This window comes from Symphalangus syndactylus, chromosome 9, assembly GCF_028878055.3.
Source record: "Symphalangus syndactylus isolate Jambi chromosome 9, NHGRI_mSymSyn1-v2.1_pri, whole genome shotgun sequence".
NCBI lineage: Eukaryota > Metazoa > Chordata > Mammalia > Primates > Hylobatidae > Symphalangus > Symphalangus syndactylus.
Window position 1 is genome coordinate 39955646 of NC_072431.2, and position 144179 is coordinate 40099824.

A 144179-nucleotide genomic window follows, 5' to 3' on the forward strand; every position below is an offset into this window, starting at 1 on the left:
AGAAGGGACAGAGCAATACCCCTACCCCCCACCCCAGATACCTCCCAGAAGCAGTTTAAGCTCAGTGGTTAAAAAACGACCCTTTCGCGAGTTTGTTATACGGGTCTTTCGCCACCCTACCCCTGCCCAATCTTCGGAAACCATCCACTCAAGAAATGTAGGCTGTTCTGTGTCTGCGTTTACAGATTCGCCACTCACCTCCAAGGCCTCGTATGTACAACCAGAATTTACTAAATCTGCGGTCAACATCCTATTTTGACATGCATTTAAATTACACCCTACTTTTGGCCAACGCCTCCCGCCTTACTCTGTGGAATTTAAAGAAATTCTTAACTCCTTATTAAAGAACCTCCTTTTCCTGTTCGCATTATTTCCAACTTCAGAGAGAATCAGATAAATATGATGAGAAAAGTGCATATGTTTTCCTGAAAAAAGAAAATGAGCGCAGAAAAGTGAAACTTGGCTCATAGGTAGCTAAATAATTATAAATAAGAAGAAAAAAAGTAGTTCCTGGAAGTACTATAAAACAAATTTAAGGGGAAAATGGGAGGTGGCTTCCATTAAACAGGCTGCCCATATTGGAGCAGGGACGGGCTAGTCTTCCTTAACCCTTAAATATCATCACCTATAATAATTAAATTATTTTCAAACTGTAAACTGCTTTCAAACACCATAGTTAGCGTTTTTACCAGGTTTATTTTACTTGTTATACACAGACGATACAAACGAGCAAAAAACAAAACGTTTCTCAATGGAGTGTGTTCTTGTATAAATTATTCAGTTCACAGACAAAACGAAACAAATATAAAAATCACAACATTAGATTTACAGAAGAGCCAAAATATACACACGTTTAGACCCTGAATTCCTATTAGGAAAAATCCCCCCATGGACTGGAATCTAGATTGAATATTGTGTATGATGCATATTTCACATTAATTTTTAAATACAAAAAAGTATAGGTTTGCTACACAACATTAGAAATCCTACTAATCTATTTCCAGGGGGATTAATGCTCCTTATCAAATATAACAAGACTTAGGGGAAAATCAGTCTTACTTGCATTAATGCTAGTGTTCTCCCAAGGAAGTCAAATTTCAGCTGTTTCTAGGTGGTGGGGAAGTCATTTTCAAAACTAAAATGCATAAAATATACAACTCACACAATTCATCTTCACTAGACTACACTATAGTTACCAACAATTCAGTCATCTATATCATTAATAGAGTATTCATTACAAAGATTTACAGCATATAAAGGTGGAGGGGGTACTGAAAGATATTCAGAAACAGTTTGTCAGCATATTTGGCACCTGCACAGACCAGTAATGGATTTGGCACTTTGGGGAAAAACAAATAAGGCAAAATAATATTGCTGATGTCGAGCTATTCTATTTGGGGGGGGGGGACATACAACTCCAGTTGACTTTGCTTTGCAGGCATCATGCCACTTAATCGACTTGCCTATGAACAGACACCTATCCTTTAAAGGTGTTTGGGTGGATTCTCCTTAGCTATTTGTGTGCATTAGGGCACATAGTAATTATTTCATGCAATGGATTGAGGAGAAGTGGGAAACTCATCACTATTGAGTATTTCATGTTTCTAGAGCCTCTTAGAATATTATCTCACAAGAAAATTAAAAGAGAGAGAAGAGAAAGTATGAGAAAGGAGAGAAAGAAAAGCAAAGAAAGGAAAGGAAAAAAAGGTTAAGCATGAACTGGTTTTGTGCCTTGACGAGAATAAAAACTAGCCATTCGTTACAATAAATTAACACTATGTACAATCATTTCACAGGCTTTGTTCCACTAAAATTATTAACATCCCTACCATCCATCCATCCATCCATCCACTCGGGGATAAGAAAGGACGCGCTGGGTGGGTCCAGGTTCTAGAGTCAACATCCTATGGTTAATGTGGAGGCCGAGACTTGGCGGGTCGGAATCGCTGCTGCCTGACAGGACTGCCCAGGTCTCCTAAAGGTGAAGAGTTTCATTACAAGAAAGAGAAGTAGGAGGTAAGAGAAAGATAAGGGGGAGGGGAATTGTAGGAGGATAACTCCACAGAAGAAGAGTAAGTAGGAAAACCAAAAGGTTTACAGCAAAGTTGAAGGTCGGTGAGCTAATTGCAGAGACTGCTGTGCAAAAAAGGTTAAAATCACGCCCGGAGACCTGCACTTATTCGCTGCAGACGGCCATCGAGGGTCAAATAAAATGAGGGGGTGCGCAAGGAGGAGTGTGGGGAGGCGGAGCTGGGGAAGAGCTGTGAGGGGCTGGCTGGGGGTCCGGGCCACGGCGGGGCCGGGGCGGGCAGGGGCGGCCTAGCTGTGCGAGTAGAAGCCATAGTAGCCGCTAATGTCCTTGGCGCAGTTCTTCTCGCAGTCCCGCTGGGCCAGCACCTCGCTCTTGAGTGGGGACGAGCTCTCGGACACTGGCGTGTCGGCCGGCGAGATCCGCCTCCGCTTGGCCTGCTCGTAAATCCCCGAGTCGCTGGAGTCGATGGACTTGATCGAGGAGGGCGTCTCGATCCAGCTGGAATCCGACAGGTCCTTGGGCTTGGCGTCCTCGGCGGCGCCGGGCGGCAGCGGCGAGCGCTCGGCGGCCAGGCCCTCGGCCTCCTCGCCCAGGTAGGGGTTGGCGCCGGCCATGCGCGCGGCGGCCGCGGCGCTGTTGGGCCAGCAGGGCAGCACCGAGCCCGACTTGGTGCCGCAGTACTGCGGGGGGCTGCGGGCGCCCCAGCCCGACGGGTCGGCGTAGTAGCCGAGCGGGCGGCCAGTGCAGCCTGCAGCCTGCAGCGGCAGCGCCTTCACGCCCGCCGCCGCGTAAGAGAGCAGCGTGGCCGCGTTGCCCGCGAAGTCCGTGGCCGTGTCGTAGGCCGAGGCCGCGAAGTCCAGCCGGTTGTTGGCCGGCGTCACAAACCAGCGCTGCGGCGAGGGCGCGCCCGGGTCCTCGGCCTGCTGCGGCGACAGCAGCCCGTTGGTGTGCGGCACGCTGCGGTCCGTACCCGGCCCGGGGCCCGCGCCCGCGCCCGGGTGGAAGCGAGCCTTGGCGTAGTTGCTCACGAACTGGTCTTGCAGGAAAGAGCCGGCCATGGCGTAGCGGGCCCCGGGCACGATCTGCGAGCGCGGCGAGTCGTTGGGCGAGGGGGTCAGTCGGTCCATGTCACAGCCGGTGTAGATCCTGCGGGGTAGGGAGAGAGAGAGAGAGAGAGCCGAGGGGTGGCGCGGAGGTCCCTTGGGGTGAGGGTGGGGGCAGAAGGGAAGGCCACCTCCACTTTTCGCCCACCCCCACACCCTCCATCTACAAACTTGCAGTCCAGGATTTCCTGGAGAATACAAGAGGCCACAGACCTCTATCATTCCCAGAATAAATCATGGAATTATAAAAGGAGCCAATCTGTCTATGCAGGGACCTGAGCAAGATACAGACCATCAAGGGAACGACTTCCCTCTTCTCTTGCTCTCTCTCGTCAAGTGTACTGGGGTACTGAGAGAGGGCCACAAGCAAGGACTTTCATCCCACTTCTCCAACATATGTGTGCACATGAAGGCAGATTTACCTAGGGAGTAGGATGCTCTTTGCCCAGTGGGCCTTTCCTGTGCGGTCAGAGTTTATGAGTGAAATTTCTAAGCAAGGTACTCACTCCTCCACCCTTTTAAGACCTCCTGTGTCCTTTTGATTGTTCAGGTGATTTCTCTCCTTTTTCTAGATTGTTTCAGAAACCCCTAGGAAAAAGCCGTGCACGCAGTAATCATCAAAGACTGGCCTTCACCCGTGTTCTGGAACCCGAGGTCTGCTGCTGGAAGCCTCCAAGGTACTTAGTGTCTATTGTTTCCCCTGTGTGAAACTTTCACTCCCACCTCTACTAATACAAACAAGAATTACTACTCGGAAACAGTAGTCATCAATCAGAAATGTTATCTTAAGAGAAAAGGTGTTCTTTACTCTGACCTTCTTTTCCTAGCTTTTGGTCCGTTACCCGCAGAAACTTCGGGGCAAACCTACAGTGCAAACCTACAGTGCACTTATCAGCCTACTGCATGCAATGGACCACTAATAATAGCTAACCTTTACGGAGCTCGACTATATGCCAGGCACTGTGAGCTAGGTAACTTTTATTATCCCACTTTACCGATGAGGAAATTGAGGCAAAAGGAAGTTAAATAACTTGCCCAACCACCGACAGTGATTGTGTTGCTGGGAATTACCTTAGATAAAATAATCAAAGATTAACTTTAGGCCCTGGGCCTAGAAAATCCCATTAGAATTGAGAGGAAACCAAGGGTTGGATGAAGATTGGTAGAAGTGTTTTCTCATACACATGCACACATGCCTCCCTTTTTATTTAGCTCACACATAAATGTTTTAATCTTTAGTCAACAGACTGTTTTGAAGGAGAGCCTCAGTCTTGTCAGACCTTAATCCTTTGGGGAGGAGATTCCCTGGTGAGTGGCCAAGCAAGCTCCTAGTACCCCATGAACCCTTATACTTCTCCCTCTTTCTCCAAAATTGAGCCATGTCCAAGTAACCAACGTAAAAGGGGAAAGGAAGAGTGTCATAAACCACTCAACTCTTCTCTGTCCCCTAAAAGTCTCAGGTATTTTTTTTGTAGAGATAAAGAAGCTTTTATGAAAGATTTAAAGTGATTTAAGATCAAAGAGGAGTGGCTTTTCCAACAGAAGGCAGCCAGAGGAGGAGGGGCATGTGAGAGTTTTGCTGTGGCTGCTCAGGTCCGTTCTGTTTAGTGCACGAAATTTCCCTCCTGAAATTGAATTCCAGTTTCAAATAAGAGAAGTAGAGGGAGGCAGGAAGGGAACATAACTAGCAAGGTGCAAATATCTTCTCTGTTTATCACCACAATATTTTAAAAAGAAAAAAGCAGTCTGCAAAAGATACAGTTTAGATGCCCATCCAGGTCCCACCCACTTGGGATTAATGAATTGATTTGTGCAAAATAAAATGCTTTTGAACAGATGTTCACAACAGAATTAAAATCTCAAAATCTACAGGACTCTCCTCTAACATCTCTAGTCTCTTGGGCCATATACTTTCCACTGTGCTGGGCACACCTTTTTAGATTGCGAGGAATAGAGTAGCCAAGTTTTTATTCTGGGGAATCATATTGATGAGACTTGCTTCCTTTGGAGTACTTTTGAAGAATATATATGGTGGTTATAGGCAGTAATATCAATGACTCTCTTTTAAATTATTAGAAAATATCAGGAGGGATGGTTGGTATCTGCTTGGAGATGGAATAGAGGCAGTCACTTGTCTCTTTCTCCACACATTGAATCTATGCTAGTCAAAGGCAGCTTCAACTTTTTAGCTCTGTCTCCGGCGCTCAATGTAAGCCACGAAATTAAGATGTATGTACCCTTTCCTTTTATGGTCAGAAAACGTGGGGGAACCCCACAATCCAGATTTAGATTTATAACACTATCTGAACTCTTAGGCACTATGGACCCTGAGTGAGAATTGCAGAACAAGCCCAGAAAGCATTCAGTTTACACCTACTGTTGCCCCCAGAGAACAGCATTTTGATAGAAAAGAGGGAGGTAAGGGAGGCCTAAAGAAAAGGGCACCAGCATGTTTAATTAAAACACACCTAGATACAAAAGAAAGAGGAGATATTTTTCTTTTGAAGCTTATAAATAATACACAGCAACACCGTCTGAATCTTTCCAAAAGCCTAAAACGACCGTAACAGCGGTTCTGCTCATGAACTCGCCTGTGGTGGGTGCGTATTTGTATTCAGTCCGTGGTAAACTTGCACAGGAAATGCTATTACACAAAACTTGGAAATGGGTAAATAAAAGTCGCATATGCTAAGGAGACTGTTAACAACTGCCAGAGGATCCACATGCACTTTTAGGCAGAATTGCCCATTTCAGACAGACATAGACAATCTGAGCTGAGCATCTGCAGCGCCACGTACAGTACTCGCACCAGAGAACCAGGGCAGCCTCCCCAGCCAGCCAGCCAGCCCCAAGGCCCGCCAACAACTTTGTAATACACAGGAAAGCTAAAATTAGGTGGAGGAAACCTCTGACCAAAAACCGCACAAGTACCAAGCCACAGGTCACCAGAGAGAAGGGGAGCCAACAACAACAACAACAACAAAATGAAGAAGAGCAAGAAGAAAAAAGAAGAAGAAGAAGAAGAGGAAGAGGAAGAAGGAAGAAGACCTCTAAAACAACCTTGTCTTCACGCATTCCAGCTTTCAAAATCCTTGTACATAATAATCCACCTTTGACCTAAAGCCCAATTCCACAGCTATTTGAAAAGGAAGATACAAAATTACTTACGTGTCATAATTATCCCGAAATCCTTTTGCAAAAGGGTTGTGATCTATTTTCAGTTGTGTAATCTGGCAAAGAAAAGAAATGAGTGTTATCTCACCTTTTATACGTGAAGACTGGGTGTTTGAGAATATATCATCTGCCACTTTTACAGGGGCTTAAGGCCTACAATTTATTAAATAGCAAGGTTTTCCTAACTGAAAAATTTGAGGGATTGAGTGGAAAGGAAAAAATGAGAAAGTATCATGAAAGTTGTGAGGAACATGTTTAAATTAATGATACCTATAGCCAAAGGACTGCTTTCAGTTAGCTCTCCTGTGTTTTCTAAATTGGTTCAAACTCACGTTTTAAAAATGCTTGTTACACACAATGCACTTATTCAGACAAAAATCTTTAAGGAGAACTTGAATTCATCACTAAATGTTGACTATTTTAAGTATTTTATATTTTAAAACGTTTGTTGCTTCTGACTCACAACCTGAGAAACCACAAGTTGCATCTTAAAATCAGGTTGGATTTAAAAGCATGTTTTAATTTCTGATATTATCATTTAAGTAAAAAAAAAAGAGAGAAACACAAAAATCCCTATCACTCCTAGTAGTCAAATCAGCCACCAAAATCAGTTTTTGCAAACTTGCAAAATCAGAAGTCTTTCAAGTGCTAGCAAGCTCAATCCATAGTCCTCAGTAATTTGATTTATTGTAGTTTTCACATATATGAATGTGTATGTTCTTTTGATCTCCCAGAACAGTGATGTTTGTTCATTTCAGCCATCAGTTCTGAGATGAAAAAAAAAAGAGAGAGAGAGAAATTTTTTTTTAGATGCCAAAGCTTGCCAAGAATAAAATGCACGGGGAAATCTGCTTGTTTTCTAAAGGAAAGAGAGAATTTTTTTTTTTTTTTAAAAAAGTGGATTTTAATCTGTTCTAGTTCAAAGCCCAAATTAAAACTCCCAAAAGAAGAGTCTTTAGAAATCCTGGCCACCTCAAAGGTGGCCCGGGTGACCCGCAACGAAAACAAATAGAAAGCTTTTTTCCCACCGGCTTGGTATTTAGGAAAGGTGCCGTGGGCAGGCCCCGAGCCCCAGGCCTTAAAACGCACAGCGGAGCCAGCTGTTGCTGATGTTAGCGCTGCTAGTACCCTAGTCCTGCATGGCGGGAGAATGTGAGAGGGTGGGAGAGATGTCTGTGCCGCCCGCCTCGCGCCCAGCCCCTAGGTCTCCTTACATCGGTGTTCTGGTAGGCGGTGACGGCGATGAACTGAGTCTCAGGGAAAGTGAATGTCTGCACGCGGCCGGGCTGGCTGGTGTCCTCCGTGCCGTCCTCGTTCACTTCCACCACATGCAGGCGGGGCTGGTACTTGTGCAAGGACTGTAAAACCACCATCTGTCCGGCAGGAAGAAAGGGGAGCGCCGGGTGGCGTGTTAACGCGGTCGCTGTGCGCGTGGCTGAGTGCGCCCGGCTGCGCGCCCGGGCCGGCGGAGGCAGCCTGAAGCCCGCCTCCCAGGCTAACTGACCGCGGGACTCGCCTGGCTGGCGGCTGGCTGACTGGGGCAGACCGGCCTTCGCACCTCTGGGAGCGAAGATAAGCCGGGGCACCGGAGAAAAGGGGGAAGCCGACCGCCCGATCCTCAGGGCCCTTCTCCTAGTCCTCCTGTAAGGAGGAACAAAGATTTCCACAACCTGCAGATCTTGTGGGGTTTCTTCTCAAAATCAATCAGTATTAGTGCTTGGGAAGGTCGGGCACTCCAAAATTGGGCCGACGGAGGTGTTGCCAATGAGAACAACTTTATAGATTTAATATAAATTTGGAGGGTGGAAATACAATTTTTAAGTCTTTGTAATGAAGCAAAGAAACGTGTATCCAGTTCCATATGCTGCTTTACACTGACTAACTGGATGTCAGGGAGGAAGGGGTGAGAGAGAGAGAGAGAGAGAACACGAGCGCTTGAGCCACTGACCTGCCCATTGTTATTTGAAGCTCCTTTGTTGTTCGTAAGTTTTAATTTTCCAAAAGAGATTTCTTGGCGCATCCAGTGAGCCCCAGTGTTGGGGGAATCCGGATGCATATAGACCCGATTTCCTAGAGAAAGAAATACGTTGTTTACATATGCCCCTGGCACTGCCCAGTCCCAACTCCTCACCATGTAGGACACACACACACACACACACACACACACACCTTACTCCACCGTGAAGCCCATTAACTGGGGCTTTTTTAGGCCATTCTTTCTTCCTATTAACTGGGGGTGATTAAAATAGCTTTTGCATAATCCTCCCCCTTCTCGCAGCTCAGTCTGTCCCCCTGTCCCCCTCGTTTCCTTTTAGAAGTCATTGGCCGATCGTTTTAAAAGTCGCTCGAGCCAGTCCACAAAGGCTTTAATTAATCATTCTCACCTAAATAAGTGTCAAGAAAATGTGTTAATTGGAAGGACTTGCCTTGCACATTGGTGTCCGCTTTGCCGCAAGGAACCCATTTGCCTCCTTGAAACCTCCAGTGATTGGGATCCGCCAAAATCACATCCACAAAAATATTGTAATGAGCCGTGGGATCGAGACCAGAAATGTTAAAACTTAAAAAAGGAAACATGCGCCTATTTAAATTAAGGGGTGGGGGGAGAAAACAAGGAAAAAAGAAACATAAATGTTAAAGATTAAATGCAAGAAGCGGGGCGCCAGATAGCAAAGCAAAACTTGTACTTGCAGCAAATAGGGCGAATATTTGCTGGATTAGAAAAAGGGTGGTGGGAGAAGAAAAGAAATGCAACCCAAATCAGGGAGAGCAGCGGGTAAGCTGGAGTGGGAAGGTGGCAGATATCACTGCCCAGGTGGAGAGCGAGGTTGGCGACCTGCGTCTCCACCTGTCCGTGCATGCCAGTGTTGATGCGTCCCTCCCATCGCCCAGCCGCTGGCCAGGGCTCTTCCTTTTTCTTGCCTTCCTCTGGCCACTTACTGGCTCTCCAACCACGTTCCTAGAACGGGGTCCCCCCCCCCCCCACCAACATCACTGTGGCGGTTATCCTTTCCACTTTCCCCTTTTCCAAAACTAGCCAACTCTAGGGCGCCTTCCATTCCGCTCCCGACCCCAAATTGTCGCTGCCGCAGCAGTCACAACCTAGGTGCACTTGTCCCCGGCTGCGCCTAGAGCAGCGGCAGCCAAAAATGTAGTATTACCTTCCCTGTTTGGTGATGATCATCTCCGTTTGGTGCCGGTGAAATTTCAGCCAAAGGGGCCTGTTGCACAGGTACACCTGTGCTTTGCCGGGCACCAGCCCCGGCTGGGTGGAGGAGAACTGGTAGAACGGAGCTCCTTGGTAGGAGTGGCCGTACTGCTGTGGGTAGGGGTAGCCGGCCGTGGGGTATCCCTGCGGCGAGGAGTTGGATAGGAGGCTGTTGTAGGCTCCGTTGGTGATGACCGGGTGGTGGGCCATGTAGCGGCTGGGGCTGCCGATGGAGAAGGCGGGGTGCGCCGGTCCGTGCTGGCCGGGGTACGGGAACATGGCACTGGGAGCAGTGGCCGCAGACTGTGGCTGGCTGGACTGAGAGAGGAGGTAGCGATCTGCAGCAGAGCCATCGAAACTGTGACGAAGCTCAGAGACCCCGTCCAAGACAGGAGAGAGTTTACTTCTCTGGACGTCCCCTGGTGAGTCCTTGGAGTCAGGAAAATTGTCTGTATCTGACTGATTCGTCATCCCCCTGGTAATTTTTTTCAAAGGTGAACTTCTCTCCAGGTTGTCAGTGGTCGAGATAATGGGATGATCGTGCAAGACAAGCTCGGATCCGCCTGAATGTGGGTAGCTGCTGCTCACATTGAGAAATTTCTTGGAGAGCATGATAGAAGGAGAAAGGCAGTGCTCCAGCTGCATAGCTCTAGAACCTGAACACTCGCCCTCCCGTCCCTGGTTTTTAAAGTCCTATTTATCATAAACTAGAAATCCACAGACCCCCTCACTAGACAGAAAGCACTTCAACCAGCAAATGCTTCTCAAAGGTTTGATTTACTTTTTTTTTTCCCTGGGAGAAGAGATTGGCCAATTGACACTATGCAGCAATCAGAAAAGGCTCACTTTTGATCTTGCTGCTTGTGCAGCCGATGAAACGGCTCCTGCCATTGGTTAACTGCTGACAGTAATTTAATTAGATAGACATTAATTAGGATAATCACCTGGCTCCTGGTAGCGACGATCATGGCAAATTGAAGGGGATGATTTTATTGTTGGCTTGGGGGGTGGGGAATGTGTGTTGGTTTACGTGAGCACTGTTGTGTCACCTTTAAGCTTTGTGACCACTGCTTTAGGAAGATTCAAAGATGTGCAATTTACTAAACATTTCCTACCTTCCCCCCCCTTCCCCCCTTTAGAGCGGAGGGGCGGAGGAGGGAATTCGACGATGCTAGGAGACTTTTCGGATCTGAATGAGCCAAATATTCAGTTGAATGTAACGATTTCAAGTGCAAAGTATACAAAGCGCGAGCCGGTGGCCTCTTCTCGCCCTGTAAAAGTTCCAGAGTCTGTCTTTTCCAGCTAATACAAAAGCACACAACACCTGAGCTGGTGCTTTGTGAGCAGATCCTACGTGTCCTCGGCGCCCCCACCCCCACCTTTTAAACTGCAAACATAAATAAATAAATCCCTGCTGCTGAGAGCCACAGCGACAAGCAGAAGGGGAGGAGGAGAGGGGGCGAAAAGCAGCAACTCACCCACCAATCCACCCACCTCAGGAAGGTTCGGTTTCTTGGTTGAGCACAGAAACAGTGACAATCTATGATCTCCTTTTTAAGTTTTGAAATAATCATAAGCTGTCGGGCTGAAATGCCTTAATGTATTTGCAGTGATGTTTACCGGCTCTTTATTAAATATTTTATCAGCGCACTTGGTTGCAGATTATCTGAAGAGCATCTAACTGGGGGCAGGCGCCATGCATCCTTCTAGTCCCTCTGCATTTCCTTCTCCCTGAGGTACTGGCTTGGCGACAGGTTCAAAAGCCTCGCCAGGAAAAGAGAGGGCCGAGTCCCCGTGCAAATGGGCTCGTCAGAAGCGCTGATCTGGGGAGACAGAGTGGAAGTGGTGTCAACACAGTAATCGCTACTGAAAACGTGTGTGTGTGTGTGTGTGTGTGTACGTGTGTGTGTTTAATGTTTATATAATCTGGAGGGGAGGAAAAGCATCCATGCCAGTAATTTTAAAAGGAAAAAGAATCTAAAGAGGAATAGAAAAAAACCAATTTAAAAAGATGTTGGCACAAATAAATAGCACGAGGCCCAAAGAGACCCCGAGGTGTAGGGAGGAGGTCTCCCAGCACCGGCTCTACAGAGGAGCCCAGCCTTCGGCCTGAGCCAGAGGGCCAAGAGCGGCAGAGGCTTTTTATCCGCCCAAAGCTGCCTCCCGCGGCCCGGCGCTCGCTGACCTGCCCTCCCGTGGCTTTCCTCCCGGACGCCGAGCCGCGCGGGAATGAGCAGGAGGAGCGCCGCCCAGAGCTCCTCTCGGCCCCGAGAGCTGGCCGGCCCGTGGGCGGGCTCCGCCCGGGAGACTGAAGGAGCAAGGGGTGAGCTGCGTCTGGCGCAGAACCCAGGGGCACATGCTCTTCCCGGGCTAGACGCGCGGCCTGGGCACCTCAGCCGGGGGAGCCTCTGGCTTCGAGCGAGCGCGTGTGTCCTACCCGGGCTAGGGCAGCTCCCGGGGTGAGAGCAGCGCCTAGGGACATTGGGTGGGTCCTGAGCATGGGCGGAGACGGATTAACCAGACTTGCGACTTCGCCACTGTGGTGCATTTTCAGAGCTGCGCCTCGGTGGGCCGAGCGGTCAGCGCTGAGCCGAGACTGCGCCCCTCGAGGCGGGCTGGGCGCCCTGGCTGCAGAGGGCACCAGCTGCGGCCTCCATCAAGGCGCCGCGGGCAAGGCCCTGCGCGGGCGGCCTGGGCAGGGCAGGTTGATGACCAGATGTCCCAGACTAAAGCCGAGACAATTTTCTGGGATAAAAAGAGAGCCAGACCCATTTTTCCTTTCGAAAGCAAACCTCAGCTCCTGGCCAGGAAGCTTCATAAACAAGCAGTCTCAGCTGTTGAGTCGTTGAGGTGCGGGGGAGGGGAGTAGGGGATGCCATTTGACACTTGTTTTTCTGCCCTTGACCTTCTACCGCCATTTGCCCTCATGAGAGGCTTTTGACCTCTTGACTACTTTTGGCTACTTTTGTTTCCTTCTTTATCCATCTTCAACTTCTCTGTCCCTGAGTGCCTCTCCCTCCGTTGTTTCGGAAGACAGTACTTTCCTCCGTTCTCAGTGGGACAGAGCCTTAAGTGTGTAAAGAGGTGAGACATCACCTGGGCTCTTTTTGAGGCTTTGCCATTCTCGACACCCTAAACTGCTTTTTTTTTAAAAAAAGAAAAAAAAAGGAAGAATGCTAAAATGAAATGTTAAGGTGTTAAAGGATAGAAAAGGGAAAGAGTGCACCTTCTTCAGAGTTTTTAAGGAATTGATGTGCTGCTCTCTGACCCACTTTGGATTATCAGTACCAAATTCAGTGATTGCTCACATATAGGCTATGCCTTGAATTTATATATATTAAGGAAAATGAAGGCTTTCCTCAGAACCACCACATGTGCCTGTGAACCATACTTCTAAAAGAAGGCCAAGGCTTCTTAAACCTTAAAGTGTATATGAACCACACCAGGATTCTTATTATGATTCAATAGGCCTGGGGTGGGGCTTGCTTTCTGTATATATAACGAATTTCCATAAGACCCAGATGCTATTGGTCCAGGCAGATGACACTTTGAATAGTGAGGCCGGAACTTTCAGTGCCCCCATACTAGTCTGAGAGAAAAGCAGGGACATTTCTGCGCTAGAGACAAACAGTTTTGTTTCCAGAGCTGCTTTACCTCTGCATGATGGAGGGGTAGATATACTCACATAAGCATGCTTGAATGCGTGCACGTGTGTGCGCATACACATACAGTCTTAAACAGCTTACTAAGTTTGTGATTAAATGCATCTTTTCAATGCCTAACTGGGCCTGGGACATCAGGCTGCTGCGAAAATAGCTGTACATTCCAAGACAAAGGTGTTCACTGAGCCTTGCCTTCTTAGGGCATCTTGATTTTGATCGACTCCAAATCTACAAAAAGTAATGTAGGTTTTTGCTAGCAAAGATTTTGACAAGGTTCTGAAATTGGGAATGTCACCAACATGAACCAAGTGAGAGTAAGTGGTGTGTGGCTATAGGGAGTCCAGGAAGATGAGGTGATCAAATAAGGGCAAAAAACAGGCAAGGTAAGCCTTCCCAGTCACAGGACTCTGGATATTTTCAGAGGACTAAGTGGCAAACAAAACCAAAACCAAAAAAACCCTTTCAACCCAAATATTGAGAATAGTTCTTGAGATGTTAAGGCCTTCTTCTGAGGGCACTGTAACCCCCCAAAATCATTGACTAGCACTCATTAACAACATCTGCGAAACAAGTTATAGAATCTTATTTGCAAAGGGAAAAATCATATCCAAAAAGCCTGCACACAAGTTTGAATTAGGCAAAAGAAAATTTCACTAACTTCCACTTATATTTTAATTTTAAATGGTTAAATGTAATCCCAACAACTTAAATTAATACATATTACATGTCCTACATAAAATATACTGTCACTATATCTGAAACAGTAAACCATAGGACAAGCAAGAAATGCTCAGAATACTTCTTATTCCACCAAAAAAGATACTGTGAAACATACTGGGAATTTAAGCCATTTCTACTTTCAGTTTCTGGTAACTTCATTAGGCAACCAATAAGAGCCTAGACTTGTTCCAGTAGGACAGTAATTTGATCTATCACAGCACTCATAACAGTTCTAGTAGGTTAAGTTAAATTGCAAGTCCCCATGTAAAACATTCTTTTAATGAAGCTATAGTAATACTCTCACCATATTTTCACAAGGGTGCAGACTAGAATTAGGTCTTTGTATCTTTTGCCATACAAATGGTATAATCAGTATGGTTCTGAACCGTAAGTAATAACAGGGGCAGTTACTTTTGTACATCACATTAGAAGTTGGTATTAGCCATTTTTTTTTTCTCTATTAGAAAACTGGGTGGTCCTAATTTAGAAAAGATGAGACCAAACAATAACAAAATTATTGCTTATAAGCTTATATTAAACTCACATTATGACTACTTTTCTCATTTTGCTTTTTAGACATATACTTTCTGTGGTTATTTTAGATGAAAGTCCAGTAGAGTTTGCAGCAGCCAATTCCCATTTTCAAAACTGTTAGTAGAAATGTACTTTTAAAACATGATAAAGTCTGAATTAAAACTGCTCCCTTTTCTTTGTAAATGTACTCTTCCAAAATCCTAAAAGTATAATATGTTTATAAGATAGTATACAATATTTAGCTTATGACAAATCCTAATAAAATGTCAACATTTTTTCTGAGTTACTCACTAATTAGGTAGCCACTCATTAATGGAAATTATACATTTGTGAAATTTTGTTATCACACTGATGTTTTATGTGTTATAAGCTCTTAAAATGCAAAGGGAAACATATCTTTGTGTGAGATTTCTAGACCACTGTCAAATGTTATTCCATCAATCCCACCCATTGCCAAAAAGACCTCAGGAGGCATAGACTGTAAATGTATTTTATTTTGTAAGTGACAATCAAAATATATTTGTGCTACTGATTTTTTCAAATATTAAATGGGATCTTAACAAAATTTGTCCACTTTGATGTATTCATGTATAACTTTAGAATCTGCAGAGACCCTGACTAAAGAAACAGAAGTAATTGCACAACTGAGACTGAAGGTGTTACAGTGCTGCAAATGATGCCAGATGTCTTACATTTAGCCAAGTACACCTTCAGAGGTCCCTTGATTTTGAGCATTAGGAACAACAGAGGAATATACACTGAAAGCATCATTAATAGCATTTTTCGTTGCTTTATTTAAATACAACAGTATCCAACATAGCTGCTAAACACTGGACAATATTTGAGGTCATAAGTACATCCACATGTTCCTCCAAATGACGTTTGGGGTCCTAAAAGAACAAAAATAAGGAAAGAGAAAACAGAACCATATTACTGGTAGAAAAATTACTTAAATTTTTTTCAGTAGCTGACGAAACTAGTAAAGAAAGCCAGACCTAACTTAAATATTTTACAATTTAACTTTACTAGTATATTGTTACATTCTTAGAGTTTCTAAATCAAAAAGTAGCTAATAAAATAATAGATTACACAAAGAAAGCTTGATTTATACAATGCAATCACTGTGTACCAGAGATTTTTATAAGGAGTAACAAGGAATTCTATACAGCTCACAATCATCTGATTTTTTAAAAAAATTTCATTTATGTATGTATACCTGTCTGAATATATGTGTATATTCTCTACCATTCATATATCTTGAATGTCTGAGAGAATGCTTAATTCAAAGCGGACATACCAATGGGTAAGAGTTCAGTGTGAATTCTCAGCACTTCTATGTTTTATAATAGCAAAAATCAGAATTCTGTACAATTTTAATATTTCAAAAGTAGTGCTTTAAATGATTCAGAAAATATCCTTGGATCAAAAGTTGCCGTTTGTAGTTGAAGAATTTAAATACAATTTGGATCAATTCTAAAATGTTAAGAATGTTTCATGTAGCTATTTTGAAAAAATGTATCATAGCAAATTATATAGGTGCAATCCTTTAACTTAAACCTGATCAAATCTATTTTTGAAATAGACTGAGTTAAAAAGGAGGCTTAAAATTGTATTGTAATAAAGGAATTTAAATTAAAATGCTTAGTATGTATTTATGTTTTAGGCAGAATTAAAATATTTGAGCAAAATTTCAGAGCTTTGAAATAAGGAATATATATTATACACAATAGAAAAATTATAATTTAAAGGATTATATTCTTATGGTTATTGTTAAAATACCCAAGACTCCTAACTTTAAACAAATGTTCATTATTGGAATTATTTCTTGGCCATGCTTTTCTGACCCTTATTTTAATACACTATTTTTTTTAAACAACCCAGAGATACAACATGTTACAAATAATTTCAAGTGACTGGACTACAATATATTTTTTATTTCAGAAATAAGTCTTAGGGCATTTTAGGTGAAAAAGACTGAGAAACACTGGCAGGAGAAAAAAAGATATTGGTTTAATTCCATTATAGACAATTTTGCTTTTGCCATGCAGTAGGCCAAACCAGTGAGGTAATAACTATATTTTTAAAAATGATTCTGATGATTATTAAACTTTGCCAATTACATATTTTTCAGTTTCATTTTTTATTTAGACCTTTTATTTGCTGCTGTAAATCTGTATCAAGAAACTATGGCCTCGGAAAGGCATTTATTCAAAAAACAGTTACTGAATTCTATAAAGTATAAGGCTCCAAGTTGGTGATCTAGTATTATGATTAAAATAAGTAGTGGAAAAGATAACAAGGGTGATATCACATAAGATGAGAAAATAAAATGAACTGTATTTCATTTTGCTTTTTGGGGGTACTTGTTTTTAAACTGTAATACTTAGAAGGTAGTGAAATTTGATTTTCTCATTTATGACATATGATAAAGTCAGACCTTTGCCCCTACTGCTCTGTTGGAGTAATTCATTTTATAGTGAATTGGTAACACACTTCCCTCAGTTATCTACATTACTTCTTGTGGCAGCTGGGTGATTCTTAGAGATTTCCCATCCAAGAATGGTCCTGGCCCAAACCTACATAGCTTGTGAGATGTGATGGGATCAGAGCATATGGTAGGATGGCTGAAAGCAAAGACAGCTTAGTGTCTTGCATCTGAAATATCAAGATTCTGCCAACATCAGCAATATGATAACCATGTTCCATGAAATGGGGAAAAAATGTAATCAACATTCTTTAAAAAACAGTCTAATTAATCTGTAGATTCCTTTAATTGGTTGGTGTCTTCCCCCACCCTCAGATAATAGAGACTAAAATATATATTTCATCTTAGAAAAGTGAAAGAGCAAATATTTAAAGCCCTTTCTCTTCACTCAGTATAACCCAATAAGGCTCTAACCTTTCTCAGGAATATTACCTACATATTGATAAAGCACATGATTAACAAACCTTGTTACATATGAAATAAATCTACCCTTCTATTGTCTTATTTATCTGTAGGTAAAAATAGTACTTAAAAAATTAATTCAGGATACAAGTGTCCTAATTTGTTCCTAGTAAATTATTTTCACTGACGATAATATCTCTTAGGTATTTGTGATTTACTTCTCTATAGAGAACCTGACATCAAATAAATTTAGTAACCATTACAATTAGTATCACATTTACATGACAGAAGAAAAACGTAGAGTAGACAGGAAAAAAACTTATATAGGCCCTAAAACAGTTTTAACTCTATAAGAACATGTTATTATGCAACTGCATAACTTATTAACAGTACACCTCACCTGCTTGCCAACATTCTTTATTGCCAGCTGTTCAGGTGTCATCTTATCTTCTTCTTCTACAGCCTGTGAATGAAACACAAAGGACAGTTTAAAATTATAAATTCTCTATTCCCACTGCAGGATAATCACCAAAAATAATGAGGACCAGAATTTTCATTCATACAACTTTTATTCAAATAATTTACTGAACAAATAAAATTATGCTGAACTTCAGAATAACCTTCAGGGCAATAAAAACTATCAGCATCATCATTTTGAAAACAGACAAGAAATACACAGAATGTACTGAAAATATCAAACAGGATCACTAAATGATTGTGTTGACCATTTGCAAACTGTTACTGAATTCTTCAGGAGATGGGAGATGGAAGTATCTGAGGTGGCACTTATGGCACTGTGGTACTAACTAATTCTGTTCTGTTGCTCTCTCCTTTTCCTATTTGCACAGTTCTTTCCCAATTTCCCATTTCTCTGTCTCCTTTTTTCTTATCAGTCCAGCCTGCCCATAGCTTCAGTATCTATTTAACTATCAGTGGCACTTAGGATCAAAGGAGGTACTGACTTTTGATCCACTAAACAAATCATATGGGTTTCTCTCTTAGTAATTTCACATCTTTACATCTCTAAAAGTAATACATGTATTCAGAAAAAAATCTGAAACTACTCCACATGAGTGATCTTTAGTAACCATGAAGAAATCGTCATTTGAAGTTTTCAACAAAAAAATTACCTGAACTAAAAACCAAATATAATCAAAATTAAATTAACTCAAACAATACATGAAAACCACTTTCCACTACTTTCAAAGTTAGCTACAAAGTCTTCTACGTATGATCATAACTTTCTGGCAGAGTAATTCTGAAATAATTATAACATTTAGATTAGATACCACTACTGCCCTCCTCTCCCAATAATGGCACCAATATAAAACCTCTTTATTGAGAATTTCACACATAAGAAATCTTAACAGTTTGGGTATGTTATGGCCTGAAGACAAGACTCTGTATCAGGTGAACTTTTAATCTATGATTTATTCATAGCATCTGATACATGGAAAAAAAAAAACAAGAAAATTTAAGGATCACTAAGCTTAAGAAATGCCAACACAGCATTTACCACAAAAAGAGTTACAAAAGGGGGTGAGATGGTGGTGGCAGAAAGCAAGGAACCAAAATCCCAGTGAGGGTTACATTTGGAAACTCTGAACTTTATAATCTCACAGCTGCCAAATTTCTTCATGTGCGAACAATGAACATGTAGGAAATGTAATCATCAGACATTCCCCATAAACTGGGAAGTTTGGCTGCATTTCACACCTTCTTAATAGTTTTGTAAACAGAGAACTTGAAAATGAGCAAAGATGGCAAGTGTCTAATTTTATAAATGGACAAACTATCTAGAGAATTTTCCCCAGTAGAACCTGCCTAAAGAGAAAAGATAGTGAATAGGTTTTGTATCTACTGATTATCAGAGGATACTTATTTACAACACATCATTAGGAAATGCATTTATGACTCATAAGCCCAAAAGAAGAAAAAGTAAAAGTTAATAACATGCCAAATCTAGAAATCCCTAGACAGAGAATATGCTCATTTTCAGAGTCAGATGTCACTCTATTATTTTCAGTTATAAAAGTATTTCCTAACTGGGAAATTGCTTCTCCCACTATTCAGTGTTTTACATAAATGGAAACATTGACAAAACATATTAAGAGTATGTTTTTCTAAATTACTTTCACAAATTGTAACACTATACTTTATTGACTTAAAAGCATTTAGATGAATGGAACAATTCACATAAGCTTGTACTCCATACCCATTCTGTGTTAGTTGTTCTGGGTACATGCCAACAACAGTACTTACTACAGTACTGGAAGGAGGCAAAAATTTTGGAATTTGGCTCAAAATACCAATCCATGTACAAAACAGTTATTAGGGAATATTGTGGAGTATTGCAAACAACAAAGATGGTAGATAGGCAATGAACGATGAAGGTCAAAAAGGACTTGAAGTACTGATATTATTTGAAAAGTTAAATAGGTATAAAAAGTGCTAATTCAAATTTTAAAAATCTTTTACATCATTTACCCACTTTACCAATTAGTTTTTCCATTCCCAATAATTAAAAGAGAGAGTTCACAAACTCTTTGAGAAGTACAGATGGTAAAAAGTACTCCCAGCCATAGATGCCATCTGGGAAATGAGGAGCAGCTGTAGATTTAGGCATATACTAAGGTTGCAAACCCCCATGACAAAAGAGTAAGCATATCTCTTCAATTCTAAGATATTCCAAATCAAATGCCTAAATATTTTCTCTAACTACCCAAGTTACCTGTATCTCATCTACCATCTGGGCAAGACCAGTTTGTCTTCATTCACAGTTCTAATCTGGCTAGTTACCAGGAAAAACGTAAGAAATGGTTGCAGCAGAAACAAATGAAATTCAGGCACAGGCAGTGTCCTCACTAGGGAACTTCTGTGTTTATGGCAACTTCTGTGATTTGGCGTCAAATTTTACTTTTGCATTCGTGCTCTTCGGTTTACTCAACCAACAAAAAAGCACTGAAAATGTTTGTGGCTATTCACACTAGAAACGTTTTTAACAGTTTATCAACAAAGACCCCCAGATGGCTATCCCATCATGCACGGTCTGCACAGTTCTAAGAAATCCTTGGAATTTGGTCTGTTATGTGATCATAATCCCCTCCAATGCACCCCCTATCTTACAGAGGCTTTTACTAAACCCATTAACCTCATTCTCTTTTTTCTGCTAATGGTCAAGTTTCTTATATGGAAAATCTGTATCTCAAATTCTATCACTTTATTTACCCTTTTACAAACACTGATGGGATCTTCGGCACTTCACTAACACTCTTAAGGATCTCCAAGAGGTCAATTCCAATGGACTTTTTGTTGTTTTTGTTGTTGTTGTTTTTAACTTTCTGAACACACTTAGCGCTACTCCAACATGTCTTCTCTTCTCTTAGCCTTTGCTTTTGCCACCCTGTATCTCTCTTACTCCACATCATACTTCTTTCACTATTTCTTTGGTTTCTTTTTCCCACATTAACATGTTAACTTTGTTCACACTATAACATGCCATGATCCCATTTAAATATCTTTTTAATATCACCATTATGGCAACTTTTACATAAGACAGCACAAACTGCTAAAATGGCATATACTAATTTTTCAAGTATTAAGCAATCAATGCATAACTGCTAGTGGATTTCAAAACAATGTATTTTACTTCTTTCATGATTTTTAAAGTATTGACTATATAAACAACATTATGTGTTATGGGGTTGAGAATAAGTTTAAAGAACTGGCTTTGATAAAACATACTTAGGAAAGCAAAATTAACAAACATATAGCAATTAGAAAACTGTCTGAGAAGGTATTAGAGGCTTACATATGAAGACATGAAAACTAGTTTTTCTCCTACCATCACTAATTAAACATCAATATAGGCATGATTTTACAAATATTAATTTACTGAATCCTTAAAACATCTCAATAAAGAAATTAATCTACACTTCATATGTTAATTCCAGCAAAGTTTCTAACATAAAAGGAATTTTTCAAACTCTTCTTGCTCTCAAGGAGCTCACATTTGGGCTTTACTTGCCCATAAATCTCAAATCATAATGCAGTGTAAAACATACAAAAAAGGAGCGTGCACAAAGCACAATGGGGACATAGGGGTTAAGTAAATGTACCTAACTTTTCCTTGTGGATCACCTGGGGAAACAGAGGGAGAGTCAGGGTGAGAGTATAAAGAGTGCATTAGGGAGGAACACATCATGTGATACTTAGTAGTAACAGGGAAAGGGAAAAACCATGAGAGAATGGCTGGATGTGGAAGAAGAGCAAGAGAGATGAGTCCAAAGTTTCAAACCTACATGATGCCTAGAAAAATGAGTATCAGTTATAACTAAATTGGTAGAGGGAACTGTCATGAAAAAGTAGAAAGTAGGGTAGACGATATTGCTCACTCTTGAACAGCAGCATCTGAAGTAACAAACATGTAACTGGAAAGGTCTCAGACAATGGAGATGATAATACATTTCAAATGAGAGGAAATGAAGAGATTTCAAAATTGTTGGCATTGCCAAACTATGAAAACAGATTTTAAAGAAAGGTATAAAAACAGAAGAGCAGAAAGGCAAGGGCTGAATCTTGGAAATGCTCACAGCAAAGGCAGCAGAGTGTGTAGTTGCCAAAAAGTCAGGGGAACCATGGGAATGTATGGCCATGGAAGTAAAAAGAAGAGACTTCGGAAGTTCAAAGGTATGATGTGAAGGCAAGAGGACAAGGAAAATAACTGAAAGAGATGCAAGACTCAGTGCACTAAGAAAATAAATCACTCATCTCTTTTAACAAGCTGGAAACAGCAAATTGTCATCAGCACTATACTCTGTCATGAAAAGGTTATGACTCCGAGAATACTGGAGGCAGGTGGAAGGAAATGATCAATGACGTAGGAGGTTATATTTTATCCAGTTAGCCTTAAGGAAGGGAGAGGGGCAAAGGGTGCCATGATAGAGAACAGTTGAAGATTAGGAAGAAAGGTGCCCCTTAGAGGACATTGCATTTCCTTAAATTTTAGTTTATATTATGTTAATATTAGTTAATAACAGTGCTTATGATAGGCCACTTAATAAAGTTACATTTTTGATAGGAAAATACAAGTATAGCATAATTCCATTCATTTAACAAATACTTATTGAGCATCTACCATTTATCTGGCAGTGTACTAAAGATAAAATGAGGCAATATCTGAATTCACAGAGCTTATAGACTAGCTGTAAAACCAGAAAATTAAAAAGTAATAATCAGGCTGGGCATAGTGGCTCACGACTGTAATAATCTCAGCTACTCAGGAGGCTAAGGGGGAAGCATCACTTGAGGCCAGGAGATTGAGACCACCTAGGGAAACACATCAAGACTTTGTATCTTAAAAAAAAAAAAAAAAATAGCCAGGCATAGTGGTGAGTGCTTGGAGCCCTCAGGAGGCTGAGGCAAGAGGACTGCTTAAACTCAGGAGTTCAAGACTGCAGTGAGCTATGATGGTGTCATGCAGCCCGCCTAGGCAACAGAGCAAGACCTGGTCCCTTAAAAAAAAAAAAAAATTAAATTCATTTGACAGAAGAACAAAGTTCCATTGGCATATAAAGAAGGAGTAAATAGCACTCACTTGGTGGTATGGTGAGGGTCTCAAAAGTGAGAAAGGGTTAAGCTGAGAATTGAATGAAAAGAAGGAGTTGGGATGGGAATATAGTGGTAAGGAGTGCTTCAGGCTAGGAAGCAAGAAAAAGCATTATAAGTTAGAAGAACTGCAAATTACTCAGTATTTCAACAACATAACAGTGATAAGAAATAAAGCTACAGAGGCAAGCAGGAGCCAAATGGGGTTTGGACCTCATTCTAAGGCAATGAGAAGTCAGTCATCAAAGGCTTTTTAAAAGCAAGGTAGTGAAATGAACCAATTTGCATTTTTAAAAATGAGGTACGTTTCACATAACATAAAATTAAACATTTTAAAGTGTATGATTCAATCACATTTAGTGCCCCAATCACCTGTATTCCAAAATGTTTCATCACCCCAAAGGAAAACCTAGTACACATTAAGCTGTTACTTCCCCATTCCTGCCTTGCCCAAGTCCCTGGCAACCACACATCTGTTTTCTGTCTCTATGGATTTGCCTAGTCTGTTTTTTTCATATAAATTGAATCATATAATATGTGGCCTTTTGCATCTGTCTTCTTTCACTTACCATGTTTTAGAGGTCCATCCACGTAGTAGCATGTATCAGCACTCCATTCCTTTTTATGACTGAGTATTAGTATGTTGTACGTATATACCACAATTTGTTTATCCACTCATCTACTGATAGACATTTGGATTGTCTCCAACTTTGGCTAATGTGAATAGTGCTACTATGAACATTCATATACATGCTTTTTGTTTGAATACCGATTTTCAATTCTTTTGGGTATATACTTATGAGAAGAATTGCTGGGTCATATGGGAACTATCTGTTTAACTTTTTGAGGAACCACCAAACTGTTTTCCATAGTGGTTGTACCATTTTATATCTCCACTAGTAATTTCTTCATACCCTTGGCAACACTTATTTTTCATTATTTTGATTATAGCCATTGTGGTTTTGATTTGCATTTTTCTAATGACCAATAATATTGATTGAACATCTTTTTTATGTTTGTAACCATTTGCATATCTTCTCTGGGAAATTTCTATCCAAGTCCTTGCCTAATTTTGTACTGGATTGTCTTTTTGTTGCTGCATTGCAAGAGTTCTTTATACTTTCTTTTTTTTGTTCCTATTTTTAAATTCTTGTATACTTTCTTTTCATTTTTGTTTTGTTTTGTTTTGTTTAAGAGACAGAGCCTTGCTCTGTTGCCCAGGCTGAAGTACAGTGGTATGATCATGGCTCATTGCAGCCTTGACCTCCTGGGCCTAGGTGATCCTCCCACCTCAACATCCTGAGTAGCTGGGACCACAGGTGCATGCCACCACACCCAGCTAATTCTGTGTGTGTTTGTGTAGAGACAGGGTCTTTCTATGTTGCCCAGGTCTTGAACTCCTGGGCTCAAGTGATGATCCTCTCCTGCTTTGGCCTCCCAAAGTGCTGAGCTTACAGGCATGTGCCACCACACATGCCTTTCTATTTTCTAGGTATTAGACCTTTATCAGATATCTGATTTGCAAAAATGTTCTCCCCCTTTGTAGGTTGTATTTTCTCTTTTTTTAAACAGTTTTCTTTGATGCATGACCAATATGCATTTTAGAAAGATCATTCTACAGAATGGAAAATTGATTTGAATGGGAAAGACTGGAGATGCAAGCAAACCAATTAGGAGGTAAGGCAATGGAACTGGCAATGCGAAGAAGCAGATTAATTCAAGAATTTAGTCAGAATGGTTTACTGATTGAGCAGATGTGAGAAAAAGAGAGAGGAGTCAAGAATATTAATAACATCAGAAGTGGTTGTAGCTATCATTTTATTAAATGCCTATCATGTGCCAGATGCTTCACATATATCACAATCCTTAACCTCATTTTAGAGATAAGGAAACACAGTTCAGAGAGGCTGACTTGCCTCTAGCCATACACACAATAAGCAGTGACACTCGGGCTTAAACACAGTCCTATGTATCTCCAAAGACCTCAAAGTAACGTTCATGGCAATTGGGGAAATCATTACTTTTCACTGATACAACCTGAATAATAATAATAATAATAATGTCAAATGCATGATTTATTAAGTGGCCCTAAACAACATAGATGCTTCATAAAAATTTCACAGAGAATTCAATTTCAAAATGTAATTACATGAAATAGAGATGAACAATAAAGATCATATATGTATGTGTACACATGCTTGTGTGTGTATATATGTATATAAGAGAAACTGTAGTTAAGGTTGTTGGAAAAAATTTCTATGGCAGAATCTGATGGTCACCTTCTTAATGTCCATCTTCCCCTTCTTCTTCTGTAACATAACTCTGATTTTACTAAAGATATCAATGACCCCAGCTAAAAGACCACATTGCACACATGGCATAAGCTTTCTTGCAGCTAGTTGTGTCCATTTAACTCCGTTCTGCCAAATGAGATGTACAGTTGACCCTTGAACAAATGGGGATGAGGGTTATGGGTGCTAATCCGTCACAGGTGAAAATCTGTATGTCACTTTGACTCTCCTCAAACTTAACTATTAATAGCCTACTGTTGACTGAAAGCCTTACTGATAATATAAACAGTTAACACATATTTTGTATGTTATATACACTATATACTACATTGTTACAACAAAGTAAGCTAGAGAAAAGAGTATGTTATTAGGAAAGGTGTAGGGAAAAGAAAATACATTTACAGTACCATACTTATTTATCAATACAATAAGTTTATATTATCTGTTTACAAGGTGAATTGCCTATCTGAAATGGCAGGCAACAGCAGCTGCAGACCTCAATCTATAGTACATATCAAGCAATTCAACTCTCTCAACTGAGAATGGTGCCATGTACATCTATATATGTATACATTTTGACAGACTTTTATAATAGATTAGCGCATATTTTATGGTAGCAAATGATAAAACAGACTAGTGTCTCCTATATTTTATGTGTTTGTGACATGCCTTTTTTTTTTTCAATATTTCTGGGCTGCCAGGTGCTATGGCTATGCCTGTAATCCCAGCACTTTGGGAAGCCAAGGCAGGCAGATTGCTGGAGCCCAGGAGTTCAAGACCAGCCTTGGCAACACAGTGAAACCCCATCTCTACAAAAAATTAGCCAGGCATGATGGCACATGCCTGTAGTCCCAGCTACTCGGGTGGCTGAGGCAGGAGGATTGCTTGAGCCCAAGAGGTGGAAGCTACAGTGAACTATGATCATGCTATTGCACTCCAGACTGAGTGACACAGTGAGACCTTGTCTTTAATAATAAAAATGATAATAACAATTCTGGGCTATGCAGTTTGTCTGAGGTTTTTTTTCAAATTGTTGCACATCTCAAAAAAAATTCTAATATATTTATGAGAAAAATCCATGTATAAGTGGCCCCATACAGTTCAAATCCATATAGTTCCAGGGCCGGTTGTAATCAGGAGTGCTGTGTGGAACTTATGGAAAGGATCCTGAAAGGAAACTGATCTATCCCCCTTTTGCCCTTTCTTCTCTTCCTGTTGCATGAAACTTAGATGAGATGGCTGAAGCTATCGCAATCACAATGAATCATGAGGTGACCTAAAGGAAGAAAGCCAACGCAAGGAAAGTAGAGCAGAAAGACAGAAGGAACCTGGGTCTCTAATGTCTTTGAAGTTTTATATTGGACTTGAAATATGAGACATACCTTTCTACCTTGTTTAAGCCATTGTTATTTTGAGCTAACATAACCTTAGATCTAAGTATTACTTGTTTAACGCAAAAACTGAAAATAATTCAGGCGTTACATAAAGTATAGGAGTCTCCTGCCTCACACACACTGTTACCAACACAGTATGTTGACATATATGCAAGATAGAGATACTTTTGAAAAAGGGAGAGAAGATAACGTGATAGGAATTATTTTAACATTGTTATACAATTTAATTTTGTACATCTAACAGCAGGTTGTAGATATTTCTCTAAGTTTTTGTGAAATTTTATTTTTCATAATAAATCCTTTAAAGAGAACATGTGGTTTAAAGAGTTATATGCACTTAAAACTGAAAGATGGCCTCCAAAAATATATGAATTACTTTCCCACTAGTGGTATATTTTCCTAAAAAAATTCTTTTTTATTTAAAAGGAAAAAATATTTATCTACTTATTTTAACTTTGACTACTTAAAAAGGCTAGAACTTTTCCATATTTATATACCATTTGTCTTTTTCTTCAGTGAGTTTTCTCTTTTGCTCAACTTATTTTAAAAAAATATTTTATAGGCAAAGACTACAAATTGGGTGCAGTATATATACTGCTCAAGGGATGGGTGCACCAAAATCTCACAAATCGGCATTAAAGAATTTACTCATGGAACCAAACACCACTTGTTCCTCAATAACTTACAGAAATAAAAAACAAAAATAAAATAAATATTTTATAGTAATTCTCTGAATATTATGCATTTTTGGGTACTACCTCACTCTGTGTTATAGGTAAAAATATTTTCTGTCATTCTGACTCATAACAAACACTCAATAAATGTTAGTTGTTATTTTATGAAGATAAACTTCAATGTCACGTTATCAAATTTTTCAAAGCTCACATTAATATTCTTACTAGAATTATAGTAACTTTTGGGAAGCCTGACAGCAGCTTTTCAATACTAAGTCTTCCCATTTGGAAACATGGTATGTCCCAATTTATTTACAAATGTTTTTCGTTTTCTTCACATAAGTCATACACACTTATACATTTACATTTCTTGTGATGGTTACTTCCTGAATATTTTATAATTTTAGATGCTACTGTGAACTGATTTGCCTATTTATATTTTTCGACTGTTTTCAGTTTATATAACTATGTTTACCACCTACATAATTCTTGATTAAAACAGTTCTAAGAGTTTTCTAAGTTTATTCTCTTAGATTTTTATGTTTGATTGCAAACACACTGTATCATATCCAAATAATAATCATCTTACCTGTTTTCCCCAATATTTATATCTGTTGTTTTTATCATATTGTACTACCAAATGAGATTTCTCCATTTAGTACAGCTACTGGATTAAACTAAATGTAATTGTATATTTACATATTTCATATGTAAGCATATAAAAGAAATATTCAAACTTTCTTTCAGGTTACTAAGTAGGTCAGTATTTCTACCTGAACAGTAAACTGTCAGATCTCTGAATTTATAGCACTACATTGCTTAGAAAAAAAAAGGCAAATTTTTGTTTCTATGCTATTCTTAAAATGTTCTTCACAATTCATTTTTTCACCTGCACATTCATTTACAAAAATGTAATCAAACATTATCAAAATTAAAAAAAAATAGCAGATGCATCTCGGCATGAATAAATTAGGAGACTTGGAATAACAGAACTGTAGGTGTTGTGGTTCAATAATTAGAAAAAATCAAATGACTAATAATAATCGAGCAGAATTTGTGTGGAATTCAGACTTGAAACTGAAAACTTGAGACGTAAGAATTTAATTATTCTCTAACCTTCTTTTACTTTAGGACCTAACTGGCATACAACAGTAATTACCTTAGCTTAAAACACCAACCAATTAAAAAGAATACTATGAAGAATTGGTAGCATGGGCCTTTCTTTTTATATTTTAAGTGTTACTAAAAAAACCCACCGTATTTCTTTCAATCACAGAGGGAATTACATTCCCAAATTTGGACTCTTTCATATCACAGCTTACACATTGTTTTCATTTTATAACCAAACCTTACAAGTTTTTGAGTACTACAGAGATTTTTTAAAACTGTAAAATAGGAAAAACTTCTGTAGATGGGCAGCAGTAACCATAAATAGGTTATTTCCTGGCAGTAGTACCAATACAAATTTACTTAAACGTGTAATGTTAAAGAGAAATGAAAACCATTCCTACAGTCTGCTGAATAATTACTTAAGTCATAACTTTTTTACTTATAAAAGGTTAACTATTTAAAATATGGTGAGTGATTTATTTCTCTTTATCTAATCTCCACAGCATGAAAACATATACTAGAAAGATAAGAAATATTTTCCCTACAATCTAGCACTAATGGGGATTTCCAGTTGAAACACTATAATCAGGGCATATTTTTCAAAGCCAACCCTAATTCTGCTGGGATTTCATTTGTATGGGCCCATCAACTTTATTTTAAAGCTTAGTTCTCTCAAAAGTCTTATTGCTACACTTGGTAAATTTTATACACTGTCTCTTGGATAAAATATTTTTTTAAGCTGTGTTTATTTTTAAAAGGGAAATACTACTACGTTTTGGTGTAATAAGCAACAACAATCTTAACTATGATCCTGAAATCTTGAGCTCTAGCCTTTACCATTAATTCCTAGTCCCACATTTCTAATTGCTTCCTTAAAAATAAACTCTTTACCTCCTTCCTCAATCCTTCTACTTCTACCTAAATTGAAAATGCTAATGGTACTACCATACTACTAGTCACCCAGCCAGGAAACTTTGAATTCCTCTTTGATTCCTCCTCCTTCTTTCACTTCGTCTATCCAACCAGTGCCATGCTTTATTTATTTGCCTATTGATACCTCCATTCTCACTGCTACGATGGTAATCCAGACTCTTCGTACCTTTTGTTTGGGTAGCAGCAAGCTCCTCTTAAACAGACTCTCCATTTCAAATCTTCTCTTACAGCGTTCCTTCTAAACTGTTGTGAAATTACGTTTCTAAAGTCAGGTTCTACGCATATCATGCCTCTGATAAAAAATAACTCTTAGGCCAGGCACGGTTGCTCATTCCTGTAATCCCAGCACTTTGGGCGGCCAAGGCCAGTGGATCACCTGAGGTCAGGAGTTTGAGACCAGCCATGGCCAACATGGTGAAACCCCGTCTCTACCAAAAGATATAAAAATTAGCTGGGTGTTGCAGCGGGCACCTGTAATCCCAGCTACTTGGGAGGCTGAGGCCGGAGAATCTCTTGAACCCAGGAGACAGATGTTGCAGTGAGCTGAGATAGCTCCACTGCACTCGAGTCTGGGTGACAGAGCGAGATTCCATCTCAAAAAACAAACAAACAAACAAACAAAAACTCCTCAAAAAAACCTCTTATCCTGACATCCCAAGTGCCATTATTGGACTTCAAAAACCTTTTAAAACTTAATTCCCCACTGTTCACCCTCACGTTCTATGCATGCTAGCCAAGCATATTGTTTCTTAAACATGTCCTGTGTCTTTTTTTCTCCCCAACACCTCACCAACCCACCCTGCTCCACCCAAACCTCATATTCCTGGTAACCACAATTCTACTCTCTACTTCTATGAGTTCAACTTTTTTAGATTCCACATATAAGTGAGATGATGTGGTATTTGGCTTTCAATGCCTGGCTTATTTCACTTAAAATAATGCCCTACAGGTTTATCCATGTTGTCATAAATGACAGGATTTCCTTTTTTTAATGGCCGAATAGTATTCCATTGTATGTATATCTATACACCACATTTTCTTTATTTGTCTGTTGATTGACACTTAGGTTGACTCCATATCTTGGGTACTATGAATAATGCTCCAATAAACACGGGAGTGCATACATCTCTTCAACATACTGATTTCATTTCCTTTGGATGTGCAACCAGTGGTGGGATTGCGGGATCTGTTCTATGCCTTTTCTATCTCCTAGCCCTTGCCTGTGATGTTTATTTTGGCTAGGGTAACATTTCTTTGTATGTTCAAGTCTTACTTATAATTTAAGGCCTAGTTTGAATGTTGTTTATCTGTAAAACGGCAACCTGGGTGTTGGCCAGCTTGAAAGTCAGAGCCTATGAGCTCCTACAGGGCTTCCCATGGTCTTCTCTATGGTAGTGTTTCTCTAATGTCTAACTACAAGAGTATACGAATCTCCTGGAGAGCTCGTTGAAGTGCAGATTTTGAGCCAGTAGGTCTGAAAGTCTGCATTTCTAACAAGATTCTAGGTGATGCTGATATAGCTGATCTGTGGACAATCTGAATATGAAGGTGTTATGGTACAGACTGATTTTTAACTAATGCCCTGGTTATTTAGAAGCTTGTCTAACTATTCCTGTTTTCCTATAAATAAAGCAAGGATCCATTTTCTATTATAACTTGTATAAGAGATGTTCAATAAATATTTGTTAATGTAACACTGTATAATGTATAAATGTGTATTTTAAAATTGTAGGTTTTCAACCCATTAATGAGTTGCAATCTATATGTACACATGTATGATATACCTGGCACATTAGATTTTCAATAAATAATTATTAAATGAAAAACAGAAACGTTCATAAAATAAATTATACACAGCAAGTAGTAAGTGCTGTTAATTGTTATCTATATCCCCTTACTCCTTGTCCCTTTCAAGAAAAAAATACCCTAAATAATGAAGAGATTTCAAATGTGCAACTGTATTACATGGTCTACAACAGGAGTTGGCAAACTATAGCCCATGGGACAAATCTGGCTAGCTGCTTGTTTTAATAGATCCCAAACACATTCATTCTTTTACATATTGTGTATGGCTGCCTTTGCATTACAAAGGCAAGGGTGAGTAGTTGCAGACCAGATGAACTGCAAAGCAAATATTTAGTATTTTATTTACAAAACAGGCTTCTCTATTTTTAATTACTTACACAATGCTTGGCATCTAATCATACGTATTCCGAAGATTATAAAGAACAAATTGCGGAAGTAACTTTTACCTTATTGTAATTCTTGGCTAATTCCAACATCTCTTTTACCACTGATTCATTGTGTTTACAATGTTCACTGTAGTCCTGAAGTGTCAAACCTTCCATCCAACTCTTCTTATGCAAATTTAGCAACATCTAAAAAATAAAAGTAAAAGTAATTCTTTTTCTGCCTTGAGGATGATACCCCTTCATTGTCTAGAGAAAAAAAACTTCGAAAAAAAAAAAAACATTTCGACTTAATGGATTTAAGTTTAACTTTATTAATTCAAATGAACTCCAATTAGAATGCTCCTATATTTATATTAATATAACTTAAGGAGTACTCCAACACCAAGGCCTTTGCATTTGCTGTCCTTCTACCTAGAAGGCTATTCTCATCTTTGCATAACTTACCCTCCTCTCTTCCTTACAGATAGATGTCTTCCCTAACAACAATATACCTAAAATAGTCACACAACACTACCTTAAACAAAATCTTTCTTCCCTTAACCTGCTGTATTACTTGTATAACGCTTACAAAAACCTGAAATTTTTGTTTACTTGTTTACTGCATTTCTCTCCCACTAAAGGGAAATCAAGAAGGCAGGGACTTTGCCCTATTCATTTCAAGATCACTAGGGTCTAGATTCTAGAACAATATCTAATAATAGCTCAATAAATATCTGATGAATGAATTAATTAATGAAATTTATATTATAAGTATCTCTAATTTTTCATATAGCCTAGCTTTCAAATGCCAAGATAACGAGATAAATGCCCCATTTACTGAGTGACCTTGTGTCAATCTTTCTGATCCTCAGTTTAGAGATCTATGAATTAAGGGGCTTGTATTAGGTAATCTCAAAGTTTCCTTCAAATTCTGGTATTCCATTTATAATTTAAAAACGTAAAACTTCCTTATTGTCAGGATGAAAAGCCAAGAAGCTGAGAATAAAAGATTTATCTAAGCCGGGCACAGTGGCTCATGCCTGTAATCCCAGCACTTTGGGAGGTCAAGGCGGGTGAATCAGTTGAAGTCAGGAATTCGAGACCAGCCTGGTTAAAATGGTGAAAGCCCGTCGCTACTAAAAACACAAAAATTAGCTGGGTTTGGTGGCAGATGCCTGTAATCTCAGCTACTTGGGAGGCTGAGGCAGAAAAATCACTTGGACCCGGGAGAAGGAGGTTGCAGTGAGCTGAGGTCACACCACTACAGTCCAGCCTGGGTGACAGAGTGAGTGAGACTCCAAAAATCAAAAATAAAAAATTACCTAGTGTGCAATCACACCAGCAAATTGGGGTTGGATCCTATATCAGTGATCATGAAACTAAACACCTTAGTTCAATGCTTCTCAAATTGGACTTACAATTCTGAGTACTTATTCTTAGATGTTCCTAAGTTTTCAAGTTTATATTTTAAGATGGTTTTTCTTAAAGTCCTACCCTACAAATTTTCTTCAATTGGGGACTATCATTAAATAAGAAGTTTTTTCCCTTTGGATGATTCACAAAATTGTGAAAAGTAAAAGAAAAAAAATGATGGCTATAAAATGACTGTTGTTTTGTCAATAGAACCATTATACTTTAAATGAGATCCCTGAGCCATGAGAATCTGAAGATGTACTTGGAGGTATATGGGGGTTTAGTTTAGAAAAATTATCCTACTTGCTTAGAAGTTTACAGCTATTTGTGGTACAAATTTTATCTTATATTGGAAAATAAGCTGCCTGTCAAAATCACCTATAAGGCTTTTGAAGATAAAAAACTCCTCCATTCCCTTCCTTTGTCTCCAAGATCACTAATTCTCCCATTTTCTCCCATGGCTCCAGGGGCAAGGACAGTATGCCAAACAAAATTAGGAAAACCCTCCACGGATGATTTCAGTTTCTTTGATTCCTTCCTAGCTTCTCCACTGATTCTGTTCTAGAAAATACATGTTTGGGAAATGTGGGTGCTGCTACAACTACCTATGCTATACAGCTACCTATAATTAAGTGTTGAGACTTAGATTTCCCTCCACTTCAAAAGCAAACAAAGACAGTTCCCAAGAAGCAACAGGATATTCCTATCATACCTGGACAAGGATTCCCTTGCGACCCTCAAGTAAGGCTGGGGGTTAAGTAAACAAGTTGTCTGGATAAGAGTAAAGGCAGAGCTTTTGTTACCAAGAAGGCAGTTTAACAGCTAAACTGAGCTATTAAGAACATAAATATAACATTAAGTAATTTATGTAAGTGCTTATATATTTGCTTTTTCTGCCAAGGAAAATGGCTAAGTTTATGAGATACTCCCCCAAAAAAAGAGAAAGAAAAATTGATGTAATTAGCTAGACATTTTCAAATAGATGGGTGTCAGATATCAGTCTGATAAAATATTTATATTCTGAATGAATTTTGTTTGTCCCTGAATGGTGCCATTTTTCACAGACTGTACTCATTCCATGTAAACTTAAAAATAAGTGTTAAAAATATACTTAAAGTAATCAACTAAATCTATCACAGCAGAAGTAAACTGTGGTTCACAGGCAGGCAATTAGAAGAGAGCATTATAGGATCCCCTCGGGCCAAGGGGGACGTGGTCCCCCACTCCCCTCACTCATCACATGCTCAAGCACTGGGCCCTTCAGATGAGTTTATGAGTGGATTTGACCTTTTAAAACTCTAGTTTATCAAACTTAAAAAAACAAAATTAGAATTCTTATTTCAAAGAAAATCTTATATTGCACATCCTCTCCCTAGCATATAGATTAGATTAAAAATGGATGTGATCTGGTTGAAAGACGGGGTAAGCGTGGAGAGCCCAGCTCACTCCATCTGCCACTTGCCATGTACCAGAATCCCCTTCTAAGACACCTTGGTGAGAAAGTTTGGGCTAGATAGAATGATCTTATTTGCTACTGATTACTTATCTCTTTGACTTGAGAGTGGTCTCACTAACCAAAACTTACAGGCTATCAATCAACAGTAAACTCAGTGTTCTTTTAAAAAATGCTTTTAACTTTCCCAGAGAGAAATACAAGAAACTAATTAGGTGGATGACTAATGTAATAGTAAAGAGGGGGAAAGTGGTTCAGATTGTAGTATCAAAAAACAACAGGCAGATTTAAATACTTGGCATTAGTTGAGAGAAAAACTGTACTAGAAATAATCCTAAAATAGAAACAAATGAGAATGCTAAATCATCAAAATGTCAGGTAATGTTAAAAACTAATCAAACTTGAAAACTGGTATAAAATGGGATCAGAATCTAGTACAAATTATCTGAAAATCCTATAACTGTTTCCCTTTGACTCACGCTTAGTTTTCTTTAGAGTAAACATGGTATGTTTTCTAAAAGCACTAGGCTGGGTGCAATGGCTCATGCTAATGATTGCAGCACTCTAGAAGGCTGAGGTGAGAGGATCACTTGAGCACAGGAGCTCAGGACCAAACTAAGCAACAAAGCAAGAATCCGTTTCTACCTCCCACCCACCACCCAAAAAATAGCCAGGTGTGGTGGTGCATGCCTATAGTCCCAGCTACTCGGGAGGCTGTAGAGTGAGGATCCCTTGAGCCTAAAAGTTCGAGGCTGCAGCGTGCCATGATCACACCATTGCACTCTAGTCTGGGAGACAGAGCAACACCCTACTATCTCTTAAAAACAAACAAACAAAAAGCACTACACAACTGCAATTTAAGTTATTCCTCTCAAATTTACAGAGCAATATATTACTAATTTAATTACAAAAGGCCTTTTTATTGAAGAAGATAAGTTAAACAGAAAATCACAGAACTAAAAGAAATATTTTTATGATTTATCATAAAACCAAAGTGGAATGTTTGATTTATTTCCTATTTCCTCTCCCACTTCAGCACCTACCAATAAGGTAAAATATGTCTTTAAATAGTCCAATAAAATATTCCTTTATTTTGTGCTGCAATTCATCAATAATGGAATAATATTTGGAAACACTGAAAGAGGTCAAAAATTTGAATTTAAATCACATACCAGGTAATAGTTTAAATGGTTTGAAAAATATTTTTTTCCTCCTATAAGATAAAAATTTAAACTTACCTTCTGTTCCAGTTCATTTTTCCGATAGTTAATAGTAATGGAGTAATAATGTCTGTTTAGTCCATGAATTAATGCCTATATAGATAAATGATTTTAAAAAGGACAAATTAATATTTTTCCCCTAATAAAAATGTTTGAAACTGTTGATATATTCTTACATAATACCTGTACCATCCTCTAATAAAGGCATTTTATTTTAAGTAAATTAAGATGAAATTAAAGTATTTTTCTTAGCTACAAGTTTAAAACTAAGGTTTAGAGGAATGGGTTACACATTCTTCAAAGCATGATATGAAAGAGCACAAATTAAGCAGTTTCAGTAGCCTTGCTCAGTCAGAAATAAGGTTTGAGATTATCATAAGCTAAGTTTATAAATCATTCATAATTTATTAAATCTAACTTTATGATATCTAGGGGGCTCATGGGTATTTCAAATGAAAAGCCTAAAAAGCCACAATAACACAGCTGTTTCTTTACCCACATTAATCTGGAATTCCCTTTTTCCTAATTCAGTTTTGATTGATTCAAATAATTATGCATGTCTCCAAATTAACTATGTGGATTTTGGTCTTTACTGGGTCTGTCTAGCTCATGCTCTTATCCAGTGACATGCAATCTCATTAACCAGAATTTTTTTCACCTCACTCTATCTCCAAGGTGAACAGGCCAATCATAATAAAATCTTAAGCTAATGGCATGGCTTTATTAAGAAACAATAATCCTGAATGTCCTGAAATCAATTCACAACTGCCCCCATATCTAACTCTGACAACATCAAGTGTTCAAATGAGGTTCCACAGTACTCTGGTGGACCTAAAGGACCCTCTGGCAGCCTAGAAAAACATGAAAGTACAGAAATAAACCTTTAGGGGTATTTTTAACAAGTATAAAAACAAAAAGGACTTTGGGGTTAACCCTCAGGAATCTAAAGAGAAAAACTAACCAAAATAACCACCACTTCTCTAACTAATAGACTTTTACAATGTAGGTCTTAAGATGTCACTGAAGTAGAGGAAGAAGGGGTAAAGAAGAGAACATTTAATGAGCAGTTAGTATCTGCTTTACACATCTTCTAATCTTCATAGTACTGTAAGGTAGGGCAATTCAATTTGTATTTTGACAGATGAAAATAAAATGCAGGGTCAGGCTCAGTGGCTCAAGCCTGTAATCCCAGCACTCTGTGAGGCTGAGGCAGGAGAATCACTTAAGCCCAAGAGCTCAAGACCAGCCTGGACAACATAGCAAGACCCCATCTCTAAAAAAAAAAAAAAAACAAAAACACACACACACACAAAAAACAAAAAAACAAAAAAGAAAATAAGACACAAATATTAATTTGTCCAAGTTTATAGCTAGTAAAAGGCTAGATAGGGATCTGAACCTAGGTCATTCTGATTCCATAGCCTATGTTCTTTCTAACATACTATGCTACAATACATATCAGGAAATTCTTGGATTAAGTCTATGTACTTTAAGGATCAGAATGAAACAAAGCAGTATGTTAATTTTTAAGCTTTGCTAGCAAAAATCACTCCAATGAGTATTAAAATATTTTAGATGAGTACTTTAACAATAGATTCTTATTTTACCAATGTCTGTTATAAAAGTGAGCTATGAAATTCCATAGGAAGCAGTGACTGATTGTAAAGTACCAAGAGTATATATTAAATCCTTATTCATTTCAATAATCATCAGGAGCAATGAATTAAATTTTAGTGCATAAAAATGCTATACTGTACAGATCAAAAAGTAGAAGTGATCAGGGCTTCCTTTAATCTGTGCTCATATTCGTGTACATTAGGAAGTGAATCAGCCTAGTAGAGAATTAGAAAAAGGTGCTCAGTCCTCTAAGCAGACATAGTCTGGCTGTAGAGAGTGGAGGTTGAGCTGGAAGCTCCCTCGTCCAAGCACGTTTGCGCAATGCACTCACTAATTGCACAACCCTACATGGTGGTCATAAAGCTAGTAACTGCTGTAGCCAATACATACAGAAGCCAGTTAATGGACCCACAGATACTAGGCCCTATATTTTTGAGACTAACTATACTAATGAAATATTAACTGGTGTCTGAAGGCACAATCTACTTGATTTTCAATTACATTATATAGATAAAAGCATTAAAACTAACACAGACAGCATGAAAGATCAGCAGGTATAACAATAACAAAACAAAGGTAAGTTTAAATCAAATGATATCCTCAAGTAGTCTTTCAATTTCACTTACTCACCTGCTGTGTGCCCCCAGTGCCTTCCTACCAAATCATAAGTCAACCGGCCATGTCCTTTTTGGGTTCATGTAGAACTACACACAACCAACTGACTTATGATTTTACCTCTATGCACTCACTGCTGTGGAAAAGCAGGTGCATTATAAAACACACGGCTTACGGATTATATATAAGCTATTCATGGGTTCCTGATAAGTTTTTAAAAGTTTTCGTGCTCCTTAAAAAGGTGTGCTTGAATCTAAAGACAAATTTGTTTGCCTTAATTTATTTTATATTGATAAACTGAAAATACGGTGGTAACTGATATCCTTTAAATCACGTTCTAAAATGAAGCTTTTTGAATATAAATAGAATAACTGAAAAGAAACAAAATGTGTTTTGTGGTTCCCTCTAGAGTGGAGAACTGAGTTGCAGAACGCAAAAGAGGAAAGGAGAGTTTTTGCTAAATGACTTTATACTTTAAATTTTTTTTAACTCTATATATATTATCTATGCCAAAATTAATTAATTAAATTTCCAATGATAATATAAAAGAATGAAGCAATCTGATTATGAGTACTAGTTCCTACATTACCTCACGGGATTACCTGGGCAACTCAACTTTATGGGCCTCAGGTTTCCTCATGTACTAAATGACTACAATGGCTCCTTTCTAGTGCAATTGTTTTATAACTTATATGTTCAGTAATTACTGAAACAATGTTTTCCAAATAGCTTAGCTCTATTAAACAATGCAACTGTACTCAACACTATACTTAGAGGCTCTTAGCCTTAGCACATGCATCTATACATCAATATTTACTAAATTTCCATGAGACTGACTACCAATCTTCAAATTTACTGTGACATTTAAGAATCCAAAATGTCACTGAACAGTTTATAATGGAATAGTTTAAAAAATTTAGTTACTAAAATAAATGCTTAACTCTCAATTCTAAACATTTGAAAGTAATAGCCAAATGTTCCAAGTGCAAAATAATATACATTATCATATATTAATATAAAAGCCTAGAGTATAGGCATTATACTTTCTCCTCTCTATCAGGATTATTAGTGGCTTCTATTATATAAAACATGAAAGTGAAAATAACCTTTGTCTCTTAGCTTATTTCAACACTGTCAAGTAGTACTTTAAAAATAACATTTTCTAAAAGCAATGTATGTTTCACTGTAAAAAATTTAAGAAATATGGACAAGGAAAGACAAAAAAATCTCATAATTCTACCATCCAAAGGTAACCAGTGCTAATATCCTGGTATAAATATATAGGCACTATCTATAAAATATATTCTGTTTTATAATCTTTTCTTACTTAACATATTTGAACTTTCCCCAAATTATTAAATAGCAGTCTACAGTGAATCATTTTTCTCTACCAGAAAATCATTAGTGACCACCAGCATGTGAGCTGATGGCTGTTATCAGACTTTTATCCCTACTACTTGAAAGCTGGTTTAGGAGCAAGGCCCCTCTTAACACCAGCCAACTTCCCCTTCAAAATAAAAGACATGACATTTCTGAAAGGCTTCTGATCCCAGAGTTAAAGATTCTGCTAACATAAAATAAAATTCCATTACAGACATTGCCATTCCCTTCAGGCTCTTCTGGGTTGCTTTCTAGCTTGTCTTAGAAAAATAAGAAAGTGTATTAAGGTGTGGCTTTGCTCTGTCACTTGTTGGCTTGGTCCCATTTGTGTGTTTTAGAGTTGAAATTGTCTTAAAACTGTAGAGCACCCAGATAGATGTCATTCTGATGGGCGCTATATAAACTGTGAAATAAATATATTTACAGGTTCTAACTGGAAGGCAAAACAAACTAGAATGAAAGGAAAAATAATGATGCCGTAGTTGTTACATACACATGTTGTTTAACACAGGTTTGAAACCTGCTTTATAAGGTGCACTTTAAATTACAGGCTATAAGGTAAGATTAAAAAATACAAACTGGACTGGTATAGAAAAAACACGTTATTAATATTGATTACAGTCGATTTTTAAGGTTAAAAAGCAGTGCTTTAATTTTAAAAAAGAAATCTGCAACAGGTGGTGAGTGACTTGCAATTAGTAAAAACTTCTGGCAGAAACATACCATGTAGTAATCACAATGATCTTGGCTTGTGAGATGCTACTTAACCTTTTGCAAAAAATAATGAAGCAGTATGATGCTACCAGAGTTTATAAGAAAGGTCATTATCACAGGCTAAACAGGTCCAATAATATATTCTCTTGGAACATGCAAGTACAGGCTTGTCTGTACCCAATCAAAACCACTGGTAGCTTATTTCATACTCATTATACTTTGCAGTTTTCCTTGACTTCCATTTTTTTTTTTTCAAATCAACACACCTCAATCCTTTAAAACAAAACACTTGCAGTTCATTTTTCCGATAGTTAATAGTAATGGAGTAATAATGTCTGTTTAGTCCATGAATTTTGATGAAGATTTCGGATGAGTGACTGCCCCAAAATTAAGCATTTAAAAGTATAAAGTTATCAAAGTGTAACCAAGGCTTAAATCATGGTTAACTGTCAAAGCCACAACTCCCCAAAGACAACCTCATGACAGAGCAAGGTTTCAGAAGGGAGCAGCAATAGCTACTATAATGTCTTTGTTTTATGTATTCTACTTAATCAAACATGGTATTTCTGTCCTTTTAATTAATCTTTAGAGGAGTAATTAACTAGATAGACACAGACTGTGGTGCATTTAAAAACACATTTAAAATAATTTTTGCAGACAATAAAGATTTGTATAAAAACACCATGGCATGTGAATGATACAAAGAAAACAATCACTCAAGAGGATATTAAGTGTCTGAATACCAGTAACTGCAATTAGTGGTAATTGATTATCACAATAAAAAGCAAGACATAAACTCTCATCACAAATAACATATGGATGTTTTTTATAGGATTTATTTTAAAGGTGGGTTTTTAAAAAAAGAACATTTTAAGTATATTTAAGAATTATTTCTAGGGCTATCTGAAAATATACAGCAATTTCTCCATTGTTTTCTGCTATGAAAAATACCTACTAATCAAGCAATGATAATAGTTACATCCTTCACTGGAAACTCCTATTGGTCCTTCTCTATAATGTTAACCATGCAAAGCCAGAATGCTTTCAAGATAAAAGATCTACTATGCTTCCAAAAAGGGTGTCCTCAAATATGATAGGAAAATTTAAAGACCCCATTAAAAACTGACTCACATATGAGCAAATCTAACTTTTACAACAATATTTCCACAATTCTCTTTTAAAACAAAAGAAGATTAATTTGCAAGCAAATTAAAATGCTAAGAATTAGAACTTAAAAAGACTACTTATAGCAGGCTTTTAAAATTGAAAACAGAGTTTTAACACATTATCAAATATAGGCAATACCTGGATAGATGGCTTGTTTAAGTGACCCAGATTCGAAGTTGTTTGTCTTGGTTCATGTCCTAAGACCATCATATTAGCATTGATCAATCTGAAGGCATCAATAACAACCTGTAAAAATAAGGTGTCAAGTCAATTTTTTTTTTTTAAAAGCAAGTGATAATGCCAAGCAACAGTGGACAAGGCATGATCAACGTGCATCTGTTTCTGGACTATATCCAGAAAATCATTTAATTATAATATTAATAAAAAAGAACCTCCTGCTGACTGTGCCATCAGCACACCACCCTCTATCTTGTAATGTAAGGTGACACCAATTATTGCAATTTTCATGAAGCAGTAAAGAAAAAAAATTAACTTTGCATCTTTATTATTGAAATATGTCATTACTAAACTTACACCAAACAGCCTTCACTGGTGTGCATATGTTTGTCACCTAAATTTTACCTAATCAAAATGAATGACAGAGAAACTAAAACTGAAAGTGAGCACAAGTTAAGGGACCACATCTAAAGCCCAGCCCTGTCACATCAATTACACCACCAGAGTACTTGAAACGACAACAAAATTACAGCCACCAAGGCACTTGCCCACATATTCTCTTCTACTCAGATACCTTTTACTTCTTGTGACTATGAAAGACTATACCTTGTCTGATGGCCTTAAATGTCCAAGCCACTGTCAAGTATAAAAGGCACAATATAAGAAAACCAAGGTCATCCACGCTTTAAGCCAAGAACATGGTATGGAATGATATGGTCCTAAATTCATGGTAAAGATATTACAATAAGTATATTCTTTTTGTGTGTACAGAAATACTTCAAATTCTTCTATGATACAATAACATCTGTTAGCTCTTACACATAAAGAGATTAACAAGAATCACATACTTGCTAAAGCTTTTCAACACTGTAAAGTTTTATGTAAAGTCATGTGACTTTAAGACAGATTGCCACTTTAAGGGAATTTAACTCAATAGATTTATCACATGAAACAATCTTAAAGCAAGATGATATAGTAAGTAACACAGTATTTCTATATTTTGCCTTTAAAAGTGCTGAACGATTAAGATTTATCAATGTTTTAAAAGCTGTGTCAACTAGATTTGTTCTTATTTGTACAATTATTACTTGAGGATACTAAGAGATTAAAAATAGTTAAGCCAACCAAATAGAATCAAGTCTGAAAATTCTGTTTGTAATAAGTATTACTGTATGCTGTATGCTAAAGAACAAGATTTAAAGAAAGAAAATCACCCTGTGTAAAAGATTGCTGTGATGGGTCCAAAGACAATAACAAAAAATACAAACCTAGACTAAAACATGATGACAAGTGAATCAGTCTAAGCTTCTGTCTACTCATTCAGCCTACAATATCAACTCTGAATTTTACTTTTATTTTGAACAGTTAACATTTTCCCAAAGATTCATTCCTCTTGCATCAAAATAAAGCAAAGTATCCCCAGAACATGAATTAATAGTTTGTGAAAACTTTTTTCTTTTTATACAATAACCTTAATCCACACTTAACTTTCATGTTTATATATAAATATGGCCTACATTGCTTATACTTAAAAATTTTTTCTAAACATATTCTGTTTTTTTAAAAAAGCAATAAAAACAAGTACTATCAGACATATTTTAGTCAGATGTTATCATAAATAACTTCAAACAATTGTTAAAAATATAGAAGTAAAATTTTCTCACACTCGTACTAAAAAAGAACATAAAATAAGATATAGTTAAAATGTTGGCAAAAGAGGAAGAAGGTGACCATTTTCCAAGATAGGTATATAACTTAAATACAAAATTAAGAAATGCCACCCTAACTATTAACAGTCAATAGTTAAGAGCAAAGCATCATTTTGGTCCATTTCAAGATTTCAGTAAATTCATTTGTGAGAGGGAGAAAACGCTACTACAAAATTAAGAAAATTTCATTATATATCACAACAAAATTCCTATATACTTTTTTATATTGAATGCTTTCAAACTAAAACAGCAGACAGCTATTTTACTTGTAGAAGTCTGTATTATTTCTCTGAAATATTATAAGCAGGTGTGAAACTTCATAAAAAGGAAATGAAAATACCAGTTAAGTAGATATCATGATCTGTTAAAAACAAATTTTTAAAATTTTCTTTAGAAACTAAGAGAAAAATTCAAGAACTTAATAAAATGACATGCTTTCATTGACAATTCCTGAGTAGCAATGATGGCCTATAGAAAATGACTACTTTACACTAAGATTAAAGGAATTTGCTGCCATCACTATAGCAACTGTCTTAAGGAAACTAACATGTTCAACAACCTGCAGACCAAAATTAGATTTAGTATGCAATAAAATATAAACATGGCAATATAGTCTACATTTTAATTTCTGTATAATTTTATAATTGCTTTTTGCGCTGTGAAAATAAGTGGATTTATCCTTTAGAGCAACCTATCAAAATAGATTCATTAATGTCCAGTGCGCTAATGAGCAATGGGTGAAGAAGGTGTTAATTATGCCACAGTAAGATTTAAAAAAAAAAAAAGCCCTAGTGAGCACTCGATGGTGTGTATAAGCTGAAAGCGTTTCTCCATGTTTGTGTATTTACAGCATGATGCAATAGAATGACAGCAAAATGGTCACTCCATGGTTAAGAACAGAAATCTTAGATATAACACACTGAACAAAGAACTCCCAAGAATTAATTAAGGTATGGGTGGGTAGGGGAAATAATCCATTTTTTTTGAGCTCTCTGAATTTTCTAAACAGTTCATTTTGAAGTATATAGACATTAAATTAGTTCAGTTTATATCTTATAAACTCAAACAGTAATTTAACCAAAAAACTTTACACAAAAACTATCTCCTTAATACATAATAACAAAAACCTCTGAGCTAAAGTATGAAGAATATTTTCAGGAATATGATGCTAGACTTTGAAAAATTCCTTTCCATGCTGAAGGCCTACATACTACATTGAATCTCTATTCACCCGCCTGACCATTTAATTTTTTCTGGTACAAGTGCCTTGAGACTTTTCAGAGGTCACTGCAACAGTAGACAGCTTATAACAAAACCATTAGCAGTTTGGCTAGCTTAGGGAAACCTCTTACTTTCCTTTTTTGTTTATTATCACTGCATGAATCTGCAGCATATGATAGTTTATAATTTCTCAGGCTTGTTAAATTCATGTTAAAGGTCTGTTTTCTTGTTGAATAAATTTTGTTCATATAATGCTGCCTATTTCATACACTCAGTCTTTAATAGCACCTTTGGTCTATGCGCAACTCACAGATCAAAACAGAGGACTAAAATAGGGGTTGATGATGCTATTTACATGTGTGATTCCTGCTGTCTTCTTGTTAGTAGCTTTAATATAATAGAAGACCTTGTCTGTTTTGTAATTAACACATCTTTACTGGAGAGATATTTGGAAGTGATTGCTGTGAATATACTGGTTAGTAAAATAAACACAATCACACACCACTTTCTGTTATCAGACAAATTTGTGAATTGTACACATTATACTCCAGATCAACAAACTGTGATATAACAGCCAAGTAGAAGACACATATTTATATAACCCTTTATTTTTCTGAAAATATGTATTCACTCTGACCTTGCAAATATAATTAGCTTGTGGGATGTGCAGATTTCAGTACCATGGTTGCTTTACTAATTGCAACTCTTGGAAATAGATACTAAATATTTGGAAGCTGCCAATACAAAATAAAAACTGCATGTTTTTTGTACATCTGTCTTAGATTATAAAAGCAAAATAGTTTTAAAAACAATATTGAGTTCCGTATTTATTCCAAGCATGCCCAAGGGTCAAGGATCTATCATTTCATTTTAATGATGAATCTGGTTTATTACTTAAAACTCAGTTTAATCCATAATTTTTTGGCTTCTTTCATGAGTAGAATACAGTTCATCCAATATGCTATTTATTTTAAAATTCGTGTTTTCATATCAACTGCTAGGTCACTGAAAGACTAGACTAAATTTCTAAAGCACCAATATATAGTTCCCAATTTTTACATCCGAAGGAAGCTATTTTTAAGCAAAGCTCTTCAAATTAGTTTAATACAAAGCTGTTTTAAAGAAAAATACACAAACACTTCTGGCAGTAGCTGTAATTTTTTTCTCTCTCTCTTTTCAGTAGTTGCCTTTGGTCCAGTTGCACTTATATTACAGTCAATGACTATGGGTATTTACACAGAGTAGAAATAATGTTTTAAGAATTTATAATGCATTCATTTTCTTGAGCTTAAAAATGAAACAATCAGAATCTTCCATAACCTCAGGTCAGCTCACTATATATATAATATATGTATTATATATGTTTACCTATATATTATATATAATAAAAATTATTCAGTTCATCATATATAGGTGAACATAAGTGAACTGAAATAATTTTTAAAATCTTGAAAAAAATTTTAAGACCTCAAAATCAATGTCAAACACTAAAAAGAAAAAAAGTAAAAATTCAGTTACTAGTTAGATTACATATTTTAAAACATAAAACCATCACTATATAAAGTAAATCTCCAAATGATTATAAAAATGAAAGGTGCGGAAAGAAAGGCAACACTCAACCCATATCAAATACTCTTTATCACCTAGAAATGACCTGTTATCAACTGCTTAGGTTGTTTCTAGATTCTTTAAAAATTAAGAGTGCATGTGACCTGGGAAGTACTGCTGGGGTTTGTGACCATTTCATTACTTCTGCTGCCATGCACTGCCAGACATCTATAAGAGAAAAACATCTTATGTCTCTTGTAAGCCCACAGCATAAAAAATTCAGAGAAATCTTACTTTTTATGCCATTTCCAATGAAAAGCACTAAGAACTAAAACTGACTCATGCCAAATGCATATCACTGAATTGCTGTGATTTCTTAGTCTCAAGTTTGCAACACGGAAATTATTTATAAAATGTCAATTTTAGCTCTGGAAAAGAAATTCCTATGTGTATGTACATTTTCTTTCTTCATCCTCGGAGAATTGCTTACTGTAGCTAGAGATCTGTAGTACAACTTCAGTATATTGGGAGAAAAGGGGGATGGGGTGTAACTTGCATAATTTACTTTTTTTGACAAGTGAAGACATGCATCAAAATTCAAAGAGTAAATCCACAAGTTTTGAACATATATGCTTTAATGAAAACAAATCGATCTTTAGAAACTAGTATGGTAAAAGGTAATTAGACATTTTTAGATTCATGAAACACTGGGAAAAGAATTTACTTAAGTTATAATAAAAATAAAGTTTCACAGAATTTTTTTCAACATATGCATGTAGTCAGTATGGTGTAGAGGTTTAAATGCTTGAGGCACTCTGGAGTCAATCCTGCCTAAGTTAGAATTCTGGGTCTATCACTTACTAGCTAAGGGACCTCAAACAAGTTATTTAACCCTTCAATTTCTCCATTTGCTCATGAATGACGATGCCTCATAGACTTGGTAATAAAATATGTGTTTCTGCCACTATAGTTTTCAGTGTTACTAACTGTGGCACTGATGGAGTTGCCCAGCTCAGATCTTTCAACAGAACCTGCTGTGGAGCGCATGACTGACTCACAACCTCCAGCTTTTACATCTTTGAATCCACTGGGCATTCACACCAGGTCATACTTCTCCTGGGCAGCTCCCAGCCAACAACTGAACACAGCAGTGGTACTAGAACCTAGCCATTCCTGCCAAATAAGGGATTCCTCCAAAGGCTAATTTTGGCTCAAGGACTCCCCAGCAGCCTGGCTGAAATTTTCTGAGCACTAGCTGCAGTCTGTGGCTCTTCTACCCAATCTACCTTCAATTTCTCCTTTGCAGGGTCAAACCTTCACTGCTGTCTGAAGGCTCTCCCCTTTCTCCAACATGGGTGTCTCCCCCAATAAATCTCTTGCATGTCTAATTTCATTTTGGCATCTGATCCACAGAAGACCCAAACTGATACAGTTAACAAAGCAGAGGACTGCTATCATGAAGAGTGTTAAAATTGGAAAAAAGTTACCCTAAAAATCAAGTTATAACTATAAATTTTGCATCAAGAGACACCTGACATATAAAAAAAAATAGGAAACTAGAATGACACTTTAAGATGTATTTCCTTAGGGAAATTCCTAATTACAATAAGAAAGTGTATAGTTGTACTGAAGGTTATTATCTGTCTTTTAAAAATGACTGAATATGCCTAAAATCTTGATACTACTCCTGCATGATCGGTGTTTCTAGACTCACAAGTGACAAATAAACAGTGAGCTTAAAATTGAACTCCTCAGGGGACTACTAATAAGCTACAAGAGACTATCACCTATGGGTCACTAGTCTGATATCAACTTAAGAGTGTCAATTCTATCTAGTGGCTACTCAGCCTACATAAAATGGAACCAGTGACTTCAGATCCCTTTCTAGTGGAAAAATTAAAACAACTGGTTTGCCTGTTGGCAATTCCATATAAAGCACAGGAATAAAAGGCCCTAGAGAACAAAGATGGGCTGAACTTTGTTAGCATGGCAGTAGAGCATGTGGATGAGACTAAAGGACCTATATACATTGCTTGTGCTGTAACACCACATTCAAAGAAAAATACAAAGTATATCCACTGGAATACTATCTCTCAATAGGCAAAGGCATTGTAGTAGGAAAAATATGTAAAGGCCAATTACTTTGCTGTGTATCACTTTTGTGTATTTTTATTTTGCTTATCAATTAAATACTATATAGAAATTATCTTGCTAATCCTCTCAACAACCAAGTGTAGGTATTAATATTATCAATTTATGGATGAGGAAACTGCAGTGTAGAGAATTTAAATCAATTAAATGAAATGACACAACCAGTAAATGATATCACTATGATTTGTACCTATACAGCATGCCAAAGCCAGTACTCTACATCATAAAGCTGTTTGTTATAATAGCTGTCCTGACACAAAACCAAGAAACAACTACTACTAGGTTAAGTTATACTCAACAGCAAGGTTTGTGTCTCATTCGTCACTGAATATCCATTCTGTAACAGAGTAAGTGGCACACAAAATACAGTGCAAAATAAATATCTATTGAAATGAAAACCTTAAAAAAAAAGCACTTTTGGTTACTATGCTATAGAAATTTTTACCACTTATGTTTATTTTTCCTTAAAGGAAAAGAAAAGAAAAATATCCATTATCTATAAACAAAATCTAATCAGTAGCTTGTTAACAATATAGTCCTTACTTATCACTGCTCAGTTCTGAGTTCATGAAATACCTTTTTGTGACATGCTAAACTGAGAAACTGATAGAGCACTGACATGTATTTAATTTGGATTTAAAACTACATATGGTAAAACTATCTGGAAAGTGAAACGTGGCTGTAAGCATCTATTAATCAGCTTATTAGTAGCCTAAAAATCACAACTGAGAGATCAATTATGACTTTGAAGAAAATTTACCGCTTCATTTTTACCCTCTTAAGAAAATTACAATGACAAGAAGACATTAAACTTGACAAAACTAAGTCCCAGGTCCAGAAATATCCTCACAACTAACAATGGCTAATGTCACATCTAGAATGTAATCTTTAAAAATTAAAATATATGGGTTCTGAAAAAGCCTCTCAATCAAAGTCATAGTTTCCACATTTCCACTTGCTGGTACAAAACTGGCATTAAGGACAGGGAGTAGATCGTATTCTTCTCTATAACTCCAATGTACTCTTGGCACAAAGTAGTGATCAACAAGTGTCTGTTGAACCAATGACCAGGGATAATTAGATGACTACAGACAGAAAAGCATTCAAGAAGTGAGAGTCAATAAATAATATTCTTACAGGTAATGAATGATGTATTTTTACGGAAACAGTTGGATTCAAACTAATTTGAAGCACATTACATCATTCAAAATGCACAGCAAGTAGTAAAGCATAACAAATTAGCTCAGAGATTATATTATTAATATAGAAGCTCCAGGTTAAAAGAACTCCATAGGAACTCTTACCTCTATATACGACTTATGCTCTTAGAATTTTAAAAGTAAAATTATTTCTACATACCTAGCTGACAATTTTTTATATCAGCTAAATAAATGTGATAAACTATTACATGTTATTCTATCATAAATAGTATATGCAAATTAGTACCTATAATATTTTCTTAGGTGTCCTCACAAGATCTGAGAGTGTTATAAAACTTCGAACTGATAATAAGAGTGAAAGACAGGAAGCAAACAAAAGATAATACAGTAACAAAACTTGTTCCAAGAATACCTTGGAAGGGTATGCTCACAGAGCTATGTCAGGAATGGAAATAGATTTTTTTATGTATTCTATTTCCTATTTTTCTTTTTCCACCTGGAAAACTAGACAAAGAAAAGGGGTGTGTACAATTTATGATTAAGATTACCCAGCCCTAGCTAACACTCGTGGGATACTGATCAAAAAATAATCTTACAAATATAGCAGCTATGCTAAATATCTTTTCCTACTTTTAGTAGACAAATGACTATTAAACTTGAACTCTAGCTCTAATTTTACAGGGTTCAAACTGATCAAGGATAATGTCCATGAGTAAACTGGCTAACTGACCTTGTCAATCACACGTTCCAGTCATTTAATATACGACTCTATGCTGACATATAAAAAATTAATAAATGTCACAAAATTAACTGCAGTTTTTTGGATATGCTAAAAGCTAAAAAAATAGAATTGGTAATGACTGAACACTGACGCAAATTCATTCCTCGATTTTATTTTATAAACATTTATTAAAAAACTATTGCAACGCACTAAATTCCAAGATATGAATTGGTATCTCTCCTCAAAGAAGTCTCACTTTTGTGGGGAAGACAACACAGACAGATGAATAAAATACAAAATGGTTACGTGCAATACATTAATCACCTCATAGGCCCAAGTTTCAAAGTAATATATTCACTTCCTTTTCATCAGCATGCCCAAGGAAAACATCTTAGAAAATGGTAAGTGCTAAATAAAAGTTGGCCAATCAGAAGAGTATTCCTGGATTAGTTAGCATGCACAAAATATAAGAAGGGAAGTCTTCATTTCTTTTATAGTCATTACCATATTCCTAAATGTAGCAAATTAGAGATTAATTTATGGGCTTGTTCTTATCAAAACTTGCAGAAACATTCACATTCTATTTTTTTAATATTCTAGTTCTTGATCCTTTTAAGTATGAATTATGTTAATCTTCAGAATAAAGTCTCATTTATTGCACACCTCCTAATATGACATGTGTACTCTAATCTCTACATATATTACCTCATGATAGTCATAATGCTATGAAATAGGTACTAAGATTCCTGTTATATAGATGAAAAATCTGAAGCTCAAGAAAATTAGGTAAGGCTTGTTCAAGGTCACACTGTAAAGAGGAGATAAAAATGGGGATTTTAATGCAGGCCTGACCCCTAAGTCTGTATTCTTCATTACTCTATGTCCTCTCTCTCTATATGAGAGAGAGAGAGAGAGTATACATATATATATAAAATAAGAAGGTCAAAACAAGACTACTATTTGAGTAAACCGAGTACTTAAAAACCTTCACCATCTTGAAACTTTCTAATATAAAATTTCTTGGAAAAGTAAAATATTTGCTACCCACTCCTGAAAGAAAAGACACAACCTTCTAGATATCTGAAAATAAAGGGTATGCTCTTACAACATTCATTCACTAACTTTTTAATTTTTTTAAAAATTAGAGACGGAGTTTCATCATGTTGCACAGGCTCATCTCAAACTCCTGGGCTCTAGCGATCCACTCACTTTGACCCCCCAAAGTGCTGGGATTACAGATGTGAGCCATGGTACCTGGCCACATTCCCTAACTTTCTTCCCGTATTTGTATTTATTCTCCAAAGCCCCATCTTTTGTAAAATGCTAGTTGTTTAAACAAATTAAAACCAATCAAACCACTCATTTTACATTCTAATATCTGTGGAAAAAAGAATGAACAAAGAGGTAAGTACCACTTGGAATGATATTGTTTCTACATTCTTCCCATGCGGAACAAGCTCCTCTTTTCTGAGTGATGTTCTGCCTACCCCTCAAAGCTCAGCCCAAGCTTTATCTACTTTGTGCAACCTACAACTGATTTCTCCCTTCTTCTAATTTTAATTTGCATTTACTGTGTTTGTTATACAAGTAATACTTTATTGTATACTGGCACATACAACATTCTGAATAAGTATTTGTTGAATTATTTCTGTCTCTAGCAACCAATTTAATACTTACAGAAACAAGCAATTTCAGTATATTTTGTATCAGTATGCAATGTAGGTTATCAGTATATAATTGGCAGAATGAGATCTTGCTCACTACTAACACTAAATGTATATAATTTATCTTCTCAAAGAAGACAAAGACCATTTTTTAAAATTCATTTTGCATCTTAGAATCATTAGCATACAGATCAGGTATACTTAAGAAATACCTGCAGATAAGCTGACCTGCAGTTAGATAAACATCACATTTTTTAAAGTCCATTGAGTGTTTTGATCAGATTAAATAAAAATGTTTCAAGAAAACCTAACCAGTGGAAGACACATTTGGACATAATTAGTCATTCGTTTTTTTATGTTTTCAAAACACAGAACAGACACAATGATTGTTAGGAGTTAGTTAGCTGGTAATAACTGAGCATTTTACTAACAGGAACCCCATCAAGGAAAATGAGTTCTCTAAAGCAGTAATGCTTTTTAATAAATATATTACAATATCCTAATTAAGTTGTAGGCTAGTTTTATGATTTTGCCCAAAGTGACCATTCTTTTTGCCTCAAGAAAGAAGTATAGTCACATTACAAGTTGAATTAACTTCTAAATTTGCTGCTGGATCTGGTTGTGGGCTGAGTATACAAGATAACAAAACATTCAGCAAGAGGTCCCCACTGTGCCACTTGAGAACTAAAGTTTAAAATATGTAAATATGTATATTTTACAAATGAACTAAATTCTGCAAGCAGACCTTATAAACTATTTCACTGATTAGAGCAGAACTCACTGGTAACTTCTGTGAGCTTACTCTCCATTTAAATTATGAATGCAATTACCATTGATTTTCACCTGTATCATTTTAAAACATTTATAGTACTGTACAATATGCAGAGGGTTACAGACTCTTTATCATATAGTGTATTTCATTATTTATGTTGATTTCAGTGTTTACTCCTAGGGATGTCAGAAAAGTCAACAGGAATAAGTCTGTCTAAATTGTTTTTTAAAATTAATGGAACAGCACATATTAAAAAATCAATTAATATATAATACATAATATCTACAGAAAACTATGGAGAACCTAAGAGGAAATGTACAGCTCTTTCCCCTGACTTATGCTGAAGAGAGTGACACCTATCCACAGTAACTTAAGGAATGGCCTCACAATAACCTCTGGTATTCATTTTGCATTCTGCAGTTACTCTGAATATATCATTCATAATGGTTTAATATTAAGGAATTAAAGAGCCATTAAAAAAGCCTGAGCCCTGAAATTTTACAGAACTGGATTCATACCTTTGTTCTGCTGCTAACTCATGGTCTGACTTTGGCAAAGCAATCTCCTTGGCCCTGATTTTGTTTTTTTAACCACTAATAACATGTAATGGTAACAGGGTCTATCTTTAGGATTATAACAAAGAATAAATGAGATAAGTTGAAATGGTTATTCACAATACCTGGCTCACAGCAATTATTCAATAAAAATATAATCAAGTCACCATAAAAGAAAATCAAACTATTGTGAATGAATTGAGATTACCAAGAAAGAATCCAGGCTTATCTACTTTCTCAAAGACAGAAATATTGGAATTTATAAAAATGGAAATATACAAAATGTTCAAGAAAGTGGTTTTATAAAAAGTGAACAGAGACCCAACTTAAATCATTTATATATAAAATGTCATTTTAATTCTTGATCTAATCATTGCCTTACTAAATATTTTGACAGCTTTGATAAATCACACACAGGAAAAGGGAGAGGGAGACTCTTACGTTATTCTTCATTTTTATAAGTTTATATTCCTAAGTATCATGATTTAACTAAAACACTAACTAAGGATTTACTAGCATTTAATCTGATTCATAGTGATGAGAGGACTTGACACTGAAAGAACCATAAATTACAATCAAACTCTGACTCCTTAAAGATGAAGTAGCATTACTGACAAAGAACTGGATCCTTACTTCAAGAGATATAATAGTATGAATCTAGACATTAGGTCCAACAAGTGATACAAACCATCAATGATAGATATTTACACTAAATTTTTTCAAAAAGATTTCTTCCTAACATACAAAAGTAGACAGTGATACATATGATTTCACAAATTTTAGATATATTATTTTTTAAAAACTAAATTTAACATTAAGATATGTGACACATGCATATTTTTAAATGAAATTCATCATTTTAATGTAAATTACAATTAATTAGAAATAATGAAAATTCCAATATTATATAATACTTAACCTAGGTTTTGAAACTAAAATTGCCATTTTAAACATTACAAAAGGATAACCAAAAATAAAATACATACTCATTTATTTACATTTACATTTATTTACTCTATTTTGAGAATGCGTTCTTTCATTGTGTTTAAGTTTATACTTTCCTTTTTCAAAGCAGCCACCATCACATGAGTCAAGATATCATAAAACCTAAGTTGAACTAATACTACAAAATAGAATTCTAATTATATTTAAAATTAAGCTTTAATTATTACTTGTAAATATTGTGGTAGGGGACTTTATTAGATAATTGTTGTATTTGTAAAACAGTAATCATTACTTAAATGAATTACTTACGAGTTACTAAAAAGGTACCTTAAAATAGAGAATTAAACTTAAGAGGTATTAAATATAATTCATAAAGCTAATAACAATCAAGGATTTTTCAACCTCTTTTATCTATATGTTGAGTAACAACACATATAGTTAAAAAAAGTAAATAAATTGAAATATAGGCATATAGCAAGAATCAGAAGCTATCCATTCTGAATGGTCTAGTATATCAGTTTCTATTATTGTTTTTGTGGACAGTTTTTGCCTCTGAAAAGCTAAATCACACCTAATAGGATCATGATTTAGAGAAGACCTCAATTTTTATACACGATAATGATATGATGTCAGAAAACATTCAACTTCAAATTTATGACAGATAAAAACTCCATATTTTAACAACGATGTTTAGTTTGTCTGCTGGTGAGCAGATATAAATGTAATCTGCACTACTATCAAACTCCAGGTCTGATAGATAACAAGCTAATATTTATTTCTAAGTGCTCTAAAAATTATTTGTAAAACCTGCATAAAAAGGATTGCATAAATATATTGTGATTTTATTTTAACAATTATTCTACACTACAATGGAAGTACATGCTCAAACAAGACACCTCAGCAGTATTTTAAAGCAGTAACCACCTAGCCAATTTCTGTATGTTTTGTAGTTTTTCTAATCCACTCTCCCTGTGGTTGAGCAAAATCGAATTGCCTCTCACATTTGCAGACAGCTCTGTGAAGGTGATAATAGAGCTGCTCCCTGCTGTCATGAGGCAGGAAATAGGAAAATGGCATATGGGGCTAGAAAGAAAGAAATAAAAAAAAAAAAAAGAAAGGATGAATGAACAAAAAAAGAGAAAGAGAACTAAACAAGAACAAAAGGGGTTTCAACAAAGAACTATAACCCAATATGCTTTGCAAGTTAATCTGTTTTCAGAATTATTTAGCATATTTAATCATTCATTTGCGTCCTCACTCCAAAAACGTGAATGGTTGATACCAAGTCTTTGGGCAAGTTTTCATTGTCTAAAATATTTGGAAAACACACCTCCAGAGTATGTCCTGGACAATGTCTGCAAAACAATGCCCTTTAAATAGATTTTTAAAATGTGCCAATTCCAAATTCATCATTTGAAAATAAAGGTGAAGCAATGTTTATTTAAATATTAATAAAATGTTTATAGCAGGCTTTGAGTATGGTTTAAGTTTCCTACTTTTATGAAATTCAAAAAATTTAAAGATAAATATTCATGACAATTACACAATAAGTGATTAAAGAAGAAATCTCTAAATAAATTGCTAATAATACCAAGACACAGTTATCAACTTGTACAGTTTTTTTGTTTGTTTTTTAAGTAAACAACCAGCAGCTTTCTGTGTAATTAAGAATCCTGCTTTGAACAAAATGGATTTTTATTTAATGTATCTGTAAACAGAATGTGGCAGTAGATGGCAATAAAGATAGAATCTACTCTACCTTTCCTTTTACACTCTGAATGGGATCCACAACCACTGCCACAGCTCTCTCCGACAAGGCTTCAAAGCTCTGCTGAGTGTTGATATCCACACCAGAAAGCCAACAACCAAAGCCAGGGTGACTGTGATACCAACCAACAACCATCTCCGGCCTGAAACAAAGAGGGCATTCAGATGCTCCGAACAGAACAAGTAATATGTTTATGATATGAAAAGAAACAACACACGGGGTATAAATTAAGAAGAGATGAAAAACACACAGGTGTGAAAAAGCACCATTAGAAACCCTGAAATTGTACACCATATTATCCAGAAAACATGGAAATGAATATGTGTGACAAAGGAGTGCTATCATTAAGAGATGCATATTAGCAGTGGTAGATAAGGCTTTCAGTTTTTCACCTTGTTACCACAGTTTCTCAGAGCCAGTTTTTACCCTTTCAGCATTCAAGTAAATATCTACTCTTTAACTCCTTAGCTCTGGGAGTTGGATTTTCCAGGCACAGAGTACATTTTTAACAATGGACACCAGGATCCACTGTTGTGAAAGGATTAAATATCAATTAAACCAGCAGTAGAACTAGGAACTCAGTCAAAAACCAATTTGCACTGTTCTGCTCAGCTGCTGAGCCTTTTGCTAACATTAATTTTGAAGTTGTTTCCACAGCAGAAGAATTTCAGCAAGAGAATGACAACTATTGAGAGACTTGGTCTGAGGAAAAAACTTTAGAATATTTGGATTATACTTTCTCTGTCTTTAAAACTATGCCTACAAACATAATTAAATATTCATAATCTCATTCAGTTGCAACTCTCAAATACATGGAACATACAAGCTCTTTCAGTTATAAGTGACTAGACAGTAACTCCATATGCTAAACAGAGGGAAGCTACAGCCCAAGCTTACTACGTGGCAGTCAAGAATTTTAACATGAGGCAGTTCTCTGATGGGCAAATATCTCTGGTTCTAAAGGGAAGATATACTAGACAGGCGGTGCATGGCACTGATATTTACAGATACATGACCACCTTTTCTAGAAATGACATTGATAAACATCTATAACGTTGAGGTATGTTTCTATAAATATTTCCCATTATTTCTTTAACTGATCATTTAAAATGCTTACCTTCCTGTCTGCTTCAACATATCCAACATTTTAGCTTGGAACACTGGATCAACTGCCTCCACACTGACACCCTGATTTAGAAAGAAAGAAAAATTATTAATTTTTGTAAATTTGGAAAAAAAAAAAAAAGCTTCCCTATGTATATTATTTGGGGTTGCCAAAATCATTTTATAGGTTTTGATACCTACATTTGATACCTACTCAAGTCATTCAATTATAAACCTCATACCAATCAAGCTTCTAAAATTGCCAACTACCAAACTGCTGTTGGCTAACGAGTTAAGCCAACTTTCAGGATTCTTTAAGAGTATATGGCCATTGCTGTGTATATGTTTACCAGAAATACGAAATAATTGAACCAACCATAACTATTGGTTAGACCTATCTAGGCAAGCATACTTCCTAATGCCATCCTATCATAACTGATGACTAAAATGAGCCTCATTCAAAGTTCTACAAATATTCAGCTATCATAATGAAACAGCCTCAAGTCTCTTACATACAGCATTATTTTGCTAGTTCAACCAAAATAAGATATTTGAACAAGGAAGAATTAAAAGGTTTAGATCATCTCTCTGGGGATAGAGTACTGTCTTTATAGCTCTCAGGGCTGTCTTCTAACCTCAGCAATCTAAATCTAATGTACTTAAAGAAACTAGTTAACATAAGCACTTCCTTCCCACCAAAACAAACACTACGCATATTGAATTCCAACAGAGAGTACATCCTCAAGAACAGGGGTATGCAATCTGCTGCTTATAGGCTAAGAATGTTTTCGGTTTTTTTCTTTCTTTTCATATATATACTTTAAAAGGACTGTCTTAAAAAAGAAGAAGAATATGCAACAGAGACATATGTCTTTATAGAAAAAGTTTACTGACTCTGGGGTCAGAAGAAAAACTTTCTAATTCTATGACACTAGAAAATAGAATTAGAGTGAATATAGGGATCAAAATCTTTTATTTTATATTGTCTAACAAGCATTTACATGTAAGTAATGATACTAAAGCCTAAGAATGATGTATTATAATGGGTATCTACATAAGTACCCATAACATATATAAGTTAGTTTTAGGTGTTTCATGTAGCCTAATATAAAAAAATAGATACAAGTATAAATAGTCTAAGATTTAAATCTAAACCTTTGGTTAACGTGTAGAGTGTTTCTCTATTTCCAAATGTATAAAATAAATATAATGGATATCGAGATGGATAAAATCTGTAGATCCAAATTAGTTTACCTCAACAAATTCATCTATTTAGAGAAAACTTTATATTATTTTAAATATACTGCATTCTGTAGCAAATATTCTATTTTAAATGCTTATTTTTAATATACATACTATATATATTACAGTACTTAAAACTGTAATTTGTTCTCTAGCATCTACCTTATCAAAGTAAACTTACAGAGCTCCGAATAGAACAGCTTTATAACAACAATTTCTTTAATCCTTCTTTTACAAGGCTCAGTAAGAGAAATATTGCCTAGCAAAGAAGAAATATCGCTTGGAAAAATACATGCATATTTTTCTAAGCAAACAGGTGAGAAGGATATATGTGGTTTTTTTTGGAAGGTAGATGGAATGGTTATTGTTTTTTGGCTATTTTCTTTCAGTCAAAATGCACATCTATCAACACAAGTCTAATGCATCAAACAAAAAGGCAAAACAAAACAAACATCTCTGGAAAGAATAATGTATTCTATACAGGTAATCTGTATGGAGTACGGTGCATATAAGCAAAATACCATGCCTGGGAAAAAAAATACTCAGGTTTGCTATTGTTTTGTTTTGTTTTGTTTTGCTTTAACTTAACATTTTAAATAAGAAAAGCTTAAAAAGTCATTCATCACCATATATGGAACATTTTTTAAATGACATATTTCAAAACAATGGGAACAAAACATAAGAACTAGTATACGTGAGTTGAAAATCTAAATAAGAGAATCTCAAATCTTTTGAATACTTGGTTCAAAATCAAACTAACACTCTGCTATTATAGGGTAAGTAACTTTTAAATTCAGTATTTTACACCAGTTTAAGCTGAAGGATTAAGAAAAGAAATTTAGCATTAGCATCATTCAGTTTGTAGACCTATAAGAAGTTATGCTGCATTTTAAAGATTAATGATTTAATTCAATACAATCTAAAAATTTCTATCAAACTTATGATTAATTTTTCCTATTGGAAAGAGAAAACATAATATGATGAGAGTTAGTTTGCATAGGAAAAGAAAAATGAAAAGAAACACATTTACTTGCAGCAGGCAACCATAAAAGTACTCACTGTTCCTGACTGTGGCATAGCAAACACATCAATCACTCTGACGGTATAATCATCAACAAATTCTCCAAGCATCAAACCCATAACTTCCATTGGAACTCCAGCACGGCCATGTTTTAACATCTGTAGAAAGGAAGAGATGTGGACACAAAGCAAATTTCGTTGAGGTCTCTGGTTCCTCTTTATAAAACAAAAACCAAATTTTGTTCCAGTGAAAATAAAAAACTCCTTTTATAAATGTACTTAAAACAATAGCTTATTTATGTCTGAGAGGATTAAGGTGACAAATATTTCAAAGTAAAAGATACAGTGAAAGCAACAGAGTTCTCTAAAGCAAGTAACTACATTCATTACTTACTTTTAACAGTGCCAGGGAAGAGATATAGACTTGTTCTGCTGTGTCCACTGCAGGAGCATCTGTAGGTGGCCCCTAAAAACAAATACATCAATTATTGTTAAAACACACAGAGTTTATGAGTTTAAAATTCAAGTTATATGTGGTATAAACTTGATATTTTTTAAAATAGTTTTGAAAAACATGTCAAGTATCCTTTGATTTGGCTATGACATAATCAAAACACATTTGCAAATATCAAACCTGTAGAAAACAGGTAAAACTTAATACTAAGCCAAGGGTCTAATGGACATAAAGTTTAAGTCTTTCAGCAATGCCAATCTACCTTGGCTACAACATGGCTATAATGTACCAATTAGCCACATTTGTTACCACAGTGTGTGTATGTGAAATGCTGCTGGACTAGCACAATTAACTAAAGCATCGACACAAACAGCAAATTCTCTGAGCTTCTTGATTTTCAGCTAAAGACAGCATGTATTAATAGATTAAGGCTATGGGATTCCTCTGCAAATTCATCGCTACAGTGGAGGAGAAGGGGAAAGAAGACTTCTAATCCCTGGGTGAAAGAGCTGTGAACAACATCCTCTGCAGGTCCCTAATGAAGCTGTTCCCCTCCCCCTATACAACAAATTTAACACAATTGCCCCAGGTGTGAACAAACCAGTTGAGACAGGTATAGCTGATGTGAAAATACTTCCAAAATCCTAACCACTACCTTTAAAACAAGTATTACTAAGGAAGACACTATGTTTCTCCTTTAAGGATTGTATCTTCTTCCTGAAAGGAAGCAAACTTCTCTTGACTATAACATTCAGCTGCACAAGGTAACTGACATATAGGTCTTACCCTCAAGATGCCTACAATCTTATAAATGTGATTCTGCCCCACAATTAGTGCACCTAGAAAGCTTCTTGTTTTTTAATATTGGACAATCTGGGAAATTATAATGAGATATGAATTACAATTGCCAGGTCGTGTTTTGCTTAAAGTTCCCTTTCCCTGACAATAACTCTATTACAAATTAGGTAAACAACATGTTACCTTATCCAAATTGTAAGCCATGTTCTGTCTCCCATTTATACTTTTACATACTGAAAGTAAACAATCGCTTTACATTCCATACATATAGGTCTATGTGTACTTTGTGCTTGTGTGTGTGTGTGTGTGTGTGTGTGTTAAATTCTATTACCTTGTATTGTTTTAAAAGTTCATAATATTTACTGGAAGCATGAAGTATAAAAGGTTCTAGAATAAGTTTTCTCTAAATAAAAGAATTTTGTTTTTATTTACTTTTGTTCAAAGTGGTGAGAAAAATCAAGTCCCTCAAATTTAATTTTCACCATAAATGCCAGGCAATAAAGTTGGAAACTGACCAAATTCTTCATCTATTATCACCTAATGCAGTTTTATTGCTTATTTTTCAAATAGCTAAGATCTCTTTCAGAATGAAAACTCTACTAAAGTAATAACAGGCCAAAGCATCTTGCTGAAGTCATCATATAAACCTAATTTTAGTGGTATGATAATTTTACTCATTTCACTTAGAAAGTTAAGAAAGATTAAGGAAAAGGTGAGGACAACAATAAATTAGTTGTGATTAGAGGTTTGGGGGAAGTAGTAGCAGCCTTAAAAGGTTAGGATAATAATAATGTTTCAGTTAAACAGAAGGAATTGATTCTGGTGATCTACTGCATAGCCTGGTGACTACAGTTAATAAGAATGTATATTTCAAAATAGTTAAAAGACGATTTTAAATGTTCTCAGCACAAAAAAATGATAAATATTGAGGTGATGGATATGTTAGCCTTATGTGATCACTCCATAACATACATATTTATCAAAACATCACCCCCCACCAATATATATATAATTATTTGCCAATTTAAAATAAAATCAAAGTAGAAAAATAGGTTAACAAACACTGTATTCATAAAATTATTCCTGGATTCAGGGCAACCTTAAACATTACATATGGAGAAAGAAGTTAAACTGGTATCTTGACTGTAGCTTTAATACAGCCTTTCTCAACGTGCCCGAAAATATTTTTTTTTTTTAGAAAAAAGGGAAATAAAACATCAAACTATCACCAAAATGCATTACTGAAAGAATCCAGAAACTATTTCTGCCATCAAAGAAGGAAGAAACACTATTTTGTTCAATATTATATATACAACCAGTACCTAGAAAAGTGCCTGGGCCATAGTAAGAACTTAATAAGTACTGATTGAAAGAATGAATGAATAAATTAAGGTACTACTGCAAGGCAATGGAACAGAAAAGAAAAATACTAACTAGAGTTACCTTGAGAGACAGGAAGCAAGCCATGTGTCAGTGGCCTTTCTTCTGATTCAGAAACATACTAACTCACAATGGATTTTCTTCTGATTCAGAAACATACTAACAAGAAAGCCATGTACTAAGAGAAGACTGTGCAGCTGTTTATTGTATGAGTGCTGTTTTATTTTTGTTTTTTTTTTAGACGGAGTCTCACTCTGTCGCCCAGGCTGGAGTACAATGGTGCGATCTTGGCTCACTGCAACCACCGCCTCCTGGGTTCCAGCGTCTCTTCCTGTCTCAGCCTCCTGAGGCGCTGGGATTACAAGGGCCACGTCACCACGCCCAGCTGATTTTTTGTGTTTTAGTAGGGACAGGGTTTCACTGTGTTGCCCAGGCTGGTCTCGAACTCCTGAGCTCAGGCAATCTACTCGCCTTAGTCTCCCAAAGTGCTAGCATTACATTCATGAGCCACCGCACCCAGCCATGAGTGCTGTTTTTAAAACAGCAGCCAGTGATACTGCTGCCCCTTTTACTACTGTGGGCAAAAACTAGAGAAGGTTGGTAGCAGTGAAATGCTGCCAGAGAGAGAGAGAAATCACATATAATACACTGTCAATGGGACAGATACTAAAGACCTCGGCCAGCAGTGACTATCTAAGGCTGTTGTTTTCCTACATGCTCACCTGTTCAGAATAGCAAAAACTAGGCAACAGAAGAAAACCCCATTAAAGACTCGAAACTGAGCTCAGAGAGGTATGTAAGAACATGAACAGCTGATTCGCCAAGTCAATCCTAAGCCAAAAGAACAAAGCTGGAGGCATCACGCTACCTGACTTCAAACTATACTACAAGGCTACAGTAACCAAAACAGCATGGTACTGGTACCAAAACAGAGACATAGATCAATGGAACAGAACAGAGCCTTCAGAAATAATGCCACATATCTACAACTATCTGATCTTTGACAAACCTGACAAAAACAAGCAATGGGGAAAGGATTCCCTATTTAATAAATGGTGCTGGGAAAACTGGCTAGCCATTTGTAGAAAGCTGAAACTAGATCCCTTCCTTACACCTTATACAAAAATTAATTCAAGATGGATTAAAGACTTACATGTTAGACCTAAAACCATAAAAACCCTAGAAGAAAACCTAGGCAATACCATTCAGGACATAGGCATGGGCAAGGACTTCATGTCTAAAACACCAAAGCAATGGTAACAAAAGCCAAAATTGACAAATGGGATCTAATTAAACTAAAGAGCTTCTGCACAGCAAAAGAAACTACCATCAGAGTGAACAGGCAACCTACAAAATGGGAGAAAATTTTCACAACCTACTCATCTGACAAAGGACTAATATCCAGAATCTACAATGAACTCAAACAAATTTACAAGAAAAAAACAACCCTATCAAAAAGTGGGCAAAGGACATGAACAGACACTTCTCAAAAGAAGACATTTATGCAGCCAAAAAACACATGAAAAAATGCTCATCATCACTGGCCATCAGAGAAATGCAAATCAAACCCACAATGAGATACCATCTCACACCAGTTAGAATGGCCATCATTCAAAAGTCAGGAAACAACAGGTGCTGGAGAGGATGTGGAGAAATAGGAACACTTTTACACTGTTGGTGGGACTGTAAACTAGTTCAACCATTGTGGAAGTCAGTGTGGCAATTCCTCAGGGATCTAGAACTAGAAATACCATTTGACCCAGCCATCCCATTACTGGGTATATACCCAAAGGATTATAAATCATGCTGCTATAAAGACACATGCACACGTATGTTTATTGCGGCACTATTCACAATAGCAAAGACTTGGAACCAACCCAAATGTCCAACAACGATAGACTGGATTAAGAAAATGGGGCACATATACACCATGGAATACTATGCAGCCATAAAAAATGATGAGTTCATGTCCTTTGTAGGGACATGGATGAAACTGGAAACCATCATTCTCAGCAAACTATCGCAAGGACAAAAAACCAAACACTGCATGTTCTCACTCATAGGTGGGAATTGAACAATGAGAACACATGGACACAGGAAGGGGAACACCACACACCGGGCACTGTTGTGGGGTGGGGGGAGGGGGGAAGGACAGCATTAGGAGATATACCTAATGCTAAATGACGAGTTAATGGGTGCAGCACACCAACATGGCACATGGATACATATGTAACAAACCTGCACATTGTGCACATGTACCCTAAAACATAAAGTATAATAATAATTTAAAAAAAATGTGACAGTGGTTAAAAAAAAAAAAAAAGAACATGAACAGCTGATATTGGGGGAGGGGAGCCCAGGCAGGGCTGGGTAGAGGAGGGTGTGGCCCCTGGCTAAGGCACCACCACCGGGTCTGCACTCATGGACCTAGGTGAAGGTATTTTTGTTTTCCTGCCCAAATGTTGCATTTCCAAGACCACCCTGGCCTGCCACTCCCCCATGCTGTGTCTATTAAAACTCCCAGACCCTAGCAGGCAAAGACACAAGTGGCTGGACATTGAGAGGAACAGAACACATCAGCAGAAGACACTGGCAGCTGAACATGAGAGAGGAGCACATCAGCAGAGGGACACACAAACGGCTGGACGTGGAGAGAAACCACCGGGGTAGGAGCAAACCAGCACGCAGGCAGGCCATCAACCAGCAGAATGAAGCAGGGTTTGGCCAGGGCAGTTGGAGGACAGCGTCCTGACTCCAGTGGAAAACCATCTCCCTTCTGGCTCCCCCATCTGCTGAGAGCTACTTCCACTCAGTAAAACCTTGCACTCATCTCCAAGCCCATGTGTGATCTGATTTTTCCAGTACACCAAAGCAAGAACCCCCAGATACAGAAAGGCCTCTGTCCTTGCAGTAAGGCAGGGGGTCTAACTGAGCTGTCTTAACACAAGCCACCTATGGATGGCTAAACTAAAAGAGCACCCTGTAACACCCACTGGGGCTTCAGCTGTAAACATTCAATCCTAGACACTGCTGTGGGGTTGGAGCCCCATAGCCTGCCTGTCTGTATGCTCCCCTAGAGGTGTGAGCAGTGGGGCACTGAAGAAGCAGGCCACATCCCAATTGAATGCCCTGTGAAGGGGACAAGGGAACTTTTCCCATTTCACAGCTACAGATCAAAGATGACCCAATTAGCTCCCAAGATGAGAAAAATGTGGGGCTGTGGACCATCTACATACATTATCTTTTGGCAAACACTCCTGGGGGTCAGTATTCTGGTGATTCAAAAAGAAAGTCACCTAAATACAGGAATCATGAACAAAATTTTAGAAAACTATTTAACATCAGTAAAACAGAAGTTCCTTATCTTTGAAACAGAAAGCTGGAGGACAGACCAAGATAAAAAGATGAAAAATAATTAAGAATTAAAATCACACTAGGAGAAACAAGGGTAAAAGTATTATAACAAATTTAATTCAGTGATATATAATATAAATTTCTAGACGTCCCAAAATGTACAGTAAAAAGTTAGAGATGAAAACTTTTAGAAATATAATAAAATTAGAGCAGCAGTCCCCAACCTTTTTGGTGCCAGGGACCGGTTTCATGGAAGACCATTTTTCGAGTTTTGGGGCAGGGAGGATGGTTTTGAGATGAAACTGTTCCACCTCAGATCATCAGGCATTATAGATGGAGCATGCAACCTAGATCCCTCACATGGGTGTTCAAAATAGTGTTTGTGCTCCTATGAGAATATAATGCTGCCACTGATCTGACAGGAGGTGGAGCTCAGGCAGTAATGCTCGCTTGCCTGCCGCTCACCTCTTGCTGTGTGGCCTGGTTTCTATGGTCACAGACTCATATGGGGACACCTGAATTACAGGACAGACAAGAGCTCAAAGCTAAAAAATACAGTTGTTTCTAAGGATAAAATAAACGGAAACAATAAAGGCAAAGCTGAAGAAAATTTTCTTGAATTTAAAAAAAAGTTCACCTTTGGGACCATCATATGTGAGGCAATAATCAATGAATAAAAAACTGTATCTTGAAAAATGTTAGCTAAATCTCAGTTACATAAAGTAAAACGTCTAAAACCATACGAGTAGAGAAACCAAACAGCCTGCTGGGAAAAAAATGCAACACAGGTTGACTTTGGATTTATTTGCAACATTAGATGGCAGAAAACAATGAAGCAAATCTTCAAAGTTTTAGGTAAAAAACTGAAAGTAAAGAATTTTATACTCAATTTTTTAAAAACATCCAAAGGCCTGCAAATACATTACTAAATATATAAGGGCTCAGAAAATAGGATTCTATATATTTTCCCTGAAAGAGCTTCTTGAATAAAAGATCCACTTGAGCATCCCACTCCTCAAATAAATATTAAAAGCTAAAAAATAGAAGAGTCGTCATATAAAGAAATCTGTTACAACCACTGAATGCAGTTAAAAAGATATAGATATAAATAATGTAAATAATCAGGATCCTAATCCACCATTATCCAGGTAACTATCCAGGCAGGAGGGAGAAATGAAGTATACAATATGCTCTATCTTTTATAGTAGGGGAAAATACAGACGTAAGTGTTGACTTTTCGTATTCTAGAAACATAAATTAGTTTTTTGAACAACTTTAACCACTGTAAAAATTAAAAAGCATGTAATCCCAGCTACTCAGGAGGCTGAGTGGGAGGATGGCTTGAACCCAAAAGGCTGAGGCTGCAGTGAGCCATGGTTGACCACTGCACTCCAGCCTGGGCAACAAAGTGAGACCCTGTCTCAAAAACATTTTTTAAATTAAAATTGAAAAGCAATGTACACATTACTAAGTCACTGGGGAAGAAAAACCAAACACAATACTAACAGTAAAACAACAGTAGGAAATCAAGAAAGAAGAAAAAAATACCAAGTAACATAAGGTAAGATCAAATATATTAGTTATGAAAACATATAAATGGATTAAAGTCCCTTGTTAAAAGATAAAAGCCTCTCATAATGGGTTTAAAATGGAAATTCATGTGTATGCTGCTTACAAGTAACAATTAAAACAAAAAGACTGAGCAAAATTTGTCAATGAGATACCAACATTTTTTGTTTAAAAGAAGCCACAATGGCCACTGGTTCACTCACCTTACCTTTCTTCAGTGGTGTATTACATTAATATTTCCCACTATTAAATCATCTTTGCACTTCTAGATTAATTGTTCATGTTTTCTTTACTATTTGTTCATTTATGTTTTCTTTTTCTCATAAATGAGATTGTGCTGGCATTTTTTTTGTGTGTGAAATTTTCCAGGTTTTGATATCATTATGTTAGAGTTACAAAACAAACTGAAAAATTTACAAGTTTCCCAATTACAAAGTTTTCCATTTTCTATGATCCAATAATATGTGAATAAAAAATCTACCATGTTTTTGGAAGTGTTCATTATTAAAACATTTGGCTCTGAGGCTGTTCTGTGGCTAATTGTTATAACCTTTTCAGTTGTATTGATAAATTCAGGTTATCTATATCTTGAGACTAGATGAACTATTACAGTGTTGCAGAAAGTTTCATTTCATTTAGATTTCAAAGTTATCACCATAGAATTGAACATATTCTATTTTAATTTTTCATTTTTTCTTGGTACTGGAAGCATTTAAAACTAAATTTCCTTTCCTATATCATGTTATACCACCTCAGCCACTCTTTAATAACACTCTTTAATACCAGATGGATTAAAGAGTTACATGTTTTTTTAAAAAATTAAAGTGTAACAAATGCTATGCCAAAAATATTGGTGAATGTCTATTTGATCTGGGTGAAGAAGCACATTTTAGGTACAAACTCAACTGAACAAATAAAGGAACATAAAATTGCCAACATAATCTAAATTTCTAAATACTTAAAGACTTTAAAACAAAACACCCTGAAAAAATAGTTTCCCCATTTATGACAAAAACTCAGTACACAAGCAAATTAATAATACTAAAACCATAATGGAAACATGGGCAAAGAATAATAGAGACTAATTACATCAGAAATAAATGGTGAAATAAATATGAAGGCCAGGCGTGGTGGCTCACGCCTGTAATCCTAGCAATTTGGGAGGCCAAGGCAGGCGGATCATGAGGTCAGGAGATCGAGACCATCCTGGCTAACACGGTGAAACCCCGTCTCTACTAAAAATACAAAAAATTAGCCAGGCGTGGTGGCATGTACTTGCAATCCCAACTACCCAGAATAGGGCTGGGTGCAGTAGCTCACGCCTGTAATCCCAGCACTTTGGGAGGCAGAGGCGGGCGGATCACCTGAGGTCAGGAGTTCGAAACCAGTCTGGCCAACATGGCGAAACCCCATCTCTACTGAAAATACAAAAATTAGCCGGGCATGGTGGCGGGTGCCTGTAATCCCAGCTACTCGGAGGCTGAGGCAGGAGAATCGCTTGAACACGGGATGTGGAGGTTGCAGTGGGCCAAAATCATGCCACTGCACTCCAGCCTCAGTGACAGAGCGGGTGAAAAAAAAAATTATATGAAAGGCTCAGCCAGGCATAGTGACACATGCCTGTAGTCCCAGCTACTTGGGTGGCTGAGGTGGGAGGATCACTTGAGCCCAGGTCAAGGCTGCAGTGAGCCATGATCTCGCCATTGCACTCCAGTCTGGGGGACACAGTGAGGCCTTGTCTCAAAAAAAAAAAAAAAAAAAATACATACATATATATATATATATATGTTACGGGGTGGGAAAAAGCTGTTTATCTTTATTTAACCTGAAGTTTAAATCATTTCATGAGCCACATAGTCCTATCAGAGAAAATCTGGAATTTTTCAGGCTCTGGGAAAACACATCTTTGTTTTTTGTTTATTTTTTTCAAATGTGTAATAGATACCAATCCCAAACTACAAATAATACTTAAGTATTCATCATGTGCTGCCACTTCGGCTTGTGGTTAAACAAAAGCTTCGAGAAGCTTGGGAGGTAATCAAAATATACATCAACATCGACATACATCACAAGGCTAAAAAGTATCACAATCAGAGCTAAAATGCAACTTATGACACTAGTAATATACTTTCCAGTACAGTATGCCATCCCATTTTCAGATGCCCAAATCTACTTTTATTCTGGGAGCTTAGTTCACTTCCATTGTTTATAATTTTAGAATCCTCTGCCACCTGGAGCCAATTCCTATTAAAGAAAATGGAAAGAAAACTTGAGATGTCCTTCCTATTGAAAAGTAGTTAGTATGCTCACTGAGAACAGGGAACACTTCAGTGTCTCCCCATATTTCCTGAAGTCTAGATGGGCACACTGGGCTATAGAGAGCAAAATGCACTATACACTGTATAGATACTAATAAGAAAATTAAAATATGCCTTTTTCCAAGTCCAATTAAAAAAAAACTTTGCCCTAAAAAATAACTTTTTATTAAAAGCTGTGGGAAATCTAAGTTACATTTGAGACTTTTTTAAAATCACAGCATACAAATGATAGAAAAATAAAAACCAGGCAAGCACAGTTCTCAAATATATTACCAGTTCAAAGAATTAAATTATGGATGCATATATATAAGCATATAAAATTATATTCTTAGTATTAAGGTATTTTAAAGAACTGAGTAGGGCCAGGCACAGTGGCTCACACCTATAATCCCAGCACTTTGGAAGGCTGAAGCTGGAGGATCACTTGAGGCCAGGAGCTGAAGACCACCCTGGGCAACATAGTAAGCCCGCATCTCCACAAATTTTTTTTTAAAGATTAGCCAGGCATGGTGGTGTGTGCCTGTATTCCCAGCTACTCAGAAGGTTAAGGTGGAAGGATTGCTTCAGCTCAGGAGGCTGGGGCTGTAGTGAGCTGTGATTGTGTCACTGCACATTCCAGCCTGGACAACGAGGCCCTATCTCCAGAAAAAGAACTAAAGAAACAACAAAAGTAGGACACTAATTCCTTATAGAAACAGAGGTCTCAAATACGAAGGGTTTTCAAGATACTTCATGTGCTAGATGGCTATGCCCTGAGCAAATAAAGATATTGAAGTGACTCTTGCCTCAGCCTCCCAAGTAGCTGGGATTACAGGCACGTGCCACCACACCCGGCTAATTTTTGGTATCTTTAGTGGAGACACAGTTTCATCATGTTGGTCAGGCTGGTCTCAAACTCCTGATCTCATGGTCCACCCGCCTGAGCCTCCCAAAGTGTTGGGATTACAGGCGTGAGCCACCGTGCCCGGCCAGGATCTATTTTAAAAATGAATAAACTTAAGGGGAAAAACGTGTGAGTCAAGAGTTTCAGTGAGGGGAAATGTAGAGTAGGAGTGGTCAGATTAATGAGGTTGTAATGGGCAGAAATGGGCAGAGACACAAAGTCTCAAGATTAGGAGGAGCTACCTAGCAGAAAGAAGACAGTGCACGGTTTTTATCCCTCACCCACAGTAAGGTTCCAAGTCCCTTTACCCCTACCCTTATTTCCAATCCTAGACATAAATGAGAAACTAAAGATTTCACAAGTAGAAACTGTTAACATATTTTCTCAAGTTAGACTTCAGTTTTAACTATTGTATTGCTAGTTTGTATTTACATTCAACTAAAATGGACTAAGTGATCACATGAGGACAAATTATACATGTCCTATTTATAGGACTAAAAAAGATCTGAATTTACAGTGTCAATCACTTCAATCATGTTTTATTTATTGAGAAATTATTATGTTTAAGAAAGTCAGGGAAATGCTGGGTAAAGTGAGGTTAAAAAAATTATATAATGATATAAACCAAATGAAAACCTGGCCTCCAAATACTTTTTGAATTTTTAAAATTGGCTTAGGCTGTCACCACTATAAAAAAAAGTAATGGAAAAAAAGTCTTTTTTCTGGTGCTTAATCAAGAGCATAGTTCTAAAATTATCAGCTTATACAGTATGTGAACTATTCAAGTTAACTTTGTTGACCTTATAACAACTATTTCACCACCATTAAAAAAAAAAAAACAGGAAGTCATTTATTGGAGATTGAATGTGATGTAACTTAAACTTCAAGGTCATTTAATAATACCTATTAGAATAAACGAAGGCACCAGTATAACTAAAGAGGTACTTAAGCTACATAAAATAGTCTCATCTTTCATACAATGCCACTATAAAATAAGCACACACATCACTGACAATAGCAAAGTAAATAAGAAACATCTGAATATTCTGCAACTTCACAGTCTGCTGCTAGTTACATACTTCTGTAAAAACTATGAAACTAAAATGCACATATCCCTTGTAAAAACAAGGAATTGAAATAATTACTTTTGCTATATAAATCCTCAATACTAAATTCCTACAAGCAACTTTGAAATCACTTAAGTAATTCTGACTCTTGAAAATAAGTTTGTTATAAAAAGGGGGAAAATCCATACCTTTAAACAGACTAAAATTATAAGTCAGTGATTTAACAGAACTGTAGGGTAAAAAGCTGAGCCATAGGCACAAGCAGTGTGACCAGCCTTTATTCATTCATGAAAATCTAAGCAACCAGTGATATAAAACCTGTTATGAATTCTGCAAAGGCAAACAAACCTCAGTACAATGAGTTTTGATGTGACACATTTAGTAAGACAGATATTATCATCCAGGTTTACAAATTTTAAATGTGGTCAAATTAACTGAGGCATGAGGTGGATTTTTTTTTTTCCATTTAGAAGATTAAAATCTGATCCAGTGTAAAAACCTGTGACTTTTACATGGGTAGCCCTTGTTGACTAAGTGCTAAAAAAAAAAAAAAAAAAAAAAAAAAAAAAAAAAAAAAAAAAGGCATTTGCCATTATAACAGCATAAAAACTAACGCCTCAAAGTGTTACCTACTCAGGCCTTTTAACAAATTTGTTAACACTATTAGTTATATTACTCCACCTTTCTCTTAGTGTGAACTGGTATCAATTATTTAGCCAATTTTATTATGTTATTAAAATACCTGCTGATTAAACATGAACTAAAGTGTCACTTAAAAGAAATGTAAAATAAATAGCATCACTGAACTGCAACATTCCAAAAATATCTAAAAGTATAAAGTTACCATTAAACATTTCAAAAATTTGTAAAAAAAATAAAGGAGTTTGAATATTTAAATATTACATATGGCTTATTTTTACAATGGCTATTTAAAAGTGTATATTTAGTCCTGTGTTTTAAAAATTATTTTTGAAAGTCTGTTAAAATATACGCTTTATAACAAAAAAGAAAATAGGCTTTAGGAACAAATGAAGGTGATTATATGTTTTAAAACAAAACCTAAACATATAATTTATTGAGTTGATGGAAAATAATTCTTAATTTTATGGTATCTAATATAACCCTCAACAAATTTTATCATAAAATCAAAAATTTTAATGAAACCACTACATTCAGTTTCCTCAATTAAAAATTCCTTTAAAAAAAACCCAAAGCAACATAAATGAATTCAAACACATATAAATAACTACCATTGTACTGTTTATCTCTTACCCAGCAAGGTAAGAAACAACCTTTTAATACTTTAATTTTGTGAGTATTAAACAACTAGTGTGAAAAACAAGCTGCATGTAAACTATTTCTACTGCATGAGCTTCAATGACTAGCTAAGGCAACCTGTTATAGGAGGTGTTAATTGGCAATAGGAGTACAAGTCAGAAGCATGTTCCCCATCGTCCTAACCCAGCAAGGCTAGGTCATTAAAGTGGAAATGAATTCTTTCATGTCGACTTAACCCTTTCAATGCATGATTTCAGCTGTTTGCTTTCAATTAATTTAAAAAAACTTGTTACTTTTTAGAGTTAAAAAAAAAATGTTCCAAAAAAAGATCCTTTGGCTGACAGTTTCAATGACTATATTATTCAGAAGAGAAGAACAGAGCAAATTAATTGCAATGTAATACTGCAACTCTCCCCTCAGAAAAACATATAAACTAATTGTATTTGCCTATTTTAACACTGAAAAGAAGATAGAGGAGATAGTGTTTAGAAATAGCTCAGAACAATTTAATCACATAGGGTTTCCATTTACATTTCTGTTTGCGGATCCAACGACTGTCCCATTAATCATGTTAACCTTGGGATACAGCAGTAGAAATTTTTTATTCCCATAATATCTATACAAGAATCCTTAATATAAAAGTGTTTTAAAACATAAACGAGTTAATACACCTTTCCAATTATGTTTTATTATTCTGATAAGGTGCATAATCACAGCATAGCCTGATGACTGGTTGCCAAAAAAGCCCAAATTCCTTTTATGGCATGATCTCAGAGGTTTCCAGATGGTGCATTAATTCTTTAAAAGAAAAAAAGAAAGACAAAAAGAAAGAAAGAAAGAAAATAAGAATGGAAATGTCAAAATAATGATGCATTGCTTTTCAAATGCTACATTTATAAATACTAATATTGCCAATTTTAAGCATTATAGAAACTTAAAATAAAATACAATTATATAATATTACAAATATTACAAATAAAAATATACATATACTGCATCTTTCATCTCTGAGTAATCCTGAAAGTACTGACTTTAGTAAAAACTCATAATATCAGAGTAAGAATTAAACATTAGAAAACATACCTAACACTATGTACCTTGTATAATAAATCAATAAATAATTGCCAACATGAAAATAAAGACATAATTTCACCCACTGCTGAAATATACCTAGGTTCTTGAGTAACTTTAACCAACAATATATTTCTTTATTAAAAATTTGATTAGCAAGAGACAAGAAAACAATGGGAAATATAATGGTTCAAGGATGTCAAACAAGGATAATTATACTATATTCCTATACCATACTCTATATCCCTTTCCTACCTCACCCACCTCCTCTGAAATTTTCTAATTATTTAACAAATTCGGTTCCTGTCTCTCTGAAAAGTTTCTTTTCCTAGGCCTACTGAGTTCCTCCAATATAGCACACCTAAGTTTGGTGGCCCTGCAGCCAGTATTTTGAGAATATAAAAACTGCAGCAAGAAACAGGCAGTGGGGTGAAGCGATGTAATAGCAGGGGAGAGGGGGAAATGACACCATTATCTGCTTATAAAGAGACCCTATCAAAGTAACATAGGGGCTGGCAGCCCAGTGCACAATGCCTAACTATGACATTTCTTTCCCTTTAAGACCACCCTTGGTACTCACTTTGAAACAATTTTCACCTATTTAAAAAATGTGTGTGTATACTCCATAAATATATATACCCACTATCAACCCACAAAAACTAAAAACAAAAAGTGTCTATGTGTGTGTGAAATATACCATGAGCACCAATCACTTTAGATATCTATGAAATCTGTCTCATCAGAATAGGAAACGGCTGTCTCCCACTTTGGGTAACAATCACTATGCTCCATTGCAACAAGAAAGGACCAAGCACAATGCTCAACTACCTTTGTTATAAAAAAACATCATTCAGCAGCCTGGGCAACATGACGAAACCATCTCTACAAAAAAAACTACAAAAATTAGCCAGGTGTGGTGGCTCAAATCTGTAGTCTCAGCCACTTGGAGGGCTAAGGTGGGAGGATCATTTGAGCCTGGGAGGTGGAGGCTGCAGTGAGCCAACACAGTGCCACTGTACTCTAGCCTGGACAACAGAGTGAGACTCTGTCTCCACCAACCCCCCACCATCTGACACACGCACAAAGAGGTAGCATCATTCATGGAGATCAGTTCAAACTTCGGAAACCAGAAAATATAAACATTTAAGATTGGCAAAAACATACTGTCTTTTATAACTGGAAAGAGGGGCCCAGAATCAAGCAGAACCTGAACTTCTCATAACAGAACACTGAGGTATCAGAATTGTTCCACAAAAGACTGCAACTGGCTTTAGAGTTCTTATAGTGCCAGTGGCCCTTTTGAAAATACTGTTCAGCTATGGTACTATTTATTTATGTATTTAAATCACAAAACCTGTAAAAATAAATAAAAAATAAATTATCTGGTTATTTTGGGAAGCACCCATAATTCATAATTCATTAACTAGCCCATCTTCTAAATTATACTATGCAAAGCCATGTATGAAATATTACGCACAAAGAGACATACTAAATAATCTACGTTTTTATTTATTCACTCAACAATTAGACTTGACAGCCCACATACCATGTACTAGCTACACACAAGTAGGAAAGTCCCTGCCCTGAAAAGGTTTACAAAGTGGAAGGCAGGGAAGAAAGAGAAGAACCTAACTGCAATATAGAATAAGTACAAAAATAGATGCATAAATAGGGTGCAAACACATGTAATAGCAATCTATTTGATAAAATCTTCCTTTATGCTAAGAATTAAGGAATATATAGACCTTTTCCAAGTAAGAAAAGGGGGAGGTGGGGAAAAGGCATTCTGGGAAGATAAAAACGACACACTGAAAGGCACAGAGACATAAAACACATTACCACTCAAAGCTTTTTAAACAATAAAATGGGCTAACTAAAGCATGGATTCCTGATTAGTCAAACATGAGTGACTACTGTTTAAATTTCAATGGTTGTTTTTCTGAGGATGTGACTTTTCAAATAAGTAAGGTCATCTTTAAAGTAGACATGCTCTTCCTTATCCATACTTTTGGCTTTATGAAAAATATTCAGCACTTAAGAATATAAATCATTTTGGAGTTCCCTGACATGCCTAAAATAAATACACAGTTGTAAGACAATATTTGAAGGATAAGATGATATATTTTTCCACACAAAATATTAAGTCTTAAGGACCGAAGATTTCACTATTATGATATAGAGTATCTTTTCAGTTTATAGAATTTGTATAAATGTTACATCTGACTCATAGTCTTAAAGCCAGATTATTTCTCTTTAATATACAGTTCTCAGAACAAAATAGTCTTTTAATAAGTAATATTATAAAGAGCTGATTATCTGACATCCAAGCAATGGACACAACTGGATGAGAAGACACAGAGTTCAAGGCTGGGATTAGCTGGATCACTGATCAAAGGAGCTGAAGGTTAAGTGGATGCTACTGTGATCAGCTGTTAGAGCCACTAAGCAGTCATAAAAGCTGGGCCCTGGAGGTGCTAACACAGAATACAAATAACCTTCCTGTTTGTGTGTATCTTGCTTTACATTTTTCAAATATAGTTACATTTTGCTTATTTCTCAAATGTTATTCACCTCATCTAATGAAAGAAGAGAAAGACAAAGGAACAATACAAGAAAAAGAAAGCACCATACAGAGGAGAGGGAATCCAAAAAAATGGGTGAATGTGGGCACGACTATTCGAAAAAAAGGAAGAAAAAATAGATTTGGGAAACTGGATGGCAGATACAATGACATGCACTGGGTATATGACAAACCAGTTAGATGTGGTCCTAGTCCTTAAAATGTAATATAGGAGACAGAAAATACACAGTATATATAAAAATTAATACTTGATTGTAACGGGGTAGTTTATTATTTTAGTGGCAAAATAAAAGGAAAGAGAGTGAGTCTTGGTAATATAATAAAAGCAAGGCCCTATTTCAAAGAGCCTCACCAGAAAGTAAATAAGCAATGAATGTAAGCCAGAGGTTCTTAACTGTATTTATAGCTCAGAATTACGAGGAGAGCTTAAAAAATTCTGATGCCTGGGCCCACCCTCAGAGATTCTGATTTAATTGCTCTGGATTGAGGCGCAGGAATCTTTTTTTATTTTGCTCCCCAAGTTATTCTAAAGTACAGCCAAGGTTGAAAACCACTGATATAAACTTATAAAACAAGGATTTCATTATTGTGAGTTTAATGAAATGGCTACGGTTAGTTTGTCCAGCCAGTTGTCTAGGAATTTCAGAGGTCTAGAGCCAATCACCAAATGCATCAAATTCTGAATTACTACAACGTTTATTATAATTTCAATTTAGTGAGATACAGAGGTTTACAAATTATCATAGAAATATGAAGTAGAGAGATTAATCAGGCTAGAGACATATGCATTAATTGCTGCTCTCCATGAAATATTTGTGGTTCCTCTCTCAGGCACATAATACGACTGCACTTCCCTGACCTCTTGAGGTTAGGTATGAACATGTGACTCGCTTCAGCCAATGAAATGTAAGCAGAGTGGCCGTGTCACTTTCAATCAAAGCTTTTTAAGGAGTCAGTGTTCAATGATAGTGCTGTGTCAGCTTGAGTCCCACAGTAATGACACCATGGAACAGAGCACCCAGACGACCCATGTAGACACACAGTAGGAGTGCAAAAGAAAGCTTTCTGGTTTTAAACCATTGAGATTTGGAGGTTATTCCTGAAACAATCAACCTTTCTTGACTAGCACACCATAGAAGACTTCCAGGGGAAAGAGGAGGGTAAGGGATCATTTAAGCAGTCTAGAAAGAAAGTAGTAAATTCATTAATACACAGTGGGGGCAAAGGGCTTTCCTTTACAGAGAACACCCTACAGAAAGTAATATAATGGATGAGCAGAATGGTATGGGAAACTTGAGGACTTACAGAGTATAATATGGCTAGTTTGAGATACGAGAAGGTCAGAGCAAAAGATGAATGTAGAAAGAGACAACTCATGAAGGACAGAAATTCTAGAACAACTCATAAAAGGGCCAAAGGGGCCATTCTGTGATACTACTCCGCAACCTTCTTTCTGCACTAGTATAAGCTAAGTGATAAGACCACTTTCACAAACAACAATGACACACTACCATACCAATCATTTTAGAAAGCTCCCAGATGATCCTGATCATGCCAAAAAGGGATAGGTGGCCTTCTCTTTCCCATCCCCTTGAGTCACTACACTTTGGCCTGAAGACCATAATTTTTATCTTAAACTGAGAATGACTGAGGCCTCATTAAGGATATTTAAACAAATGAATAGAGTAATAAGTTCTACATTTTAAAAAGAACTATAGAATTTCTGGTGGTGGGAAGATTTACTAAGGGAGATTGGACAAAGGAGGACACAGACAGGATTATAGAAAGGCTGAAATAAGCAGAGGCAATGATGAGAAAAACATTTGAAGCACATTCCACAGTATAATACTTGGAGACTAATTACACTTGGGGGAAATGGAGAAGTACAATATGATTGCAGGTTTTGCCTTAGGCAGCAGGGTAAACATCAATACCATTAATCAAGATATGGAATACCTTCAGACCATATCCAAAATCTCCAAAATCTAACTGCTTCTAACTATACCTGCATTCAACAGCAATCTAGTGATTAACTATAAATGTATTTATGTGAACATGAAATCCACTTATTCCTCAATTTAGTTAATTTTGTTTTTACTCTTATTGGAAATGATCTGAGATCTCCTCTCCTTCCTGCTACCTTGATTAATCAAGACACAACAGTACAAAGTTCAAAGTTAAGTCAACACAACTATAATAACATTTTATCTGTCTGTCTGCAAATGGCTGGTTAGGCCCTGCCCAGAATGGAACGGTTTAAGACTATTCAAAACCATTACAACAGTCAGTTATTCACTCAAAATTAAACATTATCACATCTAGTTTTAGGACTAGTTAACTTCCTTCTTGGTATAAATTACTGAAGTTCTTCATCCTCAAATAGTATTGCCAGATACATGATACTGAGTTAAATTTGAATTTCAAATAAATAAGTATTTTTATTAGTACATCCCAGGCAGTATTTGGGACATACTTATACTAAAAATTAATGGTTACTTATCTGAAATTCAAATTTAACTGGGCATCCAGTATTTTCATTTGTCATATCTGACAACCTGATCCCCAAGGAACTACAAGTACTTTCTATTCTAAGTTCCTTACACATTTTATTTGTTCTGCCTAGCTTACTTAAGCCAAAGGCAACTTTATATTACTAAACATAACAACATTTCTTTAAAAATGTTACCACGTATTTGTCTTTAAATAAGCATACTTTTAAGACTTAAGTACCCTCACCAAATGGACATTCCCAGCTCCCTCTTATGAAAAGAATACAAATTAAATCTACATCTCAATGTTATACATACCATATTTTTAATCTTGTTGGAAATCAATATCAACTTTGAAGTATCTTCTCTCTCCAAATGCTAACATAATTATTCATTAACCAACAAATACATCTTTTACTTTAGGCAAGAAAACATTCACAGTTTAGACCATACCTTGCAAGCCCTGCTGGTCTCTCCAACCCCACCCTGCTGGTCTGGCTCACAGCAGACTCTCCTTCCTCCTCTGAGGAACACACCTCAGCTGCCCTATATATTCTCTGCTACAACTCTTCTCCTCATCATGTAATTAAGTCTCCATTAATTAAAACACTCTGTAAGGGTTTGGCATTCACTTGTTTGTAACTTCACATAGGATCTAGGTCAGTGCTCCACAGACTACATCTGTTACCTGATCGAACATCTTAAATAGAAAAGTCAAAAAATTTAGAGAAGGGTACTGAAATAATTGAAAGAACTCCACACTAGGAAAGACTACCAAACACACACAAAAAAGATGCTCAATAAATAACTCTTCAATCTCTTTATAAATAAATGCAGTTTTAGCTTTTATTTTTGACTCACTATCTCACCCACAAACATGCCAAGCAGGCATTCTGATGCCTCTGTGAGCCAGGCATACATGAAAATGCCAAAGGCAATCCTTTGCCTGTGTGGTCTCCATTAAGAAATTTAGATCCTTTCTCTATGAAGAGTAAGTACATCCAAAAGGCAAAATAAATGAGAGGCTAGAGAAAGGGGAACTATTAGGATTTGACGCATACTTATAAAACAACAGACTGTAGATACTATGTTGGTGCAAAAGTAATTACAGTTTTTGCCATTACTTTCAATAGCAAAATTTGCAGTGAATTTTGCACCAACCTATAGTAAGCAAATTCGGCAGCGGACTGAGCAAAAGGGTCATTTACTTAGAAAGCTGATCTGTCTTGGGCCTAAGATAGAAAGATGCCTCTCTGGGAGTGAGAGGCCAATGAACCAGGTATGTGAGCAGCAGAGAGGAAGAAAGAGGCATGTGACAACTACCTGGAGTAGGAACAAATGTTTTTTCTAACCCCTGTTATTTACTTTATTTCTTTTAAAATTTATTATGAAATATTTAGGAAATACAAAAAGATCTAATGAATAATACAATAAGTTCACTACACCCAGCCTATGAAATAAAACATCACTAAAGCAGCTGGGTTGAAGCTCCTATATCCTTTTCCCTGACTGACTGCATCCTTACTCCATATCCTCAGACGTCACCGCTATTCTCATCTTAGTGATCATGCATTTCTTTATACCTTTACTACATAAGTATACACAAATAACATACAGTATCATTTTGGGTATCTTAAAATTGTACATAAAAACAATCTTATAGAATTATTCCTCCATGTGCTTTTTCATTAGTATGAACTAATCATGTTAATATGTGAGGATTATTCATTTTTCAATACTTTACAAAATTCCACTATTAAGTACAATTATGTACACATTCTCCTACTGATGAATAGTTGGGCCATTTTCAATTTCCTGAAATTATAAACTAGGGATCTCCAAACTACAACCTATCGGCAAACCAGCTGACTGTTTTTTAAAGTGAAAGTTTATTGGAACACGGCCAGGCCCATTCATTTTTGTAATATATGGCTGCTTTAGCACTACAATGGCAGAATGAGTAGTTGTGACAGGTACCATATGGTCCATTAGCCTAAAATATTTACTATCCAGCCCTTTAAAGAAAAGATTATCAAACCCTGTTACAAGCAATGCTGTTATGAATGTCCCAGTATCCATGTGGGAGACGTTCTCTACGGAATGTAATCAGGAGATTTGCTGGGTTGTAGGTTAGTCAAATCTTCATTGTTAACAGATTCTGCCAAAAGTTTTTCCAAGAGGGTTGTATACTCTCACTAGCATATACATGTTTATGGTACATTCGTGCTTCTACTAATGTTTGTATCTTTTGCCCATTTTTAAATGGATATCTTTTTCTTATTGATTTGTCAAAGCTCATATAATTGACTAATACCTTGTCAATTATATGTTAGATAAAACTTTCCCAATCCGTAGCTCAGTTTGCTTTTTATGCTTTATGCCTCAGCTGCATCTGAAAAATGAGCACTGTGACAATAACCAAACTGCAAAGAGTTGTAAAGATTACATGACCTAATATATTTAAAGTACTTAGAAGAGTACCCAGCACACAGTAAGTGCTCCACAAATATTAACTGTTTATTTTTTATAGTGTTTTTAGATGAAAATGAATCAATCGTCCCTTTATTATTTGTGCTATCTTGTTTAAGAAATCCTGTCCTACATATTCAATTTTAAGTATCCATAAAGCAATATAAATCTCAGCTTCATCTTATTTATTCACTATCTCTGAATGCTAAGAATAGCACTTTCTGTTAATCTGGTTTCAATTAACTATTTGATTTGAACAGATTTTCTTAAAATCTCAGCACTATCTTAATATTGATCTCTCTAACATCTGAGTAGAGAGGGAATTCCATCTAGAATATTCCAACACAAATTTTTCCCATTAAAAAGTAAATAAGGTGCAGTGGGCTCATGCCTGTAGTCCCAGGTACTCAGGAGACTAGAGCAGGAGGATTCCTTGGGTAGTTTGAGACCAGCCTGTTGATATAGCAAGACCTCCTCTCTCAAAAAATAAATAAATAAAAGTAGATAAAAGGGACATCTGCTTATGTCCAAGACAGATAGAGTAACAGAAACTAACTCTACATTCCCATCTAAAGCAAAGAAAAAACAGACAAAACTCTATGAAACAACAGTTTGTAAGACACTGATCAGGCAACAAAGAACAATGATTTCCAAAATTTGGAAAACAAATGAGGTGAGCCTTACCCTAGCTTACTGCCTTGAGATACTTTTTGGACTTCAGTGTAGAGGGGAAGAAACCCAGGCAGAGAACAGTAGACTCTCTGAGTTGAGGTGACAGAGCTGAGATTACTGAGACCAAAACAGCTCGTAATCTGGACAGAGTACCACAGAAAAAATAGCTACAAAGAGAGAAAACTCTAGAGATCTTCACAGGGCCCTCTTTGAGTATTCAGCTTAACAATGATCAGTGCATGTGTGTGAGGAATCAGTGCATGGTCTGGGGAAAGAATCACTCAAAAGGATTACAGGGAAGAGTACACCTACCTCTCACACAGCACTGGAAAGAGTTCCTGTTCCCACCAGCCAAACTAGAAAATTTCAGAATTCACAAAATTAGAAGAGACAGAAGGGTCTAGCCTCAATAGTAGAAAATAATGACTCCTAAACAAGGTACTGCCCCAGTCTTAACTAGCAAGTGTAAAAAGCAAAACTAGAAAGAATCAGTTTCCAAGTAATTCAACTGCATCCCATAACAAATACCAAGAATATTTCTAAGAATAAAAACTAGCCAGCACATGAGATAAGACTCACAATATGAAACATCTAGTAAAAACTATCAGACATACAAAGCAGCAAACAAAAATATGGCCCACAGTAAGGAGATAAGTCAGTCAATTGAAACTGAGCACTGACAAAGATGTTAAAATTAGCAAAGACATTTAAAAGTTTTTAAAACTGTCAAAAAGTTAAGGAGACACATGGAAAACATAAAAATGACCCAAATAAAACTTTTTGGGATGAAAATGACAATGTACCACTAGCAATAGGATAAAGCAGGGGGTGAGTTGAGAGAGGCATGACAAAACTTTATCTCTAGGCTGTCAATAGTTGGCCAGAAGAAAAAACAATGCAAAATAAAAAATACACTAGATGGGGTTAATAGAAGATTTAACAAAAAAATTAAATGGCCAAGCACAGTGGCTCACGCCTATAATCCCAGCACTTCGGGAGGCCAAGGCGGACAGATCGCCGGAGCCCAGGCGTTCAAGAACTGCCTGGGCAACATGGCAAAACCCTCTCTCTTCTAAAAATACAAAAAATTAGCTGAGAGTGGTGGCACGTGACTGTAGTCAGGAGACTGAGGTGGGAGGATCGCCTAAGCCTGGGAAGTCAAGGCTGCAGTGAGCTGTGATCATGCCACTGTACTCCAGCCTGGGTGACAGGAGTGAGGCCCTGTCTCGGAAAAAATAAAAATAAGAAGAATGAACTTGAAGATGTAGCAACAGAAAAATGAAACACAGGGCAAAATGGGGAAAAAAATAAAGCCATCTACAATTATAAGCAGAAAAAATATACATATCTTTGGGATTTCTGGGAAGGGTGGTAGGAGAATAGAAAAAATATTTAAGAAACAGTGACCAAAATTTTTCCAAATGTGATTAAAATAACATGCCTTCAGACATATGAAGTTCAATAAACCAAAGCACAAGAAACATGAAGAAAACTACATCAATGAATATCATAACCCAAAATCAGTGATAAAGAAAAAAACTTAAATGTATTATACAACAATATGAATAAAGGCCAGGCACAGTGGCACATGCCTATAATCCCAGAACTTTGGGAGGCCAGAGGTGGGTGGATTGCTTGAGGTCAGGAGTTCGAGATCAGCCTGGGTATCATAGTGAAACCCTGTCTGTACAAAAAATAGAAAAATTAGCCGGGCATAGTGGCATGGACCTGTGGTCCCAGCTACTCAGGAGGGTGAGGTGGGAGGATTGCTTGAGCCCAGGAGACAGAGGATGTAGTGAGCTGAGATCACGGCACTGCACTCCAGACTGGGCGACAGAGCAAGACCCTGTCTCAAAAAAAAAAAAAAAAAAAAAGACACAGAGATCAAGAGAACAGAATTGAAATTTCAGAAATAAATTCTAACATTTAATAGTCCATTGATCTTTAACAAAGGGACCAAGGTAATTAAATGAGGAAAGAATAGTCTTTTCAACAAATGGTGTTGTGACAACTGAGTATCTACATCCAGAAGCATAAATTTGGACCCCTACCTCAAAATATGTACAAAATGGATCACGGAACTCAACATAAGGGATAAAACAATAAAACTCTTGAAGCAAACAGAAGAGTAGACCCTCATGAACTTGGGTTAGACAAGCATTTCTTAGCATGTTATCAAAAGCAGAAGTCAAAAAAGAGAAGAAGACTGATACATTGGACTTCATCACAATTAAAACCTTTTCAAAGGTCACCCTCAAGAAAGTGAAAAGATAAGCCATAGACTGGGAGATAATATCTGAAAATCATATGAGGAGGCTTGTGTCCACAGACAAAAAGAACTCTTACGACTCAATGATAAAAAGAAAAATAACTTAATTTTTTAAATGGGCAGCAGACCTGCTTACAAAAATGTTTTATCCTTCCAGCAGGAGGAAAATGATACCAGATAAAAATATGGATCTATATAACAAAAAGAAGAACACCAGAAATGTTAACTACATCATTAAATATTATTTCTTATTTAACTCTCTTTAAAAGATAATCATTTGCTGTGAAAAACAATATGACATTTTCTTAAAAAAGTAATTTTTATTATGGACTGAATATTTGTGCCCTCTCCTTCCTATTCATATGTTGACATCCAGGGTGGAAGCCTCATGAATGAGATTAGTGCCCTTATTACAGGCGTCTCCAGAAAACTCTTAGCTTTCTTTCTGCCATTCGAGGATACAACAAGCCAGCAGTCTACAACATGGAAGCAGGCCCTAACCAGAACCCAATCACACTGGCACCCTGATCTCCAACTTCCAGCCTCCAGAACTATGAGAAATGAATATTTGTTATTTAAGCCACCCAATCTATGGTAATTTGTTAGAACACCCCCAACTGGGTAAGACACTAAATGATCTATCAACTTCACTTCTGAGTACAGTCATCCCTCAGTACCCTTGGGGCAATGGTTTCAGGACCTCCCTCAGGCACCAAGTCTCTAATATAAAATAGCCTAGTATTTGCATATAACCAATGCCCATCCTCTATACACTTTAAATAATCTCTAGATTACTTATAATACCTAATACAATGTAAATGCTATTCAAATAGCTATTATATTGTTTTGGGAATAATGACAAGAAAAAGTGTACATGTTCAGTACAGACATAAATGTTGGTTGAATCCATGGATGCAGAACCCAGGGATAAGGAGGGCTACCTATATACCCAAAAGAACTAAAAGCAGAGACTCAAAGAGATATTTCTTTTTTTTCTTTTTTTTTTTTTTGAGACAGAGTATCACTCCATCCCCTAGGGTGGAGTGCAGTGGCGCAGTCTTGGCTCACTGCAACCCCCACTTCCCAGGCTCAAGCGATTCTCCAGCCTTAGGCTCCCGAGGAGCTAAAATTACAGGAGTGGGACACCATGCATGGCTAGCTTTTGTATTTTTAGAATAGACAGGGTTTCGCCGTGTTGGGCAGGCTGGTCTCAAACTCCTGACCTCAGGTGATCTGCCCACCTTGGCCTCCCAAAGTGCAGGGGTTACAGCTGTGAGCTACTGTACCCAATCCTCAAACAGATATTTCTACACCAATGTTCATGCAGCAATATTCACAATAGCCAAAGCTGAAATCAACCCAACTGCTCATCAATAGATGAATGGACAAACAAAATATGGTATACACACATACAATGGAATATTATTCAACCATAAAAAGGAATACAATTCTGACACATACTACAACATGGATGAACCTTAATGACATTATGCTAAGCCAGTCACAAAATGACGAATATTGAATGATTCCATATATGTGAGGTCCTTCGAATAGTGAGATTCATAACAAACAGAAAGTGGAATGCTGGATACAAGGGATGAGGGGGTGGAAGATGAAGTATTATGGTCTAATGGGTACAGGGTTTCAGTTTGGGAAGATGAAAAAGTTCTCACAGATGGCAGTGATGGTTGCACAAAAATGTGAACGTACCTGAACTGATCACTTAAAAATGATTAAAATGGTAAGCTTTATGTTACATATGTATCATCACAATTAAAAAAAGACAACTGACTATTTAGACAAAAATAATGAAAATAAAGCATAGATTTTCAACATATAGCACAAAGGTCCAGAGAGCATATATGGAGTATATTATTATAACATTCACATGCTATAAATAAAGTAGTATATCACTTGAAGGTAGACTATGGTAAGTTAAAGATGTATACTATAAACCCTAAAGCAAAAAATAAACTAACAAAACAAGTTATAGCTAGAAATTCAACAAAGGGGATATAATGGAATCATTAAAATATCCAATTAATCTCAAAGGAGTCAGAGAAAGGAAAAAATGACAGAAGAACAAATGAGAAAATTATTAAGCAAACAGCAAAATGAAAGACTTAAACTTAATGACATTCAATAATTTTGTGAAATGTAAATTACTTAAATATCTGAATTTAAAAGCTGAGACTATGACTGGATTTAAAAAAAAAAAAAAAGCAAAACACAACATCTCAAAATCTAACTACATGCTGCCTACAAGAAACGTATTTCAAATAGGTTAAATAAAGATCCAAATAGGTAGACAGTAAAAGATATACCACATTAACACTAATGAAAAGAACGCGGAATGCCTATGTTATATCAACCAATTTCAGAGCAAAGAATTGTTACACGGAATAAAAAAGATCATCTTATTATAACAAAGGAGTCATATATAATCATCTCAATACATGCAGAAAAGGTGTTTGACTAAATCCAAGATTCACTTCTGATAAAAAAAAAAGTCTCAACAAAGTAGGAATAGCAGGGAACTTCTTCAACCTGATAAAGAGTATCTATAACAAATGTACAGCTAATATCATGTTTGATGGTCAGAGAATGAATGTTTCCCCCTACGATCAGGACAAGACAGGAATGCTCATTTCACCATTTCTATTAACATTTTATTAAAGGTTCTAGTCAGATCAGTAAGGCAAGAAATAAAGGGCCATCAGGATTTAAACAAGTGGTGCTGTAGTAACTGGATATCCACATGCAAAACATATTTTGTTAAACTGAGCATAACCCATATATTGCACTATATATGAAAAACAATTCAAAATGGATCAAACATAAATGCGACATTTAAAAATTATAAAACTTCTGGAAGAAAACAAGAGAATATGTTTGTGACATTGGGTTAGGAAGAGATTTCTTAATTATCATACCAAAATATAATTCATAACACAAATTTATATATATATAATATATATATATATATTTTTTTTTTTTTGGAGAAGGAGACTCGTTCTGTCTCCCAAGCTGGAGTGCAGTGGCGTGATCTCGGCTCACTGCAACCTTTGCCTCCCGGGTTCAAGCGATTCTCCTGCCTCAGCCTCCTGAGTAGCTGGGACTACAGACAGATGCCTCCACGCCTGGCTAATTTTTTGTATTTTAGTAGAGATGGGGTTTCACCATGTTAGCCAGAATGGTCTCAATCTCCTGACCTCGTTATCCACCCGCCTTGGCCTCCCAACATGATGGGATTACAGGCGTGAGTCACCGTGCCTGGCCCAATTTTTATAAATTAAACTATCAAAATTAAAAACTCTGGTCTTCAAAAAAGTGTCAAGAAGATAAAAAGATAAGCCCATGTACTGGGAGAAAATATCTGCGAATTATATATTTGATAAAGAACTTCTATCCAGAACATATAAAGAACTCATAAAATAATTAACAAAATAAACCACCCAGTAAAAACTGGGCAACACATGAATATATCCCTAAAATATATATATGAATGGCAAATAAGCACATAAAAAGATGCTCACCATCATCAGTCATCCAGAAAATGCAAATTAAAACCACAATCAGATACTATTACCCACTAGAAAATGGTTAAATTAAAAAAATTAACCATATCAAGTACTGGTAAGGATGTGGAAGAACAGGAACTCTCACACACTGCTGGTGGGAATATAAATGATACAACCAATCTGAAAAACAATTTGGCAGTTTTTGAAGAAGTTAAACATATACCTACCATATGGTCCAGCCAATCTAATCCTAGGTATTTAAGCAAGAGAAATAAAAACACCTGTCCATACAATGTCATGTACATAATGTTTACAGTAGTTTTATCTGTAACAGCCCAAAACCAAAACACACCAAATTATCCATGAACAGGTTAATAGATAAACAAAGTGTTATATATCCATCCAATGAAATACTACTCAGCAAAAAAAATATGAATACACACTCTGAAGAATCTCAAAACAATTACAATAATGAAAGCTAGACAAAAAGAAGAGTACCTATTATATGATCCCATTGATTAACATGCTAGAAAATGCAAACTAATGTATAGTGACAGCAAATCAGTGATAGTCTGGGGGTGGGGAGAGAAGTGCAAGGAAAGGGACCACACCAGGGGCATATGTAAATTCTGAGAGTGATGGATGTTCACCATCTTGATTGCAGTGATGGTGAAAACTTTGACTTACAGTCAAAACTTATCAAATTATATACTTTAAATATTATAGTTTACTGTATGTCAATTATATCTCAATTAAGCTATTAAAAACATACAAAAGGCCTATAAATACTCCTATACTGAAATTCTCAAAATTCAAAAAGTATTATAAAGTTATTGAATGCCTTTTTTAGTACTTCCTCTTGTGATCATTCTCATATACAGTGATTACAAAGTAAAATGCTTTTCCAAGTCTAAAAGAGTAGAAAAAAGGCTTACAAAGTAGATAATATGATTACAGCAGCTCAACAAATACAGGTTATCACTGGCAAAAATAGTACTCATTCAGAAAGGCCCAAATAAAAAAATTTTAAGAGAAGATTTTCTTTCCAAAAAAAAAAAAACTCTCCTAACCCTACCTACAATATAACTGCATTATAGGGCCTGTGAATACATGCTCACGCACATGTGCACATACAAACGCAGTTTCTGAACTTCATTTCTCATAATTTATAGCTCTAAATATAGTTCCAAGGATTCTTTGAGAGAAATTCTAGGCAAAAAAGAAAAAACTACCTTAGGGATGCTTCATCAAGGGCTCTACAACTCACTACAAGGCTATGTGCTTGGAGACCTTCATCTTTGAGGTTAAAGTACTTATTGAGTACTAGATGGTTTTACAAAATGTTTTTAGATTTTCTCATCATTTTTTGTTCTTGTAACAATTAAGTAGTCAGAGAGTTACAAAATGTTTTTAGATTTTTCTCATCATTTTTTATTCTTGTAATAATTAAGCAGTCAGAGAGTATAATCATACTTTTTAAAGGCATACAGATAGGAAAATAAATGTATATAAATTAAATAACTTGTGCAGGCTACAGATCAAGACATACATTGAGAACCAGAACCCATATCTCCTGATCCATAGTCTAATCACCTTCCTGCTACAGCACATCATCTCAATTACTGCAAATGTACCTGCTTATACACTTTGAAAAATACACTACTTACTGTTCACAGTTATGTGACTGTGGGTCCCATGCAGCCATGGGACCGTCACCATAAACTAAGAACAATCATTTCTGCACTGGGTAATTCCTATAAGTTCAGTATATACACAGATAGCAATGTCTATTAACAATCTGAATGACAATCTCCCAAACTAAAATATTGATTAGGTGCAGAGATACTTTGGAATTAGAAAGACCAAGTCTGAGGTTTAATCCTATCTTAACCACTTAAAGCTATGACCCATTTTCCTTTGTGAATGGTGCTAATCATACCACATGGTACTGGTTAATGTAAAGATTAAATGAGATAACATATGTAAGGCATTTGGTATAGTGTCTGGCACACAGCTGCTGCTACTACTACTCCTAACAATAAACTTCTTTTAATATTTAGGTTACTGATACCAAAAAAGAGCAATTCTAATTTCAACATAATATATATGATTTAGAAACAAATACTAAATTTAGGTATAAAATTTAACACTGTTTGTTTTTCCCCTTGAGTTTCACTCCCAAATGAGCCTTTTAGGTACTCAGATTTACCAAAACAAACAAACAAACAAAGCAAAGCACATTTCCCTCTTGCTCATACAGATACAAAGCATTCCTGAAATTGATTCTTAATCAGCATACTTGTAAACATCTTGGTTAATGGTTTTTAAAAGATTAATTTTTCTTTAAATGACTTTGAATAAGTTACTTCCAAAGTAAATGATTCATATGAAAGTGTAAATTCTTGAAAACAGACCTTCCTTAATGTTTATAAAAAATGAAGTCAAGGAAAACTTAAAATGAGCTTATTAATAGTTGCCAGTGTATTAAGAATATAAAAATAACACATAGGCTGAGTGCGGTGGATCACGCCTATAATCCCAGCACTTTGGATGGCTGAGGCAGTGGATCACCTGAGGCCAGGAGTTTGAGACCAGCCTGGCCAACATGGTGAAACCCCATCTCTACTAAAAATATAAAAATTAGCCAGGCATGGTGGTGCACACCTATAGTTCCAGCTACTCAGGAGGCTGAGGCAGGAGAATCACTTGAACCCAGGAGGCAGAGGTTGCAGTGAGCCAAGATCATGCCATTGCACTCCAGTCTGGGTGATAGAGCAAGATTCCATCTCAAAATAAATGAATAAATAAATTAATTAATCAATTAATTAAATATAACTGGTCAAGGAATCAAGTTGCAAAGTTTAATTCTTCAATGCAATTCTAAGGGTTTCAAATAAGTAACATCACTGAAAATACTAAAGAAAAAAATGATATCCAAACTCATAATATGCTTCCATAATTCATCCAGTTTTAGAACCTATAGCTGCTTGTAAATAGTATCAGCATCTTCATTTCCCTGTTTTCGACCAATATGCCATAAAATATTCAAATACAAGCAGTGTTTTATTAATATGGTGACTCTGCTTAAATTTAACTATCAGTCAACAGGCAAGGCAGCACAGTTTTGCCAGTTGATATAAAAAAGTTATAAAATAGCACATGAAAAGTAATTTATAGATGGCTATATATATATATATATATATATAATTCAGGTAAGTTAAATGAATAAAAGGTGGAGACCAAATGAATAAAAGGTGGAGACCATATTTACAAAACTAAAATGGGCTAAGCAAAGCTATTCTGAAGGTTCTGCCACAATTCAGCATTAAACATAGGCCTCTAGGCTTACAATGATCTCCTTATTAGTAAAATAAGTAATAGTAGTAGGGCTTTCATTATCTACCATTCCTAATTTAAGCTCCTAATACCAGTTGAGAAGACCATTACATATATTACTTCTAATAATAACATAATCCTGGCAAAGTGGATTCTACTGTGCCTATTTTATAAATGGGGAAGCTGAAGTTCAAAGAAGTTAATCAGTGTCTAAAAAGTGACTAAGTGGTAAAGGCTAAATTCAAAGCCAAATCCTGTATTCTTTCTACCATATCAGGCTAACTACACTGATTAAACACAGTAATTCCACTTCTAGGAATTTATCCTCTGGGAAAATGCATGTGAAATAATGTTTTCAATGAGATATTTACTAAAACACGGTTTGTAAATCAAAAGATAAGAAACAACCTAAGTGTGTATCAGTAGAGCACTAATTAAGTAAATCATGGTTTGTCTAAAAAAATGGGAAAGCAAGCCATCCTTTAAGAAAAAACATGCAGCTTTATATCTATGGATATGGGATGACACAATCTCCAGGATCCAGTTTTATGTACACTGCACTGTCCAATATAGTGGCCACTGGCCACATGCAGCTATGTAATTTAAACTATTTTAAATTAAAAACAATTTGAACATTTAGTTCTTCAGTCATACCAGCTACATTTCAAGGACTCGGTAGCACTATGTGGCTAATGGCTGCCATACTGGGCAGCTAAATATAATATATTTCCACCCCACAGAAAGTTCCACTGGACAATACTAACATAGAATTATCTTTGGAAGGACATAAACTGGTAACGGAGGTTGTCTCTAAAGAAGGGAACAGAGACAACAGGGAAACTTAGTATTCATCATATGCCCATTTGTATTCTGAAGTAACATGTCATATACTGGTACCTATTTAAAAATAACTATTTACCTATTTAAAAATACCTTGTTTCTCATAAAAACTCCCTGAATTCTGTTAATTAGAAGCATAAAAGGCTCAGAAGTTCTGAGGCATGGTAAAGGTTAAGGGACAGAAGTAATCTCTGAGGCTTCCTAGAAATACTGTGGACCACTACCCTAATTTCACTAAGCATTCATCTATTCACAATGCTATTTGAGATACCACACAAAAGATGACATAGTGCCTATTTCTGAGGAATTAAGGGAACAGATAGAAAAACATACATCAAACGGCAGGTGTGGTGGCTCATGCCTGTATAATCCCAGCACTTTGGGAGGCTGAGGAGGGAGAATCACTTGAGTTCAGGAGTTCGCCTGGGCAACATAGTGAGACCCTGTCTCTATTTTCAAAAAAAGAAAACACATCAGAAGAAAAATACTTAAAGAGCATGAAAAAGTGGCAGTGGTCAAAGAAGGAAAGTTCTATTCATCCATCAACATGGTCACATCTGTTTCCATTTTCTCTTTCTTACACTTCCTTTAATGCTCTACAGAGGAGCACTTTAAAAAGACAGTCTTCCAGTTCTGCTCTGAAGGCACTTTTTAAAAATGTCCTAATATACTGAATAATTTACTTAATTTCTACATGCCTCAATTTCCTCACCTGTAAAGGGAAACCTATTGATTAATCAAGGTTATCTATTAACTACTGGACATTTTTGCTGTGGAGAAAGAACAACACACAAACCTTTGCGAACAAAAAAGACACTGTGGCCAGGCAGCCAAAAAAAATTACGTAATTTTTTAAATTTTAATTGAAACGGAGTTTCACTCTTGTTGCCTAGGCTGGAGTGCAATGGCGCTATCTCAGCTCAACACAACCTCTGCCTCCTGGGTTAAAGTGATTCTCCTGCCTCAGCCTCCCGAGTAGTTGGGATTACAGGCATGCAACGCCATGGCCACTTAATTTTGTATTTTTAGTAGAGACAGGGTTTCTTTCTCCATGTTGGTCAAGCTGGTCTCGAACTCCCAACCTCAGATGATCTGCCCACCTCAGCCTCCCAAAGTGCTAGGATTACAGGTGTGAGCCACCAGGCCTGGCCTTTTTTTTTTTTTTTTTTTGAGATGGAGTCTTGCTCTGTCCCAGGCTGGAGTGCAGTGGCGCCATCTCAGCTCACTGCAACCTCCACCTCCCAGGTGCAAGCGATTCTCCTGCCTCAGCCTCCCAAGTAGCTGTGATTACAGGTGCATGCCACCATGCCTGGCTAATTTTTGTATTTTTAGTAGAGATGGGGTTTCACCATGCTGACCAGGCTGGTCTCGAACTCCTGACCTGGTGATCCACCTGCCTTGGCCTCCCAAAGTGCTGGGATAACAGGCGTGAGCCACCACACCTGGCAAAATAACATAATCTTTTTAAAAATTGATACTTTTCTCTCATTGGGAGCTTGTCCACTTGAGGAGGTTGAAGGGTCTGGGAATGATGCTAAATTGTGATCTACTCTGGAAGAATAGGAACAAGATCCTAAACTATCTGCTTTCTTGAACATTTACACTGCATTCTCATTCTCTCTTCCCCTTCCATGGATCTCAGCCAGTGTCTAGATCTAGCCTAACTCCAGAGCCCTGGGTTTTTACCACTGCCCAATATATACTGCCTTTCATAGTGAGTTGGTAGGTCCAAACCTGTGCCAGGACAGGCAGAAGGCCATGCTATTGTCCAAAAAGTGACATGGGCCATGAATTTGACCCCACACAGACTGGTAACCCAGAAGTCTGGCCAAATTTCAGGAATTTGGATTTACAGGAAAAGAAAAGCACAGTACAGTCCTACCAAGGAAAAATGTCACTCAGAGACTCTAACATCTAATCACATGCACAGGCATTTGAGGAAGTCAACTGACTAAAAAAGGAAACTTCCTATAAAATATAAGGATGAGCAATGAAGATATGGAACAGTAAGGAAAGACATACAACAATTATTTCCAGAAATTTATATTTCTATGCTATTATTAAACAAATTTTAAAATGTAATAATTACCAATAAGCAATTTAAATCCTTCAAAAATGTACAAGACAGATGCTAAAGTCATTTCACACAAGGGGTACATGTAGAAATCTCAACACTAATGTGGTCTTAGGCTACTATGCTCCTATACATTTATTTAAGGGGGTGAGATATTTGAAAATAAGTTTATATTAATGGGAAAGTGCAAAGAAACTTGCCAAAGTGTGCCAACTCCATGGCCCACAAGCAATGAGCATCACCTGCCTGTGCCAGTCAGCTCCCCAACCAACATTACTGTAAAGGCTATGAAAGAAGTTGTTAGCACTCTGGTGTAATCCCAGCACAGGCCACAGCAGCAGATTAGGCAGAACTTTACATCAGTGGCAGGTCTCCCAAATTCTCTTGATGCCACAGAATTCATAAATGGGATCAGTATGTTCTAAAAAAACATGGTACTGCAAAAGGAGAAAAAGGTTCCACAGCATCAAGCAGTGTAATACTTGAAACCTCATCATTAAAGTGAGAGTTTTCAAGTGCCATTTATGATGCCCTAGTCTGGAAACATCCCAGCTAACCCATCTGATCAACAATTTCACAGATGGAAGCACTTGATGGCTAATTGGCAAGTCTACTATTCAAATAAAACAGCTCTCTGTACCTCTTTTTTCATTATTACAAGTCAAGGTACAACAAGATTGGTCACTGAAATTAGCTTAACAAGAGAAGCCTTTTTCCCAAAATAATTTTTTTAAATAAAACAACATATTTTGGCAATCAGAAGTGCTAATCAGTTTCTGGACTGTAAGGAAAACGTTTTAAAAACTTAAAAAAGTAAGAAATGTAAACCTTCTTTTAAAAGTTGTATTATTTGTAACCTCTACCTTTACCAATGTGTCAAGATTCACATTATCATAGGGAATAAAATGAAATATTCACGAATTCCTTAAATAGTCTTAAAACATGGGCCAAGTATTACATGTCAGGATAAAGAAAATCCCTCCTAAATATTTTAATTTCCCAAAAATTTTAAAAAGCAAGCATCTTACTTTCGATCTACAATAAAAATTACAAGACTATTTAAACTGTATTAATTTATGAAACAAGTAGCCATGACAACTCTTATTGATTTTATCTACCTAAAGAAATGTTGATATAAATAGGCTGGCACATCAGAAAAAGTTGTGTTCCAGCTCTAGCTCCACTTCTTGTTAGTTCTGTGACTCGACCCTATCATATGAAAATAATTATCCCTACCCATGTAGGATCGTTGTGAGGATTAAAAGATTAAGTGCATAAATACCTCATATTAGAATAAGGAAGGTACTCAGCATCAGTCCTTTTGGCTCTCCTCTGCTCCCCCACCCCAGTTTTTTAAATTCTAGAGGAAAATTTTAATACACATTTCAAAATATGTGGGTTCTCTTTATAGATCCATACATTTGTTCTAGATGTTACAATGACATTCCCTATTCACAGTATCTGGCTGTCTCCCTATATTACTACAATTTTCATACCATTTCAAGTTGAAAGCTCCCAAGGCAAAAGCCTTATAGAATGGCTGAGCTTTAAAATATCCGAAGAGGCCAGGCGCGGTGGCTCACGCCTGTAATCCCAGCACTTTGGGAGGCCAAGGCAGGCAGATCACCAGGTCAGGAGTTTGAGACCAGCCTGGTCAGCATGGTGAAACCCCCATCTCTACTAAAAATACAAAAAATTAGCCGTGGTGGCACATGCCTGTACTGTAGTCCCAGTTACTCAGGAGGCTGAGGCAGGAGAACCGCTTGAACCCGGGAGGCGGAGGTTGCAGTGAGCCGAGATTGCACCACCACACTCTAGCCCAGGCAACAGAGCAAGACTCCGTCTTAAAAAAAAAAAAAAAAAAAAAAAAAAAATCCAAAGACATCATCTAGTCTATATAGTAGAAATCAGGAAATGAATACAGTAACCAGAAATCACAAATGGGAGAGAAATAACTGGAAACCGTGAAACCAGGTACAAATTAAAGCAAAATCAAAATCATCTCCGTATAGTGACATAGCTATACAATGACAACAAAAACGTATTCTACTAGGTAGTGAAATATGTTGTTTCCTATGAAGTGAAAGTTTTCCTTTTCTATAAAACAGAATGGTGCACTTTTCAAAAACTAGGTTTTGTCATTCTACTGTCTACTTTTGGTAAGCATTTTCCTTCTAATAACTCAGGCTCCGGTATTTACAACACTAGGGAATAGAAAATTACCACAGGCAGGTAAGAATGTAACTGAGTAAAAAGAGGGGGAAATGTACAACGAGTAAGAGAAAAGTACAACTACCGTAATTTTTATGATTTTTATTATTTACTCTATTGTCCCTAAGCCATTATGCCCTTCACAGGCATTCAGTCTTCTGAAGGGAAAGCCTGTGCAATCACGGGCAACAGCTTAAAAAGCAGCACTGAGAGGCTGCCCAGTGGAGACCACTGCCCTGCTCTGGTGGCATACTTTCAGGGCACTCAACACAGACAACATCCCACAGAGAACCACCTTGAGTCTGTGTTGTAAGAGAAAGCAGTCCTACCTGCTTGGGTTTTAAATGAATCTGATAATTAGAGAACTTCCCAAATTATAACATGAACTGAAAAATTACAAGTTAAATTATGCAAGTTTAAGATAGGAAACCCAAAGATCAATGTGCCAAATCAGCAATGTAACCAGTAAATCAAATGTGTAAAACAATGTTGAAGCTAGGAAAAGAAAAGACACAGATTGGATCTTTGATCATAATGTCCCATATATTTGGAATATTGAGATTATGTTGCAATGTCTTAATTTCCCATATTAGACAGAGATATCTTCTTCTGTCTTCTTTCCCATATACTCTTTCTACCAAAAATGGTATCAGATGTCATAGAGCCATCATATCCTTGACTTTATATTTAAAACTTTAAACATTTCATTACTTTTCACAATTTTTATTTTTTCTCTTATTTCGTCAGAATGTGACTAATTTGAAGGACAGTTTCACTGTAACTGAAAATTTATCATCAATCCCCTTCCGTTCTAAGAACTTGAACAAAATTGTTTATCATAATTGCATATCAAAATAGAAATTTAGCATTCACAGGTGTCAAAGACTTTTCCTCTCAAAAGACCTATCACAATTAAAATATTCAAACAAACTGACACGGGTTAACTATCATGTACCTATGGAAAATTTATGTCCCTTTTACTTATCTGAGAACCCTCAAGACTAGATTTGAGGCCTCTCAGGAACACCCTATTTTTCACAGAGTTTAATACGTATTCAGAATAATCACACTACAATGACAACTAGAAAGAATATGCTCTAATTAGCTTGCTTTTAACCTGACCCCTTTCTTAATTTTCTATCGTATAAATATCAGAGTATATGAATAGAATGATTAGGAACCATATTTAATAAAATTATAACCTCACAAGAGCAGCAAGTAAGAAAAACGTTAAAGGCATCTTGTAATTCTGCTTTGTTTCTAAAGCAAAATCACCATTATTTGTAGTTAAGCTAAGAAATAAAACAATTAAAATTTCTTGACTCTTCTCTACTTAAGAAGAGAAAATGCCCAAATTAATCTACTAATGTTTAGAAAGGCCCTTCATAAATGTACAAAGGATTACATCAGATACTCAAAGTCAAAGAAAAAAAAGGTAACCAGAATATTCATGAGCATATAAATACTGTCAATACAGCTAAGCTAAATAACTCAAGGAATATAAAGAAAACCTATAAAAAAATTTTGTAAAGGTCTGTTCATTTGCATACTACTATGCCAGTGCTTATAGCAAAATTAAAGCTTGTATTTATGACAGATGTGACAGATATAAAAAAAGACTAATTGTACACAATAATCTATGATGGTTCATTACATGGCAGGATTGCTCTAGCAGATACAGAATAAAAATAAAACAATAATCTGTAATTTATTTTAAAACATTACTGTGGTAGCTTCATCTTCAGAGTGTCCAAGTTCTTTAAAAATGTAAGTCTAATAAGCATAACTCCTTTGCTCAGCAATCTCTAATAGCTTCCCAACTCACTCAGAAGAGAATTTTCTACAGGGCCCTGCAAGATCTATACTGTGGTAACCTCTCTAGTATTATCGCCTTCAAATTAAAGACTGGGAGAGAAAATGGAATACCTAGGTAAGGCATAAAAAACTACTAAAAAATAAATTCAAATGAATTTCTGACTTTATTTGGTGGCTCTTCTAAAAAGTACTAAAGAAAAATGTTATTTAATGTCATTTAATGTTATTTAGTGTTATTCCATGACTTGTTCTTTTGCTTTAGTTTTATGTTTGTGTACTAAAAAGAGAACATTATAAGGCTGAAGTTCCTTTTGTCTCCCTCCCTTTTCATGAATTTGCTGTGAGTTATCTAGACCTGTGCTGTACAATATGGTAGCCACTAGCTAGATATAACCATATAAATTTAAATAAAATTAGAAGTTCAGTTATTCAGTTAGACAAGGTACATCTCATGGGCTCAACAGGTACATGTGACTCTTTAAATTTAAGTAATATAACATTTAGAATTCAGTTCTCCAGCTGCTCCAGTCACATTTCCAGTACTTAACAAACATGTTGCTAGTGGCTACTGTATTGAATGGTGCAGATATGGACACTTCCATCACTGCAGAAAGTTGTACTAGACAGTGCTTCTGTAGAACAAGTTGTAATATTTTTATTCAGGAGTTATATAACCCTAAAAAAAGGTGTTACTTTATGTTTCTTAAATTTACATGCTTTCATGTTGTATATATCTTTTTACAACTGAATTTTTCTCTTACTATGTTTATAAAGTCTATTATGCATATTGGTATATAGAACCTAGTTCACTCATTTTAGCTGCTGCATTAATTTCATCATAACACATTTAGATATTTAAATATTTTGCAATTTTTAATACACCAAACAATGCTTTAACAATATTCTTCAACATGTCTCCTGATATAGACATATAAAAGTTTCTCTAAAGTGAATAAATTGAATTGTTTAGTAACAGAAGTTTGGTCATTTTCAACTTTACTAGATATTGTCAAATTGCTCTCCGAAGTAACTTTAACCATTTACCACATATGGTGTGTCCATTTAACATATATTTATTGTCTGTTATTTGCCAGGTAATGATCTAAGCACTGAGCTATAATTCCTAACCAACATCACACACACACACACACACACACACACACACACACAGCTTACATGAGAATTCCTGCTTCCCTACATTTTCATTAACACTTAATTCAACAGGTTTTGGTTTTTTTTAACTAATAGTTGTTTTAGTTTTCATTTCCCTGATATACAGTGACACTGAGTATCTTTTCATAATTTTTTTTGGCCATTCTTATTTCACATTCTTTTGTTAAATGAGGTCATCTTTCTTTGTCTTACTTATCTATGCTTCTGCTGAATGAACCACATGGTGTTGCAGATTAATGTGTTGCCAGTATCCTGTCTTCATCTTTGCTTGTCTTTTAAGTTTGTTTCTGTAGTCTTTTGGGGACAATAATTAGTAATATTGTCTTGACGTAGTCAAATTATGAATCTTTTGAGTTGTGCTTTCCTATCTTGAGGTCATAAAGACATAAAAATTTCTGCCCCCAAAAATGGGGGGATTGGGGAAGGGTATCTGCTATGCACCTAACTAGTTCACAAGTGAGTTTATTTAATCCTTATAAAGAACCATCTGGGTAGGTATTATCAACCTTATTTTAAAGATGCGATAACTGAACTTTTAAATGTCTTTTTTGTAGTAAAAATATAAAATTTGCCACTTTAACTGTTTTTAAGTAACAATTCAGTGGCATTAGGTACATTAACACTGTCGCACAACCAATACCACCATCTCCAACACCAGCTCCAGAACTTTTTTCATCATCCCAAACTGAAACTCTGTACCCATTAAATAATAACTCCCTATTCTCTCCTCTTCCCAGCTCGTGGCAACTACCATTCTACTTTCTATCATTATGAATCTGATACTCTGGGTACCTAATGTAAGTGGAATCATATAACATTTGTCCTTTTGTGTCTGGCTTATTTCACTTAGCAAAATATCTTTTGGGTTCACTTATTTTGTAGCATATGTCAGAATTTCATTCCTTTAAAGTTTAATAATATTCCATTGTATGTACAATCAGCCCTCCATATCAACAGGTTTGTCATCCACAGATTCAACCAACCATAGACAGAAAATACCAGAGGGAAAAAACAATAAAAAATAACAATACAATGATAAAAATAAAAATGTTTTAAATATATATACTTACATAGCATTTACATTGTATTAAGCATTATAAGTAATTTATAGATGGTTTAATGTATGCGAGAGACTGTGTCTAGGTTATACACAAATACTATGCCATTTTATCTAAGGGACTTGAGCAGCCATAGATTTTGGTATCATCAGAGGTCCAAGAATCAATCCCCCCGAGGATACTAAGGAATGAGTGTATATGCATTTTATTTATCCATTCATTTGTTGAGGGACATCTGAGTTATTTCCACCTCTTGGCTATTATAAATAATGCTGCTAAGAATATTGGTGTACGAACATCTGTTGGAGTCTCTGCCTTCAATTATTTTGGGCACATACCCAGAAGTTGAATTGCTGGATTATACGGTAATCCTATGTTTAATCTTTTAAGGAATAATACTGTTTTCCATATTATCTGTACCATTTTACATTTCTACCATCAATGTACAAGAGTTCTAATTTCTCCAATTCTCACCAATACTTATTTTGTTGTTGTTGTTGTTGTTTAATTTGGATAATAGCCATTCAAATGGGTGTATCTTCAAAAATTATAAAGTTTGCACTCGGCATGTTGGCTTTTGCCTATAATCCCAGCACTTTGGGAGGCAGAGGTGGGCGGATCAATTGAGGTCAGAAGTTCGAGACCAGCCTGGCCAACATGGTGAAACCCTGTCTCTACTAAAAATACAAAAATTAGCCGGGCGTGGTAGTGGGCACCTGTGATACTCAGGAGGCTGAGGCAGGAGAATCTCTTGAATCCAGGAGGTGGAGGTTGCAGTGAGCCAAGATCAAGCCACTGCACTTTAGCCTGGATGACAGAGCAAGACTCCATCTTAAAAAACAAACAAATTATAAAGTTTGATTTCATATTTAGATATTCAATCCATTTGGTACAAATTTTTTTTTTGTATAGAATAAGGCAGGAATCTAATTTTAGTTTTTCCCCTTACTGGCTACCACTGCTTCAGCATCATCTAATGAACAGGCCTCTCCTTCTCCACTGTTTTAATATCACTTATATTACAAACCAAGTTCCCATATATTGATGGATGTATCTCTGGGTTTTGGATTATACTGGTCTACCTGATTATCTCTGCAACAATATATTACTAATTCAGTCATATACCATTAAAATATATTTCGAAATCTGGTAGAGCAAATTTCTTTTCCTTTTTAGGAATTTCTTTGCTATTCTTAAACTATTTTTTCCTATATGAATTGTAGAGTCAGTTTGCCCATTTCCATGAAAATTCTGGTTCATATTTTTATTGAAACTGGGTTGAATGTATGATTAATTGGAAAGAATTGGCATGTGGTGATATAAAGAGTCCTCATCCATGAAAACAGTATTATTTTTTCATTTATTCCAGTCATTTTTTCCATTGCTATGTTAAATTAATCCAATTCCATTGCTATGTTAAATTAATGCTTGGTCTAATCTACCAAACATTAGACCAAAATCTGAGACAAACAATTGAAACAACATTTCTGTCCCAACCACCACAATAAGAAACCAGAAAAAGTTATTAGTGAATATACAAAAAATCTATACACTGTGAGGATTTGGGAGTTATAACAAAATACATCCTATTCAATTCATGAATTTAATTTTTTTAATCTAGCCACCGGAAATAATTCTTCAAAATGTACACTATATCTCACCACCTTCAGGAAGCCTTCTGGGATCACTCACCCACAGTATTTTCCCTTATTTTTGCATCCTGAGATTAATGAGGTCTGTACCAGAGATACAAAGTGACAACTTATAGGCATTATATACCCTGCTGCATATGTGCTTAGTTTGGCCTACACAGTGTGAAATCATGTGATTTCTGTGTAAAATACCCTAATTTTACACAGAATTTCACAGTGTGAAATCATGTGATTTCTAACTTTGCTTTAAAATTTGCAGGTTGTATGTCATTCTCAATAATGAAACTGGCTAAAAGACGCTCCATCATCATGATGTTGTTTATTACCAGGGCAGACAAATCACACACTGATTCTTAAAGCTTCCACCTAAAAGTGACCTATTAACCAATCATATTCCATTGGTCAAAGCAAAATCATGGTAAGGCTAACTTCAAAGATGACAGAAAAATATAATCCTGTTATATGCCTGGAAGGTTGAAAGTCACAAATATTCATGTAATTGATGACTTTGCCTTTAATCTCTTCCCCTTTACCTATTCTCCAAACTACCACTAGAATTACTTTTCAAAAACACAGATCAAATTATCTCACAAGTCTACTGGAAAGAAAAAAAAAATCTTCATATCTCAAAAAAAACAAAGAAAATCTTCATGAAACTACAACACCTAGGGGAAAAAAGTAAAAATCACTAAGTATGGCATTCAACACCTTTCATAACCAACTTCAGACTCCTTTACCAGCTTCTTTTCCCAGTATTTTCTTATGTATCTATTCTCTAGCCTTTTGAATATGCCTTGACACATATTTCAAAACTCAGCTCAAACATCATCTCCTCAATTTGGTCTCATTTTTCCCATTTTTCCCAAGTTAGTTTCATTTTTCCCAAGAGAAGTTAAACTAACCTCCACTGTACTTACAAATCACATTATTTACAATGAGCATTAGCTTTCACTGATTCAAAGTAGTCAATGTGTACTAGGCACTTAAAACATGATTGCTTGTGTGTCTATTATAATGTAAGGCTCTGGATTAGGCATTGATATTCTTGTTCGTCTTGGAATTCGTTATAGTATATAATACCTGATACACAGAAACTCAAAATATTGACTTAACAAATTAAAACTGAAGACAAGTTACTAAATGCCACTGACATTTTGCTTAAGCTCCATCTACTTTCAAGCTTATATTGACTATTTCCAAAGCTAAAATGAACCCAGAGAGAAACTAAAATTTTTAAAAACTACAGAATATGCTTTGGCTATTCTCATCTCTTGGGCTCTGTTTCCGCTGCTTTTGGAAATCGTTTAGATGCCAAGACCTAGGTGGAGTTTGTTATAAAGACAACGAAGTAGCCAAATTATAGCAACATATGTTTTTAATACAATACTCTCACACCTTTTAGTAATTTCAAGTTTGTAAGCACTTTAACAAAGAAAATCTAAAAATACATTTAAAATTTAAAGCTGTTACTTTATAAATTTTAATAGTACTAATAAAACATCTTTATTTCTGCTTCAAACTACTGGTAAGTTAAACTGAAGTGGAGGACTGAGGACAAATTTGATTATTTTAGCCTATCACTATTCAAATATTAACTTTTTTTTTTTTGAGACATAGTTTCACTCTGTCACCCAGGCTGGAGTGCAGTGGTACGATCTTGGCTCACTGCAACCTCCACCTCCTGGGTTCAAGTGATTCTCCTGCTTCAGCCTCCTGAGTAGCTGGGATTATAGACGTGCACCATGACACATAGGTACTTTTTGTACTTTTAGTAGAGATGGGGTTTCCCCATGTTGGCCAGGCTGGTCCTGAACTCTTGGCCTTATGTGATCTGCCCCCTTGGTCTCCCAAAGTGCTGAGATTACAGGCATGAGCCACCAGGCTTGGCCAATATTAACATTTTAAAATGTGATATTAAAAAAAAAAAAACTTAGTTGGTTTGTAGGAATGGATACCATAATGAGAAACAGGAAAAGACAGCATGATAAAAACTAATGGAAAAGAAAGGTTTAAGATAGTTAAGTGTGGGATATTGAAGTTTAGTTAAAAGAGAACTAAAAATAGGCCAAAGACTTGGCAGTTTAAAAAATTCCAGTATAGTAATACAGGAGTTGGCCAGATGCATTCTCATGAGAGTGAACAGAGGTAATTAAGTAGATTATGGACTTTAAGCTATTATTTCAGGAATTCTAGAAATAAATGGAAGAAAAGGTTTAATGGCAGTATGCAGTAGAGTTTTGGTTTTTGGATACAGGAGACTTAAACATCTTTGTAGGCAGAGAAAGGGATCAATGGAGATCTGCAGTGTGTCAAGAGAACGAGATCCGAGAACAAGGAAGGAATAGCCTTGGAAAAGAGAAAAGTCACCTCCTATTTAGAGAAAATTAAGAAACTAGAATGAATGGGGACTTTGATTATTTACAAGTTCCTTTTTTACCTACTAGCCCTACTATAACTCCCAAATAAAACAACTAAGGCCAAGTGGCCTCAAAAACAATGAAATATCAGTATCAACTGTGATTATAATACTGATATTCCTATATTATTACTGTGAATTCCTCCACTAAAAAACATGACCAGGCCAGGCGCAATGGTTCACATCTGTAATCCAAGCACTTTGGGAGGCTGCAGTGGGCAGATTACTTGAGGTCAGGAGTTCAAGACCAGCCCGGCCAACGTGGTGAAACCCCATCTCTGCTAAAATTTAAAAAATTAGCTGGGCGTGGTGGCTCATGCCTGTAATCCCAGCTACTTGCGAGGCTAAGGCAGGAGAATCACTTGAATCCAGGATGGTGAGATTGCAGTGAGCTGAGATCATACCACTGCACTCCAGACTGGGCAACAAAGCAAGTCTCTGACTCAAAATAATAATAATAATAACATGACCAATCACCACATAGAGCAAAGCCCAAAGACCTTCTTACTACTATTGGGTTATATTAAAGGCATTGGGACTCAAGGGGGGGTCATGTCTCTTGGAAATGGCACAAAAATCAGTATCAAATAATAGTACAAGAAAAATTCAAATGAAATATTGAATTGTTTCTACAAATAATGAAGTCAAGGCTGAAAACAAGTCTTTGCTGCATAATAATCTGGCCTTTATCCTGAGTTTCTGGCACAAAGCCTCAAAAACCCTTGGAGTTTCTTTTGTTATGCTAACACTGTGACTCAGTGCACACCCCTAGATAGCTTGTGGATGAGGGCTGATCAACATAAAGACCAACACGGTAATTAGAGGGCTAAGACTTTGAGCCAGGCCCATTTGGGAAGGGAGGATGGAGATTTTGAATTTTGAGTTTGATCACCAATGATTTAATCAATCAAGTTCATGTATGCCGAGTCCCAATAAAAACTCTGGAAACCAAAACTACATCAGGTGGAGTTCCCTGGCTGGTAAACTCATTGATGTGCAGGGAGGGTGACATGCCCTAATTCCACGAAGAGAGGGCACAGGAGCTCTGCATCTCCTCCCAGACCCCATCCTATGTGTCTTCATTTCACTGGTCCTCCTTATCTGTATTTCTGGATAACAAAACTGTAATAATAAGCACAGCACTTTCTTGAGTTTTGTCAGTTGTTCTAGTGAATTATCAAACCTGAGGAGGTTGTGAGGACCTCCGAATTTATAGTCAGGTTAAAGTGTCAGTCAAAAGTGTGGATGGCTTGGGGACACATGAAGTATAGCTGGCATCTGAAGTAAGGGTAGTTCTGTGGAGAAGTGAGCCTTTAACTTGCAGAGTCTGACAGTAACCACCAGGTTTGTGTCTATTGGGAGTGAAACAAAATGTCTTCAAGCCAGTAAAATAGCAACTGTTTGGACACTGATATAAAAAAATATGTCTTGGACATTTCTTTCATCAAAGTTAGGTTATTCGTATAGATCATGATTTAAGGTGGCCTACTCACCCATAAAATGTCCATGATTCTTGTTCTTCAATCAAGGAAATAAAATAACCTTAAGGGACTCTCAATCATATGAGGCCCTTACCTGTTCTGCTCCTGTCTACTGCCACATTTTAAGAGGGCCATCTACAAACTTACCAGCAAGTGACCTGCTCCTATTTGGGAGGGAATTCTGCCTTTTCCATTAAATGGTAAGATAACATTTCCCACTGATTTTTGGAGAGAAGGGCCAATTTGTGTCTCCTTTTCTACTACTATTGGTGCCTATGCCTTATCTAATGAAAAGATAGCTATTATCAATCCAAAGATCTTGGACTTCTTATTAAAAATAAATAATAGTCTGGGCGCGGGGGCTCACGTCTGTAATCCCAGCACTTTGGGAGGCCGAGGCAGGTGGATCACCTGAGGTCAGGAGTTCAAGACCAGCATAGCCAACATGGTGAAACCTGGTCTCTACTATAAATTCAAAAATTAGCTGGGTGTGGTGGTGAACGCCTGTAATCCCAGCTACTCAGGAGGCTGAGGCAGAAGAATCACTTGAACCCAGGAGGCAAAGGGTACGGTGAACCGAGATCATGCCATTGCATTCCAGCCTGCGTGACAGAGTGAGACTCCATCTCAAAAAAAATTATAATAAATAAATAAATAATAAACAACACATTCTTATTAGGCAAAAAATACACTTAACATTTCATGTTACAAAAGTAACGTCATAAGTATTTGTCAAATTATTCCTATAACAAGATAAAATAAAATTTTAGAGAAAAAGATAATTAAACACCTAGTATAGGATAAGAGAGATACCATAAAAATAAGAGTACCACAAATTATTTGAGTTTATCATCTAATTAAGATGAAATGATTCTTAAGCAGATTTTTAACTTCAAAAAAGAGTACAAACTAAGGACACAATGGCTGATTAATCAGAAACCAATAAGGTTACTGAAAAAAAATGAAGTTTTTCACTTGATACAAAGCTTTGAAGTCGCCATTGACGTATAATGTAGCTCAATTTGTGGTCAGTAAAATCATTATTTCATGTCCAGGGGTTTTCCAGCATGGATTTCCAAGATGGATAATTTATTGTATCTATGCTTAAGGAAAGTTATTTTTATACTTAAATTTGATGACAACTTTCCTTAAGAATTCTAAGGCAACATCTTCACCTGTAATTTGCAGGTAAATTTGCAGTATCTACATACAACCTCTGCTCACTTCTCACATTTTCACATGCCTGAACATTATTACTACTAATTTCAGAATAAATTAGAGAAATTCTAGAAGCTCTCTAAAATGTTTACAAAAGAATGGAAACAGGTTCAGGATCAAGTTCAAAGAGGCTTAGGCCTCTTGAGAGAATGAGTTATACAGGTGTTACAAAAATGAAGAATCATGAAGAAATAGGCTGACAGCAAAGAAACATGAGAAATCATCAAAACTAACAAAAGTAAACGAAAAACAACTGAAATCCATCCAAGAATGCAATACAGAATCACAAAAAGATTTCAACTTTATAAAAGTCATAAACCATGATAGACCTAATCAAACAGTTCTTATGAAAGTTCTTCTAAAACACTGAAAATTTCATGAAGTCTGAAACAAAAACTGCTTCCTATAGTAAACACAGATTACTTTGAAGAAAGATGAAGTCACTGATAGCAGTAAAAAAAAGGTGGGAAAGCTGGAAACTAAAGAGATTATAAAAGGGACTATAAAAATATTTCCAATATTTGGTCATAAAACAATACATTGCATACATAAAAGTCTTAGGAAGAGAAAAACACACAGTCATTTCTTTTGTTAATTAGTATTAACTCAATGTATGATTGCACAGATCAAAAGTGTAGAACTCACAAGAGGCAGAAATTCTTGACCTGAAAGCAGAAAGACTATCCTGAGGCAGAAATCTAGAGGTCATTTGCCCAACAGCAAATGGAACGAGATAAACAATATTAAAACAACTGAAAGCTTATTTATTTTTTAAAAAGATTATAAAAGAAACCATTTATACCAAATTTAAAAGAAAGGAGAGAGATTACTTATTAATCCATCTATATATCATAATTACTAGCAGAAATTTACCAGTGTTAAGACTGTACATACAAACATTCTATGGGTCAGTTTTCTGGATCTGGCAAGCAGGATGACATGCTTACTTTTTCTTGTGTTACATCTAACGTTTACACTGTAAATTCAGGAAGTAAGCTATTTTGAGGGTTTTTTTTCCCTAAAAGCCAACTTTGATAATCCTACATATCTCAAAATTTTAAACAAAGCAAATAACAGAAAATTCTTATTCTCAGGAGAAAAGTAAACTAAGACAATAAATGTTTTCCACATGTTATCTAGTGTTGCAAGATAACAAACATCAATAAGGTACAATTCTTACCATAAAGTTATCTGTTGGGTGATTTTCTTGGGGATAATTTCTTTCTCTTTGGCTAACTACAAAAAGGCTTGTGGTTTACACACAAGGAAATGCTCAAGAGACTATATACTAACCTGGCCCAGTCCAGGCATACCTCCTCCAAGTCTAAGAAGTCTGTCCATATTTCTAGAAAACAGAAACAAAGAAAAAACGTTCCTAAGCACAAAAGTGTTTATTCAATTGCTATCTATATAATTCACCTTCAGTCACTCAGTATGTCAAAAATATTGGTGGTAATTACAACACAACATCAGACTTCCTGTTAATTAACACCACATATTAATTCAAGAAGCTGTCTTCCATGCTAATTAACAGACCTTATTTTACTGCTTTGGTTTTGGGTTATCCCCAGTTTTAAAGACAAGCAATCTTAGCATACTTTCAAAACTTTGCTATCATTAAGTTAATTATATTTTCTTATTGTTATCTAATAAAGTACCTGAATGTAGAAAAAGTGCCTGAAATGCTTATCATATGTATGATTGAATTTCCTTCAATTTGTCCAGAGTGTACAAATAAAAATCCTCACTTTTAAATTAAATTTTAACATCCTCATTAGTAAGTTCTGTGCTAATTAACTTACAGCTTGTCAGTTACCATCAAAACTACATGTGAAAGACATTGTGAGCAGATTATGGATCTCTGAATTAGCATCAAAGGCTTTTAAAAACTGAACTCATTATACTAAAAGAAATACTATAGCATAAACATTAAACATATTAAGATAGTGTTCTAGAACCTACACCGATATTTTGTGTTATTTCAGATGTTGTAGAGATATATGCCTTTTTCACTAAGGAAATTCAACTGTGCTTCTCAATTATAACTTCAGAGTTAACCAACACAAAGTGCATTTACTATATCAATCTGATTTAGTTTTAATGTTTAGAGTAACTACAGAAGATACTCTTACAAGCTTGAAAACCTCATAGAAGAAGTTAAGAAATATCAAGTGCACTTACATGGCCTTAAATAACAAAAAGAAGTAATCAAATTTTAAAAATTAATAACAGTACAACTAAGTAATTTAAAAATGACAACAAAGCAATTTTTTCTACTTGAAAATCGCTATGTCCTAAACAAAATTCCTCTTTTTCCTAAGTGTATGCTTTAGAAAATGGTATTATTACAAATTATATTCTAAATTAAATGCTAAGATTCATTTCATCCTTCGTCCATGTTGTTTCACGAGTTCGAATAGCTATATAAACTAAAACTCAATAATGTACTTATATATTATCCCCCACCAATCACGTTTGTTGAATCCTGGTAACAATTTAACAATGTTAATATTGCAAACTTTATTCAAGTCCACATACAGAAAAGAACTTTACTCAAGTGCACATACAGAAAAGAACACAAACGATATAGCCGTGGAATCTTCAAAGTGAACACATCCATGTAACCATCACCTAGTTCAAGAAACAGAACATTATTGGCACCTCAGAAATGCCACCCAAGCCCCGCTTCCAGTCTATTCCACTCTGCAAAGGTAAAATTCAACTTTCAACAGCACAGATTAGTTTGGCTGCTTTTGAATTTTACATAAACGGAATCATATATTTTTCGTATCTGGCTTGTTTCATGTAACATGTTTATGAGACTCACAATTTTAAAAATTCCTTTTTTAAAATGAAAAGGCATATAAGAAAACGTGGTAATACAGACAAAATTTCCACTTCACATTCTTAACTCATCCTCATAATAGCAACATTTACAAATAAAATCTCCATCAAATACTCATTGAAATTCCTCAAATCAAATACGGCATTCAACACACAGCACTTTTTAAAGGCTGAAAACGGGGGGAAAATCCTGTATATTTTATAATATTAAAGCAATTCTCTAGAATATATTACCAAAGAAGAAAAAAATTTCTTTTGGACCATTTCAACCTTACAAACTTAAAGAACCAACAGAAAAAACAAACAACATACAGTATACATTAGAATATATATATATATTCTAGGCCAAAACTGATTCCCAGCTGTGTTCAGTTTATCTATCCCTCTGTGTTGTTTCTGATGACTTTACGCAGACTCCAGATGCTGTGAATATACATGAGTGATGCAAGAAGCAGAGAGAAAGAAAATCTGGCAGGTCAAATTTGTTTCTGTAGCAAAATTAGGTATCTCAGCAAAGAGGAAACATATTTAACAAATTAAAACCTTAAGCTGAGATAACCAGGTTTAATAAAAATACTAACATTTGGGAATGAGGTATATTGATACATATTCTAAATCACACCACTTTTCAAAATCTGGTTATCAATCATATTCATAATTTGACATCTGTTAATAATACATTTTCATACTATCTCTCTATCCATCCATAAAATAATAATTAAAAGTAAAATACATTTTAAAACCTTACCTGGTCAGTAACTACAGCTCTTCAGGTGTTAACCTTCAATTTGTTGAGTTTGACAAATTTCTTCTTAAAGAAAGCTCTTGCTAATTCTGGCAGGTACAACTTCCCCAAGTATATTTTATTTTTTCTTTCTCTCCTAAAAAAAGTAAACAAAATAAAATATAATTATTTTGATAATTTAAGGAGGAAAACTTTATACCAAAATCTTTAAAAGAATCAAAATTCCTAAAAATGAAGTAGAAATCAAAACTGCTTTTAGTAATCATTTTCTGAGAGTATAGAATGATCTACCTTACAGGGAGCTACACAGCACAGTGATTAACCCTGTATCCAAATTTTATCTGTATGTTTCTCTCATGAACACTAACTTTGAAGACAGACATTTCAAAACTTTGTCTTTCCAGACGTCTTTCCAAGAACAAAACAGGCCGGGCGCAGTGGCTCACGCCTGTAATCCCAGCACTTTGGGAGGTCAACGTGGGCGGATCATCTGAGGTCAGGAGTTTGAGACCAGCCTGGCTAGCATAGTGAAACACCGTCTCTACTAAAAATACAAAGAAAATTAGCCAGGCGTGGTGGCGGGCACCTGTAATCCCAGCTACTCAGGGGGCTGAGGCAGGAGAATTGCTTGAACCCCAGAGGTGGATTGCAATGAGCCGAGAACGCACCATTGCACTCCAGCCTGGGCAACAAGAGTGAAACTCGGTCTCAAAAAAAAAAAAAAAGAATAAAATAAATATTTACTTATATTTTTAAATAAGACAATTCATTCTATCATGTAATTACTGTGTAGGTTAATTGTACATTATTACAAATCTATCAAATATTATGGAATATTAGTGGTTATTTTTCTTATACCCTGAAAATGTGCTATTTTATCATACTAGGAGGCATTAGTAGTCCGTCATTTCTTAATCAATTATTCCCAAAACTACGTCAAAAACACTAAAATGACAATATGGAAAAATGATAAGAACTGTCTAAAATAATGCAATAGTGAAAAAATTATAGTTATTACATCATCCTTTCGTTCTTATTGTGTTGTCCAAAGCACTGACCCATCTTTCAAAAAGATATAGAACACTAGAGACTTCATCTTTGTAGTCTTTTTTTCAGTCTTCATCTAGCACAGTTAAGAAATCAGAATTTTTCATTTTAATAATGGCAAAAGGAAAAAAAGCAACAAAGAAAATGTTTCACATTACTACAAAATCAAAGATGAATGCGAAGGAGACAGATTATAGCACTCTAGTCTCTAATGATGACAATAAAATTGATGGTACAAGCCAGGATTTACTAACTTCAGTACTACTGATATTCAGGACCAGATAATTTTTTGTTGTTCGTGGGGCTGTCTTGTGCATTATAGGATGTTTAACATCATCCCTAGCTCCACTAGACAACAGCAGCACCTATCCAGTTGTGACAATCAAAAATGTCTCCAAGCTTTACCAAATGTCCCCGGGGGACAAATGTTTGAAGCCATTTTTGATTGTCTCAAAAATCACTCTCAATTGAGAACCACCGATGTAAACAAAATTTCAGACTATGTATCTTGAGATGATAGTACTGTAGATTAATTTTCTCAAACTTAAGAACCAATGAGTGCTGGGAACAGTTTGGCAGTTCCTCAAAAAGTTAAACATAGAATTACCACTTGATCCAGCAACTCCGCTCATTAGTACATACCCCATAAAACTGAAAACAAATACTCAAAATAAGTTCATGTACATGCATGTTTACACCATCACTATTCACAATAGCCAAAAGGTGGAAACAGTCCAAATGTCCACCAAAAAATGAATGCATAAACAAATTCTACTATAAACACATAAAGGAATATTGTAATACGAAATACTGTTCAGCTATAAAAAGGAATGAAGTACTACTTACTGGTACATGTTACAAGTTAGCTGAACCTCAAAATCTCACACTATGTAAAAGAAGCCAGGCACAAAAGGTCACATGTTATGTGATTCCATGCATATGAAATATCCAGTAAATCCATAGAGACAGAATGCAGACTGGTAGTTATCAGTGGGTGGGGAAGGGAGGAAAATGGAGAAAGTGCTAAATGGCTAAGAGATTTTTTTACCTTGGAATGACAGAAATGTTCTGGAACTAAATTGAGGTGGTAATGGCACACTGTGAATGGACAAAATGATACTAAACTGTTCACTTTAAAATGGTTAGTTTTATATTATGTGAATTTCCCCTCAATAGATTATTTTTTAAAGGGTCAATGAGTGAACAATATATTTCTAAAATCAAAAAAGTGACATTCTTACTCAGTTACTTATTCAACAAGAAAGGACTCCATCACACAAAATTTTGCAATAAGAACCTGTTTTCTAAAGAGATGTGTGACGTATCTTTTGATGTCTTATGATGTTGATACAGTTCATACATGGAAAAATGCTAAAGTGTACACAAATGTGAATAAAAGGAAATGGATAATGTAGAAATTTTAAAAATCATTGGACTAATTCTAAATGGTGTCTATAAATCTAAAAATATAAATGTTTTGCAATGATGAAGGAAAGATGGCCATCCTATCTTCAACAAAATTATGAGCTCTCAAAGTTTTCAAAAACATTGCAATTGGGAGGATGAAAAAAATTCTGGATATGGATGGTGGTGACAGTTACATAACACTGTGAATATACTTAATGCCACTAAACTGTACACCAGAAAGTTAGAATAGTAAATTTTATGTGATGCATATTTTCACATACACACGTACAGGATGAAAAATACAAGAACCAGAAGTAATAAACTAGAGCCTACTAGAAATGTATTTGAAATACAGAACTGATCTATACAAGACAAGTATGTTCTAGGTTCATGCATGATGGCTGATGAGCAGTTCATTCAAACCATGATGCCTATTCAAAGGATGATATATGAAGATATACGTACCTTCAAAACCAAGAAAATATAGAATAAACACTTGTATTTAGGCTGGGTGTGGTGGCTCATGCCTGTAATCCCAGCAATTTGGGAGGCCAACGCAGGTAGATCACTTGAGGTCAGAAGCTTGAGACCAGCCTGGCCAACACAGCAAAACTCTGTCTCTACTAAAAATACAAAAATTAGCCAGACATAGTGGCATGCACCTGTAATCCCAGCTACTGGGGAGGCTGAGGTAGGAGGACCGCTTGAACCTCAGCGGTGGAGGTTGCAGTGAGCCAAGGTGGTACCACTGCACTCCAGCCTGGGCGACACAGCAAGACTCCATCTCAAAAATAAATAAATTAATTAATTAATTAAAATAAAAATTTGTATTTGCTATGTTTAAGCTTTACTAACATTTCTAATACAGTTGTTTTTTCACTATCCTTTTATGGTCTACTGGGCCTAGATGGTAAATGGCGATGACTATTTTGCCTGGTACATGAGAGTCAAGTACTATGACTCTACAGTCAGAGTGCCAGATTCAAATACTGGCTCTAACACAAGTTCTATGTCCTTGAGTGAATTACCTCCCTCCTCCTCAGTTTTCTCATCTGCAAAATAGAGATCTCACAGAGCCGTTTAGAAGATTAACAAAAACAATGGACACACAAAAAAACATTTAACACAATGCTTATCATATAGTAAGCATATAATAAACACTAGCTACTGTCATCAGCAACCCCATCCTGAGCATGGCTACCAACACAGATCCTTCTTCCTCACATAGTTTGCCACTTATTGGGTTTCAAAATGCTGGGCATATTTCACATTACTAAATCACACTGGAGATAGGGACTTGCATTTCACAGAATTTAGCAGAGAGACTCACAAAGTGAATGTGTTATACTTAACATAAAAGGGAACACTTTCAATTCTTAGAAATAAAAGCAATAAAAAGGTCGATGGATCTAAACCAAGTTTTTACAGCTATCAAAAAGCAGAAGACTCAAAAGCTCATTCATGGTATAATTAACTTTATGGAAAATATTATCAGACAATATGAATAAAGTGTTTATACCTAACATAATGTCATACATACAGTAATATTTAGAATCCTAATTGGTAAAAATAGTACAAAAAAGGTATCAGTACTTTCAAAAGTTGATTACTTTCCACTTTTTCTCTCTCACTTTATGGCTGATTAGAACCTGATATTGCCAGATCATGTCCACGCTGGATTTAAAATAAATCAATTTTTGGCCGGGTGCAGTGGCTCATGCCTGTAATCCCAGCACTTTGGGAGGCTGAGGCGGGCAGATCACTTGAGGTCAGGGGTTCAAGACCAGCCTGGCCAACATGGCAAAACCCCATCTCTACTGAAAACACAAAAATTAGCTGGGCGTGGTGACGGGTGCCTGTAATCCCAGCTACTCAGGAGGCTGAGGCAGCAGAATCACTTGAACCCAGAAGGTGGAAGTTACAGTGAGCCGAGATCACGCCACCGCACTCCAGCTTGGGTGACAAAACGATACTCCATCTCAAAAAAAAAAAAAAATACTTTTCAGACTGATGCTCAATCCTTTTTAAGCTACTCCATATTTGTTATCTTACTGTATTTCTAATTCCACTGTTTCATGATTTGTGCAAAGTAGTTAAAACTTCATATTCTCACTTTCTTAAGGACTTTTTTCCAGTGGAAGATCTTGAGTGAGTCAACATTAAATTTAATTATATAAATAGGATTTTGAAAGCAAGATTTCCGCAACTTAGAAGAGTGAGAATGGTGGCTGGGCACAGTAGCTCACACCTGTAATCCCAGCACTTTGGGGGGCCGAGGCGGTTGGATCACCTGAGGTCAGGAGTTTGAGACCAGCCTGGCCAACATGGCAAAACCTGGTCTCTACTAAATATATAAAAACTAGCCGGGCATGATGGCAGGCACCTGTAATCGCAGCTAGGCAGGCTGAGGCAGGCAGAATGGCTTGAACCTGGGAGGCAGAGGCTGCAGTGAGCCAAGACCGTGCCACTGCACTCCAGCCTGGGCAACATAGCAAGGTTTCATCTCAAAAAAAAAAAAAGAAGAAGAGTGAGAACAGACTCATCATAAATAATCTATTATGGAGTCTCCTAATTTCAGCATTTGAGTAAGTCATCCATCTGTATCTGTAGGGAATTGGTTCCAGGATATCAAAATCATGGATACACAAGTTTCTGATATAAAATGGCATAGTACCCTATTTGCATATAACCTATGCACATCCTCCTATATACTTTAAAATCATTTTTAGATTACTTATAATAACTAATACAATTAAATACAATACAAATAGTTATACTATATTGCTTAGGGAATAATGAAAAAAAGTCTATACATGTTCAATATAGATGCAATTTTTTTTTCCTTTTTTGAGACAGAGTCTCGCTCCGTTGCCCAGGCTGGAGTGTAGTGTCGCAATCTCAGCTCACTGAAACCTCTGCTTCCAAAGTTCAAACGATTCTCCTTCCTCAGCTTCTCCAGTAGCTGGGATTACAGGCACACGCCAACCATGCCTGGCTAATTTTTGCATTTTTGTATTTTTAGTAGAGAAGGGGTTTCGCCATGTTGGCCAGACTGGAACTCCTGACCTCAGGTGATCCGCCTGCCTCAGCCTCCCAAAGTGCTGGGATTATAGGGGTGAGCCACCACGCCTGGCCTAGATGCAACTTTTTTCCAAATATTTTCAAGTTGTAGTTGGTTGAATCTACAGATGCGGAACCCACAGATATGGAGGGCTGACTCAAGAAATTTAGTGGCATGCACTGAATTTATAATCTATCGGGGGAGTTGGGTAGGAGAAGCTTGACACAAACCCATAAAAAATATGTAAAGGGAAAGGACAGCAGTGTAAAGTGAAAAAGTCTCTTTAACCAGTTGACCTCAATTTGAATCCTGGCTTCACCACCTACTCACTATATGACACTAATTTTTACCCTCTTCTAGACTCTAGACCTCATTTATAAAGTGGGGATAATACCCACTTTGCAAGTCTGTTGTAAAAATATGTCCAAAGCAATTTATAGTGCCTGGAACATCCAAGGTACTCAATAAATGTTGTCATTGCTATTCTTGTTATAATTGTTATTATTATCATTTTAGAACTAGAAGAGATTATTTAATCCAGTTCTCCCATTTCACAAATAAGGTCACCAAAGTATCACGCACAAAGCAGAATATGAAATGTCAAAATGACCGCAACAAACAGGGAATATGACAAGTTTCCGAGCAAGAAATCACATGCATGGATATTCAGGCAAGGCTTTCACAGGTGGACACTGAATTATTAAATGAACATTACTACAAAATTGAAAATTAAAAAAGCACAATTGCTTCTTGTTACTAAGAGGACTAGATTAAATAATATCTTCCACTTCTAAGATAATAACAATAACAGCAATAATATTTATTGATTTTCATACATATGGTTCACAAACTATATATTAACAAACACATGGTTTACATGGCCAGTATAAAAATAAGATGAACCCATGTCAAACAGATTAAAATTCAGCTTTTTTTTTTTTTGAGACGAAGTCTCACTCTCTTGCCCAAGCTGGAGTGCAGTTGTGCGATCTTGGCTCACTGCCACCTCCACCTCCCAGGTTCCATCTCCAGCCTCCTGAAGTAGCTGGGAATACAGGCACGTGCCACGATGCCCGGCTGATTTTTTTGTACTTTTAGTAGAGACGGGGTTTCACTGTGTTAGCCAGGGTAGTCTTGGCCAGGCTGGATCACCTCATGATCCGCCCACCTCAGCCTCCCAAAGTGCTGGGATTACAAGCATGAGCCACCGCACCCGGCCTAAATTAAAATGGCAATATATTATTTACCAAGCACTTTAGACTGAAAAAAAAAAAAAAAAACTCCCAAAGTCAACAGGTGAAACATCAATAAAAGATCGTAACTTGAAAACTTTCTTCCCTTGGCAAGATTTAGGGACAAATTCAACACAACATTTAGCCTTTTTCACTAAACAGCACTTCACTAAACACACCTTAACTGTAGTTAATTCAGAACCACTATATATCTTAACCTCTAAACTTCAAATGAGTCAGCTGGTAGGTAGCCTTACGTGACAGGAAGGCCACTATTATATTAATCATCTCCACTAAAATTGTGTTCATATTTTTGTTATTTCAACAGTATCAGTGCATGTCTTGCCGCTTTTCTCAAACACGTTAAGTCAGTAGCACTAAAAACACACTTGTGACCAGTGGAACAAAATCACTTTCACACTATAACTCTATTTTATGCTAATTTTTAAACCCTTTCCCCTGCCTTTCCATAAAATTTTTATCAACTTATATTACCATTTATTTTCTCGAGAATTTTTCGTTCAGTCACTAGGTTTATAGACTCAAAAGTTTACATTCTTTTTCTTTTGACAGACATAGAGCTACATCCCCAGGAAAATTAAGTTGCAAGATGTAACATACGGTAGCAGATTTCTACTTTACTTAAAACGAGAAATGTAATCAATTCACCAACAATTACTCAATTAGTATAATATTGAAAGTAAGTTAACAGGCATAGTAGAACACTTTGTTTTTAAGATATTCAAGGTCCAAAAGCAGTGTATCTGCAGGACTTTTGTTTATTTTTTGGAGGGAGTTGAAAACCTAACACCAACAGAAAAAGGGTCAAGGCTTACAGGAAGGACAAAAGATAAAACAAACGTATTCAATGGGAAAGTTAATTCTACTCTCTCTCCCTTGTTTCCCCAGTCTGCTTTGAAGTTTTTCAAGACAGGAACAACTATGGACAGAGCACAGACAAACAGGCCATAAACAAGGATTCTCTCTATGTAGAGGGAAGAGGTTCCCATGATGTGAATTCGGCCAAGCAGAAAAGAATGGAGAAAGGAGACAACATCCAGACCTGACCCTGCCAGAGATCCCTGAGAGCAGGCGAAGAGAATGAAGGAGCCCGGGCTCCTCCCTCGCGGCCCAGGCCTCCTGTGGCAACTCAGCTGGGCAACGTGACTCAGGAAAGCACGGGGCTGGCGGCGGCCTAGCAAGGCTGCCTCCCCGGACCTCCCAGGCCTGCCTTCTGGGTCTTACCTGAAGACGGGCGGGAGCCGGATGCCACGATCTGGACCCTTGTCTTGCCTCTGCGGTGACGCGAAGACAGAGGCAACAGCAGCAGCGGCGCAAACCCGACGCGGTTCTGACTCTGCAAACCGGCGATGAATCAGCCCGATTCCATTCAAAAGAGTTGCCCGGGCCTCCGCCGCGAAGCACTTCCGGGTTCACTGGTCTGCTTCGGCTTCCGTTCCCCGACGGCCAATTGGAGACGACGGGGAGTCAGGCGGATGTCCAGGAGGAGCGCTTGGGACAGACGGCGCGGGCGGCCCGGCGTCTCCTGTCTCCGGCAGCACTGTGAGGCGGAACTTAGCGCCCTGGTCGCTTGCGCCCCGCAGACGCCTCATTTTTCTCTCCCTACCTCTGCGCTCTCCGGCCGCCGCTGAGATCTGGGACGGCGGCACATTCAGCCCGGGAGACGACTGGCTAGGAAATGGAACTGTTAGTATTTTGAAGCCCAGATCCCCTTTCATTTTGGTGTTTACTACTATTATGGCCCTCCTCAAAAACTAAAAAGGTTCATTTGAGCTAGATTTAACTTGGTTATCTGAGAAGAAAATGTTTTTAAAAGAGAGGGGGGATGGTGTGATTAGAGGGGACCGGTAAGACGCCCTTTTCAGTCAGTCCGCTTTATCCACCTCTTGACATTATTGCTTTGCAAGGATTGGATTTCAGGGAAAACTAATGTTTCCCAAATGTTCAAACCACCTATTTTAAGCCGAGTTTAGTTTACAGGGTTTAAAGAGTCATTTATTCACATTTCTCCATGTAATTATCAGCAATCACGTTTTACTCATGATCTACTTTGTGCTAGGTTTTTTTTTGTTTTTGTTTTTTTGTTTTTTTTTTTTTTTTTGAGACAGAGTCTCGCTTTGTCGCCCAGGCTGGAGTGCAGTGGCGCGATCTCGGCTCACTGCAAGCTCCGCCTCCCAGGTTCACGCCATTCTCCTGCCTCAGCCTCCCGAGTAGCTGGGACTACAGGCGCCCGCCAGTACGCCCGGCTAATTTTTTTATATTTTTAGTAGAGACGGGGTTTCACCGCATTAGCCAGGATGGTCTCGATCTCCTGACCTCGTGATCCGCCCGCCTCGGCCTCCCAAAGTGCTGGGATTACAGGCGTGAGCCACCGCGCCCGGCCTGTGCTAGGTTTTCAAAAAGCAAACTTGCAGAAGATATACTTGACAAATTGATGTTACACTCTAGGTCTAGGTACAGTCTCTGTTTAAGGCAGCTTGTTTACCACGTTCCTGTCACTTTCTCAAATATGTTCCAAATAACAAGCATCTTTAAAGCATTCCTAAATCGAGAATGGTGATTAATCTGCTGGACAGAGGGTGAGGAAAGATTACAGCGCCTGGATCCAAACTGTGATTTGAGTAGCACAATTGCATTAGATTTTTGCTTTAAGATATTCATACCTCTAAAAACACAAAGATTATTTTACTCATAGGTAATATTTGGATCCACATCTTTATGCTTCCCCCACAAACCTATGCCTCTCTATTCACTTTTTATGGGAGGAGGGAGTGAATAGCCCCATCCTCCAAATAATTTTCCTAATCAGAAACTTGAGTATGAACACTTGCCTCTTTTTCACCTCTCCCCACTGGCCTCCCAATTAGCTACTGTAGAAACCATGAAATGTGTAATCTCCATAACAGCTTTTCCAATCCACCACTTCCCCTTCTAAATACTCCCCACTTTGGCCTTAACTCAGACCTTCCTCACTTCTTTTTTATTTTATTTTATTTTATATGTATTTATTTATTAATGCATTTTTGAGTTAGGGTCTTGCTTTGTCACGCAGGCTGGAGTGCAGTGGCGCCATCTGGGCTCTCTGCAACCTCCCCGTCCCCGGTCTCAAGCAACCCTTCCACTTCAGCCTCCTAAGTAGCTAGGACTACAGGTGCTTGCTACCATGCCCAGTTAATTTTTATTTATGTTTTTATTTATTTTATTTTTTTAATAGAGACAGGATTTCACCATGTTCCCCAGGCTACTTTTTTAGAATGCTCTTTGATCTTCCCACCTTCGGTCTGACTCCTTTTAATCCATTTTCCACCTCATTGGTAAAAATTTTTGTGCTATATGTAGTCATGCTCCTTCTTAAAATTCCACTAGTGGCTCCCCATAACGTTCATTATAAAGGTCAAAAAAAGAAAAAAAACCCTTAAACTTTGTTTGGAGCACCTTTTGCTCCAGCCATACTAAAGTATTTAGCTGGGGAATAAGATGTCCATAGGGCTTTGAAAAACGCTAACATATTCCTGAGACTGTAGAAGGTGCTTAGGGTGTGCACATGCCTAGGGTTATGTGAACACTCAACATAGGCCTGAGAAGGCCCTGAGCTCTAACCTCTGGGTGACCTTGAGGCACTACAGAAGCAAGAAGTGAAGGCTAAGGCAGAACTATTTGGTTGGTTGATGCAAAAAATTGCGGTTTTGTCATTTCAACGAAATTACTTTGGCACCAACCTAATATAAAGTGCTTGGCTGATTGTTGAAGGCTTGTCCCAATGTAAGTACTAAACCCCTCAGGAAAGACTGCGAGATTTTTTGGTTGAAGGTGTTTAAGGAAACCTGTCTCTCTAATCATTAGCTGACCACTAAGCTAACTGAGCAGAAACCTGAGTGGTCACACACAATAAACAATACAGACTTTAAAGAATTCATTCATAAGCTAGGTGCAGTGGCACACGTCTAGTCCTAGCTACTCAGGAAACTAAGGCCAGAGGATCCCTTGAGTCACCAACTCAGACCCTATCTCTAAAAAAAGAAAAAGAATGAGTTCAGAAAAGTCACTAAACCAACAACTACTACAACAAACAGAAACAACAATGAAGCTTGGGGAACGGGTATTTCCAGTGTTGCACATTATATTATTTAAAATTTTTTTTTTTTTTTTGAGACGGAGTCTTACTCTGTCGCCCAGGCTGGAGTGCAGTGGCGAGATCTAAAACGTTCAGTTTTCAAAATAGTTAAGATACATGCAAAGAAACAAGAATGTATGGCCCATACACAGGATAAAAATTAATCAATAGAAACTCACCCGAGGAAGCCTACATGCTAGACTTACTAGATAAAAAGGCTTTAAATCAGATATTTTCAATATGTTACAAAGCCAAAGGAAACCATGTCTAAAGAACTAGAGGAAAGTATGAGATGTTTCATCAAATAGATGATAAAGACAAATCATTTTTTAAAACCCAAATAATTCTGGAGTTAAAAAGTGTAATATGCCATGACAGAGACAAATTTTAAATATTTTTAATAAAATAACAAAAAGGTATAATAAAGTGAAAAGTTCACTACAGGGGCTCAACCTCAGATTTGAGCAGGGAGGAAAAAAAAATCAGCAAACTTCAATATAGGTCAGTTGAGATGATCTAGTCTGGGCAACAGATTGAAAAGAGAAAGAAGAAACATGAACAGGCCTCAAAGTCCTGTGGGACACAAGCAAGCATACCAACATGCGCATAATGGGAGTTTCAGAAGGAGAGGAGAAAAAGAAAAGGGCAGGCATAATACTTGAATAAAAGGATGGCCAAAAACTCCCTAAATTTAATGAGAAATATTTATCTACACATCCAAGAAGCTTAACAAATGCCAAGTGACGTAAATCCACACCTCAACACATTGTAATTAACCGATTAAAAGTCAAGGGCAAAGAGAGACTCTTGCAAGTAGCCACTTTCAAGAAGAAAAGCCACAAAGAGAGAAGCCACTCATCACATAATCCTCCATAAGATTTACAGTTGATTCCATGAAAGCCGAAAGGCAGGGGATGACATACTCAACGTGCTGAAAGAAAAAGATCATCAAGTAAGAATTTTACCTCCAGCAAAACTATCCTTCAAAAATGAAGGTGGTATTAATACTTTCCCAAAATGTATGTATATACAAAGATAGAATTTGTCCCTAGGACATTTTCCTTGCAAGAAATACCAAAGGGAGTCCTTCAGAATTAAATTGACACTAGATAGTAATTCAAATCCACATGAAGGAATAAAGAACACTTGTAAAACTAACTACATAAGTAAATATAAAAGTATAATTTTTTAATTTGTGACTCATTTTTCTATTTGATTTAAAAGACAATTGCATGAAGCAATAATTATAAGTCTATATGGGCTTATTGTAAGATATTAATATGACTAACAGAAGGGAGAGGAAGAAGGGAAAGAATAATGGAGGAATGAAGCCATATAGTAGCAAGTCTTTGTATACTATTGAAATAAAGTTATTAATCCAAACTAGGTTGTTATAACTTGTTAATTATAATCCCCAGAGCAACTGCTAAGAAAATACTTTTAAAATATATGAATAAAGGACAAGGAAATTAAAATGGCATACTCGAAAATATATAACACAACAAAAGGCAGCAGCAATTAAGAAACAGGAATAAAAAAAACACAAGACATAAAGAAAACATCGCAAAATGATAAATGTAAATCCTACCTTACTGATGTCAACAATCCAAAGGATTTTCCTTTAAAAAGAAAGAGGCTGGGCCCAGTGGCTCACACCTATAATCACAGCACTTTGAGAGGCCAAGGCTGGAGGATTGCTTGAGTCCAGGAGTTCAAGACGAGCCTGGGCAACATTCTAAAACCCCATCTCTACTAAAAAATACAAAAAATTAGCCAGGTGTGGTGGCACATGCCTGTAGTCCCAACTACTCAGGCAGCTGAGGTAGGAGGATCGCTTGAGCCAAGCAAATCAAGTCTGAAGTGAGCCCCGATCATGCCACTACAGCCTTGGTGACACAGTGAGACCCTGTTGCAAAAAAAAAAGAGACTTTATTCCAGTGAGCAGTTTGCAGTCTTTTGTACCAAACAAAGGTATGGTTCCAGAAAACAAAAAGGATTGTCTTCTTTAGAGAAAGTTCGCACCCAGGTTTCCCCTCTGCTCTGCTATGCAAATGAGGAATAAAAGCTTGTTTAGTTTTGATTGGTTGATGCAGGTCACAGTGTATCAGTTAGGTCCGGGTGGTGAAATGAGACTTTCTAGCAGTTGTTGATTGAGGCAGTGTAAACAGGAACAGACAGCTATGAATGACCCAAAGTCACATAAGCTTGTAGGTTCTCTCAGAATACAGAGTACGTGTGTGACCTCTAGTCAGCAAATGGCTGCTTGGCTCCATTTTGAATTTAGGACCAGTTAGCCACTCAGGATCCATCTTGAAGGATTAGCTCTTTCAGGATTCACATCAGTCAGTATATTAAATATAAATGGAATAAAAACTGCAATTAAAAGTTAGAGATTGGCAGAATACACTAAAAAAAAAAAAAAAAAAATCTAACTATATCTGTCCACAGAGTTACACTTTAGATTCAGTGACACAGGTTGAAAGTAAAAGGATGAAAAAAAGTACCATTTAAATAGTAACTAAAATAGCACAACCACTTTAGAAATTGTTCTGGCATTTAAAAAATAAAAATGCAGTTATCATTTGACCTAGCAGTCCCACTTTATATTTACCAAAAATAAATACAAACGTGCCCACACCAAGACTTGACCGCAACAGTTCATAACAACTTTACTAATAAAAGCCCTAAACTGGACACAATCTAAATGTTTGCCAGCTGGTGAATAAATAACGTCTGGTATGTCTTTACAAAGCAATATTAACAATAAAAAGGAAACTACTAATATATGCAAGAACAAGGATGAATTTCGAAAACATCACGCTGAGGAAAAGTAAGATGTGAAAGAGTGCATACTGTACAATACCCCTTAAAAAGACTAAACAAATCAAGTCAATTAGTCAGTGACAGAAAGCAAATCAGTTGTTGTCTTTGTGGTTCACAGTAGAGTTAGGTGGGAGGATTAACTGCACAGGGGCATGAGGGAACTTTTTGGTTTGTTAAAAATGTTCTATATCTTTATCGTAGTGATAGTTTGTCAAAACTCGCCAAATTGTACACTAAACATGGGTGCATTTATGGTTGATTATTTATGCCTCCGTAAAGTTGATTTAAAAGAAAAAACCTCAAAGTTGTTATTTTCCCCCATTCTTTTACCCATACCAAAGTATTTGCTATTAAATCATGCTGTCATATGCCTTAGAATCTTCAGACCTATTGTTTCTCCACTCTGAATGTCTTTTCTCCCATCTCCTATCCCCACACTCTTTCCCACATTTTGCGGCGGAGGGGGTGTTGCTCAGTCAATACCCTCTCATATAATCCTACCCCATAGCCCTACTCTGTAATCCTTGATTTACTTGTCTGCCTAACCATCTAAACTTTAAAATTCTTACCAGCAGGGAGCATGGCCTGGTCATAGTAGATATTTACAATTAATGTTGGATATTGAAGGTACTTGTCCAGCTACTTTGCTTGCTAAGAATACTTTAAAAGATCAGGAACATTTTAAATCCAGATATAACTCCTCTTGAAATAATCAATTCCTTAAAAACAAACAAAAAAACAAGCAAATTTATGCAATTTATATAGCTACATAACTGATATGAATATTACATGCTAATACTTTTTTTTTTTTTCTTGAGACAGAGTCTCACGCTGTCACCCAGGCTAGGGTGCAGTAGCACGATCTTGGCTCACTACAACCTCTGTCTCCCCAATTCAAGCGATTCTCGTGCCTCAGCCTACCACGTAGCAGGAATTAGAGATGTGCACTACCATGCCAGCTAGTTTTTTTTATATTTCTAGTAGAGACAGGGTTTTGCCATGTTGCCCAGGCTGGTCTCGAACTCTGGGCTCAAATGACCCTCCCACTTCAGCCTCCCAAAGTGCTGGGATTAGAGGTGTGAGCCACAGCGCCCAGCCCACATGCTAATACTTAAAGCAATTATTGTTTGGGTTAGACCCAAGGTGGCTTTGGAGACCACCTCAGTGCACAGAATTGTGAAATATTTAATTTTCTAAAATATTTAGTTTTCTAAAATCATAAAATGACAAGTTCACATTATTAAATATGTAATGTACGTTGTGTTGTGTCAAAGAGAAGCCTTCCTGCTCATTTGGAATCCACTGAATCTGGCAAGTTTATTAAATGAAGGACTGACTAGTGGCATTACTACATACATGTTCCAAACCTTAAAATGCATCAACCTTACTGTAAATATTTCTTCCTATTTATAAAGAGCTCTAAGGACAGCTCCTTTCATATACAAAGTATGACTAAATGTCTAGTAAGAAATTGTAAGAGTAAATTTTCAGATTACCCAGATTTACAATTACGAATATCAAAAAGGGCTGTTGCCATTTGAATTTTTAAGAAATGTTTAAGAAACTGAATTTTTAAGAAATGCAGTTTTCTGTTCAAAATTTAAAATCAGCTTTGTCATATTTAATTATGTTTTTTGAGTTATATAGTTTTTGAGTATTATAAATAAATACAGATCCAGCAAAAGATAAAGAAAAAATGGAAAATATTTACATATTAAAGTACAGTGAATTAAGTTAATGTATAAGGCCAATAGAATAATTGTTACTTCTGCCAGATGGTATTTTACATTTTGATAAAGAGATATATTCTTAATCATATATGTCAAGGAAAAGCGACCATATGTTGTTAAACACTTCCAATTTGTCATTTAATTTAAAAGGCACTACTGATATTGCCATAAATTTTGTTTTTGGGGAGGATGTAGTCTATCCTCTGTGTCAATAAAATGTAATCCCTTCAAGTAATTTCCTTAGTTTTCTTCAACTGTTTAATCCAATAATTCAATGAAGAATTGCCTTAGCATCTACAAGGAAAGAACACCATACAGTGGATAAATCAGAATCCAGAGTATATATTCAAGTTACTACTGGGCAAGAAGCATAACCTCTGTTTTCAAGAAGGCTCTAGAATTTAATTTACTATATTCTAGTAAAGTGAATAAAATATATAGAGTAAAAATCAAATGATTACAAATTGGTTTGCCTTAAAGTTCAGAAACCAGTATATTCTTTTGTTTTGTTTTGTTTTTGAGACAGAGTCTCACTCTGTTGCCCAGGCTAGAGTGCAGTGGCACCATCTTGGCTCACTTCAACCTCTGCCTCCTGGGTTCAAGTGATTCTTGTGCCTCAGCCTCCCAAGTAGCTGGGATTACAGGCGCACACCACCACACCTGGCTAAGTTTTGTATTTTTATTAAAGATGGGGTTTCACCGTATTGGCCAGACCTCACTTGAGCTCCTGACCTCAAGTGATCCACTCGCCTCAGCTGCCCGAAATGCTAGGATTACAGGCGTGAGCTACCACACCTGGCCCAGTATATTATTAAGAAAAAAAAAAAGAGGGTGACTATATTACAAAACGATTTTCGTCTTTACAAAAAGATGTTGAATGAAAAAAACATTAAGGGAGACACAGAAAATAGCATTCAATCTGCAATACAAAAAAGAACCTGGTATTAGATTATTATTAAAACAGATTTTATGTGCCTTTATTTCCTCTACTCTACTTTTTTGAGAAGAATATCTCAGCCCGTCTTCCTCTGTCACTCTTCACCCTTTCTCTTCTCACGCTACAGGGCTCCATGGGTTATTTCTTTCAGGCTTAAAGTCTGAATTACCATCTACATGCTGAAGACTTGCAGATTTCTATTGTCTGTGCATCTCTCTTCTCCAGACTTTCATTGTTATATGGCTGTCACTATCTATTCTCCAGTTGATGGACATTTGGGTTTTTTCCAATTTTTTGCTATTATGAACAATGCTACTGTGAATATTCTGTGTGTCCCCTGGTGTAACAGATCAAGAGATTCTCAAGAATATATACCTAGAAGTAGAATTGCTAGATTCTAAGACATACATGTCAATTTTACTAGATAGTACCAAATTGTATTCCAATGTGATGTTCAAAATATATCATTACTTTGTACCATCACTAACAGTGTTGTTAGACTTGTTTATTTTTGACAATCTAATGAAAATAGAGTTATATATTATTTGTTTTAATTTGCATGTTTCTAATTACTAATAAGATTGAATGTGTTTCATATTTGTTGGCCATTTATATTTTTTCTTTTCTGAAATGCCAATTCATGACTTGGGCACACTTCTTCCTCTAGAGTTAGCTATCCTTTTTTGCATACTTTCAAACTCTTCATTCACACTTAGTAAAATGAAACTCAATGAGGATATGTTACATGGGAAAGGTAATGTAGTTAGTAGCAGAACTCAAAATTCATAGTAACCAGTATGTGGGATTGGGGGAGGGAAGCAATTTATATGCAACCAATATCATTTCCTTCTATGTTATATATTTTTTTCTAAAATGAACACAAGTGAAATATTAAGTTTCAGTGACACTTAAGATAGTGTTGCCAGGCATGGTGGCTCATGCCTGTAATCAGCAAAGGAGACCAAGGTGGGCAGATCGCTTGAGCCCAGGAGTTCTAGGCTAGCCCAGGCAACATGGTGAAACCCTCTCTCTACAAAAACAAAAAATAAGAAAAAGAAACCCAAAAATTAGCTGGGTGTAGGGCATGTGCCTGTAGTCCCAGCTACTTGGGGGGCTGAGGCAGGAGGAACATCTGAGCCCAGGGAGTTTGAAGCTACAGTGAGCCATCATTGTGTCACTGTACTCCAGCCTGAGTGACAAAGTAAGACCTTATCTCAAAAAAAAAGAAAGATTGTGTTTGACACTTAAGATTGCATATGATCACCTCCTTTCTGAGCCAGACAGACAGCTTTGCAGGCCAATGAGATTGGAATGCTATTCCAGGGATGCTACACTCAGAGTGAGTCTTGAGAAGTCACAGGTCTGTTCATTATATTGGCAAATAACTAAGGAAATTTTCCAAACAAACATTCCACCAATCCTGGAAACTCATATTTGGGGGATGGAGTGTGGAGCTGTGTAGTGTAATAAAGATGCCCATGTGAGTCTGATCTGTCCATTACTTTGGATATATCTACTCATTGTCTAAAGTGATTGAGACACAAAACCAAAATAAAGTGAATTTCCTATTGTCTGTCATGAGTACCACAGGAGGTACACAAGATAATTTCACATGATTCATGAACATTTGCTGTATTAATGGGAATATACTTATTTTGATGTATAATAGAAAAATACAAAAAACATATCAGACCTGTGATATGATTTCTTTTTTTTTCTTTTTCAAATTTTTGAAAGAGGATTTCACTCTGTTGTCCAGGCTGGAGTGCAGTGGGTGATCACGACTCACAGCAGCCTTGATTTCCCAGGCTCAAGTGGTCCTCCCACTTCAGCATCCCAAATTGCTGAGACTACAGGCACGAGCCACCACACTGGCTTCTTTTAGAACCTTAATGTCTTTTATCACCACACTTTATCACAAAGAAAAAGTCACAATAATAATTATTTTAATAATAGAACACATGAATAAAAATGGAATAATTTGGGGTTTTAACCTAGAAAATAAGACTAAGGGATGAATTCAAATGAATGCTAAATTATTTCAAGAAAAATGCTGAATGTCCTCTATTCCATAGAAGACACAGAATGATAATTATGAAGAGCTTTATTAATTATAAATAAGGCTTTATCAACTATAAGGATAAAATAAAGTATTTCAGGGCTGGGCACAGTGGCACATGCTTCTAATCCCAGGACTTTGAGAGACCCAGGTGGGCCAATCGCTTGAGCTCAGGAGTTGAGACCAGCCTGGGCAACATGGTGAAACCCTGTGTCTACAAAAAAAATGCAATAATTAGCCAGGCATGGCGGTGCATGCCTGTAGTCCCAGCTACTTGGGAGGCTGAAGTGGGAGGATCGCTTGAGCCTGGAAGATTGAGGCTTCAGTGAGCCATGCTTATGCCATTGCACTCCAGCCTGAGTGACAGAGTGAGACCTGTCTCCAAAACAAAACAAAACAAAACAAAACAAAAGTATTTTCATTCTTAAGAGCTTTGAAAAAAGATGAATGAGGAGGTAACCAATTTTTTAATAATAATATCCTATCTTCCACTTATTACTCAAGAAGTTGTATAGATGAAAGAAGCTAAAGTACCTCCCCTAAAATTATTAGCATGCAGGGCAGCCAAAGAAAGTAGAAGAGGGAAGAGACCTTACAGCCCAGTATCTCTGGACTATGACTTTTCTTTTTTTTTAAATTTTGAGATGGTGGACTCGTTATATTACCCTTCTGGCCTTAAACTCTTGGTCTCAAGTGACCCTCCTGCCTCAGCCTCCCAAGTAACTAGGATTACAGACACGCACCACCATGAGACCTTTTTAAAAAAAAAAATTTTTTTTTTTTTAATTTTACTTTCAGTTCTGGGATACATGTGCCGAACATGCAGGTTTGTTACATAGGTATACATCATCACTGGTCATTAGAGAAATGCAAATCAAAACCACAATGAGATATGATATCATGCCAGTTAGAATGGCGATCATTAAAAAGTCAGGAAACAACAGATGCTGGAGAAGATGTGGAGAAATAGGAACACTTTTACACTGTTGGTGGGAGTGTAAATTAGTTCAACCATTGTGGAAGACAGTGTGGCGATTCCTCACGGATCTAGAACCAGAAGTACCATTTGACCCAGCAATCCCATTACTGGGTATATACCCAAAGGATTATAAATCATTCTACTATAAAGACACATGCACATGTATGTTTATTGCAGCACTATTCACAATAGCAAAGACTTGGAACCAATCCAAATGCCCATCAGTGATAAGACTGGATAAAGAAAATGTGGCACATATACATCATGGAGACCTTTTTTTGAACTAACATCAGTGATCGCTTGGATACACTGTTTATGTGCTTTATTGCTTAAGACAACTATATCAAATCACTACTGAATGACTTAACAAACTGGTTTTTATTCCAGGATTCAGATAAGTGTGATATTGTTATTTGGTTTTGTTTTGACATGCTCAATTACCGTTTGCATAAAATTTTGACTCTTCTTAAGAATTGGAGTAAAAATCAAGTCCAAAAAAAAAAAAAAAGAATTGGAGTAAAAAATATTTTTCTTAATTCCATAAAATCCTCAAACTGGGGCCAATTTGAGTGTTGAAGATGGGAGGAGGGTGAGGATTGAAAAACTACCTGTTGAGTATTATGCTGATAATCTGGGTGACAAAATTATCATTACACCAAATCCTCTCAACACCCAATTTACCCATGTAACAAATCTGCAGATGTACCCCTTGAACCTAAAATAAAAGTTAGAAAAAAAAAAATTTACAAAACTAAAAATAAATACTTTAAAGCCAAAAAACAAAAAATAAATAAATAAAATCCTCAAACTGGATTTTTACTCTTAAAAATACTTTAAGTGAGGCTGGGTGCGGTGGCTCACATCTGTAATCCCAGCACTTTGGGAGAGCCAAGTCGGGTGGATCATTTGAGGTCAGGAGTTTGAGACCAGCCTGGCCAACATGGTGAAGCCTCATCTTTAGTAAAAAAAAAAAAAATACAAAAATTAGCTGAGCGTGGTGGTACATGCCTATAATCCCAGCTACTCGGTAGGCTGAGGTAGGAGAATTCCTCGAACCCAGGAGGCAGAGGTTGCAGTGAACCAAGATCACGCCACTGTACTCCAGCCTGGGTGACAGAGCGAGATTCCGTCTCAAAAAAAAAAAAAAAACAACTTTAAGTGTATTTTTTTTTTTGAGACAGAGTTTCACTCTTGTTGCCCAAGCTGGAGTGCAGTGGCGCGATCTCAGCTCACTGCAACCGCTGCCTCCCAGGTTCAAGCGATTCTCTTACCTCAGCCTCCCACGTAGCTGGGATTACAGGTGCATGCCACCACACCCAGCTAATTTTTTGTATTTTTAGTAGAAACAGGGTTTCGCCATGTTACCCAGGCTGGCCTTGAACTACTGACCTCAGGTGATCCACCCACCTCAGCCTCCCAAAGTGCTGGGATTACAGGCGTGAGCCACCGCACCTGGTTTAAGGATACTTTTAAGCACATTTTAAGAGCAAAATATTTGTGACTCATTGGTTAGGACTTACATAAAGTTTCTAAACTTTTTATAAAATAAACTTGATCCACTTACAAACATGAAGATTAAACAGAAATTTGTTAGAGATCAGAGAATATTGCTCTAGTTAAACTTCAAAAGCTTCTTAGCCCCTAATGAGGTAGTTTCAACAAGATCATCTTTGTTGGATGATATTAATTGAGTCTATAAAGTGTCCTATTTTTAGAGTATGGCTATTTTTATAATGAACTTATTTAATTTGTAGACTAGTTCACTATAAACCTTTTCTAATGTTTGTATTAGTTTTCTGAGCATTTTGTGATTTCTTTACATAATTATTGTGAATTTAATAAATTAAGCAATAATCTTAATGCTTTAAGATGTTATTGTAGGCCGGGTGCAGTGGCTCACGCCTGTAATCCCAGCACTTTAGGAGGCCGAAGCAGGTGGATCACGAGGTCAGGAGATCGAGACCATCCTGGCTAACACAGTGAAACCCCGTCTCTACTAAAAATACAAAAAATTAGCCGGGCGTGGTGGTGGGCGCCTGTAGTCCCAGCTACTCGGGAGGCTGAGGCAGGAGAATGGCTTGAACTCGGGAGGCAGAGCTTGCAGTGAGCCGAGATTGCGCCACTGCACTCCAGCCTGGGCAACAGAGCGAGACTCCGTCTCAAAAAAAAAAAAAAAAAAGATGTTATCGTAGAACAGTCATTTCCTAACAATTGAGTGAAAATGAACTTATTCATAGAGACAATTTGATATTTATTCATAAAATGACAAGAATTTTTTACAGATAAATGGTAGCTTTTAAAATCTCAGCTGTTGAATCAAAAGGAGCGAAAGTGGTAATTGAGACTACAAAAAACTTGATTAATAATTAAGTAAAGGGAAGATTTTTTTTTTAATGAGAGATAACTTTTTATTTTGTGCTTCAAAACATAATTGGGCTGGGCGTGGTGGCTCACACCTGTAATTCCAGCACTTTGGGAGGCCAAGGTGGGTGGATCACTTGAGATCAGGAGTTCAAGACCAGCCTGGCCAATACGGTGAAACCCCATTTCTACTAAAAATACAAAAATTAGCCAGTCGTGGTGGCACACGCCTGTAATCCCAGCTACTCTGGAGGCTGAGGCAGGAGAATAGCTTGAAACCAGGAGACAGAGGTTGCAGTAAGCCAAGATGGCCCCACTGCACCACTGGACTCCAGCCTAGGTGATAGAGTGAGAGTCCATCTCAAAAAAAAAAAAAAACAAAAACACAAAGAACAAACAAAAAAAACATAATTGGGCCATTAATGCTTAACAAGAGCAATTGAGCTATTAGTTGTTCTGACTGAAAAACATTTAAATATAATAATACAACATCAAATCTTATATATACATTTATATATTTTTTCATAAAGCAACTTTATTGAGACTAGAATGCAAGAAGGCTTGCTTGAGTTATAATACTAACCATGGTATCTATGCTATGGAATTGCTTCAAAGGGGACACTTTATAACAAAATGCTTTGGAAATTTGGATGACATCAATGCATTATGCCAGATTTCACTAGTAGGTAAAATGTTTTTAATGAATTTTGAAATGCTTGGAGGAATTTAAAAATAACTCTAAAAAATCATGTATATTATATATACATTTTAAAATCTATTCAGTTTTTTTCTAACCTGCATGTGTATGGACTCTGTAGTGCTACAATAAGTAATTAAATAATAATGGGACACATGAGAAAGATTTAAAACCAATCAAAACTACTAAGAACTATACAAACTAAAAACCCCAGCAGGGCGCAGTGGTTCACACCTGTAATCCCAGCACTTTGGGAGGCCAAGGTGGGCGAATCATGAGGTCAAGAGATGGAGACCATCCTGGCCAACATGGTGCAACCCCGTCTCTACTAAAAATATAAAAATTAGTCCGGCATAGTGGCACGTGCCTGTAATCCCAGCTACTCGGGAGGCTGAGGCAGGAGAATCGCTTGAGCTTGGGAGGCGGAGTTTGCAGTGAGCTGAGATCGCGCCACTGCACTCCAGCCTGGAGACAGAGTGAGACTCCGTCTCAAAACAAAACAAAACAAAACAAAAACCCAATATGCTGTTTATTTGGTTAGTGTAAAAAAGGATTTATTTCAATGGCTCGTCAGATGTTTCATTTAATCTTCCCAAAAGGGTAGTAAAAAGAAAAAAAAAAAAAAAAGCAGCACAGAAAGTCTGGAAACCTTTTGCTGCTACCTTTGTGACTTTAAGTCATTTACTACTTTAGTCCTCAGTGTGCAGAGAGAGCGCTGTTTAACTTCTTATTCTTATTCTCACTCTTATTCTAGCAATGGAACATTTTGTAAAATGGAATCTTACATAGGGCACCAATATATAAAACAGATAAATACAGAGCTGCTCTGCTAAGGTGGTGGGTGGGAAAACCTGGAGCCCTCTCCAGATTTGTTTGTGCTATTTTTTTGCTGTATAAAAGTTTCAAAAAACATTTAATGGCGTTGCTTTTGCTTCTGGGTTGTGTATATTCAGAAAAACATTTTATAGTGTAAAACTTTTAAAACATCTCTTCCTTCTTCAAAGACTTTCATATTTAAATCCTTCAGCGATCTGGAATTTATTTTAGTGTAAGGGCTCCAACTTCATATTTTTCGAGGTTTCTACCTAGTTGTTCCTCCATTTATTAAGCAATTTGTCTTTATCCTGTTGATTTGCAATGTCACCTTTCTCATGTAATAAATGTCCATATCAGCCGGCCGCGGTGGCTCACACCTGTAATCCCCGCACTTTGGGAGGCCAAATCAGGCTGATCACGAGGTCAGGCGTTTGAGACCAGCCCGGCCAATATGGTGAAACCCTGTCTCTACTAAAAATACAAAAATTAGCTCGGCGTGGTGGTGTGCACCTGTAATTCCAGCTACTCGGGCGACTGAGGCAGAAGAATCACTTGAACCTGGGAGGTAGAGGTTGGAATAAACCTAGATCGTGCCACTGCCCTCCAGACTGGGCAACAGAGTGAGACTCCATCTCAGAAAAAAATAAAAAATTTAAAAAAACTTGTCCATATTATGGAATCTGTTTATAGTTTCTGGTACTTAAGTTTTAGGAATGCATTATCTCTCCCCATTCTGCTCTCTCCCCATTCTGCCATTCATCAATGACCAAGAAGGACAAACATCTTGTAGTCCTGTTTTTTTTTTTTTTTAATCTGAAGACTTTCTGTTATGTACACAAATGGTTAGCTTTTTGTTTAACTTTGCATGTCACATTTACCATTCTTTATTGCCAACTGTGTAAAAATATTGTCATCTATTACATTTGCAATCAAATAAGACATACAGAGGTCCCTCCACCTTATCCAAGGGGGATATGTTCCAGTGGATATCTGAAACCTCAGATAATACTAAGTAAATATATATTATATATATAAAATATATACTATATATTATATATAATATATAATATAATATATAGTATATAATATATAATATAATATATAGTATATATTATATATGCTATATATTATATATAACATACGATATAATATATTATATTATATGTTATATATATTATATATATAATGCACAAATTTCATTTTTCTTCTTCACAATATCACGGATAGAAGATTCGTTCTTATTATAGATCTCAGCAACCTCAGCATATGATTTTCTTTCACTCCTTAAGTTGAGAACTTTCATCTTTTCACTTAAAAGGAGCACTTGAGGGCTTCTGCTTGGCATAGCCAAATTGCCAGCATCACTACTCTTGCATCTTGGGGCCATTACTAAATAAAATAAAAGTTATTTGAACATAAGAACTGTGATACCACAACAGTCCATCTATAGCCAGTATGGCTACTGAGTGACTAATGAACAGGTAGCAGCCTACAGCATGGAGATGCTGGACACAGGGGTGATTCCTATCTGGGTAAGACTGAGCAGGACAGTGTGAGATTTTATCACACCACTCAGAATGGTGCACGATTTCCAACTTAAGAATTATTTCTGAAAATTTTCACTTAATATTTTCAGACCATGGTTAGTCACAAAATTGCCAGTAAGTGAGGACTACTATATATAAATTATTACCAGGGTACTAAGAGCTTGAATTCAGGAGCGAGAATGGGGACAGTTATAATAGTTAGTAGGGTTGTTGTGAGGATTAAATGACTTAATATTTGTAAGATACTTAATAAGCATTATGTCTTATTGTTGTTGCATATAATCTATAAATCAATTTATGTAGTTTGTAAGTGATATATTTTATCTTTTTAAAGTTGCTACCCTTGAATATTTTATTTTATTTTATTCTTTTTTTATTATACTTTAAGTTCTAGATACATGTGCACAATGTGCAAGTTTGTTACGTACGCAAAGATGTGCCATGTTGGTGTGCCTTACCTGTTAACTCGTCATTTACATTAGGTATATCTCCTAATGCTATCCCTCCCCCCTCCCCCACCCCACGACAGGCCCCTGTGTCGAAGTGTTCTCATTGTTCAATTCCCACCTATGAGTGAGAACATGTGGTGTTTGGTTTTCTGTCCTTGCAAAAGTTTGCTCAGAATGATGGCTTCCAGCTTCATCCATGTCCCTGCAAAGGACATGAACTCATCCTTTTTTATGGCTGCATAGAATTCCATGGTGTGTATGTGCCACATTTTTTTAATCCAGTCTATCATTGTTGGACATTTGGGTTGGTTCCAAGTCTTTGCTATTGTGAATAGTGCCACAATAAACATACGTGTGCATGTGTCTTTATAGCAGCATGATTTATAATCCTTTGGGTATATACCCAGTAATGGGATGGCTGGGTCAAATGGTATTTCCAGTTCTAGATGCCTAAGGAATTGCCACACTGTCTTCCACAATGGTTGAACTAGTTTACAGTCCCACCAACAGTGTAGAAGTGTTCCCATTTCTCCACATCCTCTCCAGCACCTGTTGTTTCCTGACTTTTTAATGATGGCCATTCTAACCGGTGTGAGTTGGTATCTCATTGTGGTTTTGATTTGCATTTCTCTGATGGCCAGTGATGATGAGCATTTTTTCCTGTGTCTGTTGGCTGCATAAATGTCTTCTTTTGAGAAGTGTCTGTTCATATCCTTTGCCCACTTTTTGATGGGGTGGTTTGATTTTTTTCTTGTAAATTTGTTTAACTTCTTTATAGATTGTTTGTCAGATGAGTAGATCGCAAAATTTTTTTCCCATTCTGTAGGTTGCCTGTTCACTCTGATAGTAGTTTCTTTTGCTGTGCAGAAGCTCTTTAGTTTAATTAGATCCCATTTGTCTATTTTGGCTTTTGTTGCCATTGCTTTTGATGTTTTAGTCATGAAGTCCTTGCCCATGCCTATGTCCTGAATGGTATTGTCTAGGTTTTCTTCTAGGGTTTTTATGGTTTTAGGTCTAACATTTAAGTCTTTAATCCATCTTGAATTAATTTTTGTATAAGGTGTAAGGAAGGGATTCAGTTTCAGCTTTCTACTTATGGCTAGCCAGTTTTCCCAACACCATTTATTAAATAGGGAATCCTTTCCCCATTTCTTATATTTGTCATGTTTGTCAAAGATCAGATGGTTGTAGATGTGTGGTATTATTTCTGAGGGCTCTGTTCTGTTCCACTGGTCTATATCTCTGTTTGGGTACCAGTACCATGCTGTTTTGGTTACTGTAGCCTTGTAGTATAGTTTGAAGTCAGGCAGCATGATGCCTCCAGCTTTGTTCTTTTGGCTTAGGATTGTCTTGGCAATGTGGGCTCTTTTTTGGTTCCATATGAAATTTAAAATAGTTTTTTCCAATTCTGTGAAGAAAATCATTGGTAGTTTGATGGGGATTGCATTGAACCTATAAACTACCTTGGGCAGTATGGCCATTTTCACAATATTGATTCTTCCTATCCATGAGCATGGAATGTTCTTCCAGTTGTTTGTTTCCTCTTTTATATCATTGAGCAGTGGTTTGTAGTTCTCTTTGAAGAGGTCCTTGACATCCCTTGTAAGTTGGAGTCCTAGGTATTTTATTCTCTTTGAAGCAATTGTGAATGGGAGTTCACTCATGGTTTGGCTCTGTTTGTCTGTTATTGGTGTAGAGCAATGCTTGTGATTTTTGCACATTGATTTTGTATCCTGAGACTTTGCTGAAGTTGCTTATCAGCTTAAGGAGATTTGGGCTGAGACGATGGGGTTTTCTAAATATACAGTCATGTCATCTGCAAACAGGGACAATTTGACTTCCTCTTTTCCTAATTGAATACCCTTTATTTCCTTCTCCTGCCTGATTGCCCTGGCCAGAACTTCCAACACTATGTTGAATAGGAGTGGTGAGAGAGGGCGTCCCTGTCTTGTGCCAGTTTTCAAAGGGAATGCTTCCAGTTTTTGCCCATTCAGTATGATGTTGGCTGTGGGTTTGTCATAAATAGCTCTTATTATTTTGAGATACATCCTATGAATACCTAGTTTATTGAGAGTTTTTAGCGTGAAGGGCTGTTGATTTTTGTCAAAGGCCTTTTCTGCATCTATTGAGATAATCATGTGGTTTTTCTTTGGTTCTGTTTATATGATGGATTACATTTATTGATTTGCCTATGTTGAACCAGCCTTGCATCCCAGGGATGAAGCCAACTTGATCGTGGTGGATAAGCTTTTGGATGTGCTGCTGGATTTGGTTTGCCAGTATTTTATTGAGGATTTTTGCATCAATGTTCATCAGGGATACTGGTCTAAAATTCTCTTTTTTTGTTGTGTCTCTGCCAGGCTTTGGTATCAGGATGATGCTGGCCTCATAAAATGTGTTAGGGAGGATTCCCTCTTTTTCTGTTGATTGGAATAGTTTCAGAAGGAATGGTACCAGCTCCTCTTTGTACCTCTGGTAGAATTCGGCTGTGAATCCGTCTGGTCCTGGACTTTTTTGGTTGGTAGGCTATTAATTATTGCCTCAATTTCAGAGCCTATTATTAGTCTATTCAGGAGTTCAACTTCTTCCTGGTTTAATCTTGGGAGGGTGTATGTGTCCAGGAATTTATCCATTTCTTCTGGATTTTCTAGTTTATTTGTGTAGAGGTGTTTATAGTATTCTCTGATGGTAGTTGTATTTCTGTGGGATCAGTGGTGATATCCCCTTTATCATTTTTTATTGTGTCTATTTGATTCTTCTCTCTTTTCTTCTTTATTAGTCTTGCTGGCAGTCTATCAATTTTGTTGATCTTTTCAAAAAACCAGCTCCTGGATTCATTGGTTTTTGTGAAGGGTTTTTTGTGTCTCTATCTCCTTCAGTTCTGCTCTGATCTTAGTAATTTCTTGCCTTTTTCTAGCTTTTGAATGTGTTTACTCTTGCTTCTCTAGTTCTTTTAACTGTGATGTTAGGGTGTCAATTTTAGATCTTTCCTGCCTTCTCTTGTGGGTATTTAGTGCTATAAATTTCCCTCTACACACTGCTTTAAATGTGTCCCAGAGATTCTGGTATGTTGTGTCCTTGTTCTCATTGGTTTCAAAGAACATCTTTATTTCTGCCTTCATTTCGTTATGTACCCCGTAGTCATTCAGGAGCAGATTGTTCAGTTTCCAAGTAGTCGAGCAGTTTTGAGTGAGTTTCTTAATCCTGAGTTCTAGTTTGATTGCACTGTGGTCTGGGAGTTTATGCTAATTTCTGTTCTTTTACATTTGCTGAGGAGTGCTTTACTTCCAACTATGTGGTCAATTTTGGAATAAGTGCAATGTGGTGCTCAGAAGAATGTATATCCTGTTGATTTGGGGTGGAGAGTTCTGTAGATGTCTATTAGGTCCGCTTGGTGCAGAGCTGAGTTCAATTCCTGGATATCCTTGTTAACTTGCTGTCTCGTTGATCTGTCTATTGTTGACAGTGGGGTGTTAAAGTGTCCCATCATTATTGTGTTGGAGTCTAAGTCTCTTTGTAGATCTCTAAGGACTTCATTTATGAATCTGGGTTCTCCTGTATTGGGTGCATATATATTTAGGATAGTTAGCTCTTCTTGTTAAATTGATCCCTTTACCATTATGTAATGGCCTTCTTTGTCTCTTTTGATCTTTGTTGGTTTAAAGTCTTTTTTATCAGAGACTAGGATTGCAACCCCTGCTTTTTATTTTGTTTTGTTTTCCATTTGCTTAGTAGATCTTCCTCCATCCCTTTATTTTGAGCCTATGTGTGTCTCTGCACGTGAGATGGGTCTCCTGAATACAGCACACTGATGGGTCTTGACTCTATCCAATTTGCCAGTCTGTGTCTTTTATTTGGAGCCTTTAGCCCATTTACATTTAAGGTTAATATTGTTATGTGTGAATTTGATCCTGTCATTATGATGTTAGCTGGTTATTTTGGTCGTTAGTTGATGCAGTTTCTTCCTAGCATTGGTGGTCTTTACAATTTGGCATGTTTTTGCAGTGGCTGGTACCAGTTGTTCCTTTCCATGTTTAGTGCTTCCTTCAGGAGCTCTTGTAAGGCAGGCCTGGTGGTGACAAAATCTCTCAGCATTTGCTTGTCTGTAAAGGATTTTATTTCTCCTTCACGTATGAAGCTTAGTTTGGCTGGATATGAAATTCTGGGTTGAAAATTGTTTTCTTTAAGAATATTGAATATTGGCCCTCATTCTCTTCTGGCTTGTAGAGATTCTGCTGAGAGATCCGCTGTTAGTCTGATGGGCTTCCCTTTGTGGGTAACCCGACCTTTCTCTCTGGCTGTCCTTAATATTTTTTCCTTTGTTACAACTTTGGTGAATCTGACAATTATGTGTCTTGGAGGTGCACTTCTCAATAGTATCTTTGTGGCATTCTCTGTATTTCATGAATTTGAATGTTGGCCTGCCTTGCTAGGTTGGGGAAGTTCTCCTGGATAATATCCCGAAGAGTGTTTTCCACCTTGGTTCCATTTTCCCCATCACTTTCAGATACACCAATCAAATATAGGTTTGGTCTTTTCACATAGTCCTGTATTTCTTGGAGGCTTTGTTAGTTTATTTTTACTCTTTTTTCTCTAAACTTCTTTTCTTGCTTCATTTCATTCATTTGATCTTCAATCACTGATACCTGTTCTTCCACTTGATCGAATCAGCTACTGAAGCTTGTGCATTCATCACATAGTTCTTGTGCCATGGTTTTCAGCTCCATCAGGTCATTTAAGGACTTCTCTGCATTGGTTATTCTAGTTAGCCATTTGTCTAACCTTTTTTCAAGGTTTTTAGCTTCTTTGCGATGGGTTTGAACATTCTCCTTTATCTCAGAGAAGTTTGTTATTACCAATCATCTGAAGCCTTCTTCTCTCCACTTGTCAAAGTCGTTCTCCATCTAGCTTTGTTCTGTTGCTGGCAAGGAACCGCGTTCCTTTGGAGGAGAAGAGGCGCTCTGATTTTTAGAATTTTCAGCTTTTCTGCTCTGGTTTCTCCCCATCTTTGTGATTTTTATCTACCTTTGGTCTTTGATGATGGTGACGTACAGATGGGGTTTTGGTGTGAATGTTCTTTCTATTTGTTAGTTTTCCTTCTAACAGTCAGGACCCTCAGCTGCAAGTCTGTGGGAGTTTGCTGGAGGTCCACTCCAGACCCTGTTTGCCTGGGTGTCACCAGCAGAGGCTGCAGAACAGCAAATGTTGCTGCCTTATCCTTCCTCTGGAAGCTTAGTCTCAGAGGGGCACCCAGCTGTATGAGGTATCCGTCAGCCCCTACTGGGAGGTGTCTCCCAGTTAGGCTACTCGTGGTTCAGGGACACACTTAAGGAGGCAGTCTGTCCGTTCTCAGATCTCAAACTCTGTGCTGGGAGAACCACTACTCTCTTCAAAGCTGTCAGACAGGGACATTTAAGTCTGCAGAAGTTTCTGCTGCCTTTTGTTCAGCTATGCTCTGCTCTCAGAGGTGGAGTTTACAGAGGCAGGCAGGCCTCCTTGAGCTGCGGTGGGCTCCACCCAGTTCGAGGTTCCCGACCACTTTGTTTACCTACTCAAGCCTCAGCAATGGCAGCTGCCCCTCCCCCAGCCTTGCTGCTGCCTAGCAGTTGGATCTCTGACTGCTGTGCTAGCAGTGAGCGAGGCTTCTTGGGCATAGGACCCTCCAAGCCAGGCGTGGGTGTAATCTCCTGGTGTGCCATTTGTTAAGACTGTTGGAAAAGCATGGTATTAGGGTGGGAGTGTCCCGATTTTCCAGGTACCATCTGTCACGGCTTCTCTTGGCTAGGAAAGGGAATTCCCCAACCCTTTGCGCTTCCCTGGTGAGGCGATGCCCTGCCCTGCTCCGTGGGCTGCACCCACTGTCCAACAAGCCCCAGTGAGGTGAACCCGGTGCCTCAGTTGGAAATGCAGAAATCACTGTCTTCTGCGTCGCTCACACTGGGAGCTGTAGACTGGAGCTCTTCCTATTCGGCCATCTTGGAACCTCCTCCACTTTATTTTATCCTTGATACAAGAGAGTGATACCACTTTCTCACCCAGGCTGGAGTGCAGTGGTGCAATCATAGCTCACTGCAGCCTTGGTCTCCTGGGCTCAAGTGATCCTTCCACTTCAGCTTCCGAAGTAGCTGAGACTGCAGGTGTGCTCCACCATGCCTGGCTAATTTTGTTTGTTTGTTTGTTTGTTTGTTTCGGGTATTTTTTGGTAAAGACTGGGGTCATGCTATGTTGCCCAGGATAGTCTCAAACACCCGGGCTCAAGCAATCCTCGCACCTCAGCCTGGCTTGCCCTTGAATTTTTAATATGCATATTTAATGTATCAACATCTAAATTTAATCAGTATCTCTCTCATTTCTGCCTAAGCAGGAACCTTAAGATGCTTGAACTCCAATAAACTTCTCTTCTATCTTCCGTATTATTGTTGTCCAGTTCCATCTTGCTTTTGAAACTCTCATGGTTAATCATTATATTTATTTTTTGGTTTTTTTCTGTGTTTTTTGAGACAGGTCTTGCTCTGTCTCCAGCCTGGAGTGCAGTGGCGTGATCTCGGCTCACTGCAACCTCCGCCTCTTGGGTTCAAGTGATTGTCCTGCCTCAGCCTCCTGAGTAGCTGGGACTACAGGCACACGCCACCATGCCCAGCCAATTTTTGTATTTTTAGTAGAGATGGAGTTTCACAGTGTTACCCAGGATGATCTCAATCTCCTGACCTGGTGATCTGCCCGCCTTGGCCTCCCAAAGTGCTGGGATTGTAGGCGTGAGCCACCACTCCCAGCCATTATATTGATTTTTTCAGTCAATATTAGACTTACACACATGATTACTGATTTCTTTGCTCACCATTGTTTCTTGCATATGGACTTTATTGCCTTCTTATTGAAATACATAATTTATTAGTTCTTTCAGTGAAAATCAGTGAATAGTAAACTTCTGTTGACTTTGAAAATATATTTTTTCTCACTCTCGTATGATAATTTAGCTACTACATTCTAGGTTATTGGTTATTTTCCCTCAGAATATTAAAAATATTGTTCTGTTGTTTTCAGTCATTTATTTTTGCTACTTTTTTTTTTTTTGAGACGGAGTCTCACTCTGTAGCCCAGGCTGGAGTGCAGTGGTGCGATCTCGGCTCACTGCAAGCTCCGCCTCCCGGGTTCACACCATTCTCCTGCCTCAGCCTCTACGAGTAGCTGGGACTACAGGCGCCCGCCATCACACCTGGCTAATTTTTTTTTTTTGTATTTTTAGTAGAGACGGGGTTTCACCATGGTCTCGATCTCCTGACCTCGTGATCCACCCACCTCGGCCTCCCAAATTGCTGGGATTACAAGTGTGAGCCACCGCACCCGGCTATTTTTGCTATTTTTTTGTAGGTGCTCCGTTTTTTTGGTTGTTGTTGATTTTGTGATAGTTTTTTTGTTTGTTTGTTTTTACTTTTGAGATTTTTGCCCTTGAATTTAGTATTTGGAGTTTCATTTTGATATAGGTATATCTAGCAATATATTCATTTTAATTTAATTTTTCAGATTTTGGTGCCCTTCTTCCGTTTGAGGAATTCAAGTATTTCATCAATTTCAAAAAAAAATTCTCAGTCATCTTCTTTTCTGTGCTTCCCTCCACTTCTCTCCACTCCTTTCATCTGTAACTACTATTAGAGATACACGGTTGGCCCTTGCTCAATGAGAGTGGAAAGGATTAGGAGTACTGAGCCCTGTGCAGTCTAAAATCTGTGTATAGCTTTTGACTCTCCCCAAATTTAGCTATTAATAGCCTATTCTTGACCAGAAGCCTTACCTATAACATAAACAGTCAATTAACACATATTTTGTATGTCATATGTTTTTTTTTTAAAGATGGAGTTTTGCTCTTTCATTCAGGCTGTAGTGCAGTGGTGTGATCATACTTCACTGCAGCCTTGAACTTCTGGCCTTAGCAATCTTCCTGCCTCAGTCTCCTGAGAAGCTGGAACTAAAGGTGCAAGCCACCTTGCCCAGTTGATAATAATCTTTTGTTTGTTAAACTGCTAAGATTTTTGAGTTGTTTGTTATGCAACATAAGCCTAGCCTCTCCAAGGTGGTCTTTCTTGCTTAGTATCCCCCTTCTCTAAAATATTCTTGCTGGACTCTGACTGGGAGTCTTCTATCCCTCAGAATCCCTGTAGGAAATAGATATGTATTTAAAAGACAGTTTAATGAAGACTTCATTAAGAGATATGGGAAAGTTTAAAGGAACTCAACAAGGGAAAGTGTTAGGAAGGAATTAGATTCCTTCAATGGTAGGAAGCCATTACTACCCTTAGACTTAAAAGGGCAAAGGAAGTAGTTGTTACCAGGACCTGAGAGGAGATCCGTAGTCACAGGCTATGGGCCATCTGGCAGAACCTATGGCCTTACTGGAATCCAGACATTCTCAAGCTGAGACCTGGCAGGGAGAGAGCCAGAAAAATGAATACGCTAATTCAAGCTTGTCCAATCCGCAGCCAGGAGGGCTGCAGACAGCCCATGGCAGCTTTGAATGTGGCCCAACACAAACTCACAAACTTTCTTAAAATTTTTGTGTTTTATTTTTTTTTTTAGCTCATTAGCTATCATTAGTTTTAGTGTATTTTATATGTGGCCCAAGACAATTCTTCTTCCAATGTGGCCCAGGGAAGCCAAAAGATTGGATATCCCTGTGCTAATTTCCTTCTTTTCCTGCTCGCTTACCTCCTGCAATTAGCCAAACCCAACCAGAAGTCAGAAGGCAAGGAAGTCTTTAGAGGCCAGCCTCTCTGGGCAGAGTGTGGAGTGGGGAAGGTGAAGAACAAATGTAGAGGGGCCAACAGAAAAAACATCCAGTGCAAGCCTCATCAAGTCTTGATGTATCATGCTCTAGAAAATTAACTCAACAAATGACATCTAAGGAGGAATTTCATGGCCCAACCACACTTGACAATCACTTTGAAAGTTATAAGGATTAGGAAAAATGCACTGATTTTAGGGGACCATGCTGGGATATTAAATCAAATTAGGGGACCATGTGCATCTTCCC

At 36.9% G+C, this 144179-nt stretch overlaps 2 protein-coding genes and 1 long non-coding RNA gene across 3 annotated transcripts; 1 reads left to right on the top strand and 2 right to left on the bottom strand.

Moving 5' to 3' along the window:
* Nucleotides 1–676: 676 nt before the first annotated feature.
* TBR1 (T-box brain transcription factor 1) lies at nucleotides 677–10401 on the bottom strand. The gene is made up of 6 exons (XM_055291963.2): nucleotides 9471–10401; nucleotides 8736–8890; nucleotides 8258–8379; nucleotides 7524–7682; nucleotides 6304–6365; nucleotides 677–3178 (listed from the first exon to the last, which is right to left on the bottom strand). The coding sequence occupies exons 1-6, from the start codon at nucleotides 10160–10162 to the stop codon at nucleotides 2320–2322; spliced, it is 2049 nt and encodes a 682-aa protein (XP_055147938.1). The 5' UTR covers nucleotides 10163–10401; the 3' UTR covers nucleotides 677–2319.
* On the top strand, nucleotides 3771–117864 carry LOC129489436 (uncharacterized). Its single transcript, XR_010113670.1, has 4 exons — nucleotides 3771–3812; nucleotides 80464–80568; nucleotides 99195–99254; nucleotides 117528–117864. It is a non-coding gene; the product is annotated as an uncharacterized lncRNA (long non-coding RNA).
* Nucleotides 14908–118056, bottom strand: PSMD14 (proteasome 26S subunit, non-ATPase 14). The gene is made up of 12 exons (XM_055291971.2): nucleotides 117864–118056; nucleotides 109875–110007; nucleotides 107576–107627; nucleotides 59230–59301; nucleotides 58875–58994; nucleotides 56587–56657; nucleotides 55461–55611; nucleotides 41218–41325; nucleotides 35605–35679; nucleotides 31582–31707; nucleotides 17721–17783; nucleotides 14908–15323 (listed from the first exon to the last, which is right to left on the bottom strand). Exons 3-12 carry the CDS (start codon nucleotides 107621–107623, stop codon nucleotides 15225–15227), a joined length of 933 nt encoding a protein of 310 aa, XP_055147946.1. The 5' UTR covers nucleotides 107624–107627; nucleotides 109875–110007; nucleotides 117864–118056; the 3' UTR covers nucleotides 14908–15224.
* Nucleotides 118057–144179: the final 26123 nt, after the last annotated feature.

Bases quoted from the DNA above. Each gene is read 5' to 3' on its own strand.
- TBR1 (XM_055291963.2), bottom strand. From the start codon at position 10,162: ATGCAGCTGGAGCACTGCCTTTCTCCTTCTATCATGCTCTCCAAGAAA. The intron at 8,380-8,735 runs GCAAGTCCTTCC...TTCTTTCTCTAG, and splicing joins AGCGGACACCAATGTGCAAG to GAAATCGGGTCTATATGCAT. The intron at 6,366-7,523 runs GTAAGGAGACCT...TTTCTTTGCCAG, and splicing joins CCGCCTACCAGAACACCGAT to ATTACACAACTGAAAATAGA.
- PSMD14 (XM_055291971.2), bottom strand. From the start codon at position 107,623: ATGGACAGACTTCTTAGACTTGGAGGAGGTATGCCTGGACTGGGCCAG. The intron at 55,612-56,586 runs GTAAGCATTTTA...TCTTTGTTTCAG, and splicing joins ATGTTGAAGCAGACAGGAAG to GCCGGAGATGGTTGTTGGTT. The intron at 35,680-41,217 runs GTATTGCCTATA...TTATCTATATAG, and splicing joins TAAACAAGCCATCTATCCAG to GCATTAATTCATGGACTAAA.